Source organism: Humulus lupulus, chromosome 6 (genome assembly GCF_963169125.1).
Source record: "Humulus lupulus chromosome 6, drHumLupu1.1, whole genome shotgun sequence".
NCBI lineage: Eukaryota > Viridiplantae > Streptophyta > Magnoliopsida > Rosales > Cannabaceae > Humulus > Humulus lupulus.
In genome coordinates this window covers 219629776-219772409 of record NC_084798.1, presented here as the reverse complement: position 1 = coordinate 219772409, position 142634 = coordinate 219629776, and the positions used below count along the sequence as shown (strand labels likewise).

Sequence of the window (142634 nt, the reverse complement as noted above, 5' to 3'; positions counted from 1 at the left end):
TTGAGGTACTTGGCTCCTGCCTTTACCTCTTTCTCCATTCCTCCCACCAGCATTTCCTTTGCCTGAGTCAGCCTCATTGTATCCGTGGCCATCTCTGAACCTTGACTAGCTATGGTGAGATTGACTGTTCCCCCTATTTCCGTCTCTGGCAGAAACGCCCCGAGCATTAGAGGGTGGCCTGCGCTGGTTGCGGTGTCCCCGTGCATTATCATGCAGTGGGGGTCCTCGGACCGCAGAGCCTAGCTCTGAGTCCCTCCTGTTACCAGGAGGGTAGTGACCTCTGTTCGCTTGGTTTGGCCCATCATTCTTATGGCGTCTAGGACTACGAGGTTGACGCTCGGCCCTATTCTGCCTTTGCTGCGGGGGATTACCCCGAGCAGCTTGGGATGGTGGATTTGCCTCAGGGTCCAACGGGACATCGTCATGGGGTGTCTGAGGCTGCTCGGGCCTTTGCGGACTTGAAGGCTGAATTGGTGGGCTAGGATTGGGACCCCTCTGGGGTGGCCCATTCGCGGGTTGGTCAGGCTGCGAGGCAGGTGCGACCTGATTTCTAGCCAACAGCAAGGCTGCTTCGAGGGCGGCCATGGCTTCGGTCTGGCGGCGATCCACCTCCGCCTGTCTCTCGCTCAATTCCGCACGCTGCCGCGCCATAACTTCTGTGGCGGTCTCTTGATTGGCCCTTAGACTAGCCAATTCTTCCTGCAACGCGCCCAGGGTGCTCTTCAGCGTCACATCGTCCATTTCCTCCTCTTCAAAATCTAGTTGCGGCTCATCTTCCGCCATGCTTGCAGGGGGAGGAGGAGGTGGTGGATTCGACGGTGCAGCGGCGGTTGCCTGCCCAGTTTTCCTTCCCGCTTTCGCCATTGGTTTTCTTAACAGCAATAAATCAATCTCTCAATGAAAGCACCAGAATGTTGACCCAAGATTTGGCCAACTGACACGGAGTCAAAACGTGATTGATGTGGACGAATGTATAGAGAAGAACGCAATGACAAAAGTAAAGAAAACACAGTAATTTATAGTGGTTCGGCCCCAGGATCTGGTAATGACCTACGTCCACTTAGAATGATATTGATATAAAATCTGAAGGGTGATCAAAGAACCTGGGTTCAATGAGTTTCACTAACCTGTGAAGAACAATACAAGTTTACTTGGAAAATTACTATAGTTTTGAATGACTAAAAAGCGAGAGAAGGGTCCCTTCCTTTGAGCTATCTCTTGCTATTTATAGGCTCAAGGAGGGTTACAAGAGATTGTTACAGATATTCTTCCCTGAATAATCGGATATCCAAAAGATTGTATGAGATAAATTCGGGATTCATAAAGATCTTCCCATAAATGTTGCCTCGTACGCGGAAGTTTCGACCAGACTGGTCATGGGTAAGACAGGCTTACCCTGCTTCTACTGTGTCTCCTGGTCGATACTCTAGCAGACACTTCCAGGTATCATCCATGTGTCCAGAGATTATTTGCCACGTCACCAATGCTAATTTATTGGATAACAAATATATACTATTTTACTAAAAGTGCCTCCTGGTACCCCCAAATCTCCATCTATATCCTCAAGAGGCCGAGAGCAATAATAATGAACATGCAGAGAACTCTTTCTCATTAACATTGTCTCAAGAGTATTCTACAGATGAGAATTAATAGTTTACTTACACAAAACATAATTAGACTACTTATATATAATATAATTATAAAATGTCTGAGCTTGTACGAGAAATTTGTTAATCAATTTCATGTCTAATTTCTTAAGCAATAATTGTTGTAGTGAATAAAAATAATAAAAAGAGAGGGCATATATATTGCAATATATTTTATTTTCTTAAATCAATTGCTCATTATACTATATGCAATCTCATAAATTATATATATATATATATTAGATAAAAGCAACTTGTATATTGCATGATTACTTAGTTTTATTTATAGAATTTATTAATTATTTTTATTAAATTTATATTAATGTCATATAAAATTTGAAATAAATATTCTATTTTAATTAAATAATTTATTTATTTTTGTTTAAGTTTAAGTTTATTCTAGTTTTTGAATTTGGGAGTGACAACAAGAGATTATATATAATATGTTTAATGTAATATTAAATATTATACGTGGATTTTAAATTTAAGTTTCTTGCTAGTTTTTTTTTAAAATAATTTGTTGCTAATTCAGAGTAAATTATATTATATATTTAATATGATATTATTCTAACAAGTGAGTTTAAGTTTAATTAAATTTTATTTAAATTGTAAAACACGTGATTTTATTATTTTTAAATAATTTTCATTATAAATTATCTCAAAAATATCATATTTTAATTTGTTTGATTATTTATTATTTTAAAATAATTATCATTGTAAAATATCTGAAAAATATCATATTTTAATTTGTTTAATTATTTATTATTTTTAAATAATTATCCTTATAAAATATCTAAAAAATATCATATTTTAAAATTTTTAATTTTTTATTATTTTTAAATAATTATCCTTGTAAAATATCTCAAAAATATCATATTTTAATTTATTTAATTAATTTTTTTTATTTATTTTAAGTTTAAGTGTTTACAAACTACCGTTAAATATAAGAATATTCTGTTAAATATAAGAATATTCCGTTAAAGTTAACATTAAAAAAAAACTGTTAAAACCAAAATTTTTCGTTATCTACACAATTATTATATAGAAGAGATATGTAATACTATTGAGATATTATTGAGATATTCTCTTAATGTTTTGTATATATGGATAACCGTGAGTTTATGAATTAGATTAGAATTACAGCTTTAGTTTCTTTTTTTTTCTAGTTTCCTGTTTTCTATTCTTTTGTATATATATATGACTAAAATATATCAATAAGATCAAGCCATTCACGATTTCTTCATGGTACCAGAGCCACATGGCTAAGATACACGATCGGCAATGGCTAACGGTAACGATACCACTATGGTTGGATCTTTGGTCAATGGGCAAAGAAACTCTTCCAATGATGCAGCCACCACGTTAAATACTGCTGCCTCTCTTCCTCACCTACGTGCAACACAATGGAAAACTATCGCTACTATGTTTGGTAATACTCATTCCTCTACCGACCGTTTACATGGTGAGTTTTCCAAGATTTCTTGGATTATTGATACTGGTGTTTCTAATCATGTGACGGGGGATGAATCTTGTTTGTTTAATGTTCATGATATTGCCGCATGTCCCGTCGGACTCCCTAATGGCCAAAAATTAATTGCTACTAAAGAGGGAAGTGTGAGACTCTTGGAAGGATTATTTCTTAAAAATGTTCTTTATGTCCCTAAATTGCACTGCAACTTAATTTCGGTTACACAACTCATTGATGACATGCACTGTTTTGTACAATTTGCTTCTAATATGTGTTATACAGGATCGTCATTCGAGGAAGCTGATTGGAACGGGTGAACGGAGAGATGGACTTTACTACTTCCGGCCACCGTCTACAATGCAAGCTATCTCAGTGGATGGTTCTTCATCTTCGTTGGAACTTTGGCATCAACGTCTTGGACATCCTTAAGAGAAATTAGTAAAGTCATTACCTTTCCTACGTAATTCTAGTGATAAATTAAATAAGGCATGTGATGTGTGTCCTCGTGCCAAACAAACTCGTGTGATTCTTTTTCTCTTAGTGACCATAAGGCCTCCCGAATTTTTGAATTAGTACATTGTGACTTATGGGGTCCTTACAATACTGTTTCTTCATGTGGGGCTCGTTATTTTTTGACTATTGTGGATGATTTTTCCCGAGCTATATGGGTTTATTTGTTGATTGATAAATTGGAGGTGTTTAAAATGTTTATGTCGTTTTTTGCTATGGTTGATCGACAATTTGGTCAAAAGGTTAAGATTGTTCGGAGTGATAATGGGACAGAATTTAATTGTTTGCAAGATTATTTTCTTTCAAATGGGATTTTCTTTCAAACCTCTTGTGTGGGGACTCCACAACAAAATGGTAGAGTTGAACGTAAGCATCGTCATATTTTAACAGTGGCAAGGGCCTTACATTTTCAAAGTCATCTTCCTCTTTATTTTTGGGGTGAATGTGTCTTAGCAACTTCTCATTTGATCAATCGAACACCCTCAAGTGTTCTTCAAAATAAAACACCTTATGAAATTTTATTTCATACTTTGCCAATTTTTGATGAATTGCGAGTGTTTGGTTCCTTGTGTTATGCCCATAATCAACGTGCTAAGAATGATAAATTTGCAAGTCGCAGTCGAAAATGTATCTTTGTTGGGTATCCTTTTGGTAAGAAAGGGTGGAGACTTTTTTATCTAGAAAATAAAAGTTTTTTTTGTTTCTAGGGATGTTAAGTTCTTTGAAAATCAATTTCCTTTTGCTGAAAATGATCCTTTTACTATTAGCTCTACATATAATTATGGCAGCGTGAGTTTAGGTGATGATGACTTTGATTTTAATCTTTTTGGTGATTCTGAACCATTGTCTAATGAACCTGAACCCACAAATGAATCCTCCCCACTACATGTCACCACCCAAATTCCAACAACTACCACTTTAGAGCCTACTCTCCCTTTTCCTGTAGCACAGTCTAGCCCGACTGCTGCACAGAGTCCTGTTCAGTCCACATCTCCACTCCAACATCCATCTACAAGGGGGGTAGCAGGGACTGCTCCGAATTCTATCAATGACACTCACATGGGACGTGGACTTCGTGAAAAGGTTCCATCCACTCGACTTCGTGACTATGCTACTAATACTGTTATCACACAAAGTCCATCTGCTATCTCTCTAAGTTCACCTGCGTCGTCAGCTCCCTCTGGTATGCCCTTTCCTATAACACATTATATTAACTGTGCAAAATTTTCTGCTAGCCATCGGCAATTTCTTGCCGCTGTTACTACAGGTTGTGAACCAAAATCATTTAAAGAAGCTATGACAGATGAAGGATGGCGTCATGCTATGCACACAGAAATTTGTGCTTTAGAGGATAATGGTACTTGGACTATGGAAAAATTACCTCCTGGTAAACGTGCTCTTGGTAGTCAATGGGTCTATAAAATAAAGTACAACTCTGATGGCAGTGTTGAACGGCTTAAAGCTTGTTTGGTTGTTTTTGGTAATCATCAAATTGCTGGGATCGATTATAACGAGAGTTTTGCACCTGTTGCAAAAATGGTCACCGTTCGTGCTTTCTTAGCCATTGCAACATCTAAAAATTGGGAGCTGCATCAGATGGATGTGCATAATGCTTTTTTGCACGGGGATCTCAATGAAGAAGTCTATATGAAGCTTCCTCCTGGTTTTGGGTTTTCTCAACCTGATATGGTGTGTCATCTTCGAAAGTCCTTATATGGCTTGAAACAGGCACCGAGGTGTTGGTTTTCCAAACTTGTCACTGCTTTAAGAGAGTATGGCTTTCTACAATCCTATGCTGATTATTCTCTCTTTACTTATACTAAGGGTGATACTCAAATCAATGTTTTGGTGTATGTTGATGATTTAATTATATCTGGGAATAATTCCGCTGCTTTGAAGATCTTTAAGAACTATTTAAGCACGTGTTTTCATATGAAGGATCTCGGGGTTCTTAAATATTTCCTCGGGATTGAGGTAGCTCGAAGTCCTGATGGTATATTTCTTTGTCAACGAAAGTATTCTCTTGACATCATTTCTGAGACTGGTGTTCTGGGTGCTAAGCCCGCATCTTTTCCCATTGAGCAAAACCATCGGCTTGCTCATGCTTCAAGAGATTCTTTGTCCAATCTGGAACCTTATCATCGTTTGGTTGGTCGTTTGATTTACTTAATGGTCACTCGTCCTGATTTGGCATACTCTGTTCACGTTTTATCACAGTTCCTACAAGAACCAAGACAGGAACATTGGGAAGCTGCCTTGCGTGTTGTTCGCTATTTGAAAGGCTCTCCTGGACAAGGAATCTTACTTCGTGCTGAAAGCTCTCTTTCCTTGACTGGTTAGTGTGATTCTGATTGGGCAGCTTGTCCTCTTACTCGTCGCTCTCTCACGGGTGTAATGACCCACTAATCTAGACTAATTGGATCATTATCGAAACTATACATAAAAACTTACATTTTACGAAAATACCATAATTTATTGAGTAACTTGAAAATAAGAGTTATTTACAAAGAAACAGAATACTAAGAAGGATTTTGGGATCCCATTGTCTTTAAAACAAAATAAGATTTAAAATAAAAGACATTACATAATAATGCGGAAAATACATGTAAAACCATAAAAAACATAAAAGGAGACTACATCCTCGAATCGATAACGCTCGGCCCCTTGACTCCATTCATCATCGATACACATCCTCCCAAGCATCACGAATCTTACCGCCTCTAAGCTTATTTTCCTGCACATAAACAGAAAGGAGTGAGCCTAATGCCCAGCAAGGAAAAACCTAACACATAGTCATATACACAATTTCATAAGAAAACATAAAGACTTAACATAATACATATAACATACACTTATTATAATGGCCATTATTACTTGGGGTCCCATAGACTAAACAAGCATATGCCCATGGGGTTAATGGGGTCCTACTAGCTAAGTAGGTCATATGCCCATAACCCATTTGGGGTCTTGTTAGTCATATGGGTCATATGCCCAAGCCTACATACACATATACATATCATAACACTTTTAATAACATAAACATATAGATAACATAAGCACATAACATATTAATTCTAGCCTATTTTCCTTACCAAAGTTACCGGGATAAAATGGACTGAGTTAGGACTTTTGGAACACTCCTAAAACCACAATGAACAAGGGTGAGTCTAAAGAAAGGAGATGAAATGAAAGAGAATAGGAAGACTAAACCATTAAATGAAAATATGCTTACCACCACTTAAGTGCTTAAGAACTTGGATTCCCTAACCAAAAATAAGAATAAGGTTAGGGGACTGAGTAGAAGGTTTTGAGAAAAGAAATAACATAGAATACAGAAAGGACTAGAGTTTTGGGTTTACCTCAAAGATTGCAAGATCAATCTAACATCCACCGAAATACTATAGCACTCACTTACTTCCCAAGTGTTTGATAAGCTTATGATGTTTAAGCTTATAGTTTTTCCCCAAACCAAGTGTTTACACTCTCTCACTCACTTAACACTAGCAGCCTCTGAACTTAGAGCAAATGGTGAATAATGGCTGGGTACTAGGTCCTATTTATAGAGTTTGGGAATGAAAATATCTTGATTTTACTTGAATAAAAATAATGGCTTTTTAGGTGAAAATCATTTGAATAATCGTTCAGCAGAGGCTGAAGACTCGTTCAGAAGATGCTGGACTGTTGAAGGAGTTTGAATGGCTGAAGGGAAAAGAATTCAAATGTATTTGAATTCATGCTGGTGGAGGCGATATATCGCCCCCTATAGGCGATATATCGCCTGGACCTTTGTTCCCGAGGCGACCGTGCATCGATTCGTGTTTTCCGTATCTACGTGCTGCGACATATCGCCCCCTATAGCTGCGATATATCGGCATACGCTGAATATTTAAACACGAATTTACACATTTTTAGCTGAGTTTGAATGGAGTAAACAGCCTTGACTAAGCCCTCAACGTGCTCAAAGCTGCTGACTGACCCTATACATTCAAACTTTTACCCTTATTTAATTTAATCCTCAAAAATACTAAATCCTTAATTACCATTCAAAACATGTGCTTAAAATCCTATTGGTTGATGTCTAAACCTTATAATATAATAATATATTCCTTAATATCAGACACATTAATCAAACCTTAGGTTATACTTAATATTCTTAAACTATAGGTTAAACTTAGAAAATCTATAAGTACTACTATGAGTGTCCAAATAACTCCCGGTCTGAACCAAAAATCCAAAGTAACAATGATAACACTAAACATACTATAATACTACTAAACAATTAGCTAAGTAAAGTTCTTGGACTCTACACGGGTTGGCTTGTGTTTCTTGGTCATTCCCTGATTTCTTGGAAAACCAAGAAGCAACCTACTGTGGCACGTTCTTCGGCAGAGGCTGAATATCGCTCTATGGCTTCTCTTACTTGTGAATTGAAATGGTTGAAGGGTCTTCTCCTTAGCTTGGGGATTCAACATACTGATGCTATTGGGCTATATTGTGATAGTCAGCCGGCTTTACATATTGCTCGGAATCCAGTCTTCCATGAACGAACAAAGCACATTGAAGCAGACTGTCACTTTGTTCATGATGTTATCCAAGACGGCACTATTCTTCCTTCTTATGTTCCTACAACTGTTCAATTTGCGGACATCTTTACCAAGCCTTTGGGGACCCGTCAATTTCAGTTTTTGCTTTCCAAGTTGGGCATTTATGATCCTCATGCTCCAACTTGAGGGGGGTATTGAGATATTATTAAGATATTCTCTTAATGTTTTGTATATATGGATAACCGTGAGTTTAGGAATTGGATTAGAATTACAGCTTTAGTTTCCTTTTTTCTAGTTTCCTGTTTTCTATTTTTTTGTATATATATACGACTAAAATATATCAATAAGATCAAGTCATTTACGATTTCTTCAAATACTTTTTATTTCTTAAATCAATTGCTCATTATACTATATGCAATCTCATAAATTATATTTCACTTGAACAAGAAACAAAATAACAAAAATTTATTGAGAAGAATATAAATGTGAACATAGTTATTCAATAAGAGTTTGCATAGCAATACATTACACAATACGCATGTGATGAAAATAGTAAAATACAATATTCCCACATCAAACGAAATAGGCACAACTAATGTTATCATATATAATTTGTTGACATATTATAAAATTTTACAATATCTCGACCAATAATTATATATATAAATATGAATATTAGAGGCGATATAGAATCGTCTCTAAAACTATTATTTCTTGTAATGTCTCTTGTTAAGGATGTCCACCCGAACCTTCTGCTGGGGGTGGAGGAGCTTGTTTTGGGGCACAGTCCTGTTCACCTGGTATTCGACCACCTGGTATTCGACCATGATTTCTTCTATAAAAATGAGAAAAAGAATATATAATTAGATTCTCTATATTTATATACATGATATAAAAAAATTGTATATACATAATTAGGGATAATTGATAGCATTAATACCTAATCTTACGACAAATAATGATTTTGTTATCAATTGTTAACTCTATAGAAAAATATGAGTAGTATTATTTATACGGCTGATAAACAATATTTCAACTACAAATATTAGGAGAAATAATATAATGAACTCAAATTGTGTATTGAATTTAGAAAAATATATATACCTACAGGGGCGGTCGGGGGCGGCAAAGGAGAGATGTTGAGATGACAGAATAAGAATAACAAATAAGAAGCGTAAGACCATCCATAGTAGCTGCCTCATATCTTGATATTATTATGATATTTTGCAAATTGCTTATATTATTGCCTTGTTTATCAATATATATATATAGAGTGATTGAGACGAGAAATGATGAAAACGACGTCGTCTGTCAATGCAGGAAATTCAGAGGAAATTAATGAAGCCATGGATTAAAAAGAAGCCGTGGATCAACATTCAAGTCTGAAGACATGGATTACACATGTCTCGTGGAATCTTTCTTAAATTATCATCAAGTGTATGTGCTCACTTTTCTTTTTTTTTTTTACAAAAATCTTAAATAATAATCATATTAAATTCACATATACTACGCCTCTTCACACACACGTATATATATAGTCCAAATTGTAGTACAATAATATTAATGAGTGGTATTTTGAACTAGCTAGTGTATTTTGAATTAATGTTCCTTCATTTGTGGTGGTTGTAGTAATTGCATAATGATCTTGAAATTCTTCATGAAAAAGACAATCTTGAAAAATAGAAAATGTTTTCACATTCATATTCAAAATTCGAAGTTGGTGGTGCTCGGACCCACAATGGAATATGAGTAAAATTCTCATGTGATAAACTTAGGTTAGATGAAGACTTTGTGACAATTATGGTGGTTATTTCTATTTGTTCTTTTGAATTGTTATTTGAATATGAATGTGAAGACATTTTCTTTTCAGACACTTTAATGAGAGATGTAAATAATGTATTATATTTGACAACAAAAAAAATCAATATAAGGCATATTTGACAAAATTTTAGTATTATGCTCCAATGCACAATAGTAAAAGTTAATGCCAAAAATCAATATTTCATTATGCTTATGTGATATTTATTGAAAATATATAAAAAGTAATAATTTTTCTTTATATTTTATTGTTGATAATTAGAGATAATAATAAAATAATTAATAAGATAAAAAGTCTAGCATTTAAGGGTGATTATTAAAAATAATACTAAAATAATAAAAATGGCATAAAAGTAAATAAAAAAGTGTAACATTTATGATAATGCAAAATATGCATCATGCTATATTGTGTACCAAATTTAGCACAATTTTTAGAATGTGCCAAATTTGACACCATTAAAGCAATTTTTTTGTAAAGAGAGCTATATTTTAACATTGGAGATGCTCTAATAAGGTGCCTAACAACAACACTCTCTAGAAAAAATGTTAGTTTTAGTCATAATAAATTTTGTGACTACAAGTAAAAAAATTGTGACTAAAAAAAAATCATCTTACCTGTATCATCACTACAAAGTCTGTGGCTAAAAGTATTAGTCACAAAAATTACAATTTGTTGTCACTAAATATATTTTTAGTCATAACAATCTTTATCACTAAAAATAATAAGTTGGGACTAAAACTACATTACTAAAAATCATCATTACAAAGTCTGTGGCTAAAAGTATTAGTTACAAAAATCACAATTTGTTGTCACTAAATATATTTTTAGTCACAACAATCTTTATCACTAAAATAATAGGTTGTGACTAAAACTACATTAGCGACAACTTGTAATTAAGTATGACTTTTTAGTCACAAATAATTTTTTGTTCTGACCAAAAGTGGTATTTAGTCACACAAAATATAAGTTGTAACTAAAAAGTTGTCACTCCACTCGTATCTTTATTTGTAGTGTCATATAGAGAAATGCTAAAGAGCACCAGTAGTGTCCAACACTATATGAAGTTGGCATACCGTTATTGATACAATCAAATATCAGAACTCACACAATTTAATTTAATAATAAATATGAGATATTATTAAGTTGTTTTAATAATTTTTTTCAAAACAAAATTCTAATTTTTTTATGTATAATTTAGACATTATATTAAAAAAAATATATATACCTTTAAATATTTTTACATGTCATCCTATAGAAAAAAAAAAAAGAACACACTTATTTGATATTATGTGTTTCATTGAAATACAACTTTAATATCTTTAATATGAAAATTTTCTTTTATATATTTTTTATTTGTAAAGTCAGTAAAAAATAATATACCTTTGCCATGATTTTGTAATTTAACTTCAGTGTCTTTTAAAAAACTTTCCTATGCTTATTCATATAATGTTTTTTTTTTGACAATATTGAGTCTTGACTACAATCTACAAATTAATGTTCAATTTTTTTCAAACTAATTTTTGGTTGATAGTTGATTAGGAACGGTTTTGATAGGGAAATTTGAGTTTTAATGCAATAAGTGACACTCCGTTTGAAAAATACCCTATCCCTATAAGCCTCTCGTTTTCGTGCTACTAATGCCGTTACTACCCAAAATACCCCTGGCATAATTTTCTCAAACTCTCCATATTCTCTCCCAAAATACCCGAACCAAGCATACTTTGAAATCGATAGGTCTCGATTGAATCCGTAGAACCCAACCTTCATTGTCTTCCACGACCACGACCACGAACAAGGGCTCCCAAAGGGTGACGATTGGAGAAGGGGAAGGAGAAAACGTCGAGCAAGTCGACCAAATTTTTAGGAAACAACCTCAAAGAAAGCGAAGGCGAGGGATTTCATTTTTAATCTGCAATATGTGTATGTGCCTGTTTTTTTTGTTGATTTTTGTTCATAGGATAGATCGGGGCTGGCAATGAAGAAATCTGGGTTTTTTTTTATATTTTCATGAAACTCGATAGAAATCGATAGGAATCGATAGGACTCGATAGTACAGGATGAGGAATGGATTAGATTGTGTCTCGATAAGCCTCGATAGGAATCGATGGGACTCGATGATACAAGGCTTTGGAAATTTTAGAACCTACCTCGATATGAATCGATAAGACTCGATAAGACTCGATGAGACACGGCTTTGGGATTTTTTAGGACCCACCTCGATAGGAATCGATAGGCTTCGATAGGACTCGATGATACAAGGCTTTGGGAATTTTAGAACATACCTTGATATGAATCGATAGGACTCGATGATACACGACTTTGGGATTTTTAGGACCCACCTCGATAGGAATCGATAGGACTCAATATGACTAGACTTTGGTTTTTTTGCCTTACCTCGATAGGACTCGATAAGACTCGATGATACACGGCTTTGGGATTTTTAGGACGCACCTCGATAGGAATCGATAGGCCTCGATAGGACTCGATATGACTAGACTTTGGTTTTTTTGCCTTACCTCGATAGGCCTCGATAAGACTCGATAGTAACTCGATGATATTATCCTTTGTGATTTTGGAACCCACCTCGATTGGCATCGATAAGACTTGATAGAACTCGATTGTTTCTGCCTCGATAGTAACTGCCTTACCAGATTGTTTTACATTTTTAACATTTTTTTTTTACATTTTTTTTGTTTTTTTTTTCCAGTTGCCTGAACTTATTGTGCCGTTGGAGAAACACTTTCCTGACTGTGCCACTTATAAGAGTAGTGCCTACTTGGATACCCTTATAGAGCAGTTTAAGAGGCATGGTCTTATTGAAAGGGCACAGGCATGCCCGTTGGGACAGTTCTTTAAGGCAAAACCGTTTAGTTTTTCTGGGGTTTTGCTGCATAAGGTAGAAAGTAAGAAGCCTGAAGAGGGTCAGTTCTACCTGGGCAACACTCTATGTAGATTTGGTATTGCAGAGTTTGCCCTAGTTACCGGGCTAAATCTTGGGAAATCACCGTCCCCAGATGAATTGAAAGAGCATCTTTCAAGTGATCGGATCATCCATGAATATTTTAATGGTGATTCGAAGGTTAGTTTTGGTCAATTGGAAGATGCATTGAAGGCCTCCACAAACCCAGAAGATGCATTTAAGCTGGGTTTGTGCTATTTGATAGAGGGGGTACTGAATGCCCCAGAGAAGACAACAACGATATGGGAAGATTCCTTGAGGATGGTTGAGGATATTGATTACTTTTTCAAGTATCCTTGGGGGAAGTTGTCATTTAAGAAGGTTAGCAAAGGCCTTCAAAAGGACATGAAGAAGCAATTGAAACACTATGAGGAGGAGAAGAAAGAGGGGTCAAGCAAAAAACAGAAGGAGGCAAAGTATAGTTTCAATTGCTATGCACCTGTGCTTCTTTACTGGGCTTTTGAGGCCATGCCTTCTCTCGGGAGTAAGTTCGGTGAGAACAGTGGGAATCAAATTCCGAGGATGCTCAGCTGGGCTACGAAGACTGATATCACTATTTCGACAGCTCTGTTGGTTCCTATATTCGCCAATCGTCGAGTAAGTTCCATTTTATCTTGTTAAATGTCACAAATTAATTGATTAACGATTTATTTTATTAAAGTTTTTCTGACACATATTATTCAACCATGCAGTTAGTGGTATTTTCCATGCTGAAGCCACGTCCCGATGAGGTAGTCTACTACAATAGCCTCCCAGAAGTTGATTCCAAGTTATTCCCTGAGTTGGAGGCTGGGAATGCAGTGGATGAAGTAGTGGTACCTGAGAAGGAGGCAGAGAAGCTAGCAGAAGTTGCAAAGGAAGCCTCCATTTTTTATGAGGATGTCCCGGGGGTTGAGGAGGGCACTTCACAGGCCTGTGCAGCTTCATCTAGTCAGGTTGCCCAGCCTGATTATGAGCAATTGATGCAGAGGCTCAAGAGGATTGAGGAGGGCCAGGCAACCTGTAACGCCCTACTACCTTAGAGCCGTTACCAAGTGAGTTTTAAGACAAAACAGTGCGATGAACTCGCTAACCGAGGTTTTGAAACGAAAGTGTGACTAATTAAAAGTTAAGGCTGTAATCTTTGAAAATGCGTTGATTCAATAAAAACTTCTAGTATTAAACATTTGGGATCCCAAAATAAGGTTTGAAAACTATTTACATCTCGAAATAAGTTTACAGTTGATAAATCATAAAAATCATAGATTATTACAGCCATTTTCGTATAAACCCCCAACCAAAGCAGTCGGGCAGGCCAAACATGTACGCGTCGCTTCACGCTCTCCGTACTCATGGTTGGTTGACTCAGTCATTGCCCTTACCTGCAACACGGAGCACCCGTGAGCCGAAGCCCAGCAAGAAAACTCATGCAGAACATAACATAAGCAATTTATACAGTTGATCATAACAGATAATCCACATATAAACAAGTCAACCATTAGACTAAGCAAACACGGCCATGCCGCCCCCGAAGCCTTACCGAAGCCTGGGGTCTCGGTCTTCACCGTAGGGATACCACCAGTATCCCCTAGGTCCTACCCTGACCATAGCATCCCATGTGCTAGGTGTTACTTCCGGCCCCGCTGCCGTTCTCGGCCTTGCCGCCCTCGGCCATAGCCGTTCAATTCACTATAATCATATATAACATAAATCAAACAACATTCAAACAAATATCAATTTATTTAAATCTGCACCCTAACATGTAATGCAATATAGGGCCATGCCCGGCAATCATCTCATCATGCAACATGCAATATAGGTTCGTGCCCCGCAATCACACTATGGGCCCATGCCCTATCCTACGGGTGTTATAGTTTTCTTACCTGTATCCCGAGCTTCACAATGCACCAAAGTCACGAGCACGGTCCTCTAGCACGAGCCTCTCCAATAGCCTAGTCACAACACACATAAAATAGTTTTTAATACTAACCAACCCAAAACCACTTCCCGGGACCAATCCCGCACTCTTGGGACCTCTAAAACCTTAAAACAACACCCCGGAGACATCCCCCGAACCCCCGGAGCAAAGGCCTAAAATTGCCAAAAATGATATCTTGAAATTGGCCTTGTGCCGCGGCACAACTTTCTTGTGCCGCGGCACCCAGCAAGTCAGGGGCTCCTCGCCGCGGCACGCAAAAACTGTGCCACGGCACGCCTTCGCAGACCCAGAATTCTAGGTTTTCCTTCGCGTTTTCACTGAATTAAAACATTCCCAAATCATACCAAACCAATACCCAAACCCCAAAATCAATTTAAGACTTTAAATGGACCATCTAACAACCCATAAACACTAGAGTCAAGCTCAAACACACAATCAAATCCCCAAAATCCACATCTTTGATTTTCAATTTCAGAAAATATAAAACCCAAAACTCAAACTTAAACCATGCTTAAATTCCTCAAACCATAACAGAAACAAGCTTTAAATAACATAAAATCCTTACCTTGAATGAGGAATCCCACCCTAAGCTCCCTTGATTCATCTCCTAAGTCTCCAATTTCAGCTCCTCCACTCATCTTCTTCTTCTTCATGCCCTAGCTTTTCCTTCTCCTTTTTCTTCTCTTCAATTTATCAAAGCTTCAAATGACCAAGCCCCAAACCGTGTACCCCTTAATACCCAGCTGCCATATATCAAATTCCCAGCCAAATGACCATTTTACCCCTCCTTGCCTATCCTTTCCCAACTAAACCTCAAGGGCACTTAAGTCCTTTTACTTCTATTTCATTTCTACCATTTTCTATCTAGAACTTGTTACTCTCAGCAGTAGCTAATGGTTACCCAGGTTACTCAATCACCAATAACCATTACCCGCTAAATCTCAATCTTAACCATAAAATTCCCAAAGTACCCCTAGGCTCCTCCCGAGCCGGGTATAGAAATCCCGTTGTGACTCTTAAGTTAACTAGCTCTCTAGGACCATCTCGGCACGTGCATCACAATAATAACACCACACTCATGTGGTACAATTCACAGAATACAATTATCACATATATGCCCTCAGCGGGCTAAAATTACCAATCTACCCCTATCATGCAAACGGGGTCCACATGCATAATTGTTTCACCTAACATGCATACTAACCACGTAGTCATGCATCTCAATGTTCAATTAGTCATATAACATGCTTTAAATCATAACCATGCATTAAACTCATAAAATCACACATAAATTCCATTATGCCCTCCAGGCACACTAATCAAGGCCCTTGAGCCTTATTAGCGATTTTGGGTCGTTACACAACCTTACTACAGAATCAGACCATGATCATGGCTCAGTTGGCGCAGCTGCTTTCACTGGTCTCAGGTCGATCCACCGACGTAAAATCAGATACAGAGTCTGATATCTTGCCTGCAGACTACGAGCGCGGTGATCAACCCTCCACTCCACAAGCCCAGACATCTGTAGCTGCCAGTGATGCTGACAGTCCCAATGTACGAGTACTGCAGCCCAAGGAGGCAGCTGGCCTTGAAATTTTTAGGAAGAAACGCAGGCCCAAGCATTTTGATGACTTCACTGACCCAAAAAATAAGATCAGACTAGATAAACAGGGGCTAGTTGCTGAACCACTGAGGAAGTGTGACCCACAGCAGGAGAAGAGCTTCCATAAGTGGATCATCGGGAAGATCGACAATAAGAGAGACCGCAACGTGTATACTGGGACGCACGGTGTGGCATGGTTCTTACAGTTGCACACAGTCCAGACTTGGCTTTGGGATTCGGTATGTAAATTACATTCATGTTTTCAATTCAATCTTAAAATATATTGATGGTACTAACGAATTTTTATGTTTTTTTAGCATATTGATGCCTCTTTGCACATGCTACGCCGCCGAAGCCACTTTTACCATGCTGCATTTCGGCAGGATGCTGCGATCATGAACACCACCTTCCCCTAGGTGTGCCTAGGTCATTGGAATTATTTCAGAGAGACCGGCACTAAGTATACATGGGACGACGATGTGCTGAGAATGTTGAAGGGCGATGATAATCAATTCCTTGTATCATGGAAAAATGTGAGTGAAGTATATTTTTCCTTGCACGTTGAGAAAGCCGCACATTGGATCGCCATTGAAGTCTCCATTCCAACGTGGTGCATCAAAATTTATGATTCCAACCATAGCGTGCTTAGTCCCGCTCTGATGGAGGAAGCGATCAAGCCTTGGTGCTTATTGTTGCCTTCGTTGTTATGGTGTTCTGACATGTTTGACGACCATGAGGACCTCCAGGTATATCCTGAGCAGAATGCAAATCCTTTCTCATATTGTCATATTCCTCCAGAGGAGTGTCCTCAGGCTAAGACAAGGTATTCCCCTATTTAATCAGTGGATTTTGAAATCTGAAAATTAAAGTTATTTTTATCTTCTATTGACACAAAATCGATTATATGCAGTGGGGATTGTGGTATGTTTGCCATCAAACATATCGAGCATCTGGTTGCCAGGCTACCACTCGATACTGTTATCGATGAGAACATCCAGCATTTCAGGACCAAGTGGTGTGTGGACCTGTTCTATTAGAATTTGGCCCCGTGATGCTCTTTACATTTTTGTCTTACACATCTTGTATAGTATAGCATATAGTTAGTTTTGTATATTATTTTTTATCAAACAATATTTTTTGAAAAAGTTATTAAATAAAAAAATATTAAATTCACATAATGTTTCTGCCTCGACATCCAAACACACAAAGTATTAGAATAAGTATTCCATATGATAAATGCAGCAAAATCAATTAAATAATTACATAACACAATATTTTAAATCCTAGCCTTACATGACTTCCTATTGTGCCCACTACCACCACATCTGCTACACTTACGTGGCTTGACAATCTTTTCCCCGCGTGAAGCATAGCGATTTGTCTTTCGCCTACCCACTTTTTGTTTCCTGGGCCTTCCTACAGGGGTTTTCTCAGCGGGGACGCCGACAACCGTATCTCTAATGTGATCAGGGATTACCCATTCATCCTTGTTCCCAACATGGTAAATAGTATCTTTATAAGTGTCCTTCAATGCCTCGATTCTATATTAAAGGGAACACAATGAGTAAATGTTTATGCTTCTTTTTCTGGCTGCAGAAAAAGCATGTACACAGGGTATCCCAATGGTTTGGAACATGCCACAAGAGCATGATTTTGTGGCCAAGTTCACCTTACCATCACCATTACCATCGACCACAAGAAATTCGTGATAACCAAGGACTTGGACATCTAAAAAAATTGCTTTATCACCTATTTGCTTCAAATCCTTTTCCATCTCAGGTGATAACACAGTTGTTGCTTTTGCAGCTCTTTCACGTCTATGTGCAAATCAAGACTGAAGAGTGAATCTTATGAATTCAAGAAAAGTGGCGACTGGAAAGCTCCTTGCCTCCTTGGTCTTATTGTTAAAGCTTTCTGCGTAGTTACTCGTCATGATATTGTATCGGTTACCAGGAAAATAAGCACTGCTCCACCTTTCAAAGCCAATTTCCTCTAGATATTGAGCAATGGGCGGATCAATTACCTTAATCTTGTCAAAGAACTTGTGAAATTATGTTCTTCGAAATGCGTACGCTGCACTCCCCATGATGTCTTGCACGTGGTCAGTTTTGAATTTTGCCACAACATTCATACAGATATGATGGTAACATGCACCGTGATACAAATCTGGGAACACAAGCTCCAAAGCATGATTAATGCTTTTATGCCTGTCCGATACAAAAGCAAGGTTCTCAACGTCCCCTATGGCTTCCTTCAATTTTCTCATGAAATAAGTCCAAGAGTTATGGTTCTCACTGTCCACCAATGCAAACACAATTGGAAATAACTGGTTGTTGGCATTCAACGCAACAGCACAGAGCATGTGACCACCATACTTATTCTTCAAGAATGTGCCATCCACACAAATTACAGGACGACAGTACTGGAAACCACACCTAGAAACACTGAGGGAAAAGAAGCAATACAAGAAACGACCATCTTCTGCTACAAAATCAGTAATTGTACCTGGGTTCTTATGCTCCAACTGACACAGGTATCCAGGTAACTTGGAGTATGATTCCTCAGGTGTCCCTCTGACATACATAAGAGCCTTTTCTCTGCATCTCCACGCCTTCTCATAGCTCATTTCAACCCCAAAATGGTGCTTCATGTCCTCCCTTATGCTGTTTTCCATGTACCGAGTACCATCGGTAGCAAATTTCCTCTTGATTAGGTGCCCAACAACCCACGGTGATGCTTGACGGTGGTCCTTATCTCAAATTTCTTGTGAGCAAGTGTGTACTTCGTTGTATACAGTAATCTCAAACATTTCAGATCGCATTTTTTTCTTACCCCTCAATCTCCAACCACAATCAGGATCCTTGCAGGTAATGTACCACACATCAATCCCAGATTTCTTCACCATAAACTCTAAATTATTCTTCATCGCAAATATGGATGCTTTGGTTTTCAATTCAAGCTTGTTCTGAAAGAACTTCCCAAGGTGCAATTCTCCTAAAGCTTTGCTGGTTGAGGAATGATGTTGATGTGAGGCCTCTATATCCTCTTTAGTGAACATGGGAGCACTCCATGTTCTAGGATCTTCACCTAAGTCCAATGGAGAACTCCATCTTAAACTATCATCGGTTATACTTGGACCTGGACGACTACTGCTGGTCCCAGGTGTGTGCCGGTCTTCTATTCTGTGCTCCTCATCTACCATAACATCTGAACTCTGTGTTGGAAAATCTGCCCTAACATCTGGCCCACCAAGATCTGTTGCATCAACAACAGGATCGTTGTTGACATAAGGTTCGTAGCCATAGGGTTCGTACTCCGCCGTGTCATGCACATATGAAGGATCTCTAACCGGCATATCATCATGGACTATGACATCTGGATTTTTCTCGAGAACACATGTTCCAACGTCACCTTGAGTTCCTTTGAAACCATGACATGGAGGAGAAATGTTCTCTTCAAATCGAACTTCTTTATTAATGCTGGCAGAAGCCGATGCATTTCTTACACCTCCCAATGTGACACATAGAGGAATGAGCTTCTCTACAGATTTCGATGCTAACCCAATGAATGCACTGTTAGGAAAATATGTATTGCCTCAATGGAAATGGTAAGAAAATATTACAACTCTATGCAAAATATTACAATAGACAAGGATTGATTAAATAAAGTGTTACAACTCTATAACTGAAAAATACAAATAAAAGGAGAAGGAGATGTAAGATGATAGAAATAGAAAGTACAACTCTATAACAAAAAGATACAAGTAAACTAGAAGTGTTTGAACAAAGGAAATAAAAGGATTACAACTTTTAAACAAAAGTACAAGTAAATAGAACAAGAAGAAAAAAAGAAAGAGCAATAGAAGAAAATAAGAACAAGAACCAAAACAATAAACTCTCACTCACACAACCAAAGTGAAGAGTGTTGGGGATCACCAACTTGAACAATGTTTGAAACCTTTGTCCAAAAGCTTATTTCCCCCTAACTCAAGCACTAAGGGATCTCTCACAGATTTTGGAAATGCTTTCTAGAATAATCAAGCCTCAAGGTGTTTCTAGCCAAGTGCTCTAGTGGATAGAAATGGTTTGTCTTACAAGTGAGCATTAGGCTCCTATTTATAGAGTTTAGAGACACCCTTTGAATTTCAAATTCCACCAACCCCCATGGCTGTTACCAATGATTAATTGGATGTTTTATGGAATTAAAATAGAGATTTGGGAGTTACTTGGCTTTGGGAAACGTTCAAAATTGGATAAAAACCAAAGTTGGAAGAGGCTGTCAGGCACTAGGGCCGCGGCGCGTGTTACCAGGCGCCGCGGCCCTCAGTCAGTTCCAGCAACTATTTTTTCAGTTTTTTTTCAAAACGTTCCAATTTATTCCTACTTGATTTTGTAACTTCCATACACAATATGAGAGTTAAAATCACATCTCTAGCAGCCATTTCTCATATAGCTTTAAGAAATTCATCTCAATATTGTGTAACAACAAATCTACACAATAATGGGTGATATTTTAAGAGTTACAAATTTGTGATGAATTTGTAACACCAAATATGTTACATGTTTGGATATTTCACATATATCCAAATAATGTAACTCTCTATTATATGTTACAATATTTGACACTCTATGTCACATTTATTTAATCTAAAACATTATATTATAAAATAATATAATATAATATTACATTATATTATAAAATAATATAACATGCATGCACATGCCTATCATTTTTTATAACGGTAGGTTTGAGGGATTGTGATAGGCATGTGTACGGGACCTCAATTTTTAAGTCATGCACACATTTATCCACTTCAAGCTCATATGTCACACCCTTCTCCACGGGCAGAACTTGATTTTCAGCATCTCTGAAAATCCAATCCCTATTTTCGAGTTCCCACACACCATTGAATGCAACAAATACGGAAACAGTCGAATCTGCAAAAAAAAAAAAGGTCAAAAAGTTAAACTACAACATAAAACAGAAAATATCGATTTCTATCGATATATGTCGAGTCCTATTGAGGTCACACATATCGAGTTTTATCGAGTACAGTCGAGGACTATCGAGGCAAACAATCTAATAAAATTCTTATACACCTATCGAGTTTTATCGAGTACAATCGATAACTATCGATGCAAACACTCCAATTAAACTCTTATACACCTATCGAGTTTTATCGAGTACAATCGAGACAAACAATCCAATTAAACTCTTATACACCTATCGAGTTTTATCGAGTACAATCGAGTTATTAAATCCAATTAAACTCTTATACACCTATCGAGTTTTATCGAGTACAATCGAGTTATTAAATCCAATTAAACTCTTATACACCTATCGAGTTTTATCGAGTACCATCGAGGTACTAACATCCTAACACTATCGAGGCACATCGAGGTCCATTGAGGACCATCGAGCCAACATGCATGCAACACATCGAGACCTATCGAGTTTCATCGAAACTCATCGAGGCAGGAAAAAAATCCAGAAAAAAACGCACGAAGTATCCAAAATTCATTCCGTGAAAAATTGTAATAAAACATGAAGGCATACACATATCTGTTCGAAATAAGGCAAGTAATGTAACCAGACAAGTTTCCTCACTACATATAACTAATATATACTTACACATACGATTTTTCCCCTAGATCCGAAATCCAAAATGAAGTTTCTTGACTTGAAATGACTCACAATTTGCCCCTAGATCCGAAATGCAAATTAATGGTGGCTGGCTTTTTTTGTGTGTACGAGAGTTTGAGAGGTAGAGAGGGAAAACATAAGAGATAGAGAGTGAAGACTATGAGAAAAAGAGAGGGAAAATTATGCCAGGGGTATTTTGGGTAGTAACGGCATTAGTAGCACCAAAACTAGAGTTATATAGTGATAAAGTATTTTTCAAATGGAGTGTTACTTATTACATTAAAACTCAAATTTCGCTTTTGATATTATTATTTTCAAAGTTTGACAAAAATTAATGGTTACTCTTCCATACTTAGCTAAACAAATTAATGGTTTTCATTGTAGCATAGCCAGGGTCGGCACAATAATATTGATCGAAAGCTTTAGGCATAAATAAATATATAAATAAAATAAAATAAAATGATCTTTTAGTAAAAAAATTAATAAAAGAATTGGAAGAAAAAAAACTTTATTTTATAGTAATTTAATTAAAGTATTGATTATTGAAATAAAATATGTTTTTCTTTCAACATAATCATGTAAAAAATTGACAACTAATATGCCATTAAATACTTAACTAATCTTTGGAAGAAAAAAAAAATTAATTGATAAATGGTTTACTTCTCAACTCCATTAATGTTTATTTCTTTGAATATTTTTAATCATTTATTTATAAGACTAAAAATGAAGAAAAATATTAGGCCTTCGGTATGATTAAGGATCTGGGCAAATGTCTAATTTTGCTTAAGTAAATAGAGGTAGAGCATAACGTTGTGCTTAGTTATGGATTAACTAAATATGTATTTATGATAAAAAAAATATACATTACAGTTATGAATTAACTAAATACGTATTTACAATAAAAGATACGTAAACAGAAATACTTAATTGTCTATCAGAACCAACAAGGGGTAGTACAGGAATATTCACATGTTGTCCATCTACTATGCTTTTTCCTAATCTTAGGTAAAGCTCCTTGTTCCTGGTTATCTTGTAGCCAGATTCTCCAGATCGATCACAAGAATCCTTAGTTAGAATGAGATTCCAACTCAGTACTTTTTGAAATTTTGAGAAGATTGCTCTTTAGATAGCACAGTGCGATGAAATCTAACAATCTATTTTTATTCAACCGTCCACTTTATATTTTTTTGTTAGAGGATTTTTTTATTTAATTTAATATAACAATGGTATTTTTAAAATTTTATTATTTTATACTTGAATAAAATCTAATTGTTATAGCTTACTATACCAAAACAAAAAAAATAGAGGAAATTACATTTTATATGAGATTTTTATTAGAGTGTGCAAAAATATGGCTTTTTTTTTTAAAAAAAGTTAATCTATGGCATTTTTTAATAATTTTCACTTTTATGGGTTTATTTTCCCATATTTTTGTATAAAAGTTGGTTTATGCCATAATTTTACTCTTAATCAAATTTTATTAATTTGGAAGGGTATGTTTGAAATTTGATTATTATTTTTTTAGCTTATTTGTTTTTTTTATATTACTAATTTTATATTAAATTTTTCTTTGGTTGTTTTGCAAATTTTTTTTTGTAATATGAATTGTTTTTAAAATTATTTTTTATTTATGTTAAACACGTTTTTTTTTAGATTGTATGTTTTTTTTTTTCAAATTCTGGGTAAGGTAACCAGTTACTTTATTGATCTTTGACAGTTTTGTAAAAAAAATCTTAGAACTAGGTTAAATAACATGCATCAGGAGGGGTAACCAGTGGTTACCAGTTATCCTGAGATGAGTAACTTTCTGCCATAAGATGGGTAACCAGTTACCTAAGAGGGGTGACGAGTTACTCATATTAAATATGAAAATAAACATCAAATTTGAAAGAAAAAGTGGAAGAACACTTCATTAAAAAAGGAAGAAGAAGTAACTATGATTTTAGTAACATATGTAACCAGTTACCATAAAGAAACCATAAATATACACACATCAGAATGTGAAGGTAACCAGTTACCCCCAGAAATTTACACACAAAGAATGTGAAGGTAACCAGTTACCCATTCACGTTGTCATATTTTTATTAGTTTTCTTTCCAAATTTTGGTATTCCTATAAATGTTACAGTAAAAAGAAAATGCTGAAAAAATTGATTTGAATTTTTTTTTACATATAGTGGAAAAAACTATAAAAAAAAATTACAATAATAAAAGATAATAAATAAAAAAATAGTAGAATAATTATGTAATGTTAAAATATATGTGTGAAAAAAAAGAAATAGAATGAGAAAAGAATAAGTACAAAAATGAAAAAAAAAATGATAAATGAAAAAAAATAGATGAATAAATAAGAATGAAAAGAAGAAGAAGAAAAATAATGGAAAAATGAAAAGAAAAAATATGAATGAAAAAATTGGTAGAAAAAAATTGAAGAAGAAAAAAAAAAGCTCATATGTGTGAAAAAAGAAAAAAAAAATGGAAGGAGAAAATAATAAATACAAAAATGAAGAAAAAATTGAATGAAAAAAAAATTGAAAAAATATGAAAAAAAAAAAGTTAAAACAATACAAATGAAAGAAAAAAAAATAAATGGATAAAAATGAAAAAAAAAAGAAGAGGAAGAATGAAAAAATGGAAAGAAAAAAAGATTTTAAGAAAAAATTGGTAGAAAAAAAAAAGAAAAAGGAAAAAATGGAGAAAAAACAAGTAAGGAAAAAAAAAAGAAAAAATGATGGAAAAAAAATTACTTTCAAAATCAAAGAAAACATAACAATGATAAAAAAATGTGATATTTCTATATTTTAGTTAGCTACTAATTGTGTTTCCCATACCTTAACTTTTTCCTTAATAAATTTCTCATACAAATTAAGAAAAGTATAACTCTCATATTGTTGCACATTGATGGTATAAAAACCATATTTTTGAAAAATTCCCCAAAAAAATATGTACAACTTTATTGATTATTTAATAATAAATGAAATAATTATTAAAAAAAAAAAAAGACTGAAAAATGTAAACAGTCCTCATTTAAAATAAATTATATTCCTGTCTCACTTGGCGGTTAATTTCAGTTAAAGCTTGAGTCAACTATAAATTCTCTACTGGGCCGAAGTTAGATTTGGGCTTTCTTACGTGAGCCCAACTCATAAACTGAAGAGTAGCCATAACACAAGTGTACAGTTAAGCAACTCTCACTATTTTCAAAATTACCAAAAGAAAAAAATAAATTGAATTTGACCAAGTTCTTTATTATGAAGCAAAAATCACAATACTTTTATTTGTAAACATTACTGAATCCTTGTGATTGAGTCTGTAGAAATTCATGCTAATAGACCAAAGGTAAAAAAAGATGGAATGATAAATGGGTAAAGTGGAAAAAGAATATTGTGTAGTAACCATACGTAATAGCAACACACACACACACATAAGTGTCAGCAATCTTTGAAATTACCAATATAATCACTAATAGTTTAGACAAATAACCAACTATAGTAACCCATAGTTACCATTATAGTTGCTATTAGCTTCTAATAATCATGGTTTCTTTTATAGTTTTGGTTACATGTAGTTTCTAAAATTAGTCTCGAGCCCCATGCATAGTGATAGTGTGATATCAAGACTTTTCATAAGTATATAATCAATTTATACTAACATGAATACATTAATTGGAATTTAAATGTGTTATATGTGCATGTAATGTGTGTTTTACAAGTACCTTTTTGATGATTTAAAATAGAAGTCCTTTTATATAAGATCATCAGACTAGTCTTGGGCTAAGAGCACTCTTAATGGATGAGGTAAAATGTCATATTCTTTATAATATAAAGAAAAAATGGTTAATTAGTCATCCAATGGGTGATGTAAACTTATAATTTTTTACCTAAATGAATAGTATTTCTCAATATGTAGTGAAACACTATTCATCAAGCTACAAATATTTTATTATTTTTTTAATAAACTTTTGTATATATATATGAGTGTGAGACTATTATATTTAATTATTTTATTTCTTAAAATGAATAAAATATTTATAAAAATATAATATTTAAATGATGTAGAGAAAAAATAAAGAAGATGATGTATGGTATAATGTAAAAATTTGAGGTAAATTATAAAAAAAAAAAAAAATGTTTTGGTGATGTATTTTGTAATACACTTTCTCTATAATATTTAGCTAAAACTCACAAAAACATCTTTCATTAGCTCTTTTATACATATATTTATAATAGCTATGCGCAAATTTTAATTAATCCATATCTACATTTACATAATATTTTAATATTATTATTTTTCTTTATAAGCTTTCTCTCTCTCATTTAGTATATATTTATTATTTATTTTTTCCTTTTCAATTATTTAATTTTACTTTAATTAATAAAATATGTTTAAAAATATAATATTTAAATAATGTAGAGAAATATATAAAGAAACTGATGGTATAATATAAAATTTAGAGGTAAAATTAAATTTTTTTTTTTTTGAGGAAGTATTTTAAAAGATAGAGTAAATGATCCATTGGGAGTGCTCTAAGGCAGGCCATAGAGTCGCCTAAGTTTATTTCCTTATCTGCATATATATGCTTACATCAACCAAGACAACAAGATTAAATCTCAATCCAAACACAACATACTTTAGAGCTAAACAAGTTTGTAGCAGTACATAATTATTACACAGACATAGATATATAACAAACATTTTATTATTGGTGGCAAAGACATCAAGCTTGGTACTCTGAGATATATGCATAGCTGACTCACTTAGTAATGAGCCCATTCACCTGTTAAAGCTCGTTCACCTTATTATTACGAAAGAAGAGAATGAGTTTTAATTAATTAATAAAATGAGCAAACTAAGATATTATACATACATATTTGAGAAATTAATAACAAAAGCAACTTACTTATATAATCATCTAGTTTTGAGTCCCATTCTTCTTCACTGACATGATCTGTTAAAAAAAAAAATGCAAGCTCTTCAAAATTATATATGTTTTTTTTTAGGATTTGTACATTTTTTGACCCTGGGTTTTTCTCCTTTACCTGTTTGGACCCTGTGTTTTGACAAATTACTTTTTGGACCCTATGTTTTGTAAAATGGTTAAAATAGAACGCTAAAAATTGAATATAACAACACAGTTTTTAAGCAGAATAATTTTAATTTTTTTCTTTCTGAATTGTTAGTTTGGTAAATTATGTGTGATTTTAGTTTAGAAAACATTGACTAAAATTGGATTTAGGGTTCTATTTTAACCATTTTACAAAACATAGGGTCCAAAAAATAATTTGTCAAAACACAAAGTCCAAACAAGTAATGTAAAAAAACACAGGGTCCAAAAAAGTATAAATCTTTTTTTTTACTCACATAATGTGCACACATAATGATGACATTTTTCAACAATATAATAAATATACAATTGAAATGGAACTAGATAGTCAGTCTTACCTCTCAAATATTCCAAGAATTCAGTAACCCATTCGAATACAAGTCGCCACATTTTCCCACGAATGTTGCATCGAAGTCGAATGTCTACCCCAATACATTGCAAGCTTTGAAAATTTTGGGATATCAAGAAGATTGTGGGCAATTCACACAAGTAAAAAACTTTAAGGTTTCTCAAATGTTGGAATCCAGATGACAATTCCTTTAACTGTGGACAAGGCCCAATGTAGAACTCTTCAAGATTACACAATGCTCCTTCCTCTATTACTATCGAGCGTAACTTGCTTAGAGAATAGAGGTCGAGTGCCTTGAGTTTTGGAAAACTTCCTTCAACAAAGTGTAGTTTCTCACCATAGTAACCATCATGAAATATGCGAAGTTCCAAAAGATTGTGCAGATTTTGAAGAACATTCAATGGATCGATTTCTAGCTTTGACCAATATATTCCAATCCTACTTAGATTTTGAAGTTGTGTGATCCATTTAGGTAAATTCTTCAGAGGCCCTTGTAGGTGGAGACGCCGAAGAAATTGAGGGGGGCAAGACATGGATTCCAAATCAACTGTCTCATCTGAACTTATTGAAGCTACACTAAGGGATTCAAGGTGGTTCATGTTTTGAATACAGTCACATAGTCTTCTACCATCTTCACTTCTTAAGTTTATAATTCCTAATTTTCTCAACTCTGTCAACTTGTACAATTCCTTCAATAGGTCAACTATTCTAACAACATTGACATCTATAAAGTATAACTTTTGCAAGGCTTTCAACTGACCAATTCCCCTTTCTAGTTTTACTCCTTTTAATTGATTGAAAGAATCATCAAAACTTCCATGGTAAGCTAAAAAGTGTCTTAATTTTTTAAGCATTTTGATCTCAACTGGTATCTCAAACACCAAAGATTGTTTTAAATCCAATGTCTCTAAATTTTCTAACTTTCCAATAGACTTAGGCAAACTCCTAACTCTTGTGCCTCGAACACTTAAATATTTCAAGTGAAATAAGCTTCCAATGTCTTTAGAAATGTGATTTAGATTCGGAGCATCTTCAAAATCAAGAACTTTCAGGAGCTTGAACTTTATGGTGATTTCTCTTATGTGATGATTAAGCATTTTGTCTTTATCAAAGATAAAAATGGACCGCACTTGAGAAATTTTAGAAGCATTATTACTCTTAATACCTTCATAAAAGCCATTAACAATTGAAATGCGTCGAGCTGATGATCCTTTGAGGTTTGAATCATTCGATGACAAAACTTGACAGAAACTCAAATCCTCCATCTTGTTGAGGATAATCTCACGTAGAAGATCGTGAATTCGACATGTTCTAGCTTTTCCATCAAAATCTTTCTCAGATACTTGAATGAGATTTCTATTTATCAAATCCACCAAATATTCTTCTGCAGCCACCTCGAGTGTTTTATCCTTTTTTGATTTCACAAAGCCTTCAGCAATCCATTGGCGAATTAGTCTTCCACATCTGATGGAGTAGTCTTCAGGAAAATACCCCAAGTATAAGAAGCAAGATTTAAGGTAATACGGTAGATCATTGTAGCTCAAGGAGAGAATTTTTGTTATGCTTTCTAGATGTTCATTGCTATGCAACTCTGAACTTAGAGTTGTAAGCAATTTTCTCCACTCTTCAATAGTGTTGTTTTTAGTGGAAAGAAGACCAGCTATTACTACAATAGCAAGTGGTAATCCTTCACATCTTTCAACAATCTCATGTGACAACTTGTGTAAGTGGAGTGGACAATACCCACTAGATTCATCTTGAAAAGCCTTTTTGCAAAAGAGTTCCCATGCCTTCTTTGGAGCAAGACGTTGAAGATAATGAATATGAACAAGTGATGATACCTTACAAAACTTTGCTACTTCAACATATCTTGTTGTGATAAATACTCTTCCACTTTTCTCGTTGCCATTATCAGGTAAAGCATTTTGTATGTCACCCCAAAAGTTTATCTTCCAAACATCATCAAAAACCACAAGATAGCTTTTTCCATGTAAGTAATCTCTTAACTTTTTAGTCAATGTACTTTCATCCATTGCATCAAATCCTTGAGGAGTAGACTCCTCTCTCGACTCCAAGAACTTCTTCAGTAACTTTTGTAATAGTTCCACCTTCTCATATGACTGAGAAACTTCAATCCAAGCATGACAATCAAAACTTCTTTTCATACAAACATACACTTGATGGGCTAGAGTGGTCTTGCCGAGTCCTCCCATCCCTACCAAAGAGATCACAGTGCGCCTTGGAGATCCATCTTCCACCTTTTCAATTAATTCATCTCTAGAAGATTCAATGCCCACAATATCACTTTCCCTAAGAAAACAAGAACTTTTTCGAGGATCATACCATGAACTTGTTCGAGAAGCGAATGTAGATTCTTCATGTAGTGTGAAATTGAAGCCATAGGATGCCCTTGTTTGATTTATATCTCGAATCGTTTGTCTAATGTCTTTTATTTTGGAAGCTGTGTCATGGCGTGATTTTAGTTTTATGACCAAGCAAGTACTTCTGCGAACAAAAGCAACAAATCTTTTTATATGGGGATGACATCGTTGTTTCACCATGAGATGTGTGTATTCATCAATAACATCTTCTACTTCAAATGATGCTTTTCGAAGTTTTTCCACCCACACTTTAACCCCGTGACAATTGTTGGTGATGATTTGATTTGTCTGCTCGACTCTTGCATCTGCATTCTTGAGAAAAGCCAAAAGAAAGTCTAGATCACACTTGATTCTCTCAACTTCTTTATGAATACCTCTCAACAAGTATGCTTCTTCAGTCAGCAATGGAATCAACTTGTCTATGACCAAGCCTACAGCGATCTCCGCCATCTTCGAAGTCTCTCTTTATAATCTGCCATTGTTTATTTAAATATGTAAGAGTGAATTGTATGTAGTTGATTTCTTGTTTAAGAGAGGAAAATCAATAAATATCTAAGAGGTATTGTGGAATTCATGGTATTATCTAAGAGCAAAAGTCAATAAATATGGCATTTGGTAAAAATCTTAATTTTCACATACTAAGAGGAAAAAAAATATTATGATTGTTGCTATTATTCTTCCCAACAAATGGTATCGGAACTAAGGTTGTCTGGCATTAATTTCTCTTGTGTGTTGAGAAATGGAATTATTAGACAACATTATAAAATTAAGCTCATCAAACTATTTGATTTGGAAGCGTATAAAATTTAAACAAGCCTTTTAAGGTTAAGGAAAACCAATCTAAGATATGTGACGCCCCACGTCACTATGGCTGCTTTCTAGAATGATGACTGGCCCTACAAACCAACACGAGTCTTTTCAGCGTGCTTTGTCCTCACTCACATGCTTCCTAGGAAAACTTCCTAGGAGGTCACCCATCCCTAGATTACCCCAGGTCAAGCACACTTAACTTTGGAGTTCTCAAGTGATGGGCTACCGAAAAGAAGATGCACCTTGTTGATATAGGTAGTACCCATCAATCCATTTAAGCCCTCTTCAACCGTGTATTCCCATACCTACACAGTCTTAGAATCATCACACTTGACCTTCCCCAGGCGGTGTGGGATTGCACAGCTTACCCGGTCTTTCCTCTTACGGATCACGGAATTATGACTGTCACAATCACCCCACCTTACGGGCCCGACGTCCCTGTCGGCCACACTTCCGGCTGGGTCAAGACTCTGATACCATATGTGATGCCCCACGTCACTATGGCTGCTTTCTGGAATGATGACTGGCCCTACAAACCAACACGAGTCTTTTCAGTGTGCTTTGTCCTCACTCACATGCTTCCTAGGAAAACTTCCCAGGAGGTCACCCATCCCTAGATTACCCCAGGTCAAGCACACTTAACTTTGGAGTTCTCAAGTGATGGGCTACCGAAAAGAAGATGCACCTTGTTGATATAGGTAGTACCCATCAATCCATTTAAGCCCTCTTCAACCGTGTAGTCCCATACCTACACAGTCTTAGAATCATCACACTTGACCTTCCCCAGGCGGTGTGGGATTGCACAGCTTACCCGGTCTTTCCTCTTACGGATCATGGGATTATGACTGTCACAAGATAGAAAATAATTAGTAATGGATGTTCAACATAAGAAAGTCATTTTGTATATTAGATGATGAATTTGTAAATGTGAGAAAGTAAGGAGAGAATTTGACTCTGATTCAGTGTATGAAATTAGGAGCCAAGCTATATGTATATATAGGGAGTAAAACTCAAGAGATACAAGAAGAGAATACAATGGGTTGGCTGCCAAGTGAGTGGCACTCATATTGTTGCACCAAACCGCGGGATTTGAAGCAATGGAAAGCTTGAGTTCTTTGAACAGTTGCTTGAACTAGGCTAGCTCAGCAAGGACATTGGCCAAGGCCCTATACTCAGACTTTGTGCTGCTGCGAGACACAACCCTTTGTTTGAGAAGGACCAGGAAATAAGACAATCGCCAAGGAAGTCACAAAAACCCTCTGTACTTCGCCAATCGGCATCCGTGAAGGCTGAGAGGTGAAGCGATGGTGAAGAAGTCATAGTGATGCCATGACTGAGTGTGCCCTTCAAATATCGTAAAATTTTCTTCACAACAAGCTAATGGGAAGTGGTTGGTTGGTGCATGAATTGACAAGCCCTGTTGATAACAAAGGTTATATCGGGCCTTGTCATAGTAACATACTGTAAGGAGCCTAGCACACTTCTATAATCAGAGGGATCAATGAGTAAGGTACCGTCATGTTGAGAGAGAGGTTTGCCAATGGAGCCAGGAGTGGGAGCAACCTTTGAGTTTAACATGTCAGTATGAGTGAGAAGATCCCTGATGTACTTTTGCTGAGACAAATGAAGTTGGACGAGAGCATAAGTGACTTCAATACTTAGGAAATAATGTAGTTTTCCTAGATCTTGAAGAGCAAACCGAGAATGCAAGAGTTTGATGAAGTTTTCCACAATTGCTTGATCATTACTAGTGATGATTATATCATCTACATACACTAGTATGTAAATGGTAATGGCTAAAGTGTGCAAGATGAATAGGGAGTTGTCGGCTTTAAATGACAAAAATCCCCAACGTTGTCGAGCCGAGATGAGTTTGGAGAACCAGGCTCTAGGCGCCTATTTAAGACCATAAAGAGCTTTCGAGAGCTTGTAGACATGAGTGGGGTGTCGAGGATCAACAAAGCCAGGGGCTGTGACATGTAGATGTCTTCAGAAATGTCCCCATTCAAGAATGCATTTTGAACGTCAAGCTGTCAAATTTGCCAATGTTTGGAGAAAGCAAGAGCCAAAACAACTTTTATTGTTCCTGGCTTGACAATTGGAAGGGTGTAAAAGTAGTCAACACCCTGAGTTTGTGTGAAACCACGAGCCACTAGACTAGCCTTATGTTTGTCAAGAGAGCCATTTGGATTGATTTTGACATTGAACAACCATTTACAATCAATAATGTGAGCACCAAGAGGTGGTTTAACTAATGTCCAAGTGTTGTTCGATGAAGAACATATAACTCAGCTTCCATATCAACTTTCCAAGATGGTTGCTGAGTGGCAATCTTGTAAGATCGAGGTGCAAGGGACTGAGCTGAAATACACTTCGCTGGGAGGGCCTTGGGCTTATGAACTCCATATTTGGCATAAGTCAACATGGGATGCACGTTGACAGGGGGTTGGTGCTGCATAGAAGTAACATTAGTAGTATCATGTTGTTCATCAATAGGCAACTCATTATCAGGTAAGGCAGTTTGAATATTAGGTGCATAATTTGACATGGGGTCAGTAGAGGGAGGTTGGGAAGAAAAGGGAGAGAAAAAAGAAGTAGTTGGTGAGGGAGAAGATGGAGAAGGGGTGGAAAAATAGACCTGAGATGGCTGCAAAGAAGGAATAAGAGCAGGAGAAATAGGAAGAGAAGAGGAGTGAGAAGGAGCAGAAAAAGAAGGGGTAAAAGATGGAAAATAAGTCTCATAAAAAATGACATGACGACTTGTATAAATTCTACTAAAATTTGGATCAAGGCAGAGATACCCTTTATGTTGAGTGTTATAGCCCAAAAAAAATACAAGGAGAGGATCGGTACTATAGTTTATTTTTATTATAAGACCTCAAACAAGGAAAACAAAGACATCCAAATGACATAAATAGAGAATTGTAGTATCCGCCTTTATATTTCATGGGTATTGTGGTAATTTTGGCCTGTGAGGGCAATTTGGTCATTTATGTTGATGTATATGTGATTTTTTTTTTATTTCATGATAATGTGTGATTTATTTCATGATTATGGTATGTTTATGTATGGTAGCGACAAAACACGGTTCCTTCAAGTATTGAGGGTTTAAGTGCCAATTATATTGGAAATAATGGGTGAGAATAGAAATATGAATCTTGTGGTAGAAATTGTAATTTCCATAAGTCAAAACTATTAGCTTAAGGAGGAACTACTAAAAAGGGTTAAGTGATTTCATAAGGAAGCTTAGATGAGGGATAGATGATAATTGTGTATTATTGATTATTAAAAATTAATTAATTATGGAAAAATAAATGTTAAATCTATCGTATTATTGTCAGTCGAGGTATCGATCAAAGTAATGCTTTTCTCTGAGGTTGAGGTCTAGAAGGTTGGAAAATTAATAATCAACTTGAAGGACTTGCTAAAGGATACTTGAATGGAACAAGGAACGTGTTTTTGAGTGCTGCTGGACCTGAGGTAAAAATAATGGTCATTGTAACACAAGGTGTGCATTTGAAGGCACAAATTTATGTATATGTGATCTAATTAAGTTTATGTATGTTATGGTTATGATTATGATTTTGTTATGTATGTTATGGGTTTATGAATATTGCATGTTTATGTACGCTGTTGCATGCTTACATTGATATGAGTGTGAATACACTTGACTATAATCTACGTTTATGTTATGACATTGTTTGGTGTTTGGTAAGATGTTGGGTAGGGTAGTTATTGGAAAAAGTAAGTGTCCGAGGCCGTGGAGGTTTAGGGTGGGACGCCACTCGCTATTATAAACTATCAACACTTGCTTATGTTGTTTATTTGTTGTATACTTGCGTGACATCTTACGTGACGACAATGCATGTGTACGTTATGATAAAATACATGCTCACGTTTCTCGTACTTAGTTGCACACTTGACTAGGTTAGCACTAGTTTACGACTAGTATGACATCGGTAATACGTGTTACGATTGTATGAGGAGATGCTGTGGTACGGTATTATGAAATAGTTATGATATGTTATGGTATGCTATGATATGTTAAGTTATGCTATGAGAATGATACGATATGAATTATTATTGAACTCTATATATGTTAAGGTATAAATTATGAGTAGTATATGAATTAGGTTGTGATAGTTTGAATTAGTTTATGTTTTATATTTTATGTTTATGTTTTTTGTTTGAGCTTTGGGGTTGTGACTTACATAACTCTTCTTGCCAGGCTTTAGCTCACGGGTACTCTGTGTTGCAGGTAATGGCAAAAGCGTAGTAGATGAGGCGATGAGTTGGAGCAGGCTTGGTTCGATGTGTGCATGTCGTGATTGGTTGACTGGGGGGGTCAAGGAATTGCTACTTATATACTATTGTTATAAAGTTTTTTTTTTTTTTACCTTTGGTTTATGTTGTGTGTTAAATGTGTATTTTTACTTACGTAGTGCATGTGAAACATGATTTCTTTTAAATATCGAGATCTCGAGTTGCATGTGTTTGTAAAAGGTGTTAATTCATGTTTATTTCAATAAAAGTTTTATTTTTTTTAAAGAGATTCATGTAAACATTAATTTACTTAAAAATGGAGTATTTAGTAAATTAATGGGTTTTAAGTCGGGTCATTACAAGAATAGTCAGGAGACTTATGATAAAGAGCTTGCTATGGGGAGATGAGTCCCGAAACTTTAGTTGGTAATCTGTTAATTAGACATATAGCTGCTCTAAAGGAAAATAACTAATAATGAAGAAGGAGAGTAGCATGAGCTAAAAGAGCCAAGCTTGTTTCCACAACATGTCTGTGTTTCCTTTCTACTCGACCATTTTGTGTCGAGGTATGAGGACTAGAGAACTGATGAGAAATGTCACATGAATCAAGAAAAGGAATGAAGCTTTTAAATTCCCCCTATTATCAAATTGTATAGCTTTTATAGTTGTGGAAAATTGGTTTTCAGTGAGAAGTTTAAACTTCTTGAAAGCATTTAGAGTTTGGTCTTTTGTATGTAATGGATAGAGCCAAATGAGACGAGAAAAATCATCTAAGAAGAGAATAAAATATTTAGAACAATCAATAGCAGTGTAAGGTGTAGGACCCCAGAGGTCAGTGTGAACTAATTGTAAATGAGTTGTAGCATGTGAATTAGAAATGGAAAAAGGAAGCCTGTGGCTTTTAGATAATTGACAAGAAGAACACAATGTATTATTACATGAAAGAGGAATATTACATTTCTATAAAATAATTTACAATTTGAGAATGAACATGCCCCAACCTAGCATGATAAATGGACGCTGGTTTTTGGGGTACAGAAGTGAACAGAACATTAGAAAAGAAAGCAGAAGGAAAAATAACAAAATGTTTCTTTGAGTGGAATGATTGAGTAGAGGATGGTAGAGTGGAAACAACTTGAAGAGTGTAAAGGCCTCGATCAAGGGAACCCTGATGAAGAGTTTTCTTCGAGTGTAGGTCCTTAACATAGAATGAATTAGCATGAAATTCAACAAAACACATGATTGTCAAGACATAATTTAGAAACTGAAAGTAAATCAGTAGAAAGATGAGGAACATGATAAACATTGTTCAAAGTAAAGGAAGATTTAGAAGTGTGAATAGAAGCATTGCCAAAAGAAGAAATAGGGAGTTTATGTCCATTACAAAATTATCACCATATTTGTGCCTGAGTAGGTGTGGATGAGTAAATGTTATTGGCATTAGGGGTGAGATGATGAGATGCACCTGAGTCAAGAAGCCAAGATTCATCCCCCACTGTACTAGAACTTGCTACAAGAGCTTGCATTGAAGGGGAAGTGGCTGGTGATTGAGTTGGAGCAGGCAAATTTGGGTCGAATCTTCGATAGCACTGAAAGGCATTATGCCCAGCCTTTTGACAAAGTTAACACAACACTTTGGGGCCATTGGAAGAACCAAAACTTGCAGCATTACCTCGATCAGTGGAAGAAGGAGTGTAGCCACGACCACTCGAAGATTTGTTCCAGGATTGATTTCTTGATTGTTGTTGTTGACGGTAGGCGACATTTGCGGTGAGGATAAAAGATTCATCTACCAAATTTTGTTGCTAAAGATGAGCCTCATGAGGTAGAAGAAAACTCATGACTTGTTAAAATGGCACAAACTTTGATTTGGATGTAATAGAGATGACGAATGAATTGTAATCCACATTGAGACCAGCTAAGAGATAAAGTACCTGATCCCTCTCTGAAAGTTTTTCAAAAATAGCTGCGAGTTGATCTGATAGGCTCTTGACTTTCGGAGCATAGCCCATAACCAATAAAAAGAACCCTTCTTGAGGGTTTGGAGTTGAAGACGAAACTGCATTATCAGAGCATTCGACAAAGCAGAGTAAAGATTACAAAGAGCAGCCCAGGCCACCGCACTGGTGTTGTGGCCGACGATATGCGCCATGATTTCTGGTGTGAGAGAGGAGTAAATCCATGACACAAAATGAGGCGATCTTTCTTCCTCCAGTCGATGGAGTTAGGATTGGGAGTAGTCGAGCCAGAGATCGTTGGAGATGGCGCAGTGTTGGTACAGTCAAGAAAGTCATCAATGCTATTTGCGAAGACGAAATTCTCCATTTGGGCATGCCAAAGGAGATAATTGGTGTGGTCAAGTTTGATGGCGAGACTGTGATTTAGGGCATAGGATAATGCGAAGAAGTGTTGTTGTTGGGTGGAGAGGCCATTGAAGGCAGTATAAGAAGTAGGAGTGCCAGATGAATTTTGAGAATCATCGGCGGAAGCCATTGAAGCAGAGAAGGAAAGGAAAAAAAAACAATTATCTCTGATTCAGTGTATGAAATCAAGAGCCAAGCATTGTATATATAGGGAGCAAAGCTCAAGTGCTCAAGAGATACAAGAAGAGAATACAATGGAAAACCAAGAAAAGACTAGTACACAAAATAACAGAACCTAACAAACTTAAGCTAAGACAGTTAGGATAACAGATAGAACATATTAAAATGTACTAGCAGGATCAATGAATATAGCTACGTTAGTATATTTCTAATGCAACCAAAGCAAATGTTGTTTGGAATATGTTAGAAAATGGTTTTGTAAAAAGAACGATTCACAATAGACTTTCTCTAAAACCTATTAACTTGAAGTATAAAAATTATATATTGTAGACTTGTAGTAGTATGGTCGAGCATACAAGTTTATTTCAAACTCATGCGAACTAGCTAGTTTCTATGAAAATGAGGATAGATGATGGAATGCAATTAAGCAGTGTTACTGCTCAACTCTTTAGTTAAAAGATAGGTATAGCACTGCCCGTAACAATTTCCAATTCAATGCTAGAAGTATTTTGACTTTCAAAATGGTTAAAGATAGCTTGCTTTATAAAGAGAGACCAAAAGAAAAGAACAAGGTGAATCTTGACATCTACAAGCAAACTTGATGATGAGGGGTTATAAGCATATTGATATACTCAAAGTTATTAGGCACATTCAAGATATTCATTTTCACTTGGTATCTATAGGTGAACTTGATGATGAGGGGTTTATAAGTGGTTTTTAATTCAGTTGTAAAAGATACAAACATTCTTATTTGGAACAAGACACTCGGTCGTTTTAGTGATAAACTACTTCAAGCTCTCGCTAGAATATAAGTTTTATTGAGTTTGAAAAGTACACCTTTTTAAAAATGTATGTTCATTGTTTAGTTGGAAAAACATGTACAGTTTTTCTTTTCATGCGCATCCACCATCGTGAAGATCAAATATCGTTGATTAATTCACACTGATGTAGGTAATATGCAAACTAGAACCCTTTAATTTTATTTGTTACTTTAATTGATGATCATTAATTCAATAAAAATTTGAAATTTTCATAAATTAAGAATTAGTGCTTGATGTGTATTCAAAGGAACATGTTAGAATTAAAAGAAAAACTAGAAAGGCTCTAGTGTATTAGATAAGATTATGGCAGTAAGTGTACGGGTTAGTTAAGAGGTATTGTCGACGTCATGGTTTTACTTACAATTCTTAAAAGAGTACGATATGTGCACCCAAAATATACACATAAACATTACACACTGTGATGTGACAGTTTAGCCCAACCAATCACATTTATTAAAATTATGACCACTATGTCTAATGTTTGGGTACACATATTATTCTTCTTTTTAAAATTCTCTTGCATAATGTATGGCAGAAAGAATGGACAAAACCATTGAAGAAAAGATTAAGTGTATACTTTCTTATGCCAATTGTTATTGGGTTGATGTTTTGTTTATTTTAAGTTGTTGTTTGACATCATATGTTTTGTAAATAAAAAACTTTGAAAACAATAATAAAATAAATTGACACATAAAATTAACTAAATATTTAACATTTTATTATTCCTAACTACACAACATATTCAATTTTTTTTAAAAAAACATATTTTTAAAAAAAGCATTAGCTCATATACATGTTATCCCAACATAAAAAAATATGCATGAACATTAATTTATATGTCACCACAAATTATTTTACTTTTAGTAACAAATAAAAAATTTATGACGGAAAAACGTCATATTATATCATTACTAAAAAGTTTGTATCTAAAAGTATTAACAACAAAAGTTATAATTTGTTGTGGTTAAATGTATTTTTAGTCACAACAAATTTTATCATTATGCATAATAAGTTGAGACTAAAACTAGTGTATTAGTGATAACTTGCATCTAAACATTACTTTTTAGTCACAAATACTTTTTTGATATTATTTAGTCACAAAAAATCTATATTATGACTAAATAAAATGTTATAACTAAAAGGTGATTTATTTCTAAAGGAATTTTTTTGTAGTGTGTGTACAACATAAAACAGATCACAAAAATATATAAAATATATAACACTACTTAGTTACCTTTTTGGCTAGCTGTCTTTGTGAATGCCTGTTGTAGCCTCTGACTACTATGAAAACCTCTCCAAGTATTTCTCTGCTTAATTCAAATTATTCATGACCAAAATGTTAAGTTGATTGAGCTACTATAAATATATGAAATATGTTACACTTATAATAAATGTAAGGACATATAGTAGTTTTAAATAACATGTTGGATGTGAATAATTAATTATCTTTGCAAATCAGATATATATTGTCTATAAAGCATTACGAATAGTTTAATATATATGGTATTAGCAATGTCGATAATCCACAAACCGACTAATTATATATCATCATACAATAAGTTATGGCATCTTATCATCACAACCAATAAATAAGTAAATAATAAATGGAAAGCATGATCCATCCTTTACTTCAATAAATAGTATAATTATTAAGCTTTTTATAGATTGCCATTTAAGACTTTTGTTTTTGGTATTTTTCATATAAGATTTGAATAAAGTGGAGAAATTTGCAGCTAAAATCAGTTAGTAATTGAAAAAGTCCCACTTAAGTCATTAAGTAAATTTTTTTTTATTTTGAGATAAAAAAACATTAAAAGTAACTTAAAAAGTTGTACAAGCCACTAAGTAATTTTTTTGGCAGCAAAAATGATCAAATAGTTTAAGGTTCTTTAGTTTGTATTTGTTTGTTGAAGTGATGAATTCTTGATTCACCCAAAAAAAAAAAAATATATTATTAAATAGTGTAACATTTTGCACTTAAATCCCAAGCTAGTTTTTTAGTTGCAAAAACTACATTTTACACCAACTGTTTTTTCTTAATTTTAATAAATAAATAAAAATCTAAAATATACATTTCTAATTTTAATAAATTATTTAAAATTTTCTTTAAGAATATAAAATTATTTAAATTTGTTAATATGAAAAAAATTATAAAATCATTACCAAAAGAAAAAAAACTTATTTACAGATAAAGTCGTCTGGAACTTTAAATTGTAAAGCTATGAGAATCGTTATATATATAAAACTAAATATATATACAAAATTTACAAAAACTTTTAAATGTGAAAATAATTTTAATTAAATAAATTAGGACATATTTTGGTTATAATTAAAAACTATTTTACAAAAATTGGATTTGCAAAAACTACATTTTACACCAACTGTTTTTTCTTAATTTTAATAAATAAATAAAAATCTAAAATATACATTTCTAATTTTAATAAATTATTTAAAATTTGCTTTAAGAATATAAAATTATTTAAATTTGTTAATATGAAAAAAATTATAAAATCATTACCAAAAGAAAAAAAACTTATTTACAGATAAAGTCGTCTGGAACTTTAAATTGTAAAGCTATGAGAATCGTTATATATATAAAACTAAATATATATACAAAATTTACAAAAACTTTTAAATGTGAAAATAATTTTAATTAAATAAATTAGGACATATTTTGGTTATAATTAAAAACTATTTTACAAAAATTGGATTTGCAAAAACTACGTTTTACACCAACTGTTTTTTCTTCATTTTAATAAATAAATAAAAATCTAAAATATACATTTCTAATTTTAATAAATTATTTAAAATTTGCTTTAAGAATATAAAATTATTTAAATTTGTTAATATGAAAAAAATTATAAAATCATTACCAAAAGAAAAAAAACTTATTTACAGATAAAGTCGTCTGGAACTTTAAATTGTAAAGCTATGAGAATCGTTATATATATAAAACTAAATATATATACAAAATTTACAAAAACTTTTAAATGTGAAAATAATTTTAATTAAATAAATTAGGACATATTTTGGTTATAATTAAAAACTATTTTACAAAAATTGTTAGAAATGTACAATTTTAAAGTGATTTCTCACTCAGAAAATATTAATATCATATTAATTAAACATTAAAGTAGTTTGTCCGACAAAAATCAACATGCGATTAAAATAGTATCTTCTCTTAAGTTGGGTTTGGATTATGAATAATGATACATGTATTTTTAATTTATACACTCAAATTATATATTATGATGTAAGGATAATCTTAACTATGTATATTTTTAAGTAGGGTCTGCATAATAATATTTATATATATGGTTGAGATTGCTTATCATATAATTTAAGTGTGTAAATTGAAGTTACATCTACCATTACTATTTATATATTATATAAGCAGTACGTACTTCTTTTTTTCTTTCATTATTTAGTTATTGCAGTCAGTCGTGGATAATGCATGCATGATCTTAATAAATGATAACCTATGTGGGTTGAGGACCCATTTATTAAATTATTATTTTATCTCATTAAAAAATAATAATTATCTTAAGTGAGATGATAAGGATAGAATAGCATCTTTAAGTTATCATCTAACTCATAAGAGTATTGATCAGAATTAAAGAAAATATTGATAAGGAAAGGAAGGAAAAGAGGCGTGAATAATGCTCTGTATATTCATCTGTACATTAATTTCCTTTCTTGATTGATATAATATCTAGGCTGGGTATTTATAAAACAGTAGAGATAAAAAGAAAAATAACAAAAAAATATTCCCAATTAATATGATTGGTACACGTATAAAGAAATTTCTGAATGAGTGGGATGTGTCTAATTCTAGAACCATCTTGGTTACAGCTGTATAGAAAGAATATTCCGAGGTATCAATTTTATTTTTCAACATGCTCCCTCAAGCTTGACTGTGGTACTGGTACAACATCAAGCTTGTCTTTTAAATACCGAAATTGATTGTGTGACACTGGTTTTAGTGAATATATCAGCTATTTGTTCATGTGTTGGAATGTATCTGACCTCAACAAGACCCCGTTTGATCAAATCACGGATGTAGTGCACATCAAATTCTATGTGCTTGGTTCGTCTATGAAAGACAGGGTTGGAGGAGAGTTGTTGGCTCCTGCATTATCACACCAAATCATAGTAGGAACTTTGTGATTAAGGCCAAGTTCTTTGAAGAGTGAATGCAGGCAAGCCACTATGGTGGCAGTGTGAGATAAGGCCCTACATTCAACTTCGGTTGATGATTTTGCAACAGCTTTCTGTTTTATGGAGCACCAGGTAATTAGATTGCCTCCTAAATACACACAATAACCGATAGTCGACTTTCTATCATCAATGGAACCAGCCCAATCCGCATCACTGAAACACTCGATTGTCCAATATGATTTGAGGGTTTGAAAACAAGTCCATGGCCTATAGTTCCGCGAAGATATCTGAGAAGTCTTTTACAAACAGTCCAGTGATGTTGAGTAGGACTATGCATAAATTGGCTTAATTTATTCACAGTAAATGAAAAAATCGGGTCTGCTCAAGGTAAGGTATTGAAGACCTCCCATGACACTTCGAAAGAAAGTAGGTTGATCAAAGAGTTTGCTATCTCCGATGCTCAGCTTTATGCCTTGAGATATAGGCGTGGGGCTTGAATTACACTTGAGGCTGTTGGTCTTTCGAAGTAAATCAGTCGTGTATTTTCCTTGGGAAAGATGGATACCGTATGCTCCCCGAGTGATTTCGAAACCAAGGAAGTAAGTCATAGACCCCAGCAATTTTAGAGAGAAATATTTCTTAAGTTGAGTGATGATATTCTTGACTTTATGATGGTTGCTGCCAGTTAAAAGAATGTCGTCAACATAAACTAAGAGATAGAGTTCAACACCTGCATTTTTGTAGTAAAAGAGAGATGAATCTGAGATAGAGTTCTTGAAATTCAGAGATAAAAGGACTTCTTTTAATCGATAGAACCACGCAGGGGAGCTTGACGAAGCCCATACAAAGCTTTATTAAGCTTACAAACACGATGAGGAAAAGCAATATTGACATAGCCAAGAGGTTGAGGCATGTAGACAGTTTCAGTGACGGTGCCATTGAGAAAGACATTGTCAATATCCACCTGTTGAATATCCCAATTTCTGGCAGCACCAAGTGCCAGAATAACTTGAATTGTAGAACTCTTCACAACAGGGCTAAATGTCTTAAAGAAATCCACACCTGGTTTTTGTTGAAAGCCTTTAGCAACAAGGCGAGCTTTGTAACGTTGAACAATTCCATCTTGATTCTTTTTGACACGAAATACCCATCGATTGTCAACAATACTCATAGCAGGAGTCTGAGGAACGAGGTTCCAAGTGTTGTTTTTCATGAGAGTCGAGTACTCAACATCCATGGCAGACTTCCAATGAGGAAGTGTAAGAGCGTGATCAACACTTTCAGGTTCATATTCTATCATTAAAGCAATCGATGATGGACAAAAGGAATGAAAAACTCGAGGTTTTTGGATGACAGCCATGGCTCGTGTAATCATGGGGTGAGATGGTTTGGGAAGGGCGGTGGAGATGGTAAAGGAGATGACAAGGCTGAATGGTTTGGTGTATGTGGCACTTGCTGCAAGGAAGACAAAGGTAGGTGAACATGTAAAGGGATAGTGTAATAAGAAGAGGAATTACCTGGGCTGGTTTGGTTGGGTGACGGAGCAACAGAGACAGGTGAAAGGGAAGCAGGTTCTTCTGCAACCATAATTCTAGTTGCATGTTCAGAAGTCACAGTAGGCAAGTAAGGTAACCATTGGGGATATTGGGAAGGTCTTATAGCAGAGTCTGTACAAGTTGTAGTGTAGGTGAAACCTGTAGCAAATGGAAAGTCAGATTCGTCAAATGACACAGTACTTACAATATAGACACGTCCTAAAGAATGAAGACACATATAGCCTTTGTGACTTGGATTATGTTGACGCCGTTTTTCGTCAACAGATAAAAGAAGAGAGCACGTAAATACTTAAAGACAATGGCCAAAAGAAATAAACGAATCAAAACACACGGTTTTTTACGTGGTTCAGCAGTTAAATCTGCCTAGTCCACGAGTCTCTGTTATTAATCTCAAGATTATCTCTGAATAATTCTTTAGCATGAATTCTCCAGAGTTTTCTTTCAAGGATCATAATTTCGGTCCTTTACAATGGTGCATGGCTTCTCTATTTATAGAGAAGGATGCAGAGTATTATCCCACACATTTTGGGTAGTTACTCTTTTGTGAATAAAAATAAATGGCTTTAAATGCCTTTAATCAGATAAAAAAGGAAACGTCCCTGAAGACCAGGGAATGCATAATTGACTAAATAATTTCCCACGATTATTGGGGATTTACATCAATAAATGAGGATTACATCTCATGTTTACAATACTTGTAGATATTCAAGGTGGTTATAGCGTATCTTCAAGGCTTCACCATCTCAGGTTTCATATCATTGTGCGAGCCATTGACATCTCCCGAGCTGACATTGCTTTCGAGATAGTACATCGAGCTTAAGACCCATGCTCCAAAGTTCCTGAAGATGAAGGTGTTCTCAGAGATACCTTTCGAGATCAGGATCATTTCGAGGTCGGCGCATTCGAGATCATATATCATACTTTGCATGCTCGATTTACAATCCTAGATCATACTCTAATCTTCACGAGACCATTTATTGCGAACTCAGCTTTCGAGGTCATATTTACTATGGCTCGAAATCTGGGTATAACATCTTGCCCCCTCAAAAGTATTTGTTCGAATCCTAAGAGAAGGAAACTTTTGAATTACTTTCCCTGGGAACTGTACCGTCATACGCTCTTGAAAATGGACACGTGCCAGATGGGTATTGCCCACTTTAGGTACTTGAGTACCTTGGGAACACGCCCACGATCGTTCGTCTGACAACTTTTCGACGCCATCTTGCCATTGATCCCCATCCGTTCGATCTGTTGAGGATCCTAATCAACGCTCCTGATTAATTTAATTTTTCCCACCTATATATACAAGACCCCCTCTTCGTCTTCTTCTTCACGTTTGTTCATCGTAAACCAGAAAGGAAAAAACAAGAAGACCAGAAACTTTCCTAAGAAGCTTCCGTCCCGTGCATGTTTTCTCGACCCAAGAAACAAAGGAATCCTGGTCTGTTCGAGTCAGTGAGTTCTTTCTTGCAACTTCTTCTCCGAACGACGATTTTGCTGCAATCACCATCACTGTGTAAGTATGCCATTTTTGTTTTCAGCTTTTTACCCATACTATTTTGGTTGTGTATGTTAGTTTACGTTCTTAGAATGATACGATAGGAAGTTTTGAACCGATGGGCTTTTATGCCTTCTAGATTTTCATTCTGGATGTTCGTCTCTGGTTTGTACCCAGTTTTTTCGTTTGAACGATGTTTCAATTTTCTGGGTTTTGAAAATTTTAGGCCATGTTTCTTGTACACTAAGTTTTCGAGTAAAAACCCTTGTTCTTGACAATTACCCGAAACCCAAGAATGCCCTTTTCTGGCTAACCGCCACCTCTCTTTCCCTTGAATTTCGGGATTTTCAAAAAATCATCCACGCTTTTTTTCTTCCCTGTGGAACACGCGCTCTGACTCTTTAGTGAGGGTCTTAATACTTAGTTTCTCGTCCTTAGATCTCCGAGCTCATCCCATCGAGCTCGTGATTCTTGCATGCATGGCCCTCACCATTTTTTCTTTCTCGTTAGATGTCACAGAATCCGGAAAGACGGTGGGGGTCATTACGAGCAATTCCTTACGAGCCCAAATCTCTGAGCCCAGAATCGATCTTTGCCCGGAACCAACGTCGGATTAAAGAATACGAGATTGCACGCGAGCAAGAAGACATTCGAGCCCACTATCGTCGCCAGATAGACGAGGTCATTGAAAAGAAGAGAAGGGTTCTTCGGGAAGCCATCTATCCGGAGCCCAACCCAGGACCTAGGCCAGTTCCCCTCGACCCTGCATTAAAAGTCACGGTTGCATACAACCCAGGGGAACTCCAATTTTCCTTAATGGCGGAGCCTTCGTCTTCGCAGCCTAGGAGGGAGATGTTTGAAGCCGAGTTCTACCAGAGCTCGGTTACCACCACCGACCAAATAACCGATATCCTGGCCCTCCATGGCCTTAATTCGTTGGACACACTGAAGTGTCGAGCTCCGACTAGGCATGAACGGAGCTGTTTTGCCCCTGGGGGCCGCGATTCCAGTGTAAAATACGCGGCCTGGAGCCAGGAACATATGAGGGCCGGAGCTTTGTTGCCCCTGAAGTCCTTTTTCAGAGACTTCATTGACTTCGTTGGGTTGGCTCCATTCCAGCTCAACACCAATTCATATAGGGTGCTGACTGCCCTGAGGTCCTTGTTCCACGAGCTGGGGTGGACAGGGCCTTCACCCCAAGAGATTTTATATCTCTTTTGCTTGAAGAGTAATCCCTCCCGAGCTCGGGGAGGAGATGGTTTTTACTATCTTTCGAGCTACCCCAAAGAGACGAAGATCTTTGAAGATCTTCCGAACCACCCTCCTGACTTCAAAAAGGCTTTTTTCTGGACAGACGGTCTGTTCCCGTCTCGACATCGTTCGTTTAGGCGGATTTGTAAGCATTCTCGTTACTTTCTATGTTTGAGCTCGGAATTTTAGCCCTTAAATCCATATTTAGTTGAAGTGTATCTCACCTTTCAGCTAACTTTCAGCGTCCCACCCCTGACGAGACAATGAAGGGGCACAGAGAGACCTTGCTCCGACTCCCTTACGGCAGGAGATCTCTCTCATTTCTGTTACATGAGGACAAGCTACGAGCTTGTGGGTTGTTGGGACAGGGCCAGTCAACCTCTGACTGGTCCAGTAAAAAATATGAACGCTGGGAGGAAGTGCCACTGCCCACAGGCACCCTTCCTCCGAGGAGAGAAAGGAGGGCATCTCTCCCAACTCGCTCGAGAAGTCCCCGGTCGGGGAATGAGGCCAATGACGAAGCCTCGAGTTCGGACTCAGATGGAGGTAAAACCCTTCCTACTTCGCGAATGTGGTCCCCCACTTTATTAAAACACAGACCCAATAGATTAGTCTCGTGCCCACAGGATAGATACCACTTCTACATATGGAGTTGGGTAGATGACTGTGTCCATAGGTTTGATAGTGGGCTCGGGAAATACGACACTAAGTACACCACGGACGAAGTGTGGAATGGGATAGCTGTGCAGTATGGGACCAATGTTTATAGGGACCTCTCGAGGTTATCACCAACTTATAGGGAAGGCATTCCCCCCGCCTCTTCTGAAGACGGGGGAATTTCCTGGTCCCCAAGCTCAAGCTCGGGGGAGAGTCTCAGTTAGGTTTTTTCTTCATATGGTTTTCATCTTTTTTCAAAGTTACTATTATTGTTTAACTCACTGTCATTGTGCAGGTGCCATGAATCCCGACCTTGACGCCGTGCTCTTTAGCGATGGGGGAGCTGGCGCCCAGAAGAGCAAACGCCCGAGGATACGAAAGAGGTCCGACCGACAGTCCAAGGTCCCTAAACATCACGAGACGACTCCCACGGCCCAGATCACTGCGAACACCTCCAAGGAACCTACTGCCCAAATCGACGGGTCAGGCCCTACTGCGTCCATCTCGTAGCCTCTCGCCGAAACCCGGTTAACAGTTATTCGGCCCCCTAAGAAACCTTCTACCTCAACGGTTCAGCTGCCAACGGCTCGAACCCACACTGAGGAGTATGTGCTCGATGGTGCCGCCGGGACAGAAGGGGCTGTACTCAGCTCGGACGTCCTTTCTCGGGTAGGTCAGAGCTTTTCTGGCTTTGGCGCCGACCACTGGGATCTCATGCGCAAGGCCTCGGACTGCAACACTCTTTATGAGAAGAGTATCGAACTCTCCGCTGCGGTAGCCTTCTCAACTTTATTTTAAGTATTTATGCCTCAATTCGCAATTCTGATTTGTTTGTGTTTCAGGCCCTTGTTGTTTCAGCACAGCTCAACTATAAACTGGCCAACGAGGTGCAAACGAGCTTGTCTTTGGCTCAGAAGTCGAAGGATCTCGAGCTTAAGTTGATTGACGAGCTCAAAGACTCGAAGTCTGAAATTGAAAAACTGAAGACCCGTCTCGAGGAGCTGGAAAAGTCAAATGCTGAGCTCGAGAAGGCCAATGCCAAGCTCGAAGAGGAGAAATCTGCTACCCTCGACCTCATGGAGAGCGAGAAGGTCCGCCTCCTGAACGAGTCTAAGGAGCAGAGGGAGAAAGCGGTCGATCAGGCCATGTACAAGCTTTGGGCTGACAATGACGACCTCGACACCGGCTTCCTGGGTCCTCTCGAAGCCACATATGTTGAGCGATGGAATGCCCGTCTCGAGGCAAGTTTAGCTGCTCGAGAGGCAGCCCAGCAGGATAGCCATGCTATTCGTCCTGGAGGGTCTAGTGATATTGACGCTGAGAAGGCCAAGGATAGCCATGCTATTCGTCCTGGAGGGTCTGGTGATATTGATGCTGAGAAGGCCAAGGATACTCTTCTTCCTTAAATCCGATCTTGGAGAAATCAGTTATCGGGGCTGCGTCCCCTCATTCTTGTAACTATTTAAATTTGTGCCCACGGGGCTGACACAATTTCTTTAACTATTCCTTTTATATGTTTTACATTTCTTGGCTCGAAATATTTTGCATTTTCTTTTATGTTTATTTAATTCATACAAGCATAGTTTAGATTTAAGCTCGAAATTCGATGCATTCATGCATAGTTTATTCGAATTATCTGCTTCCAACCTCGTTATTTATCAAGGTCGGACATTACTTTAACCATGAACTGAAAAGTACTTATATGGCATGTAATATGAATGATTTGGTTATATCTTTTTTAGTCACTTTTCCTCATCCTCAGTATCTTGGCTCCGAGGTTATGAGTTCGAAACCATTTTTCTAAGATGTTCCAGCCTCGATTTCGACATATTTCGCAATAGGTCTAGGCTCCCATTCATCATCGATCGATAACTTGGCTGGTTTGTTCCAAATCTGTTTAACTCCAAATATTTAGGTTTTTTGATGGCTCGGTTATGTCCGAACTATCTAAGCTCGCGTATTTGGTCATGTCCAAATACTTATGTTTTTGATAATTCGGTTATGTCCGAACTATCTAAGATCACGTACTTGGTTATATCCAAATACTTTATATATTTTTTATAATTCGGTTATGTCCGAACTATCTAAGATCGCGTACTTGGTTATATCCAAATACTTTATATATTTTTTATTTTTTAAGCTGGTGGTATGTATACCAATGATGCCCCCTTAATATCCTATGAGTGTGACCATAGGTTATTAAATCAAGAGAGATTGCAAAAATAAAAATAATTTACATGCGAAACAAAGTAGACCTTTTATTTGATGAAATTCAAAAACAAACTAATATGGATAAAAAATCATGGTTACAGGCAACACTTTCCCTATACTATTGATAATAAGGTCTAAGGTGTTCACCATTCCATGCTCGTGGTATCAGGCTCCCATCTAATCTCGCCAGTTTGTATACGCCAGGTCGGATGACTGATTCTATCTGGTACGGTCCTTCCCAGTTTGGCCCGAGCACTCCAGCCGATTGATCTCGGGTTACTAAGAATACGCGTCTTAATATCAGATCTCCCACTCCGAACTTTCGATCTCGAACCCTTTTATTGAAATATCTTGTGGTTCGTTGCTGGTAAGCAGCATTTCTTAGCTGAGCCTCTTCCCTTTTTTCTTCGATCAAGTCTAGGGTTTCTTCGAGCTGAGCGTGGTTTGAATCCTAATTGTAAATTTGAGTTCGAATTGTTGGGATTTCGACTTCGATGGGCAACATTGCCTCGCAGCCGTACGCCAGAGAGAACGGGGTATGCCCCGTCGATGTCCGAGCTGTAGTTCTATATCCCCAAAGGACTTGGGGTAATTCCTCGGGCCATCGTCCCTTTGCCTCCTCCAACTTTTTCTTTAGAGAACTCTTGAGAGTTTTGTTAACGGCTTCGACCTGACCATTCGCCTGAGGGTGAGCCATTGACGAAAAGCTCTTTATTATGTCGTTCTTGTTACAAAAGTTGGTGAATAAGTCACAATCAAACTGGGTTCCGTTATCAGATACAATCTTTCTTGGTACTCCATATCGGCATACGATGTTCTTTACCACGAAATCTAGGATTTTTTTCGAAGTTATGGTCGCCAATGGTTCAGCCTCCGTCCATTTTGTGAAGTAATCAACCGTGACCACAGCATATTTTACTCCTCCTTTTCCAGCTGGGAGTGAGCCTATGAGGTCGATGCCCCATACCGCGAAAGGCCATGGGGATGCCAACATGGTCAGTTCGAAAGGTGGAGCTCGGGGTATCGTGGCGAATCTTTGGCATTTGTCACACTTTTTCACGTACTCAAAAGAGTCCGTTTTAATGGTTGGCCAGAAATATCCTTGGCGTATAATCTTCTTGGACAGGCTATGCCCCCCGGTATGGTCTCCGCAGAACCCTTCATGAATTTCTTCAATAATCTTCTTTGTCTCAGGAGGAGTTACACATCTGAGCAACGGCATGGAATACCCTCGTCTGTATAGCTTTCCGTCCATAATGGTGTAACGAGGAAGTTGATACATTAGTTTCCGAGCCTGATTTCGATCTTTTGGAAGAATTCCATTTTCGAGATAATCAACTATCGGGCTCATCCAGGTTGGTTCTGTCTCGATCATACACACATCTTCCTTGTCTGGCTCAGTAATGCTGGGTGCTGACAGGTGTTCTACGGGTACAACATTCAGCTCCTCATTTTCGGCGGAAGTGGCGAGCCGAGCTAAGGCATCTGCATTTGAGTTTTGTTCTCGGGGAACCTGTTCGATCGCATAAAACTCGAAAAACTCCAATGCGGATTTTGCCTTCTCCAGATAAGCTGCCATTTTTGTGCCACGAGCCTGGTACTCTCCCAAGATTTGATTTACCACGAGCTGGGAGTCGCTGTAACAATGTATAGCTTTGGCCTTGAGCTCTTTTGCTATTCGCAGTCCCGCAAGTAAAGCCTCGTACTCAGCTTCATTATTAGATGCTTTAAAGCCGAACCTTAAAGCAAAGTGAAATTTGCTCCCTGCAGGAGTGATCAGAATAACTCCTGCCCCCGCTCCATTTTCATTTGACGACCCGTCGACGTAAAGTTTCCACAGCTCGTGGGCCGTGGTTGTTACCTCGTCGTCGGCTGTACCGGTGCACTCCACTATAAAATCCGCCAACGCTTGTGCCTTAATGGTCGTTCTCGGATGGTAGGTGATCTCGAACTGTCCGAGCTCAACAGCCCATTTAAGGAGTCGACCAGACGCCTCTGGTTTAGACAAGACTTGCCTTAGTGGTTGATCTGTTAGTACATGGATAGGATGTGCTTGAAAGTAAGGGCGGAGCTTGCGAGATGAGTGGATTAGGCTGAGGGCGAGCTTCTCCATCAGTAGATATCTTGACTCTGCCCCCAGTAATCTTTTACTGATATAGTAGACGGGTTTCTGTATTCTCTCTTCTTCTCGAACTAGCACCGCGCTTATCGCGTGTTCGGTTGTTGAGAGGTATAGGAACAGTACTTCTCCCGTCTCAGGCTTCGATAGGATGGGTGGTTCGGCTAAGTGCCTTTTGAGCTCCTAAAAGGCCAGTTCGCACTCATCTGTCCATTCGAACTTCTTACTTCCTTTCAATAAGTTGAAGAATGGGAGACCGCGGTCCGTTGACTTCGAAATGAACCTGCTCAGAGCTGCCATCCTGCCAGTCAAGCTTTGAACATCTTTATGCTTCCGAGGTGAAGGCATATCGATCAGGGCCTTTATTTTATCGGGATTAGCCTCGATTCCACGAGAGTTGACAATGAAACCCAGAAATTTTCCTGAAGACACCCCAAAAGTGCACTTATGAGGATTCAACTTCATGTTGTACTTTCTGAGCACGCCAAAGCACTCTTCGAGGTCATCAACATGGTTTTTGTTAAGTTGAGACTTTACAAGCATGTCATCAACATAAACTTCCATGTTGTTCCCTATTTGCTCTGAGAACATCATGTTTACGAGCCGCTGGTACGTGGCTTCGGCATTCTTGAGTCCGAATGGCATGACATTGTAGCAGTAGAGCCCTTTATCTGTGATGAAGCTCGTATGCTCTTGGTTGGGGTCGTGCATGGGAATCTGGTTATATCCAGAATAGGCATCCGTGAACGACATCAGACCATGTCCCGCTGTGGCGTCTACGAGCTGGTCAATTCTCGGCAGTGGAAAACAGTCTTTTGGGCAGGCCTTGTTGAGATCTGAGTAGTCAATGCAGGTTCTCCACGTCCCATTGGGCTTCGAGACCAACACTGGATTGGCTACCTAGTCAGGGTAAAAAGCGTCCCTGATGAAATTGTTTGCTTTCAGCCTGTCAACTTCCTCCTTTAGTGCTTTCTTTCTATCCTCGTCCAGCTGTCTTTGCTTTTGTTGCTTTGGGGGAAAGCTTTTGTCTATATTCAATGCGTGGCTCGCAACATTTGGGCTTATCCCCACCATGTCTGAGTGTGACCATGCGAAGACATCCTGGTTTTTCTTGAGGAAGCAAATTAATTGCTATTTTGCCTCGTCTTGGAGGTGTTTTCCGACCTTTACCTTCTTCGAGGGTTCAGCATCGTCGAGCTGAACTTCTTCGAGCTCTTCCAATGGTTCGAGGTCAACTTTCTCCTAGATCCTTGGATCGATTTCCTCGTCAATTTCTAAAACCGTCCCATCCTTATTTTGTATGATAACGAGTGCTTGAGCGCTCGTTTGTTTCTTTCCCCTCAGGGAGATGCTGTAACACTCCCTTCCTTCCAATTGATCTCCTTTCAACGTTCCGACCCCGCTCGGAGTTGGGAACTTAAGGGCTAGATGCCTCACAGATGAAACTGCCCCCAGCCCGACCAGGGCGGGTCTCCCGAGCAGTACATTGTAGGCAGATGGTAATTCTACTACCACGAACTCCATCATCTTGGTCACCGAGACTGGATAGTCTCCCAAGGTCACAGGGAGTTCGATGGACCCCATACAGGCGGTTCCTTCTCCAGAAAAGCCGTACAAAGTGGTTGCACAAGCCTTCAGGTCGCGAAGGGAGAGTCCCATTTTATCTAGTGTTGCTTTATAAAGAATGTTAACTGAGCTCCCATTGTCTATGAGAACTCGGCGCACTCTTTTGTTGGCAAGCTGCAGGGTGATGACCAATGGATCATGATGAGGGAACTGGACATGAGAAGCATCTTCCTCGGTGAAGGTTATAGGTTGGGTTTCAACTCTTTGGCTTTTTGGTGCCCTTGGTTTGGGTTCATAAGGAGACCCGTCCCCTGTCTTCAGCTCGTTCACGTATCGCTTTTGAGCACTTCTACCCCCTCCTGCGAGATGAGAACCTCCCGAGATGGTTATTACGTCCTCTCCATCTATCGGCGGAGGCCTGTCTTCTTCCCGAGATCGGGAGTTATTATTCTGTGCTGCCGGAAGTGCGGCTACTCTCTGGCTTGCAGTAGTCTGTCCAGTACTCTGGTTTTTGACATACTGCCGGAAATAACCTCTCGAGATCAACCCTTCGATCTCGTCCTTCAGCTGTCGGCACTCATCAGTTGTGTGTCCGGTGTCTCTATGAAACCGGCAATACTTACTGGAATCCCTCTTGGACTTTTGATTCCTCATTGGGTCCGGACGCCTGAAGGGGACCTGGTTTTCATTAGCCAGGTATATATTTTCCCGAGACTCGTTGAGCTCGGTGTGTACTTTGTATACGGAGTAATACCTTTCTCCTTTCTTTTTCTTTCCTCCTTCAGCCTCGAGGTTATTTCCCTCGCTCTTTTTCCTCTTAGAGGGATTCTCTGAGGTAGGCTGTGAAGCTGCTGGGTCAGTCGAGGTTGAGGCGGAGTTAACGTTTATCGTTGTAGTTTCGGTTTGCGAGGTTGCTTTTAGCGTTGACCTCGCCTCCTCTACATTGACAAATCTCTGCGCCCGCTTGTTAAACTCGGTTATTGACCTCACCGGTTTCCCTTGCATGTCATCCCACAGGGCACTTCCAGGTAACACACCAGCTCGGATGGCCATCAAGTGCCCACTGTCATCCACATCTCTAGCTTGGGCGACCTCTAGATTAAATCTTGTCAGGTAGCTTTTCAGTGTTTCGCCCGGTTGTTGTCGGACGTTAGTCAAAGTGGAGGCTTCGGGTCTGACTCCCATCATAGCCCGAAACTGCTTCTTGAAGTCTCTAGACAATTGATCCCACGAGGTTATAGAGTGTCTCTTGTACTTCTCAAACCAACTCTTGGCAGGTCCGGCTAATGATGTCGGAAACAACATGCATCTGAGCTCGTAACCTACATTACTGGCTCTCATAATAGTGTTGAATGTACTCAGGTGGCTACATGGGTTGGTTTTTCCTTCAAACGCTGGGACATGAGGAATTCGGAACCCTTGAGGAAATTGAGTGTTAGAAATATTAGGAGCAAATGGCTCGAGCTCCTCATCAGAGTCCTCGTATCGACCACTTCCTCGTTCATTCTTCAAAAACCTAAAGGCTTTTTCGAGCTGATCAATCTTTTCTTGAACTGGGTCCTTATGTGGTGTCTGGAATTGATAGTCATTAATCGTGATCCCAGGCTCGCGTCTCCGTGAGGGATCTCTACGCCCATTCAGATGATTCCTTAGATCCGGATTTGTCTGATCTCCCTTTCCCCTGCTTTGATTCAGATGATTTCGCAGGTCAGGATGACTCTTGCGATTTCCAGTATTTTTACGACCTCGGTCGTGTTTACTGACAGACCTAGTCTCTCCGGACTCATCACTGGTGAAACTCATTGATCGGTCATTTTGTGGTGGATCCTTTCTACGTCGCCTCGTCTCCGCAGTGCGAGACCGAGACGTCTGACTTCTCTCAGATGGTGCGCCTCTCCGCTCCCGGAATGTCTCCCTGTTTCCTTGCCTTTCCCCTGTACGCCCTTGATCCTGATTTCGATCAGGTTGAGCGTTTCTACGGGGAGGTGAAGGATATCTTACGGGAGACGGAGGGAACCGTATAGGCGACGGTGGTGGCGCCCTTGCCTCGGCCTAGAGGGTCTAGAATTTGCCCGAGATGGGTCAGTCGCATTCGGTGCACTACCAGGAACCTGAGTCCGAGCCTCGACAGGAGCTCGATTATTCTCAGTTCCTGCAGGCACTTCCACAGGTGGGTTAGGCGGGACCCGAGCTCGGGTGCTCCTCTGGGGTCTAGAAGGAGCAGATGGCTCTGCTGGTGCCGGAGGTTGAGTCGGCCTCCTCGTGGCAGCATCTTTCCGTGGACGTCCACGGGGCCTTCGGGGAGGAACATGCACATCCCTCGGAGGAGGGACTTGGTTTTCGCGCGGAGGCGGGGGCTGAGCCACCTGCGCCTCTGCGGCCATCCTAGTCAACTCCTCATTCCGTTTGTTGGCTTCTGCCAGCAACTGTTTCAGTTGCCGATTCTCCAATTCTACAATAGGGACATAACGCTCAGGATTGTAGTACATGTCCTCATCCCTTGGTTGTGGAGGTGGTCCCCGGGAATCAGAGGACCCACTTCTTTCATCAGCATCCGGGTTCTCCATTGGTTGTTTTCCAGGGCGCCTTGGGTAATTTTCTTCAGGAGTGTTCTGATTGTTTGCATCCATGAATCTCTCAGGGATGGATGCTTAAGGCTCTCAATGAAAGCACCAAACTGTTGACGCCGTTTTTCGTCAACAGATAAAAGAAGAGAGCACGTAAATACTTAAAGACAATGGCCAAAAGAAATAAACGAATCAAAACACACGGTTTTTTACGTGGTTCAGCAGTTAAATCTGCCTAGTCCACGAGTCTCTGTTATTAATCTCAAGATTATCTCTGAACAATTCTTTAGCATGAATTCTCCAGAGTTTTCTTTCAAGGATCATAATTTCGGTCCTTTACAATGGTGCATGGCTTCTCTATTTATAGAGAAGGATGCAGAGTATTATCCCACACATTTTGGGTAGTTACTCTTTTGTGAATAAAAATAAATGGCTTTAAATGCCTTTAATCAGATAAAAAAGGAAACGTCCCTGAAGACCAGGGAATGCATAACTGACTAAATAATTTCCCACGATTCTTGGGGATTTACATCAATAAATGAGGATTACATCTCATGTTTACAATACTTGTAGATATTCAAGGTGGTTATAGCGTATCTTCAAGGCTTCACCATCTCAGGTTTCATATCATTGTGCGAGCCATTGACATCTCCCGAGCTGACATTGCTTTCGAGATAGTACATCGAGCTTAAGACCCATGCTCCAAAGTTCCTGAAGATGAAGGTGTTCTCGGAGATACCTTTCGAGATCGGGATCATTTCGAGGTCGGCGCATTCGAGATCATATATCATACTTTGCATGCTCGATTTACAATCCTAGATCATACTCTAATCTTCACGAGACCATTTATTGCGAACTCAGCTTTCGAGGTCATATTTACTATGGCTCGAAATCTGGGTATAACAGACTATAACCTATAAAAACACACTTAGCTGAACGAAATTGAAACTTGTTGGACTCATAAAGACGAAGATAGGGATAACAAGCACAACCAAAAGCCTTTAAAAATTTATAATTCGGTGTGAGTTTAAATAACTTTTGGATTGGACTTTTGTAGTTCAAAACAGGAGTGACAAGATGATTGATAAAAAAGGTGGTTGTTTGAAAAGCCTCCCACCAGAACTGTTGAGCCATACTAGAGTGAGCTAAGAGAGTTAAACCAGTTTCAACGATGTGCCTATGATTTCGGTCGGCTTTGCCATTTTGTTGGTGGGTATGTGGACAAGGATGACGAAACTTAATGCCTAAGGCTTGAAGAAAGGGCTCAAAAGACCTATATTCACCTCCCTAATCGGTTTGGACAGTTTTGATTTGGGTGTTGAATTGATGCTCAACTTGGGTTTGTAAATTCTTGAAAACTGGGAGAACTTCATTCTTAGTTTGTAATGAAAAAATTCATCTATACATGCTAAAATTATCAATGAAATGGATATAATACCTATATCCATGTCTAGACATGGTAGGGGCAGGTCCCTAAATATCAGAATGTACTAAGTCAATGACATGTTTGCAATAATAATGAGATATTTTTCTCATTAACATTGTCTATAAAAAGGATTCTGCAGAGATGTCATCAACACAGACTATTTATGTTTGTGATAATTCTAAAATTTGTGAGCTAAAACACGATCCATGGATGCAATTCTAGGGATCTCAGAGTTGGAGATTCAAGAGGAGAACAAAAAGGAGGATCAGATTTTGGGGAAAGACTACACCTCAACAATCGGAGGAGATTATTCGAAGACAGAGTGAAATTCGAAAGGATTTCTCAGAGTGGTTGAGCATTGCTAACCAGACGGCCCAAGATGTTGATATGGGAAAGAAGATGACTCCGCCCATCTTACAATCTAAGCACCTCGTAAGAAACCTAGAACGTTCATTCGAATCACCATCGAAATCAGAGGAGTCTTCAAAATAGGGCAAGACGAAGGTGAAAATTGTTCCAGCTGATATTGAGGATGAAGTGAATTACTGGAAACCTTCGATTGTGGGGTATGTTGCTGGAGCAAATCCACCCCTGAGTGTGCTCGAAGGTTTTGTGAGGAGAATGTGGAAAGATGATGTGGTTAAGGTGGGTATGCTCTCCCATGGAGTGTTCATTATCCGTTTTCAGAACCTGGAACAGAGGGACAAGCTTTTCTGAGCTATTATCAGAACTTATTAGGGACCTCAATGAGCAACAGAAGTAAGGTCTTTCAGTCAGTAGTGGCTGCTGGACCTTTACTTTCAGAGGAGCACATTCAAGTTCTTCAGCAACCTTTCATTATCCGAGAAGTTAAAGATGCCATATTTTCCATTCCAGGTATGAAGGCTCCTGGCCCAGATGGGTTTGGGAGTTCTTTTTATCATGATAATTAGGATTTAGTGGGAGAAAGGGTTGGAACTGCTGTGATTAATTTCCTAAACACAGGGAAGATACTTAAAGAGATCAATATAACAACCATTACCCTCATCCCTAAAGTCAAGTGTCCGGATAGTGTCAAAGACTTTAGGCCAATTTCTTGTCGTAATGTGATATATAAGGCTGCTACTAAAGTCATTTGCTCGAGATTAAGGCAAATCCTCCCTGAGATAATAGCAGAGAACCAAGGTGGGTTCGTTCATGGGCGATATATAGCTCATAATATTATGGTATGTCAAGACATTATTAGGCATTACGGAAGGAAGAATTGTAAACCGAGTTGCATGATCAAAATTGATTTGAGGAAAGCATACGACACCATCGAATGGGGATTCATTGAAGAAATGCTCGTTGCTTTTCACTTTCCTCGGAAGTTCATTGATCTCATTATGGTGTGTATCAAAACCCTGAGATTTTCTTTATTGCTTAATGGTGAAATGCATAGATTCTTTGAGTCCAAGAGGGCTTTGAGACAAGGCGATCCGATGTCTCCTCTCTTATTTGTTCTAGGCATGGAATATATGTCTAGAATAATGAGAGAAGTGGGTTCTCGGCAAGGTTTTAAATACCATGACAGATGTGCTACATTAAAGTTGAATCATATGTGCTTTGCGGATGACTTACTATTATTTTGTCATGGTGACTTCATTTCCATTTTGTTAATGTTGAAGGGCCTGAAACTTTTCTCTTCGACTTCATTTCCATTTTGTTAATGTTAATGTTGAAGGGCCTGAAAAAACAGCTGTTTATTGCAGTGGTATGCAGGAGGCTGAGGTTACCCGAGTGCTCGAAATGTCAGCATATACAAGAGCTCATCTTCCTTTCAGGTATCTTGGCATCCCAGTTTGTTCAAAAAAAATATCAGTTGCTGAATGTAATGGAATTCTTGAGAAAATGGTTGCTCGGATCAAAGTTTGGAGCTCGAGGAATTTGTCATAAATGGGAAGAGTTACATTAATCAATTCTGTTTTGATTACCATTCACTCTTATTGGACCCAAATAATGATTCTTCCAAAAAAGTTGTTAAAGGATGTAGAAGCTATTTGTCGGGCTTTTCTTTGGAGGGTTTGGCAGACATTAATGGTCCGGGTTTAGTGGCTTGGCAACATGTTTGTTTGCCAAAGAAAGCAGGGGGTTTGGGCTTTAGGAAGGTCCTCAATTGGAATATGGCTGCAATGGGGAAATACGTTTGGGCAATTGCCACCAAAAAAGATAACTTGTTCGTGAAATGGATTAATAGTGTTTACTTGATGGACTTGAATTGGTGGGAGTACCAGCCACCAACTGATTGTAGCTGGTATTGGAAGAGATTAGTTGCTGTCAAAGAAGCTTTCAAAGCCAAGGCAGATCTGTCATATTTTGCAGCATTGAGGTATAGCATTAAAATTGGCCATGATTTATTATTTGATCAACCACTTGCAGTAGGTTGGAGCAAAGTGGTTTGGGATAGACTGAGCATTTCGAAGCATAGAATTGTGCTTTGGCTGGTAATGTTGCAGAGACTTCGAACTAGAGATCAGATTCAAACGTTTAAGCCTCTAGTGGATCAAACATGTCTGTTATGTGGAGCTGATAATGAGAGCATAGGCCATCTATTTTTTCACTGTCATTATAGTAATGCTTGTTTGCAGAAAATTAAGCACTGGATGAGTTGGAAATCAGCTTCATTGGATCTGCTGCAATTAATTCGATGGATCAATAAAGCAAAGAAGATGGGTGCTATTCGGAAGAACATCATGTATGCTACTCTTGCAGCTCTAGTCTACCACATTTGGAGAGTCCGTAATGATGTGTATTGGAATAAAAAATTATGGGATATTACTAATACTGTACAGAAAGTGGAAAGGGAAATACAAGTTAGGATTACTCTTGTAATGCCAAAAAAGGCTCAAACCATAGATAGAGATTGGTTCACTAAATTCTGTAAAAAATAGATGTAGTAGTGGTTGAGATGTGTTTGGTGTTGTAATTGGTTGGTTGTAAACTTTGGAAGTTGAGCAATACAATGATTCTTATTCATCAAAAAAAAAAAAAAATTGTGAGCTTGTACGATAAATTTGTTAAATAATGATTATCAATAATTTAAATATAATGTTGTTTTCTTTTCCATTTTTATCCTTGTATTAATTAATCTAGTGTCAGCTTGTAATTTTGTTAGGTTTAGTATTAATTAGCTTGGCCTGTATATACAACTTTGAAGAATATACAAAGAAAGGAGGACGTTTTCCCATGTGGATCAATATATAGCATGGAAATCACACACATATTAGTTAATGATAATTTAATTACAAAAATTAAGTTTTGAAACTCTTGAATCTATATTGGACCAAACAAAATCATGATCGACGGTAGATCATATTCTTCTTTATCATCAAAAGCATTAAAATGATAAATAACTTCTTAATAAGTTCATGAGATAATAAACTTATCAGGTTTGTAAATATTTTCATGAAAATAGAAAGAAAAAAAAAAGGAAAAAAGAACAGAATATTTCATATAGCTATAATAACTGTGGGTGGTGCGTTAGTGATAAAATGATAATGATCAGGAATATGGATAAGTCGATAAGAAGCAAAAGTCTTAGCATGTGCTGCCTCAAATTGACTTGTGTTTCTCATAGAGACAAGTCTTTATTATACATACATGATTTGACTTGTATAATCAAGGATAATGACATAATAAAGCTGCAGTTAAAACTTATAACGCTTTCTATATATATTGAATATAATTACAAACAACAGTCACAAGCAAGTTCATAAGAAAACAAAGATAAAATATGAAATAATAATACTTAGTCATCATGTTCATTCGGATATAGTTTCTAATTCTAAGGTGTTCAAAAATCTCTTCGGCAAATTGGTATTTAATTTGGACGGATCTGAAGATGAAAACGGATTGGGTGGCATGATTAATTCTTCAATCCCATCCAACATTTGAACCACAGATTTCATAGTCGGACGATCTATTGGGTGCCATTGAATGCATCGAAGTCCCACAATTGCAAGCTTTTTAGCAATCTTACCATCTCCATCATCGTCAATATAAATTCGAAGATCTTCTCCTCCTTCTAAAAGATTAAAAATCCATTCTGGATAGTAGATTTCATCGATGTTGTTATTTGATCTCCTACCTCCTACAATTTCAAGTAACAACATTCCAAAGCTATAAACATCTGATTTATCAGACACTTTTCCAAAGTTCCTAGAGAATACCTCAGGTGCAATATACCCTATGGTTCCTCTAGCCGTGGTCATCGACACCATGCTTTGATCCTTTGAACATAACTTGGCAAGACCAAAATCAGCAATCTTTGGTTTAAAATTGTGGTCTAACAAGATGTTATGGGGCTTGATATCAAAATGAAGGATTCGTTTATCGCAGCCTTGGTGGAGATACTCGATTCCCTTGGCTGTTCCTAAGGCAATTTCAAACAATTTCTCCCAACTAAGTGAACATTTTTCATGGCCAACTGGTCGTTGTGTTGATATGTACTTCTCTAGCGAATCATTTGGTAAGAACTCGTAAATCAGGGCTCTTCTAAATCCATCAGCACAGTAACCAACCAAACGAACCACGTTGACATGGTGAATCTGACCTATTGTGCTCACTTCATTGATGAACTCTTTCCCATTTCCCTTAGAGATATTGTTCAAAATCTTTACAGCGACCAGAATGTCACTGGAAAGCTTCCCTTTATATACTACTCCATATGCTCCTTCTCCCAATTTGTCCTTGAACTCATTTGTGATATTTTTCACATCTGCATAGCTATATCTCGATGGCTTAAATGCTATGTAATCCTCCAAAAACTTTTCGAGTCTTAATCCATTTTCTCTCTTCTGTTTTTCTATATGGTAGACATAAAAGGTTGCAAGAAACCCCAGTACCATAACAAATGAACCTATGGCAATACCTATAGATTTTGTCAAAAAAATTTAAGATATTTCAAATAAGAGAATTCATATCAAATCAATGCTAGACTTATTTATAATATAAATACTCACCTGCTGTCACCAATGAAAGTTTTAACCGTTGACCATCTGTACAATCAACAAAACTCAATTAACAAATGTATATCAATATGGGATAAAAGGAATAAGTAGTTAGTAGTGTTCATTAATAATACCTTTCCTTGTTAAACATTCAGTTTCATTGGAGTGAGGACTTTTCAATCTGCATTTATTTCCTTTCGCTTCACAGTGGGAACAATCTGGTTTGGACCATTCCAAGGAAACATATTCATATTTGAATATTTCTGGTGGGACTGGTAAATTGCTAAACATTCTGCTGCACGAAACTATATCACCCCAGTAGTTGAAGTTATTAAAGTTATAATCGATGGCATAAACAAAATATTTGGAGTCAGTTAAACAAGGGACTGGAGAATCCAAAACCCCGTTATCTGTGTGATTGGTAGAGCATTTCAATAGCATAGAACGCATGTTATCAGTATTATAGAACTGGAGTGGAGAAGTTGAAAGATTGAGGAATTTCAAATTCTGTTTGGAGATACAAGTGGGATTATATGCACGCATATCCTGCAATTCATAGTTTATTTTTGTGACAAATAATTTCAACCGAAGATCTGGGAGCTCAAGCATGGTTTTGTTGGAATGAGTACAAGAGAGTTCGAAACCAGGGTAGCCACAATGGCTTGGTTGCCTGCCTTTGAGTCTGAAAGGGAATCTGATTGTTGGCCCATCTTCTCGACATCTCGCTTCTTTGCACTCGTCATCTTGGCTGGCTCCTCTCTCTGCCAGAAGTACTGCTATGATAAGCAAGGAATAATACATATATGAAGCCATTATTATCAACTTTGCTGAAGACAAACTCATCTCTCACTCTGATATTCATGTGCTCAAAGAACTGTTCTCACTCTGATATATTCACATGGTCAAAGAACTATGGTAGCTAGCTTTGATTAGTTTTGTGTGGAGGACAATGTAAGTCGCCAAAACTGACTGGAGCGGAGAATTGATAATCTTAGCGCGTTTCATGCTAGTCAACAGTTCTGCCTTGCACGTTATATCTCACTCAAATAATAATTTTCTTTACCCGTATTTTATCTGTATTTAACAGAACAAAATAATAATAATAATCAAAACTTAGTTGACTCTCACTCTCTCATGAATTTCACCAACTTAATTGAGGGAGAAGAATATATAATAAATTGTAAGGAAACGATTACCACGCTTTTTTTTTTTTTTTTTGGGTAACGGTGCATCATTTTTTATTTTATTTTTGGTATCAGATGTATATATTTATTTTTTTATATGATAGTGTACATTGTAGTTATTTATAATATTTTATAAATTTTTAATAAATTTGAAGTCGAAAACAGAGTTTAAATTGTCAAATTTTACTGGCGTAAACAATAAAATAAGCACGCGTGCAACAGACAGTTTAGACTCTGTTTTAGTACCATAATTTATTCAGAATTTCTTGAAAATTTGTATGATGTTCTAAATAACTATAATGTACACCACCATATAAAAAAGTTTGGGATTATAACTAATAAAAAAAATGCACCAATATTAAAAAAAAAATATACGTTGAAATCGATACCTAAAATATAAATATTTATGCTTTTGAAATATTTTGTATGTCTCTAACTGAAACTACTTTTGTCTTTTTGTCATCAAGGTTTATATGAATTGAAATAATTAGGCATATATATTTTTAAAAACCATTAAAAAAAGTCAAATTAATGCTGATGGAGACTACTGGAAAAACTATTAGAAAAGTCATAAATTAGTTGTATGAGGACGTCAATGAAAGCCACCACTATTGACCTAAGAATAGTTTTTTTTTTTAATCTGAAGAAGAGTATTGATTGAATTGAATGGTCAGTATTGCTTGAATCAATTGATATGATATAGCTTCAGAATTTTATGTGAAGCAGTGACTTGTGAAGAGAAAAAAAAAACTTTCCCATTTATCATATAATGTTTTGCAGACGATTATTGATGGAGTCTCTTCTTCTTCTTCTTCTCTTGGTGGTCATAACATCGCTCCATGAAAGTAGCTACGCAGAGAATACGAGACCTGTTGTGTGTTCTTCTTCGTCATGTGGTAGTATCTCTAATATAACATCTCCTTTTCGACTCACCACTGATCCATTGAGCTGTGGAGACTTAAGGTACAATCTTTCTTGTGAGAACAACATTACAGTCTTAAACTTGCCTATTCAACATGGATACACAAATAACTTTATTAATTATCAAAGATACTACTACGTACTGGCAATCAACTATAACAACTATACGATTCGAGTTGTTGATCCCAATTTTCACAAACATCATCAAAACTACTCATCCTTCTTCACCAACAATACTTTGTCCTCTGGAGATTCCAGTTTATATGATAGTAGTTATGAAGCACAATTTGCTTTGGACACTGGAACATATAATTTTTTTGAAGAAAAGTACCGAAAAGTTGTGAAAACTCTAGTGTTGGTTAACTGTGAAAGAGCAGTAATGAATTCTTCTTACGTTGATGCAACTCCTTGCATATTAAAGAGTAATAATAGCAGTTTTATTTGGTCTTATTATCTTTTGGATATTGATGAAATGAATCCTTCTGAGTTGGTGGAGTCTTGTTGGATAAAACAAGTGAGTCTCGTAGATGAAACAAGCTTTCAAGGATCCAAACCTTCCTGTTATGACATCAACAAGCAGCTAGCTCTAGGGTTTCAGCTTTCATGGATCCAAAGCTTTGACAAAACAGAAGGGAGTGGACAAGTTTGTCGCCTCAACGAAAAGTCCAACAAAGTTAGCTGTAGTTATTATTCTAAATGCATGTTTAGAGAAACATTCAGACCAAATGAAAGAAATGATAAGTGTGGTAAGGATATTACCAGCAATAATCGAAAATATTATGTTTTGAACATATATATTAACAATACTGATTTGTTGCAATTTTTTTTTTATGATGCAGACTCGTCCGAAATATTTTTGAGCAAGGTTATGGCTTACACAAAATGTAAGGGCAAATTATACATATAAATATATATATATATATTTATAGTGTATGTGTTTTCCTAATCCCTTTATGGTTTTCTTTTTGTTTCTAAGCAGATTACTTATACGATATAGGAAGTTACAAATATATCGGTAAGGTTACATTTCATTCAGATATAGTTTTCATATTTACAGCATTTATGCTAATTTATTACTTATTGTTTCATATTTTATTTATTTTCCCAGCCGGATTCTTGGCACCAAGAACACTACCTGGAATTATATTTGTGATTTTCCTAATGGTGTATAAGTGGAGAAGAAGACATTTGTCAATGTACAATGGCATCGAAGATTTCCTCCAAAGTCATAACAACCTCATGCCTATACGATATTCTTATCGAGACATTAGGAAGATGACCAAAGATTTCAAAGAGAAACTAGGTGAAGGAGGGTTTGGCACTGTGTATAAAGGACAACTTTCTAGTGGTCCCTTTGTTGCGGTCAAAATGTTGGGAAAATCCAAGATTAACAATGATCAAGATTTCATTAATGAAGTTGCTACAATAGGAAGAATTCACCATGTCAACATTGTAAGATTAATTGGGTTTTGTGTTGATGGTACATGGCGGGCTCTTATATACGAATTCATGTCTAATGGATCTCTAGACAAGTACATTTTTTCACAAGAAATTATGAATAATGTAGTCTCCTCAAGTTTTAGCCAAGTATTGTTTGAGATCTCACTTGGAATAGCTCGTGGTATTGAGTATCTTCATCGAGGTTGTGGTATGCGTATTCTTCATTTTGATATTAAGCCTCACAACATTCTATTGGACGAGAATTTTATTCCAAAAGTTTCTGATTTCGGGCTAGCAAGATCATACTCGTTGGATAATAGCCTAGTATCTTTAACTGTTGCAAGAGGAACCATGGGATACATAGCTCCGGAATTGTTCTATAAAAATATTGGAAAAGTATCGAACAAATCTGATGTGTACAGTTTTGGAATGTTGTTAATGGAAATGGCGAATCGAAGAAAAAATGTGAATAGACATACAGAAAACTCAAGCGACATTTATCTCCCCTTACTGATACACAAGCAACTGAACGAAGGGAAGAAGGTGAAAATAGATGATGAACATGTGACTGAAGAAGAATCAGAGACAATAAAAAAGATGGCCATAGTTGCATTGTGGTGTATACAACTAAGGCCTTGTGATCGCCCTACAATGAGCCAAGTCATAGAAATGCTTGAAAGTAACATCGAATGCCTACAAGTACCCCCAAATCTTCATCTATATCCTCAAGAGCAAATGAGCAAAAATAGTGAGACATCTTTCTCATTAAAACTGTCTAGAGAGGATTCTACAGATGTCAGCAATTATTAGATTAAGATAATTATCAAATTTGTAAGCTTGAACATAAACTTTGTTAAATGATAACTATCAATTTAAATATAATGTTGTTTTCTTCCTTCCCAGTTTCTGTTAAGTTTAGTATGAACTTGGTCTGCATATATGAATTCTCAGTATGTCAGTCTTCGTAAACATATGGAAAATCAAAGCACAAACACAATCACTCACTCACTAACTCACTCTGTTTTCATAAAGATTATTGCTTATTTTGATGAGTGGTTTCGGGCACGCAAACACTAGGGGTTGCTTTATGCCATTAAAATAGAGATCGTAGCACTACATTACGATAAATAATCAAACATTTTACACATTAAATTACCATGAAATAACCACTGATTTGATTACACAGATTCATCGTGTCTTTCATCATGCATAAGAGATTTCACTTTAATTTTAATTTAGTTTTTTTTTTTTTGAAAAAATGTATTTTAATGAGTTTAGTTTGTGGAGAATTTCATGTCACCTCATGCATATTTTTCTCCATACACTATTTCCTCCAAGTTTTGCTTTCTTTCACTCTCTGTTTTGAAGGTGCGGGTGGGAGAGCCGACGACCGCGGTGGGTGCCTGAGATGAAATGTCTATCTCATAACGCATAATATAATCCCACATTATATGGAAACAAAATAAGTATGGTATACTTGAATATAAATTTTAAAGTATTAAAATAGACATCAATATAAAATTATATTAAAATGCAAAATTGTAGACTTAGAATATAAATAATATAAAATTATATTAAGATGCATGATTATTTTTGTTGTATCTCTAGTTAACTACATAGTATAATCATCAAGGTGATGACATGCACAAGATTTTTCATTTTAATACTAAATCTCACGACATTCTTGCTAATTAAAATTTGACTTCAATATAGCTCATAATTTGGGACTACCAAAATCATGTTCCTCAGATAATATATAATTAGCATCTTTAAATGCTGCAAGAGGAGCCACTCCAGCAATGTTCTATAAAATTATTGGAAGAGAGTTAATAAATTAATGAACATTATTATAGACTTAGAAATAGCTAAAATATGATTGTGATCGACCTACAATGAGTCAATTCATTGAATTATTGCTTGAACATTATTTTTTGAAAGCCTACAAATACCTCCAAATCTTCATTATTTGCTATTTGGGATACATAACTCAGTCGATTGTTGAAGCTATACTTCTGCTCCATTGCGGAGTATGAATTTATCATGAATAAGGGCAGCATGTTTGGGAACTTAATCTGTATATATTAAAGATTAATTAAATTTATGTAAATTAAAACTATGATAAATAAAGCAATGTTTTCCCGGGCTTTTTATCACGTGTATTAGAGGCGGACTACCCGCCGCTAATAGTGGTGAGTCCCCCGCTAATACATATATTTATTTATTATTAAATACTCGAACATTATTAGCGGCGAACCACCTTGTCCGCTGCTAATAGTCTACACAGTACAGGCGGACTGGGCCCGCCGCTAATACGCTTGCCGCTAGTGCCTGTAATTGTTGTAGTGTAAGTTTATGTTGTTCTAGTTTTTGAATTTAGGAGTGACAACAAGAGATATATATATTATATATTTAATGTAATTTTACATATTATATGTGGATTTTAGAAAAAGTTTATTGCTTGTTTTTAAAAAAAAAAGTAATTTGTTGCTAATTCACAGTAAATTATATTATATGTTTAATATGATATTATTGTAATAAGTGGGTTTAAGTTTAATTAAATTTGATTTAAGTTGTAAAATGTATGATTTTATTATTTTTAAATAATTATCATTGTAAAATATCTCAAATTTTTTTTATTTTAATTTGTTTAGTTATTTATTATTTTTAAATAATTATTATTGTAAAATATCTTATTTTAATTTATTTATTATTTTTAGATAATTATTATTGTAAAATATCTCAAAATTATCCTATTTTAGTTTTTTTAATTATTTATTTTATTTTATTTAAGTTTAATAATTTACAAACTATCGTTAAATATAAAAATATTATGTTAAATATAAAAATATTCTATTAAAGTTAATATTAAAACATAAAAAACTGTTAAAATAAAAAATTCCGTAATTAACACACTTATTATATGGAAGAGATATATAGAAAGGCAATGGATGAGATTTGAAATTTACAATTTTTTTTTAAATATATAACTAAGTCTATTTTATGCATTTTATACATAATTTTATGCATTTAGATAACTTTCTTATAGCATTAAGTAAATGAATTTTGATTGACTAATGGTATTTGTAGAGTATTCCATAAACGGCCACTAGCATATATAAAAGACTAGGATGACGTGAGATCCATATAAGTTAACTTGATATCTCTTGCCGAATCAAAGAAAAACAAGAGGAAGAGACTTTTGATGTACATATCCCTATTAGAATGAAAAATATATGTTAATAAGTCAAGTCATCTGCCTTATCGGAAAATGTTACACGATAGAAGTTGCCAATTTTTTTTTTTCAGTTGTTTTGATGTATGTGAGACTAGTCATATTTCAATTGTCAATTTAACATGTATTCTACCATATATACATGTCAGGGACAGGTATAGATATTTAGAGGAATCTTGAATATTTCAACTAAAAGATCATTGGTTCTTCTTCCATTAATTATTGATTTCAAAATTGAATTTCTTGAACGAAATGTTAAAAAAATAGTGGGACTCTCAGTGTTCTCGACCTTTGAACAGTTTTCGGCTGGTGTGATTTTTTTTATGACCGTGTATATTATAGCTATTTAGAGCATCGACGCGATTTTTAGAAAATTATAAATAGTTGTACAATACCGAAAATTTGGTTCAAACATGTTGCATGCATGACTAATTTTTTTTATGCACGTGGAAAACAACATGTTTGAACCTAGTTTTCGGTACTGTATTAGAAATTTTCTGAAAATTTGCATGATCCTCTAAACAACTACAATATACACAGTCATAAAAAAAATCGCGCTGAAAACTATTCACGAGTCGAGAACATTGAAGAGTCCACTCCGATACAGCCACAACCTCGGAATTAGTTTGGGGACCTCATGCTTGGATGATCTTCACAACAGCCTTATATTCCTTCACCGCCACAGACAGAGCCGCCACTGCCGCCACTGCCACAGCAAAATGTTGAAGATAAAGATAATTACAATATTGACCTTAATGATTTTATTTAGTTCTTAGTTTATGTATTTTGATTAAATTGACAGTCTATTTATTTTTAATGACAATAGTGATATTAGTTAGTTTGATAAATATTAAAATTATATAATTAGTTTTAATGGTAGTTATGCTTAAATTAATTAATTGGTTATTTTGTTAAAATTTATTATGATTATTTTTAAAAATATTTAAATTTAATAAATATTAATTTTATTTCAAATTTTTTTTTAAATATATAATAAAAACATTATTAGCGGGTGGACCCCACGGCTAATAATGTCGCCTTTGACATAGGTATTAGCAGCGGGCTTCGCCGCTACTGTCCGCCGGTAATAATATGTTATTAGCTGCGGGATATTATTACCGGTGGGTGTGTCAGTCCACCTCTAATAATACTTATTAGCTAATTGCCGACGGACACCAACCTTATTAGCAGCAGACCTTTCCGCCGCTAATTTCCTTTAATCTTATAGTGAAGTGTCAACAAATTGATGCATTTCTATATTATAACACATTCTAAAAGAAATCATCGTTCTCAAAAGTGGGTTATTTTTGGTACATGCTAATATTTGTACTAAATTTGACTTAAGATATAGCATAAGCCAAATTAGCATACAATAAATTTTGTTTTATGGACGTTTGGGGACCAGCCCCTCTAATTTCTTTTGATAATTTTCAATATTATGTTGTCCCAGTAGATTATTTTTCTATATATTTTTGGCTTTACCCTCCTAAACACAAATATAATTCAAAATGCTTGTTGAAAACTTCTGTACCACAACTACAAAAATAGTGTAACAGATGATAGTCGTGAGGCCATCCGTTTTGGACATTTTCTTAGGATATATAGCGATATGTAATGTTTAGAGTTTTGCGGTGACCACTCCCATATGCATCATAATGTAAATGGATAAGAAGATTTGATCATATTGAAAAGTCTTATTGAGTTTCTTAATTTCATATAGCATATATTGTGACAATGCTAATTAATTAAGTATTGTACCATCGAATACGTGGCTAGACCATTCATGTCTACAGATGCCACCACGAAGATTAGATTGGGGTGTGTGTGGTCAGTAAGTTTTTGAGCATGACGTATATATATATATATATATATATATATTGAAAAGTCTTAATACATTTATTCTGTTGTGAAATTCAATTTTGAATAATTACCAAGTATTTAATTAGAACAACTTAATATATTTGCGGAATGGATAGTATATTATTTGTACAGAAAATGATTCTATGGTTCTGTGATCACAGCTCGATAAGTTGTCACAATAGAGTAATAAACCAGAAACAAAAAAAATAAATAATCAACATTGGAAATTTTGATGTGGTTCAGAAATTCATTCGGATAACCTACTTTTACGGAGCCACGTCGAACTAATTAATTACTAAATAATCAACAAGTACAAAAGTATTCACTTAAACAAAAAAAAAAATGGCAAGGTATTTACAGCTGAGAAAAATGTCCAAGGCCAGATCTTCTTAAATCTTGCAATTAATACAAGAATATTTATAAATTTCTTTGATTGAAAAAATATGCCAAACAGATTGATTCTATTCCAACAAGATAGAAAACTGTTGAGTTATAGCATGATCATCAGTCTTGACTATATGTGTGGAGACATGTTTTAGTATAGTTTTTTTTTTCCATCGCTCTATGTTGTAGATTAATTATTCCGTAACAAGGGCAATACAAAATATAAAAGACTCTAGGATGACGTAGGCATATCCCAATTAAAGGACAATTTTTCTACTGTAGTTAGGGATATGGACTTGTTACCCTCGAACTAAAGAACAAGGTTGAGAGATCTTTTATCTACACATCCCTATTAGAGCAACTCCAATAGTAGTTATCCCATTAGTTATTTAACATCTCCAAATCATCCAAAAATATAATTTTTTATTTTCTCTCTCATCCACATTATTTTTGGCAACTTTTTTCATAAAAATGCTTTAATGCTAAGCCACCCCAAAAGTTACATATATATATACAATCAAAAAAAAAAAAAAAAGGAAACTACCGTTGCCTAACAGAGGCAACAATGCTTAAATATTAAAGCTCTCCAATACTTTAAAAATAACAAGATACCTTGCTCTTGTCAGAAAATAGTCATTGGGCTACACAATGAGCTACTCCATTGTGGCTGTTCTTAGAATGAAAAATACATTTTCAGTCAAGTCGTTAGCCTTATTAGAAAATGTAGTCAGAAGAATATTGTTTTTTGAGTTGTGCTATGACGTAGAGACTAACCTATATATATTGTAGGGCTTCACGGCCAAAGTCATATGTTAGTAGTCAAGTTTAACATTTATCACTACATCATCAGGAACCGCTATAGAAATTAAGAGCAATGCTGACTGCTTCAACTAGAAGTTCATTGGTTCTTCTTCCATTATTGATTTCAAGCTTAAATTTCTTCGATTAGGTTAAAAAGTGTGTCCTATCATACACTATCATTTGCATTTGCAATTATTGACCTAGCACTTTCTCAGTTAGTGCACAAATTTTAATGGAATTTCCCAAATGCTTATCTAAAATAGACTTTTCAAAATGTTATTCATTACACATATGGTTTTGGTCTTTAGATATATAAGACACATGTAATTTAAGGTGCCTAATATCCTATTAGGTGTGGTATTTTTTATGTGGTTGAATTTTAAATTAAGGTCACACTTATATTATAATTTATTAAATGATGTTGATAACCTAAAACAAATATAAAATGATATACTTTATGTGGTGTTGGGTACTTTAAATTGATTTATAACAACACTATCTGTAGCTTAAAAGACATTTCAATATTATTTTTTTGGAATACCAAGAAAATGGTTGTTACTTGATCATGTCCAGATTTGTTCGAAATTCAGTAATTTAGTATGTTAAGTAAAAAAAAACATCAGTATATTATTAAGAAATAATTACTTACCTATAAATTTCTATACTCCAAGAATCCTTAAAATGTATGTTATTTTGGGTATTGTGTTTATCTCTACAAGGTAACCGAAGTTATAGAAGTTTTTCAAGAGTTGATCGTGTCGTCGCTGCCGTGGGTGGTGGTGTTGGTGGTGCCGTGAGGTGAGAAAGAGTGAACCAAGAAAGAGAAAAAGAGAGGGAAAATAGAAGAAAATTTAAATGCCAAAAAGTGGCATTATTTTGAAATATTTAAATATCTAACATTTTTTTTAATTAATACCCTCCATTAAGCAAAAACACAAAATTTTCCCATTATAAGTTTCTTAATTTCATGGTATATATTGTGATCGGTAATCCTAATTAAGTCCTGCACCATAAAAAACGTAGCTAGACCATTCAAGCCATCAAATGCCACCATAAAGATTAGATAGAGGTGTGTGTGGTCAGTAAGTTTTGGAGGTTTATTAAATTTATATAAATATCATATTTTAATTAAATAATTTATTTATTTTTGTTTGTTCTAGTTTTTTTGAATTTGGGAGTCACAACAAGAGATTATATATTATATGTTTAATGTAATATTAAATATTATACGTGTATTTTAAATTTAAGTTTCTTGTTAGTTTTGTTTTAAAAAATAATTTGTTGCAAATTCACAGTATATTATATTAAATGTTTAATATGATATTAGTTTAATAAGTGAGTTTAAGTTTAATTAAATTTTATTTAAGTTATAAAACGTATGATTTTATTATTTTAAAATAATTATTATTGTAAAATATCTCAAAAAAATATCATATTTTAATTTGTTTAATTATTTATTATTTTAAAACAATTATCATTGTAAAATATCTCAAAAATATCATATTTTACTTTGTTTGATTATTTATTATTTTAAATAATTATCATTGTAAATATCTTAAAAATATCTTTTTTTAATTATTTATTTTATTTTATTTAAGTTTAAGTATTTACAACTACTGTTAAATATAAAAATATTCTATTAAAGTTAATATTAAAAAATAAAAAAACTGTTAAAACTATCCCTTAAAAAACATGTTAATTTGATTTTTTAAATTACTTTTAATAGAATATGACCACATGAAAGATGCAATAATTTATGTTACTCACTTTGGTGTCTATAAATTAAGAAAAAACTGTAGCTCTGTACTCTATCCACAATTGAATCTATTGAAAGGGAAAGCTATGGCACCACACTCTAGTGTTGTTTCTTCTTCATCTCTTCTCTCAATGTTTCTTATTTTCACTTTGCTTCAATCATCACTACTCAAAGCCACTGAAAAAAAGGCAAGCATATACATATACATATATATATGTATTATTAGTCTTTTTCTCTTCATTTATTAAATGAAGTTTATGTTAAAATGTATTCATGCAGACATATATTGTGTACATGGGAACACATTCCCATGGTCTGAACCCTTCCTCAGATGCTCTTGAAATGGCCACAAAATCTCATCACAGCCTTCTTGGATCTTACTTGGGAAGGTACTTGTGTTAAATATATGTATATATGTATATGTGTATATGACATTATTTATTCTAGAATTTTTATTTCTTGTTGTGCAGTGAGGAAAAGGCAAAGGATGCCATCATTTACTCGTATAATAGACATATTAATGGCTTTGCAGCAATTCTTGATGAAGTAGAAGCTGCAGAAATTCGAAGTAATAAGCATTTTATTTTTGTTGTTATGTTAACTAATTATTTCAGAATTGATTTATTAACTATATGCAATGTTGATTATTACAGAGCATCCAAATGTGATATCGGTTTTCCTAAGCAAACAAGTGAAACCAACCACAACTCGTTCATGGAAGTTTCTTGGATTGGAAAGATATAACGAAGTCGTTCCTTCTCAATCTATTTGGAAAAGGGCACGTTTTGGTGAAGATGTAATTATTGGAAACTTTGACAGTGGTACTTTTATTTATCTCTCAATTAAAATCATATATGTATATTTCTTATTGGATTATTAATTTTAAATGTTGGTGAGAGTTGATTATTGGTAGGTGTTTGGCCTGAATCAAAGAGCTTCAGTGAGTATGAAGGGATTGGACCTATCCCATCAAAATGGCGTGGAAGTTGTCAACGAACCATTGGAGATAAAATTCATTGCAATAGGTTGATCCTCTTATTTCTACTTTTTATTGTTTTTCTTTTTCATATACCTATTTCTATTATTTCTATGAATTGTATTTCATATACATATACATATACATGTATATGATTTGTTTTGTGGCATTAAGTGTAGAAAAACATTAACATAAAACCAATAATTATTAGTTATATAGTTCAGCATACTTAAGGGATGCATTTGGGTTAAAGTAGTCTAAATCTTTAAATTTTTTAATCAAAATAACATATGATTTCAAAACTACGTTATGCATAAATGAATGTGTTATATAGATATATATATTTATGGGAATTCTCCAAAGGGGCTTCATTTTAAGCCCTACCGGTAGGGCTCTCAGTATTCTCGACCCGTGAACAATTTTCGGTGTGATTTTTTTTTATGACCGTGTATATTGTAGCTATTTAGAGCATCTTGCAAATCTTCAGAAAATTCTGAATAGTTTACAGTACCGAAAACTAAGTTCAAACATGTTGTTGCACACGTGGCTAATTTTTTTTATGCACGTGGAAAACAACATTTTTTAACCTAGTTTTCGGTACTGTAAACTATTCAAAATTTTCTAAAAGTATGCAGGATGCTCTAAATAGCTACAATATACACGATCATAAAAAAAATCGCACCGAAAACTGTTTACGGGTCGAGAAACACTGAGGGCCCCACCAATAGAGTTTAAAGTGAAGCCCCTATAAAAAAAATTGTTATATATATATATTTTCATTTAGAATGAGTAAAAGATTAATTTTGTAGTTGTTTTTTATGCATATTACATTGAGAATAGGCATGTATTGTAGTAATTAGAGGGTGAATTGTAAGAAAAATCTCTACATCATTAATTAACTTTTAAATTTTTGTATTTGTATATCTTTATCTTTCCAAATACTTTAGACTTAGCTATTAGTCCTTTCATATCTTTTTTTGCAACATTTTTCTGTCAAATTAATGTAATTTTCATTTAATTAAAGTCTCCAACATATTCCACCATTTCCACTTAGATCCTTAACTGACATTTGAATCCTATATTTTCCCAAATAATTTGCATATTTTTGTTTTAAAGCCAAAAATAAATTGGGGGATAGAATATTAAAGCCAAAAATAATAAATTATAAATTGAGAACCTAGCTATATACAATATGTACAACTAACTATGCATATATATATATATATATTATTAGACAATATATAGAAATTTAAATAGGAACAAGCACATTTTTATTTATTTATTTAGTCAGGCATGCATGAAATTTTTGATAGCTTAATACATACATACATATATAAATATATATATTCTATAGATTATTTTACTTGTAATATATATACTATACGCAAAAAAAACAAAACAAAACAAAACAAAAAAGTTACTAAACGACATTACTGTTTTTAAAGTTGAATAATCTTTTTTCTCCAATTTCCACTGTAGGAAGCTAATAGGAGCAAAGTACTTTAGCAAAGGCATTCTGACACAACTAAAGATGTCCAACGCCTCTATACCTAAGGAAAACTTTTTCACTAGTCGAGACACAGATGGACATGGGACTCATACTCTTTCCACAGCTGGGGGTAGCTTTGTCCCCAGAGCAAATATTTTGGGATTTGGAAATGGTACCGCTAAGGGTGGCTCTCCAAAAGCTCGTGTGGCTGCTTACAAAGTTCTATGGCCTAGGGGTGACGGTGCTGACACATTGGCAGCATTTGAAGCTGCAATAACTGATGGCGTGGACGTTCTTTCTCTCTCTCTTGGTTTCCCTGCTGGAAGTGATTTTCTTGATGATCCCATTTCAATTGGAAGTTTTCATGCCATTATGAACAACATTGTCGTGGTTGCCGGGGCTGGAAACGATGGACCTGATCCTAAGACTGTAAAAAATGTTTCACCGTGGATGTTAACTGTGGCAGCAAGTACAATTGATCGTGAGTTCAATAGTTACGTAACTCTTGGGAACAAAAAAAAACTTAAGGTAAAACATATATATTTAAGACTTTCAAAGTTTGATTTATGTATTGCAAGAAAAATATTGTAATTATATAAAACAATGACAGGGAGCAAGCCTTTCATCAAGTAGCTTGCCTTCTCAAAAGTTTTATCCATTGATCAATGGTGCAGATGCTAGAGTTGCTGAAGTAAATCCTCTAAAAGCGTACGTAGGTTAAAATAATATACTAAATGCTAGTTTAACTTGTTAGATAAAATTAACTACAGAGAATTGCTGTATGTTTTGTCCAGTACATTTTGCCGTCCTAATAGTCTTGATCCAAATAAGGTGAAGGGAAAGATCTTGATTTGTGTAGCTGGGGATGAGATTAGTCCCTCTAACAAGAGTCACCAAGCTCATCTTGCTGGCGCTGTTGGAATGATTCTAATTAATCATATTCTTATTAACGACACAGAAGCTGAGACCTATGTTCTTCCTACATCTCATCTCAATGCCACAGAGGGAACTTTTGTATATGAATACCTCAACACTACTAAGTACCAACTACAATTCTTGAGTTGTTTCATTATGCATCTTTTCTTCAGCAAAAAAAAAAATAAAAAAAAATGCTTATTAACTTTGACCTATGATATTTTTGTCAATTCAGGAACCCTATAGCTTACATATCTCCGGCAAAGACTGAAGTGGGAGTAAAACCATCACCAATTATGGCTTCATTCTCATCAAGAGGACCAAATCCCATAGAGCCAGCTTTGCTCAAGGTATACCTTACAAATTCTCTGATTTCGTTTTTGTTAAATGCTAAATGAATGTCTCCTTATTAAATACAATTACAGCCAGATATCACAGCACCAGGAGTGAATATTCTTGCTGCATTCACTGAAGCTGTTGGACCAACTAAACTAACATTTGATAAACGTCGAGTCCCATTCAATATAATTTCTGGAACTTCGATGGCATGCCCTCATGTTTCTGGGATTGCTGGTCTTCTGAAAACCCTTCATCCAGATTGGAGTCCAGCTGCGATTTATTCAGCTATCATGACTACAGGTACATATATTTATAAATATATATTCCATGTACTTGGGCTAAGATTCCTTATTTATCATGAAAATGAACTATATGCAGCAAGAGTACGAGATAGCAACAAGGGGCCATTGTTGGATTGGAACAAGAAAAAAGCGTCACCTTTTGAATATGGTTCAGGCCATGTGCAACCAAATCGAGCTATGGACCCTGGACTTGTCTATGACCGAACTATTGAAGATTATGTGGACTTTTTATGTGCTCATGGCATTGATGAAACATTGCTTGAAAAATTTACTAAGAAGCCATATAATAAATGTCCCACCTCATTTAATCTAGCTAACTTCAACTATCCTTCCATTGTGGTTAATAATCTTAGCTCACAATCAGTGATAATTACTAGAAAAGTTAAGAATGTTGGCTCCTCAGGTACTTACAAGGCATATGTGAGGGCCCCAAATGGAGTTTCTATCTATGTCAAGCCCACAAGCTTGAAATTTAGCAAAATTGGTGAGGAAAAGAAATTTGAGATTATTTTGAAGCCAAAGGTTGTTGGGAAGCCTAAAAACTATGTGTTTGGACAGTTGAAATGGTCAGATGGGAAGCACTACGTTAGGAGTCCTATAGTAGTCAAGTACTAGAAGATAACAGAAGTGTATGTACAATATTTTGATAATATTCAAGTACTTTATCTATAAAGTACATGCAGTTTTATATATTTATGGATGCTAGAAATGTACCACCAATAAAAAATTTAATAGTATTATTGGAGTGATCATGATTTATGTAAATTTCTGTTTTTTTTAAACTCCAAAAATATTCATCCGTTCTTTATTTACACATTGTATTTTGCTTGTATCTAGTATAATAAATGTACAATTGAAATATAACTAGATAGTCAGTCTTATTACCTCTCAAATATTCCAAGAATTCAGTAACCCATTCGAATACAAGTCGCCACATTTTCCCACGAATGTTGCATCGAAGTCGAATGTCTACCCCAACAATACTTTGTCCTCTGGAGATTCCAGTTTATATGACAGTTATGGAGCACGATTTGCTTTGGACACAGGAACATATAGTATTTTTCATGAAAAGTACCGAAAAGTTGCGAAAAATCTAGTGTTGGTTAACTGTGAAAGAGTAGTGAAGAATTCTTCTTACATTGATGCAACTCCTTGCATATTAAAGAGTAATAATAGCAGTTTTATTTGGTCTTATTATCTATTGGATATTGCTGAAATGAGTCCTTCTGAGTTGGAGGAGTCTGTTGGGTACAACAAGTGAGTCTCGTAGATGAAACAAGCTTTCAAGGATCCAAACCTTCCTGTTATGACATCAACAAGCAGCTAGCTCTAGGGTTTCAGCTTTCATGGATCCAAAGCTTTGACAAATCAGAAGGGAGTGGACAAGTTTGTCGCCTCAACGAAAAGTCCAACAAAGTTAGCTGTAGTTATTATTCTAAATGCATGTTTAGAGAAACATCCAGAAATGAAAGAAATCAAAAGTGTGGTAAGGATATTACCAGAAATAATTGAGAATAATGTTTTGAACATATATATTAACAATACTGATTTGTTGCAATTTTTTTTATGATGCAGACTTGTCCAAAATATTTTTGAGCAATGTTTTGTTTTGCACAAAATGTAAGGGAAAATTATTGTTTAATCTAACATTTATAGTCCGAAATATATTTTTAGTGTATGTGTTTTCCTAATCCTTTTATGGTTTTCTTTTTGTTTCTAAGCAGATTACTTATGCGATATAGGAAGTTACATATATATTTTCTCAGTCGGATTCTTGGCACCAAGAACAATATCTGGAATCATATTTGTGATTTTCCTAATGGTGTATAAATGGAGAAGAAGACATTGTCAATGTATAATGGGATGGAAGATTTCCTCCAAAGTCATAACAACCTCATACCCATACGATATTCTTATCGAGACATTAGGAAGATGACCAAAGATTTCAAAGAGAAACTAGGTGAAGGAGGGTTTGGCACTGTGTATAAAAGACAACTTTCTAGTGGTCCCTTTGTTGCAGTCAAAATGTTGGGAAAATCCAAGATTAACAATGATCAAGATTTCATCAATGAAGTTGCTACAATAAGAAGAATTTACCATGTCAACATTGTAAGATTAATTGGGTTTTGTGTTGATGGTACATGGCGGGCTCTTATATACGAATTCATGTCTAATAAACTATGAATGAAGTAGTCTCCTTAAGTTTTACCCAAGTTTTATTTGAGATCTCACTTGGAATAGCTTGTGGTATTGAGTATCTTCATCGAGGATGTGGTATGCGTATTCTTCATTTTGATATTAAGCCTCACAACATTCTATTGGACGAGAATTGTATTCCAAAAGTTTCTGATTTCGGGCTAGCAAGAACATGTTCGTTGGATAATAGCTTAGTATCTTTAACTGTTGCAAAAGGAACCATGGGATACATAGCTCCGGAATTGTTCTATAAAAATATTGGAAGAGTATTGAACAAATAAGATGTGTACAATTTCGGAATGATGTTAATGGAAATAGCGAATCGAAGAAAAAATGTGAATAGACATACAGAAAACTCGAGCAACATTTATGTTCCCTTATTGATACACAAGCAACTGAAGGAAGGAAAGAAGGTAAAAATAGAAGAGGAACATGTCAGTGAAGAAGAATCAGAGACATTAAAAAAGATGGCCATAGTTGCATTGTGGTGCATACAACTAAGGCCTTGTGATCTCCCTACAATGAGCCAAGTCATAGAAATGCTTGAAAGTAACATCGAATGCCTACAAGTACCCCCAAATCTTCATCTCTATCCTGAAGAGCAAATGAGCAACAATAGTGAGACATCTTTCTCATTAAAATTGTCTAGAGAGGATTCTACAGATGTCAGCAATTATTAGATTAAGATTATTATCAAATTTATGATAGCTTGTACATAAATTTTGTTAAATAATAACTATCAATTTAAATATTATGTTGTTTTCTTCCTTCCCAGTTTCTTCTGTTAACTTTAGTATGAGCTTGGTCTGTATATATGTTTTGAGGAAATATAGAACAAATTTACTTTCTATTCCTTTATTCTCTGTTACTTTCATATGGAAAATCAAAGCACAAACACAATCACTCACTCACTAACTCACTCTGTTTTATTTAAATACTCTGTTTTCATCAAGATTATTGATTATTTTGATAAGTGGTTTCGGGCACGCAAAACACTAGGGGTTGCTTTTAGCCATTAAACTAGAGATTGTAGCACCACATTACGATAAATAACGGAACATTTTACACATGAAATTACATGCAACATAAACAATTTAAACATAGCCTGATATATCGAAAATCACACACTCATAAGCATGTCATATCATATCTCAATACTGGTGTCCATTCTTCTTAGCTCAAATTCCAACAACCACAGCCATGTTCCTTCAAGTAGCTTTACTGAGCCTTAAGCCAAAACAAGTAAAATAAGTATTCTTAGAATCCCAAATCCAAACCAAATATCATGCATTCACTACTACAAAATGTATCTTTTGTGTCAGTCAAACTCAACTGACACTGTTGACCAAAATAAGCCATTTAGGTTAGTTTAAAACTGATACTATTGATGTTAATTAGCGTCAGAGAACACTGACGCTAATGTGTTTATTAATATAAAGAAGAAAAAATAGGTCTGGGCCAAAGCACATTAACCAAACCTATGCACTCAGTCTTTCACTCTCCCTTTCTCTCACAACCGTATAGCACTCTCCTTCCTCACAAATTTCATCCCTCACATCTCATTTCTCTCCGTCTCACATCTTTCAGCAGTGTCGACAAGTGAGGGGCGACTAGCAAGGGGCGAGAACACTGACGACGGGTTTGTGGAGCCGACGACAGCAGTGGGTAAGTTTACGTTCTCTTTGTCTCTCTCAGTCGCTTTCTTTCACTCTCTGTATTGTAGGTTGGGGGTGTAGAGTCGACGAGAGCAGTGGGTACGTGAGATGAAGTCTATCTGATTACGCAAAATATAATCCCACATTATTTGGAAACAAAATAATTCTTATTTCTTCCTTTTATAAATTCAACACTCACCTATTCTTCTAAACACGATTAATAAAATACTTACATGATTTATTATATTGAAATAATTAATATAATAAAATAATTGATGATAAGGTTCAGGATAATGGATAAGTCCATAACGAACAAAATACTAACATTCAATTTTGCCTCTCTCCCCATCTCTGTCTCTCTCATCCATTTCACTCTCAAGCTCGCTCTCATCGGCATGGGTATGTACTTCGAATCTTCACTTTTGCGATCTCCACTCATATTTTTTTCCCAATTATAATCCTAATTCTCACTCTACTTATCATCTTTCATTCAATTTCTCTTTCTGTTTTGTTTATCACTGAATCATTGATTTCGTTTCCTTAGTTTTATCATTGCAAATATGATAATAATAATATGTGATATGGTGTGTTTCAGAATAAAAATGAGTCGGCTATTGATATTGTGGTTTGAGTATTTATTTTTTTATTTGAGCAGTAATCTTATTTGATTTGAATCAATAATTTTTGTGCTCTGTCTTGTTACATTGCCTTGTTTAAGCTCTGTTTTCTTATAATCATAATTCAGTTTCATCAGCTTTTTTGTGTGATATGGTGTGCTTAACCTATGCATAATAGCTGTTTGATGGAATGCTTCAGTGAGATATATGAGTAAATTGAGTTGTTATTATAGCTTTTTTTTTAATCAGATTTTTTTATGGGGTGTGTATAGATTATCAAGATGATGTATGATCCATTCTGCCCATTCTAATCATTTACCTCTGCCTCTATGCATTACCGTTATTTTATTTTTCAGAGCCATATTATGATTCCCTACAAAAGTTTGCGTCCTCTTGTTTTTTTAGGAGCTATGGTAGTTGATCGGCCAACTAGTTATTGAAATTACAAACATTATCCTTGTTTTTGTTTTGCTAATCTTTGCTCCAAATCATGTATATGTGACAAAGACACAAACATTAAAAACAGATTGCTAATTGTGTCATATTGGACTCTTTATTATGAACAGAGGAGATTAGAAAGACAATCATTTATGTGTATAGGAGATGAGATGTGAGGTGATGTTATATATCTATCTGGATACCACTCTGCACCCTTTTATTTGTGCATGTAGTGGAAGTGTTCTTAGTAGAGTTGAGATACGACTCTGCACCCTTTTATTTGTTTAGTTTTTCTTCAATTTTTCAGAACTTTCAAAAAATAAAATGAAGCGAATTGGATAACAAATAAGAACTTGCCCATATCTTTACTGACAAGCCACATGAAGAGGAAGATAAGCTTTTTAAATTTGGAAGCATGGGATTGCTCCCTACTTTCTATCCCATAAGCTCAATCACTGCAATTTGCAAGTGAGAAAAGAAAACCAAAGAACCAGATTAGGAGCTATCCTTTGAAAGAATCATGGCTTCCATTTCCATATCTGCTTCCTTACAAAGAGCATGCAACTCAAACCATGTCACTAAGAAACAACAGCCTCATCAACCCAGAGCTGCAAAGTCTTCGGGAGCAAAGCACACTACAGTTAACATTTCATATATTATACTTGTATTTAGAGAGAGAGAGAGAGAGAGGACATGCCTGAGAAGTTCCATTTTCGTTGGTTTCAAGTCGATACTCATGCATGATCCAGTCATACTTCTGACCATTAGGGGCTCGGCCTTTATAAAAAACCAAAGTCTTTCTCATCCCAATCAGGCTATGCCTAGCATATATGGCCTTGTCTCTTCCTGTTGCTTTCCAGAAACCTGCCTTCGATGTTCTATTTGTGCGTGTTCCCGTTGGGTATTTCTTATTTTGTGGCTAAAAATGTACCACTCATTTCGCTCTTCACTTCCTATTTTACACAATTCTGCATATATACAATATCAATTTATATATATATATATATATTCTAGTTAATAAGTAGTACGTACCTATATATATATAAAGCTTTTTCATGTTTCTATTACTTTTATTTTTTATTTTTTATATATATTATAATTTTAATTTTTTTATTATATATACATTATGCTAAAGCTGTAGTTCAAATTTAAAGCGATTCTATATATATATTAAATAAAATTACACAACTATAATGACGTACAAATAAAAAAAATAATAAATTAAATATTCTTCCTGTTTATTCAGCTATAGTTTCTAATTCTAAGTTTGCCATAATTCTATTCGGCATAAGTTTGCCTCCAAAAACTTTTCAATTCTCAGTCCATTTTCTCTCTTTTGTCTTTCTTTTTGATAGACATATAGAGTTGCAAGGAACCCCACAGCGATAACAAATGAACCTGTTGTAAAACCTGTACATACAAATAGATTAATTGTTTATGGATTAGCCAATTTTTTTAACATATTTTAAATAAAAATCTATATTAATATATTATTCATAAAATAGTGTTCTCGACATTCTCCATAAAAAAATTTAGTCATACACCAAAATCAACAACAGTGATGCAAAATTTAATGGTAGAATTTATAACACAAACGCTCACCTGCAGTCACCAATGAAAATTTTAACGAATGACCACCTGTAAAAGTAATAAAATAATATTTATATACATTAAATACACAAGTTTGTTTTGCATATCAATAATATTATGAGAGAAAAAAGGAATAACTATAGTATATACTAGTATTATTATTCATTAATAATACCTTTGCTTGCTGAGTATGATTTTGACCATTCTAATAAAACATCACCATCACCATCAGCAGTGAGGAAAGTGTAGTTAAACATCCTTCTGCACGAAACTAAACTCGACCAGTAGTTCTCTCTGCCACTGCCCGGCTGGTAATAAACAGAATATGTGGAGTCGTTGTTTATCAAACAAGGGATTGGACGACCCAGATAAAACATGTTGTAATTTGTGTGATTGGTAAAGCATTTCCATATATAGCGTACCATGGTCGTCTTCATGCTCAGAGAACTTGAAAGGAAAAATTGAACGATTGAGGAATTTCAAATTCTGTTTGTGGATGCAATGGGTATTTTTTACATCCATGTAATGTTTATCATAGTATATATCTATTACAAGTAATTTCAACCGAAGATTAGGGAGCTCAAGCGTGGTTTGGTTGGAATGAGTACATGAGAGATCGAAGCCAGTGAGGCCACAATGGGGTGGTTGCCTGCCTTTGAGTCGGAAAGGGGATCTGATTGGTGGCCCCTTCTCCCCACACCTTGCTTCTTTGCACTCGTCACCATGGCTTTCTCCTCTCTCTGCCATAAGTAGCACTGTTAAGATAAACAAGGAATAATAGATATATGACATATTCATGTCTAAACTATATGATAGAACTACACTTTCTTAGCCTATTCATGTCTAAACTATATTTTCCTATGTTTTCCACGGTTTATAATATAAATCAAAATAATTAGGTATTCAGTAATATCACCTTTAGTTACAAAGATAAACTCATCTCACACTCTCATATACATGAGGTCAAAGTCGTGCAAGTCAACGCTGTCTTGCTTTAATTAGATTTGTATGGACGACATGATCAATGTAGAGAATTGACTGAGAAATTAATAGTTTTAGCTTATTCCATACGCTGTAGAGAATTGACTGAGAAATTAATAATTTTAGCTTATTCCATACGCTGTAGAGAATTGACTGAGAAATTAATAGTTTTAGCTTATTCCATACGTTGTAGAGATACGTTGTAGAGAATTGACTGAGAAATTAATAGTTTTAGCTTATTCCATACGCTGTAGAGAATTGACTGAGAAATTAATAGTTTTATCTTATTCCATACGCTGTAGAGAATTGACTGAGAAATTAATAGTTTTAGCTTATTCCATACGCTGTAGAGAATTGACTGAGAAATTAATAGTTTCAGCTTATTCCATACGCTGTAGAGAATTGACTGAGAAATTAATAATTTTAGCTTATTCCATACGCTGTAGCCACTCTCTTTTCTTAGGTTTCCCAACCAATTTATTAGACAAGTCATCCATCCTAGTCAACACTGACAAGTAGTTATCTTTGTAATAATTGAAATAATAATTAGTATTTTTTTTCCTAAAACTTTTGACGATGATGCCTCCTAAAAGATAATTGTTATTATTCATAGTAAGATTTTGCGGTTTCTCATGACTTATTATAAATCAAAATATGTGGGATCTGATTATTACAAAATAATATGGGATCCGATAATCAATTACATTAATAGTGGTGTGACACTATCATGTAGTGTTGAGCGTTATTGGTGTCCTTTAGCAATTTTTCTGAATGTCGAAATTTCCTCTCCGAACTATATCATTTACGAAAACACAGTCCTCCTATTAACTTTCGTTTTGTTTTGCCATTTAAATGATGACCTGAATTTAAAAAAATTAACATTTTTGCCCTTGACTTTTGGCACAATCAAATTGTGCCAATTTTTATTAAAAAAATTAATTTTAAAATTTGAAAAATCTAATTTCCTTTAGTTTTTAAAACATCATTTGAAATTTAAAAATTAAAGAAAAATATTAAAATTTCAATAAAAAAAAATTAAAATTCCATTAAAAAAAAGATTCGTGTGCTCAACCCAATTCACTCAATTGCAAGAGGAATTAAATTTAAAAAATTGAAGTTCGTTTAAACAAACTTAGATTTATCAAGTCATTAATTCATTTAAATTAATTATTTTGTCAATATAATCCATTAGTTTTTCAATATAATCCAATTCACTAAAAAATTAAAGATGCAAATTTCTCATCTAAAGTCAACAATATATACATTAATTCATCAATTCACAATCCATTAATGCAGCTGTCGAACTTGAAGCAGATCTAAAACTCACGAGACCCACAACTTTGGTTTTCTATTGTGGCATGGCTTGGAGTGGCAGCTACCGTTGCTAGTAGTGGTGAAGATGAGAGAAAAGGTAAGAGCGTGAGAGAGAGTATCGGGAGATGAGAGAGAAAAGAGTTTGTGTATTTGATTTTATATTTAAATTAGGTTTTAAGTTTAAAAAGTTTTATTTAATTTTAATATTTAGATTTTCTTTTGAAAATTACTACATTTGAAATTTATAATATTTTTTATATATATTTTTTAATTTTTAAAATTTGAATTATTCAAAATTGAATTTTTAAGGGTTATTAATTAAATTAAAATTGTGTTATTGTATTAGTTTTTACTCACATCCTTAAAAAATCAATTTTGAATAATTCATATTTTAGATAGATAGATAGATATATAGTAATATTGTATTTTCACAAACTTAATAAAATATCAAATAAAAGAAAAATACAATTATTAATATTAATGTTTGATGATAATAATTATAATATTTATAAAATTATTCACTTTTGAAGAAAAAATATAATTATAATATAATAAGAAAAATAGATATATACGTAATTTTTAATTAACTTTTTAAGTAATATAATAAGAAAAATAGATATATAATGAACCAAAAAACTATTATGTAATTTTTAATTAATTTTTTTAATATTTTTCAATGATTAAGTAGATAAAATATTTAAGCTAAATAAATGTTTAGCTTAATAAAAATAGATAAATATCGTATTGTGACAAGCTTAATAAAATATCAAATGAGAGAAAAATACAATTATTAATATTAATGAATGATGATAATAATTATACTATTTGTAAAACTATTTACTTTTGAAGAAAAAATATAATTATAATATAATAAGAAAAATACATATATAAATAACCGAAAAACTATTACGTAATTTTTAATTAAATTTTTTAGTAATATAATAAGAAAAATGGATGTATAGAGAACCAAAAAACTATTACGTAATTTTTAATTAACTTTTTTAATATTTTTCAATGATTAAGTATGTAAGATATTTAAGCTAAATAAATTTTGAGCTTAATAAAAATAGATAAATATCGTATTGTCACAAGCTTAATAAAATATCAAATGAGACAAAAATACAATTATTAATATTAATGAATGATGATAATAATTATAATATTTGTAAAACTATTTGCTTTTGAAGAAAAAATATAATTATAATATAATAAGAAAAATAGATATATAGAGAACCGAAAAACTATTATGTAATTTTTAATTAACTTTTTTAGTAATATAATAAAAAAAATAGATATATAGATATATAGAGAACCAAAAAATTATTACGTAATTTTTAATTAACTTTTTTAGTATTTTTTAATGATTAAGTAGTTAAGATATTTAAGCTAAATAAAATTTTAATCAAATTAATATGTGTATATATTGATATTTTTAATTGTTAACATATTTTAGAAAATAGAAAATAAATAAAAAAATTAGATTAAAGCATAAAATAGAAAAAGTAATTTGAAGAGATTTTAGAGTGCCACGTAATCTCCTTGAAGCTTTCATTTATATATATATATATAGATAGATAGATTTGCACGATGTTTTTAATAACTATAATGTATAAAATAGAGATTACATTTATTCAGGTATTGAAAATTGAAAATAAATGTATTATTATTATGAAAAAAAAAGTAGATGCACCTCCCAAAAAGATATATATTGGGCTATTTGTTTGAGAAGTAAAAATTGTTTAATTTGACTTTTAAAAAAAAAAAAAAGGTTTAATTTAATATGTGGGGCATAAATTGAGGGCAATTGATTGTACGTAAGGACGTGATCCATTGTGTCTACGCGTAGTAATTATCATTCTTTTTTTTTTAATTTTAACAAATTCATTATCATTCTTGATATTATAAATATGATCAATATTTTCAGTATAAATTAAACCCGAATACAAGAACCTGCCTTTTTCATTTGCAGCATATGCTATAGATTAAAATATGGTTTTCTTTAAGCATTTTGTCGTTCCGATTTTCTTGCTGCAGAGTATTTTGATTATTTTCCCACACTTGATTCAGCCTCAGGATCTATCAGGTATAATCATACATATATAGTAAAGAGTATTATTATCAATTAATTAATATATTGCCTCTAGTTTAAATATAAACATATTTTATACGTTTTCAGGATTTATCAACATAGACTGTGGAAGTTCAGAGATGTCGAATTACATAAATAAAACAATGGGCATCAGTTTAAGCTACCTTTCAGATGAAAACTACACAGACAGCGGTGAAAAGAAAGTGATATCTCAAGAATACAAGGACCAAATGGCTAACGAACCGCAGCTTTGGAATGTTCGAAGCTTCCCAAATGGTGCCAGAAACTGTTACACTGTGAAGCCAACACGAGCCCAAGGCACCAAGTATTTGATCCGAGCAACGTTTTTGTATGGAAACTACGACAACATAGACCGACCCCCAACTTTTGATTTGTACATTGGGGTTGATTATTGGGATACGTTATCAATTGAAAATGCATGGACCCCAATTCGCCGTGAAATCATATATGTACTTTCATCAGATCGCTTACATGTTTGTCTAGTAAACACAAAAAACGGAGCTCCATTCATATCAACTTTAGAGCTAAGACCTCTAGCAGACGAAATTTATCAAACAAAAAATGGCACGTTCCTAAAACTTCGTGGTCGGTCTGATTATTCATCGTCAACCGATGACGAAAAGTTGAGGTTATTCTTCATTCTCATTCTCATGCTCTTACGTACCACTATTATTAATTATTAATTGGCTGATTCAATAATTAATTAGGTGTATATGTACGATAACATATGTTATATTTATAGGTACAAGGATGATATATATGATCGTTTGTGGAGGTCCCGTGGGAGAAAGGAGTGGTCCCCATTCTTAACTACTTCTCTTAGTGATGTAAACTCTATCGAAAAAGGCGATTACGAAGTACCGTTCACCGTCATGAACACTGCGTACACCCTTGACAGAAATAGTACTGATGACATTAGTATTGAATGGGAAAGCATGAGCAGCACCGAAAGGTATTTCCTGTACCTGCATTTTGCGGAACTCGAACAACTCAACGAGAACGAAAAAAGAGAATTCGATATCTACGTTAATGATGATGAAGATTCCTGGTACGATAACATGTCTCCCGAATACTTGAGCGGAAAAGCCATCCAGAGCACCGAAGGCGTAGAAGTTGAAGGTGGAGTAAAACTGAGTATTTCGCTCAGCAAAACCAAAAACTCAACGCTGCCGCCCCTTATAAATGCCATGGAGATTTACATGCAAAAAGAGCTCTCACAAAAAGAAACCAACCAAATGGATGGTATGATTCTACATGTATTATGTATATAATATACTTTTTTCTTCGTAGTTAATACTATAATATATTTCTTACTATATATGCATGTTATATATACATCAATTATTCTAGAAAAAGCTATGTGGAATGTCAAGGAAGTATATGGATTAAAGAGAAACTGGCAAGGAGATCCTTGTAACCCTGGCAATTTCACGTGGGATGGTGTTGGGTGTGATTCCAATAATTCGTCTAACATTGTGTCTTTGTAAGTCTATTTTAATACCAACAAAATAGTCATATCAGTGGTTTTGTTTCGTTCCAACTATGCTGACACACTTTGTTTGAACGTGCAGGAATCTGTCGTCATGTGAACTAAAGGGGGAAATCGCTTCTTCCATTGCCAATCTGACCATGTTAAACAATCTGTAATTAATTATCTCAATCACCAACCTTGAAATTCATACCAAAAATACACACTATATCCTTATAAATTAATTGTTTTATATATAATTACTTATTAGGGCATTTCATTGCAGGGATTTATCAAACAACAGCCTGAACGGGGCCGTGCCTGAATTTTTGGCTCAACTTTCATCCTTAAAATTTTTGTAAGTTTCTGATCGATCTGGAAATCACTTACAAAATTTATATATAAATGATCTAAAGTTACTTATTTATCGTCCCTTTCTCACAGAAACCTTAAAGGAAACAACCTCACTGGCCCAATCCCAGACGCACTCCTTCAAAGATTGAAGAATAATCAATTATATTTAAGGTGCCTTTCTCTTTTAATTATATAAATGGTCTCCTTTAGTATGTGTCTTTTAAACTTGCTTAAAGAACAAAAACTTCCTTTTACCTCAAAAATAAATAAAAAGAAATGTTGCCAAAACAGATTTAATTGAATAGTCGTCATTGATAAATTAATTCACTATCTTCTCAACAGCTTTGATGCAAACATGAACAGTAGTACTCCATCTCCGTGCTCATCGTGCGAAAAAAATAAAAAAAAAATTGTTGTCCCACTGGTTGCTTCACTCGGCGTATCACTAGTTATCGTATTTATTATTGTGTCAGTAATTTGGATCTTCAAAAGAAGATCAAGACGGCCAGCGGCCCCTAAAGATTTGAGGGGTTAGAAAATTCTAATTACTGTAACATTATCGATCCAAGACTGGAAGGGTGTTTTTGTGTTAATACTGTTTGGAAAACTATTGAAATAGCAATGACTTGTCTCTCGAAAACTTCCTCCAATAGGCCAACTATGCATCACGTAGTAACTGAATTAAAGGAGTGTTTGGCAGCAGGGTTAACCTGGAAGAACAGCAATAGTACGGTTGAATCAAAAGATTTGTCGGTGGAAATGATGAACTATAGTACGCCCTCAGAACAACATATTCCTCTAGCTAGGTAGTTCTTAAATACATGGATGTCATTATTCTTCTAAAAAGTAAAAGCTTAATTAAGATGGCTGGTGTGTGTGTTTTTTAGGTATGCGTATGAAAATTTTCCTATTTTTTAAATACACTTTTGTGCTTAATTGTAACGATCCAACTATTCTAGACATTAGACAATTAATAACTACTATACTAATCTTAAGAAAACGTACATATGAAAACACCATAACTTTATTATGTAAAGAAAAGGTTTAAATTTATAAATATTTCACTTAGGATATGAGATCCTATTGTTTTGAAAATAAAGCAAAACATAACTTAAATGAATTGGTTACAAAATTAAGTGCGGAAAAAAATAATACATATAAATCATAACTAAAAGACTTAAAAACTTCATCCTCGAATCGAACGAGCAATCCACCGATTCCATCCTGCCTCAATACACATCCCCAAGCTACCAAGAATCTTGCCGCCGCCATATCTATTTTCCTGCACATATAAACATAAAGGAATGAGCCTAATGCCCAGCAAGGAAAATCTACTACAAGCATGAAACATAATCATACACATAATTATAAGCTATAAACATATAACATATATTTATAAAGACGTACATCATATAAGACTATACTATTAATGACCATTAAAACATGTGATAAACCATCTACGTCTCCTTTCTAATATCTGAGATAGGTTAGATCACATGGTAGGTTTATGATAACCAATCTACGTCCCATGTCTAATATCTGAGGAAGGGTAAATCATAACCATGAAACATAAGAAAACATAACATAACATACTATAGCATAACTTATCATAACATATCAACATAACATATAAGCATATAAAATTATCCTATTTTCCTTACCAATATACCGGGATGATGAGAACAAAGTCGGGATTTTGGAACACTCCTAAAAACCATAATAGAGAGGTGAGTATACTAAAGAAAAGGGATGAAAAGAATGAACTACACCATCGAAAACATACTTACCAATAAGAATATTACGTTCAAGATCTTAGATGCCTAACCAAGAATAGAGAATACAAGTTAGGATTTGAGTAGAAAAACTATAAGAACAATACAGAAAGGAACTAGAATAACGAATACATTGAATGCTTCTATGACCGAACTACACCTTGAACCGAAATATACTATGAACCTTACTTCTCGAGTGTTTATTAAGCTTATAACCCCAACCCAAGTGTTTATCATCCCAGTAGTAATGCTTCACATCATGATAAAACTTTTTCAATCTCTGCCCTACAAATTCTAGTGGCACTACGTTGGCTGCCAAATAATTCACATAATCGGCAAACCATGGCACCAACTCATCTTCCACTGCAAATAATTGTTCATCTGGGAAACTCTCATTAATCTCCCCTGCAGCAAGTTCTGACTTACCCCCAACTCAAGTCTTGATAAGTGATCCGCTACCAAATTCTCAGTACCCTTCTTATCCCGAACCTCCATATCAAACTCTTGTAAAAGAAGTACCCAACGAATAAGTCTGGGTTTAACATCTTTCTTAGCAATAAGATGCCTGATTGCTGAGTGATCAGTGTACACAATAACTTTGTTCCCCATTAAATAAGGCCTGAATTTATCGAATGCATATACAATGGCAAGAAGCTATTTCTCAGTGGTGGCATAATTCAACTGAGCACCATTTAGTGTTCTGCTGGCATAATAAATAGTCTGAAATACTTTGTCAACACGCTACCCCAGAACCGCACCCACTGAAAAATCACTTGCATCGCACATTAACTCAAATGGCAGGTCCCAATCCGGTGAAATTACTATAGGTGCTGACACCAATTTCTGCTTTAGTATCCTGAAAGCTTCGAGACACTTCTCATCGAACTCAAATGGCACCCCATTCATCAACAATGCCGAGAGTGGCTTAGAAATCTTGGAGAAGTCCTTTATAAATCTTCTGTAGAGCCCCGCATGACCAAGGAAACTTCTCACCCCTTTCACTGAAACTGGAGGTGGCAAGTTCTCAATAGTAGCAATCTTAGCCCTATCAACCTCAATACCATTCTTAGACACCTTGTGCCCAAGTACTATGCCTTCATTTACCATGAAATGGCATTTTTCCCAATTCAAGACTAAATTCGCCTCTTCACATCTTCTCAGCACAGCCTCCAGATTCAATAAACAATTGTCAAAAGAAGACCCCATAACAGAGAAATCATCCATAAAGATCTCAATGCTTCGTTCCACCATATCAGAGAAAATAACCATCATACACCTTTGAAAAGTAGTTGGGGCATTGCACAGACCAAACGACATACGACGGAATGCAAATGTACCATATGGACAGGTGAAAGTCGTCTTTTCTTGATCCTCAGGAGCAATGGCTATTTGATGGTACCCTGAATAACCATCCAGAAAGCAGTAATATTGGTGTCCAGCCAATCTATCTAACATCTGATCAATGAAAGGCAGTGGAAAGTGATCTTTTCTGGTTGCTTTGTTCAGTTTACGATAATCTATACAAATCTTCCAACCAGTTACGGTACGCGTTGGGATAAGTTCATTATTGTCATTCTTCACCACTGTAATCCCTCCTTTCTTAGGGACTACCTGAACTGGACTTACCCAACTACTATCTGAAATGGGATAGATCACCCCAGCATCTAACCACTTCAAGATCTCCTTCCTTACCACCTCTTTCATTGCTGGATTCAATCAACGTTGTGCTTCAATGGGGGGCTTACTGTCATCTTCCATCAAGATCTTGTGCATAACTGTGGATGGACTTATTCCCTGAATATCTGCCAACGTCCATCCAATTGCCAACTTATGGGTTCTCAACACCCGTAACAGTTTTTCCATCTCCTCATATGGTACCTGGCTAATACAACCAGGTCGCCTTAAAGACTTAGAAGTTGATTCAAATCGATTGGTCGATGTTTTTCTTAAAAAACACGACATATTGATTAAGGATTAACACAAACTAAGTCCTATCCTGGATATAACCAGGTCCTAAAACTTAGAAATTGATTCAAATTGATTAATCAGTGTTTTTCTTAAAAAGCACAAGACATTAGTCAAAGAATTAACGCTAACTAAGTTTTCAAAATAACGTCCTGGACATAACCAGGTCCTAAAACTTAGAAGTTGATTCAAATTGATTAATCAGTGTTTTTCTTAAAAAGAACAAGACATTAGTCAAAGAATTAACGCGTACTAAGTTTTCAAAATAATGTCCTGGACATAACCAGGTCCTAAAACTTAGAAGTTGATTCAAATTGATTAATTAGTGTTTTTCTTAAAAAGCACAAGATATTAGTCAAAGAATTAACGAAAACTATGTTTTTAAAGCGAGGTCTAGGATTCAACCAGGATTTGTCTTCAAAATTGGATCAAGATTGGTTAATATGTTTTTCCCAGAAAAATATAAGAGTATCAATCATGGCACCATGAAAGAGAAAAGAAAACTAAGGTGCATAGAATCAAAAATTGACCAAAACCAAATGTCTCGAGGTGAAAAAACCTCATACAAAGTTACAAAAAAAGTATATATATATATATATGTAAAAAGAAAAAATGTAAGGCCCTAGGCTCCACCGGGCTGCACCATGGAGGTCGCCGTCTCGCCCTCCTGCTCAGCCACTGTGGAGGTCTCCCTAGTCTCAGAAGGCGCCTCTTGCTGGAGGCGAGCTTTGAACCCTTCCCGGAAGTCCTCCCAGTCCGCTCCTAAAAAGGAGAAGTCGCCGTTCGAGTTGAAGACCCAACAATGGTAGAGCATGTCCTCCATGGCGGAGCTGGAAGCTGCCTTCTCCGCTGCCAAGGCGACCTTGGCCTCCTCGACTCCAATCTTCGCAGAGTCCGACTCGGCCACCGCGACAGCAAGGGCGGCCTTGGTAGCCTCGACCTCTTGAAGCTTAGGACGGGCTGCGTCCAACTCAGCCCGCGCGGCCGCCAAGGCATCCTTGGTATCTTTTTCCTGCTGTTGGGCCACTTGCAGGGCGGCCAAGGTCGTTTGATGGGTGGCCAAAACCACCTGGTGCTCGCCCCTCATGTCCTCGAGCCGAGCCTTAGACCTGGATATGCTCCGGTGAAGAGCCAGAGCGCCCTACAAAACAAAGAGGCAACTGCCTTAGAAAAGAAAGAGAGACAAGACAAAGCATGGTAACTAAAGTATAAAAGAACAAAGCCAGCTTACCGTTAGAGCCATTCCCAGTGAAGACTCCATCACGCTCTCCGGGCTCCTTATCTCGATTTCCCGCAGGTCCCTTTCGGTGGCCCCATAGCAGTGGTCGACGGTGTAAGTCTCTGTCTTGTACACCGTCCCCCGAAAGGCGTCAGGAATTTTCTCCAGGGCCTGGGGGTCCACCGGAATGCGCACCTCGGTGGCGGCAGCTGCCAAAGTCTCGGGCTCCATCTCCATATCCCGAACAGGGTGAGGGCTCGTGGAGGGGGCAGGGGCATCTTCTCCATTGCTGCAGGAGGTAGAGGTTCCTTAGCCAGGGCAGCTGGGGTCTGGTATTTTCCCTTTGCAGGGGACTTGGTTGGTGTCCCAGCAGCCTTCTTTGCCACCCGGAGCTTCTTCACCATGGGCCCAGAGGTCCCAGCGGAGAAGTTCCCTCCGGTGAACCTAGCTCGTAAATCCTTGTTCCCAGGTTGAGACATCTCTTCTGGAAAAACAAAGGCAACATTAGTATACAAGTTAGCATTTATGCAAGAACAACAAGGATAAAGAGAAAACAGAATTCAAAAACATATATCACAAGGGATCCTACCCCCCGAGCTAGAAGAGGAATCTATGGTCACGACCATCGGCCCCGAAGCTTCTGCGGGGGAATCTAAGACAATGACTTCGCGGGCTGGCACGGGTTCTGAGTCCAAGACTGGCTCAGGACTAGACTCTTCTACGTACTGCCTAAGACCCAGAGCTACGATACCCTCCCGAAGCGAGGGCCATGACCGAAGGTTGGTCCCATACTCCTCAAATAAGGCTGACCTAAAGGCTAGGGTGTTGTCTACGACTACGGTACCCCTAGGGCGGCTACTTTCGTAATCCAGCACAAGCCGGTTGACACAATGGAGCAGGGTGATGTCAAGGTCTGGGTCACTTTGATGGCGTTGGACGGGCTGGTTGGGATTGAACCTAGCTAGCCGGGGGTCTGCGGTGGCCCTATCTAAGCCCCTAAATAGATATGGGTAACCTTAGCCGGAGGGGCCGGCTGCTGCCCCGGACTGGGCCCTCTCCATGTTAGCTTCTTGGGCGGCCTCCCGCGCCCTCTTTCGCCTCACGAGGGGCACCTCTTCCTCGTCTCCTCCCTCGGGCTCCTCCTCAAGAATGGGCCTCATCTCGCGAGCTGGGGGAGGCCCCCGCGGTCTCTTCAGGTTCAAAGTTTGGCCCGGGGAGATCAGTTTGCATGCCAGCATCGTCTCATCTGTCACGAGTTGGCGATAGTCCTTTTCACTGGGGGGGAGACCCGCCAGCGTCTCATACTGACTCGCGAAAATGGTTGCAGAATTATTCTAAGTAAAGAATGGATAAAGGGGGGGGGGGGGGGGGGCTAATCAATACTTGACTTACGAGCTAAGATTAAAAGGTACTTACGAGGACGGTTGAAGTAGTGCAGTTCGCAGTTTCGAAACCCCTTGGACATAATGAACTGGTCTTTGAAGTCGTTGGGGGTGGCTGGGCAGCTCAATGACCGCAGCTGTGTTTGGGAAACGGGTCAGGTAGTAGAACCCGTCGCCTCGCCCCCGCTGCTCCGGGCTGGCCTTGAGGAAGAAAAAATATAAGATATCTGCCGGAGTGGGGACCTCCCACTCCTGTTTCAAGAACAGATATCTCAACCCCACCAACAAACGGTAGGAGTTGGGGGGGGGGGGGGGGGAGCTGGAAAGGGGCCAACTTCACGTAATTGAGGAAGTCGGCGAAATATTGGTCCAGCGGGAGGAAGGCCCCATCCTTGAAGTGCTCGTCACTCCAAGCCGCATACTCCTCGTTGAGCGACGCGCAGCTCCGCTCGCCTTCTGCGGGAGGTTGGGCGATCAGGGCGCCCTTCCCCAGCTCGATGTTGTGGGAAAGGAATATTTTATTCACTTTCCCCTGGTCGGTGATCTTCGAGACGATCCTCTCGGCCTCGAAAAAAGCATCGAGCGCCACCTCGAGCTCCCGCTCCACGGCCGGCCCAAAAACGGGGATTGAGGAGTCTGTCATCACCTCCTTTACTTTGGACTGTTGGGAGGATGAGCTGCCTGCGGTCTTCTTGGGAGCGTTCTTCTTGGGTCCCATCTGGTCGCCTAGCGAACAAAAGAAGAAATTTCAGAAAGGGCGACCTAAGCATAAGAAAGAATCTGAAGGAGTGTTTCCTTTGCACGGGCTGAGGTAACCTCAACCCATGGAGAGTGAGACCACGCAGTTCTATGAACACGAGCCTGTACTCCCAATAGATCCCCGATTACTCGGAATTCGTGTGTCAGGAGGGTCAGGATAAAAGTTTGCCTTGGAAGGGAAGTTTCAGTAGGCAAGAGGTGAAAAACCGCCTGTGAAGCGTGTCCCCTAAGCTACTCGTTTTTTCACCCAAAATGCTGGATATTTTGAACAAGCATACCCAAAAATCTACCCAGAAGGTTTCCCCAGAAAATGCACCCTATGAGCCATGCTCCTAAATGGTTTTCTTCTACAAGCGACACCCTAAGCTAAAAGCCTACACATTCCATACCCATAAAAAACCAACAAAACCTTGCATGCAGCTACAGGAACTATTTACCTAAGCTTCAGTGAAAAGAAAATTTAAAGTGTGCACAGTTAGAAAACTTACGAAGTATTTTGCTGTGGGAGGGATGAAGGGGTCGTCTGGGTTGGGGCCTCAACGAAGTGGCTGGTTCCAAAACCTCAAAGGAACCCTTGCGCTTGATCTTCTGGAATGCTGGGAGCGGTAACCGGAAGAGAAAGAGGGTTTTTTGAGGATGAGAAAAGAGAAGAAGAAGGGAAATTCAGAAAATTTTCAAATAAATAGGTGGCCCATGCGTAAGGTGGCCACCCCTTTTATATACGTGAAAGGTCATGAGAGGAGGGTCGTTGGATCGCCCTGATGTGGGATCCGAGGCTCTCCATTCGAAAGGCGAAACGGCGGCTGAGTATAGACTAGGCCATTTAATGCGGTTCTAGGATGACGTACCGTCACCAACCACGATGTTCCACGTATTCGGCGCCTGCGTAAAAGGTGGAATATGGAGAGTCCATGGAGAAGCCTAAAAGCCCCTACTATGGCCCTAAACGACGGCGTGTACCACGAGCAAGGGCTTGGGGGGCAAATGTACGTCCTGATTGTCCACGGGCTATTAGCGAGTTGAGATATGGCCTAATTATATCAGCCACGTGGATACCACATGACCGGAGTTGCTGTCGCCAGGTCCTACCTCTTTAGCTCGAGGTAACCAAAGGTTCGCCAAGATTATTTAAGGGCCGAGACGGGAAGATAAAGACCGCAGGTCAGAAAGGCGTCCAACTTGGGGTACGGGCTGGAGGTGGAAGCCGTGACCCCTTATAATGTCAACCACACAATGTAAACGTGCATATATCAGACATCATGTGTCTGATATATCCCTGAATTCTCGGACACGCAGCATGAACATGCGTATTCAGGCACCCGCGACTGGGTTGGGCCGTGCGGCCCATTACCCCCCTTACCTGTTGATTAGACCACACTTCATTTGTCAGGTTTTAGGAATTAATCATGAATGTCATAGAAGTGACATGATGGGTAAGGGGGTCACGGGATGACCCCCCTTACCAACTCCCAGGTGCCCTCTCCTATAAATATGGAGACCCTGGGAGTTGCAAATGGTTGGATTATATTATGTAAGGAAATACCCTGTAAATAATACCAGACATATAGCAATAATATTGGCTGGTGGATTAGAATGATTTTAACATTTGAACCACCTAAAAACGTAGTTGTGTCATCAGTCCATTTTAAGATCATTTATCTATTTCGGTTCATTATTAAGCACTAATCTCTTTCTCTTATTTTCTTAATTACCTGTTGGCAAAGAACCGCGTCGACAAGTATGATTACCGCTATCTTGGATTATGCAAAATCAAAATTATAAAACTACATTAGAAAATAGTACAACTTAATTATGCAAAAAACTATGACATATTTTATAAATTATACATTTATATGGGAAATAAAAAGTCATATATTTAAAAAAAAAAAGTCATAGAAACATTAATAAAATGAAACTCCAATATAAATAGTTTGTAGCAAAAAAAGTTGTATACAGTGTAAATTCCTCTATTAATTGATACGAGTTTAATGCGTAGAAGTCCAATTGTCAAATATGCCAATTAATTATGGGCTAATTTGATATTTGACACTAAGAATATTTGAAAGTATTGTGGTCTTAAAAAAAAATAGTGCATATACAGCAGTTTGATCGTTCTCTCACCCATGCACATGTGAGAGCACAGTCTCAGAAGACTCAAACACACTAGAGTGTGATTATTAATACCCTTTCTAATAAATTAAATTTCTTCAAATATATTGTCTTGATAAATTGACAATAAATATCCTTTATTAAGAATTAAGAAATGATAAAAATCGATTTTAGCTCATCTCCAAAACATCTAATATATCGATTATATATTAATCAATTCATCACTTTCAGAATATATGTTATTTACAATTTTAATTTTATAAGCATGAAAATTGAATATTGTGATTTTACTAAATGACTTTATATGTAATGAGATATTTTACTTTAAATTTTAAGTTATTTATGGCACCAACTGTACGGTCTTAAACTTGCCTTTTCAACAGTTTTATGACACCAAAATCGATCAACTATGATAACCAATTTTCACAAACCTGAAAACTACTCCAACAATACTTTTCTCTGTCCCTTAGAAATGCATACTATTTAAATGTTTATGAAGCAACATTTTTCCAAAAAAAAAAAAGAAAAAAAAAACATAGATAAAACCAAAGATTGATTCAATGTGAGATTTTTGGTATTTTTGGAGAAAAAACTTATAATGTTACAAAGAGTAAATATCAAACATAGACTTTCTAAATTATTAATTATTATATATTGAAAAAATACTAATTTGATCTTTGTATTTTCCCCGATTACGAAATCAACCTCTATATTTTATCAAATGACAATGGAGACCAATATTTTGCAAAATGAATCAAAATAATACATTGAATCTCATTTTGATCAAAATCATGATAGATGATTCTCCTTTATCATCAAAAACATTAAAATGATAAATAATTTCTCAATAATTTGATGAGATAATTTATTTAACATTCTCAAAATTATAAAACTTGTATCAATTAAATATATAATCCCAAATAATCAATATGAGTGCTTCAACAATACATAACTATACTATATACATAGGCATAATATTAATTAATCCAATTAATCACAATGACAAAATATCACATTGGATCAATTATTTCTAGTTTTGTTGTATTCCTTTTTTGTGGAAGTAGAAACTATTAATTAAAATAGAAGAGTCAGATCCTAAATTCATTGATATATGTATATACTTGGTCATTTAAGCAGAAGACCAAGACTTTAGCCGTAAGCCTTACGATGATAGACTTGGCCAAACCTCTTATATTTATTAAAATACATTGAAGGAAATTAAAGGTGGTTGGCATATATATGTGACAACTAGTCAAATTGGTAATAATTGAGCTTGCGCGACCTCAATGTAATAAATTTCTGTACCTGTCCTGATGTAGTGATATATAATGTTCTAATATTGACTATTAATGCACCATTAATTGTCATCGTAATTATTAAAAAATTACTATGGTATAATGTTCTAATAATGAAACATTTGTTGAATAATATTAGCAATTTAAATATAATCTTGTTTTTCTTTTCATTTTAACACCTGCTTATTTATCTATTCCTAGCTTATTTTTCTACTTAGGTTGATTATTATTAGCAAACGATAGAGTTGCCCATATGTCTTATATTTATTAAAAAACATTAAAAGACAAGTAGTCTAGCAAACTAAAACTAAAGTCACTTGGATTGTGTTCAAACGTGCTCCTCACTTTTTGATAACTCATAATCAAATAATTTCCCTTGACTCAGTTTCACCATAACTCTCTCGCTCATATTAAACCAATCAAATTGGTGCAATAATTGAGCAATTGACTTGACTAAACTCACATTGTTAATTCATGATCATATTGTCTTGACTAAATTTCACCACATAAGTCTCTCTCTCATATTCAATATATATAAGTGCTAGGTCAGTGTAAAAAATTTAAGTCTGAAAAACAATGGAAGAAAATCACCAATGAACTTCTACACCTGTCCTGATGTAGTAATATATAAATAATGTCCAAATTATCATAACGAGAGTCGAGACTTAGGGCCAGATATATATATATATATATATAGAACAATAAGTGATGCTATGAATACATCCATAATATCCTTTCATATATATATATATATCATATAACATCAGCTGCCAAAGATGCTTCAGTTGATATTTAGGTCTTCAGTGTGAAAGCATATATATATATATATATATATATTATAATGATCTAAGTATATAAAACATGTCAAGAAGTTTTACATATTATATATCAGTTTTTAGTCAAAGTTGTGTAAACTCAACATTAATTATTACTTGACTAATGACTCACAACTTGTTGAGAACGATGGACACTATATACTAATTAGTCAAGTAAATGGACACAAAATAAATTTTAAAAAAGTCCTCTGCCATGTAATTTTATCACTTATTTAATTACAAAGATATACTTTGACTCTAAACATTTCACGAAAGATATCTTTAAAATTAATTAAAAATATATATTTATTAGTTATATTAATATAAATTTAAATATTATAAAATTTCACTATTAAAATAGTATTTACTATATATTTCATAATTAATAATTATATTAATATAAATTTAAATGTTATAAAATATTATAATAATATATAATAATATAAATTTTTTATTTTTTATATATATTATAAGTTTTATTTTTTTATTATATATACATTATGCTAAAGCTGTAGTTCAAATTTAAAGCGATTCTATATATATATATATTAAATAAAATTACACAACTATAATGACATACAAATAAAAAAAATAATAAATTAAATATTCTTCCTGTTTATTCAGCTATAGTTTCTAATTCTAAGTTTGCCATAATTCTATTCGGTATCTTGGTGTATAATTTGGATGAATTTGTGGATGAAAATGGATTTGGTGGGATGCTTAATTCTTCATTTCCTTCCAACATCTGAATCACATCTTTCATAGTCGGACGATCTGTTGGGTGCCATTGAATGCACCGAAGTCCTACAATTGCAAGTTTTTTTGGAATCTTATCATCTCCTTCCTCACTATTGATATAGACTCGAAGATCTTCTCCTTCTTCTAAAAGATTAAAAATCCATTCTGGATAATAAATTTCATTCATGTTGTTATTTCTCCTGCCTCCAACAATTTCGAGTAACAACATTCCAAAACTATAAACATCTGACTTGTAGGACACATTTCCAAAGGTCCTAGAGAATACTTCAGGTGCAATATACCCTATGGTTCCTCTAGCTGTAGTCATCGACACTATGCTTTGATCCTTTGAACATAACTTGGCAAGACCAAAATCAGCAATCTTTGGTTTAAAATTGTGGTCTAACAAGATGTTTTGGGGCTTGATATCAAAATGAATGATCCGTTTATCGCAGTCTTGATGGAGATACTCGATTCCTTTAGCTGTACTTAAAGCAATGTCGAACAGTTTCTCCCAACTAAGTGAACAGTTTTCAGTGCCGGTTGACCTTCGTATTGATATGTACTTCTCTAGAGAATCGTTAGGTAAGAATTCGTAAACTAGAGCTCTTCTAAACCCATCAGCACAATAACCAACCAAACGAACCACATTGACATGGTGAATTTGACCTATTGTGGCTACTTCATTGATGAACTCTTCCCCATTTCCCTTTTCGATGTTGTTCAAAATCTTCACAGCGACGAGGACGTCATTGGAAAGCTTCCCTTTAAATACTATTCCATATGCTCCTTCTCCCAACTTGTCTTCAAAATCATTTGTGATATTCTTCACATCGGCATAGGTATATCTTGATGGCTTTAATGCTATGTAATCCTCCAGAAACTTTTCGATTCTTAATCCATTTTCTCTCTTCTGTTTTTCTATATGATAGACATAAAATGTTGCAAGGAACCCAAGTACGATTACAAATGATCCTGTAGTAAAACCTGTACATACAAATAGATTAGTAATAAAGGATTAACCAATATGATATTAATAAAGTAGTTGTAAAAACTAGTGATGGAGTTTATAGTACAAATAATGCTCACCTGCGGTCACCAATGAAAATTTTAACCCATGACCACCTGTAAAATTAATAATTCATTTTTTAAATATAAATAAATACACAAGATTGTTTTGCATCAATAATAAGAGAAAAACTAGGAATAATAAGGAGCTAGTAGTATTCATTGCTATACGTACCTTTCTTTGTTTCGTTGCAACATTCAGTTTCATTGTCCGAGTGAGGTTGGAATATTTCTAGTGTGGACCAGCCCAAGGTCACCGGAAGTTTAGATTGGAATATTGCTGATGGTACTGGTAAATTGTGAAACAACTTGCTGCACGAAACCATAACCCCCCACATGGTGTTGGATGATGTGATAGAGTCATAATCAATTGCACGAGCAATATATTTTGAGTCAGATAAACAAGGGATTGAAGGACCCTTTGTATGATTGATAGAGCATTTCAATATCATACTACTACGATAGAACTGGAAAGGAGAAGTTGAGAGATTGAGGAATTTCAAATTCTTTTTGGGGATGCAATACGGATTATATGCCTTCATACGCTGCAGTACATAGTAAATTTCTCTAAGATGTAATTTCAACCGAAGATTTGGGAGCTCAAGCATGGTTTGGTTGGAATGAGTACACGAGAGTTCGAAGCCAGGGTAGCCACAATGGGGTGGCTGCCTGCCTTTGAGTCTGAAAGGGAATCTGATTGGTGGACCCTTCTCTCCACATCTAGCAACTTTGCACTCTTCATAAGCATCTTGGCTGGCTCCTCTCTCAACCAGAAGTACTGTTATCAGAAAATATGAAATGATCTCGAGCTTTACGAAAGACACACCCATCTTTTACTCTCTGATATTCATGTGCTCGTAGAACTACTCTGGCACTTGCTCGGGTTTCTCAGCCAATATTTTATTTACATAGTCAAAGAACTAACTGCTGTGATATTCTCATGGTCAAAGTCGTGCAAGTGAACGCTAGCTAGCTTTGATTATTATATATTTTTGTGTGGACTGAACAAGAGAATTGAATGATAATTCATAATTGAATGAGATGGAAACTTCTTGGCAATATCGTAAGTCGCCCAAACTATTCAATGACAAAACGAAAACATATATTAAAACTGGTTTTTTGAGGTAAAATATTAACGCTTTCGCAATATTTTGTCTTTCGTTTTCCAACGTTTAGATAAATCAAAATAATTAGGTCTATATACTGTTCCATACTTTGATGTCAGAAAAGTCATGCTGAGCTAACTAGCTTTAGAAAGTCATAAATATTTAGTTGTAAGCCACCAATATTGACCTGAGAAGAGTATTGATGACTGAATGGACAGTATATTAACTTTTCAATATAATAAAGCTTCAGAACTTTTTGTCAAGCAGTGAGTTTTGAATGAAAAAAAAAAACAAAAAAACTTTCCCATTGATGATCATAATGTTGTGCAGACGATTATTGAAGCAGGAGGCTCTTTTACTTATATTTCAGGTCCTGACGTTGCTCCATGCGAGTATCTACGCAGCGAATATCAGACCTGTTTGTTCTTCCTCATGCGGGAGCTTCTCTAATATAAAATCTCCTTTCCGATTCACCACTGATCCCTCCAGCTGTGGAGATTTCAGGTACAATCTTTCTTGCGAGAACAACATTACAGTCTTAAACTTGCCTATTGGTTATATCCCCCCCACGCTATATCAAAGATACTACGTACTGGCGATCAACTATGACAACTATACGATTCGAGTTGTTGATCCCAATTTTCACAAACTTCATCAAAACTACTCATCCTTCTTCACCAACAATACTTTGTCCCTTGGAGACTTCAATTTATATGATACTTCTTATGCAGCAACAATTCTTTTAGACTTCAATTCTCGTGAGATGACGCGAGATATTGCCAAAACTTTAGTGTTGATTAGCTGTGAAAGAGTAGTGATGAATTCTTCTTATTATATCGATGCAGCTCCTTGCATATCAAGTCATTATAACAATGATAATAGCAGTTTCATTTATCCTTATTTTATATTGAATGCTAATGATATGAATCCTTCTGAGTTGGATGAGTCCTGCTTCACACATCAAGTGACTCTCATTGATGGTGAAAGCTTTCATGGATCCCAAGCCACCTGTTATGACATCAAGAAACAGTTATCTCGTGGGTTTCAGCTTTCATGGATTCGGAGTTTTGACAAAACAGGGACTGCAGGGTTTTGTGCCCTTAATGAAAAGTCCAACAAAGTCCGTTGTGAATATGGTCAACGATTTTGTGAGGGTATACATTTCCAGCAATAATTGAAAATGGTCTGAATATATATTTATATATATATATATATATATCTTACAATATTGATTGTTGCGATTTGTTATGATGCAGTGACGTTCGAAATACTTTTTCGCCAGGCTATGTTTTACACAAAATGTAAGGGCTTTATTCTTAATATTTACCTATATATATAAATACTGGAAAAAATTCTCTTATTGGAGCTTCATTTTAAGCTCTACAAGTTGGGTTTTCAACCCGTGAAAAGTTTTTGGTGCGACTTTTTTTTTATGATTGTGTATATTGTAGCTATTTAGAGTATTCTGCAAATTTTTAGAAAATTCCGAATAGTTTACAGTACCGAAAACTAGGTTCAAACATGTTGTTGCACGCATGACTAATTTTTTTTATGCGCGTGGAAAACATGTTTGAACCTAGTTTTCGATATTGTAAACTATTCAGAATTTTCTGAAAATTTGCAGGATGCTCTAAATAGCTACAATATATACGGTCATAAAAAAAAGTCACGCCGAAAACTGTTCACGGGTCAAGAAATACTAAGAGCCCTACCGGTAGGACTTAAAGTGAAGCCCTATAGAAGAATTGTCCTATAAATATATACTAGATAGAATCACACTTAATTTGCTTAGTTTTATTTATTTAATTTATTAATTATTTTTATTAAATTTATATTAATGTCATATAAATTTTGAAATAAATATTATATTTTTATTTATGTTTATGTTTGTTCTAATTTTTATATTTGGGAGTGACAACCAGAGATTATATATTATATGTTTAATGTAATATTAAATATTATATGTGGATTTTAAATTTAAATTTATTGCTAGTTTGTTAAAAAAGCAATTTGTTGCTAATTCGCAGTATATTATATTATATTATATGTTTAATATGATATTATTAAATTAAGTTTAAATTTAATTAAATTTTATTTAAGTTATAAAAAATATGATTTTATTATTTTTAAATAATTATTATTGTAAAATATCTCAAAAATATTATAATTTAATTTTTTTAATTATTTATTATTTTAAAATAATTATCATGGTAAAATATCTCAAAAATATCATATTTTAATTTGTTTAATTATTTATTATTTTTAAATTATTATCATTGTAAAATATTTAAAAAATATCCTATTTTAATTTTTTTAATAATTTATTTTATTTTATTTAAGTTTAAGTGTTTAGAAACTACAGTTAAATATAAGAATATTCTGTTAAATATAAGAATATTCTGTTAAAGTTAACCTAAAAAAAATAAAAAACTCTTAAAACCAAGAATTTTCGTTATCTACACACTTATTATATAGAAGAGATATATATAAGGGTTTTATTCTTCACTTTTACTTATATATATATATATATTTATACAAAGTATTGACTACAAGTCATGCATCATTTTTCTATTTTTAGCATTTGGATAGATATAATTCTAAATGTTTTTATATGACGGTGTACATTATAGCTATCTAGAATATCCGAAAAAATTTCAAGATATTTCGAATAAATTATGGTACCGAAAACATGGTCTAAACTGTCTGTGCACGCGTGCCTATTTTTTTATGTACGCATATAAAATTCGATAGTTTGAACCATGTTTTCGGCTTCGTAAACTATTCAGAATTTCTTGAAAATTTACAAGATATTCTAAATACCTACAATGTAATGATCATATAAAAAATTTGTGATTATATCTATTCAGGTGTCGAAAATAGAAAAAAGATGCACCTGTTGCAACAAAAATGGGTTGTAATCGCTACTTATATATATATACTAGATACAAGCAACGTGCAATATGCACGTTTGTTTAGTTTTATATATAGAATTTATTAATTATTTTTATTAAATTTATACTAATGTCATATAAATTTTAAATAAATATCATATTTTAATTAAATAATTTATTTATTTTTGTTTAAGTTTATGTTTGTTCTAGTTTTTTAATTTGAGAGTGACAACAATAGATTATATATTATATGCTTAACATAATATTAAATATTATACGTGAATTTTAAATTTAAGTTTCTTGTTAGTTTTTTTTTTTAAAAATAATTTATTGCTAATTGACAGTAAATTATATTATATGTTTAATATGATATTATTCTTATAAGTGAGTTTAAGTTTAAATAAATTTTATTTAAGTTATAAAATGTATGATTTTATTATTTTCAAATAATTATCATGCTAAAATATTTCAAAAATATCTTTTTTTTAATTTTTTATTATTTTTAAATAATTATCATTGTAAAATATCTTAAAAATATCTTATTTTAATTTGTTTAATTATTTATTATTTTTAAATAATTATCATTGTAAAATATCTCAAAAATATCATATTTTAATTTTTTTAATTATTTATTTTATTTTATTTAAGTTTAAGTGTTTACAAACTACAGTTAAATATAAAAATATTCTGTTAAATATGAGAATATTCCGTTAAAGTTAGTATTTAAAAAAATAAAAAACTATTAAAACTAAGAATTTTCGTTATCTAGACACTTATTATATAGAAGAGATATATATATGTTTTGTGGTACTTTTTTCCTAATCCTTTTTAGTTTCTTTGTTTCTATATGCAGACTACTTATATGAGAACGGACGTTACAAATACACTGGTAATAAGGTTACCTTTTCATTCAAAAAGTTTTTATATTCACAACTTTCACAAATATAAGATGCTAATTTATTGTTTTTATTTTACTTATTTGTCTCATATTTCAATAATTTTACTAGTGGGATTCTTGGGACCAAGAGCAATACCTGGATTTTTATTTTTTATTTGCCTATTGGTGTATAAATGGAGAAGACGACATTTATCAATGTACGATGGCATCGAAGATTTCCTCCAAAGTCATAACAACCTCATGCCTATAAGATATTCTTATCGAGACATTAGGAAGATGACCAAAGGATTTAAAGAGAAACTAGGTGAAGGAGGGTTTGGCACTGTGTATAAAGGACAACTTTCTAGTGGTCCCTTTGTTGCAGTCAAAATGTTGGAAAAATCCAAGACTAATGGGCAAGATTTCATCAATGAGGTTGCTACCATAGGTAGGATTCATCATGTGAATGTGGTGCGATTAATTGGGTTTTGTGTTGAAGGTGCAAGACAGGCTCTTATATATGATTTCATGTCAAATGGATCCCTAGAAAAATACATTTTTTCACGAGAAAAAATGTCTGTCTCTTTAAGTTATACCAAAGTGTTTGAGATCTCACTTGGAATAGCTCGCGGTATTGAGTATCTTCATCAGGGTTGTGACATGCAGATTCTTCATTTCGACATTAAGCCTCACAATATTCTACTTGATGAAAATTTTATTCCAAAAATTTCTGATTTTGGGCTAGCAAGATCATGTTCGTTGGATAATAGCTTAGTATCTTTAACAGTTGCAAGAGGAACCATAGGATATATAGCTCCGGAATTATTCTATAAAAATATTGGAAGAGTTTCGAACAAAGCTGATGTGTACAGTTTTGGTATGATGTTAATGGAAATGGCAAACCAACGAAAAAATGTGAATGCACTTACTAAAAACTCAAGCCATGTGTATATTCCTTTATTGATACACAAGCAATTCAATAAAGGAAATGACATAGAAGTGGATGAACATGTGACAGAAGAAGAATCAAAGACAATAAAAAAGATGGCCATAGTTGCGCTGTGGTGTATACAACTAAAGCCTTGTGATCGTCCTACAATGAGCCAAGCCATAGAAATGCTTGAAAGTAACTTAGAGTGCCTACAGGTGCCCCCAAATCTCCATCTATATCCTCAAGAGGCCGAGAGCAATAATAACGAAGATGCAGAGAACTCTTTCTCATTAACATTGTCTCAAGAGTATTCTACAGATGACAATTAATAGTTTACTTACACAAAACATAATAAGACTATTTATTATAAAACGTCTGAGCTTGTACGAGAAATTTGTTAATCAATTTCATGTCTAATTTGTTAAGCAATAATTGTTGTAGTGAATAAAAATAATAAAAAGAGAGGGCATATATTGTAATATATTTTATTTTCTTAAATCAATTGCTCATTATACTATATGCAATCTCATAAATTATATTTCACTTGAACAAGAAACAAAATGACAAAAATTTATTTAGAAGAATATAAAATGTGAAAATAGTTATTCAAGGTTGCATAGCAATACATTACACACGCATATGATGAAAATAGTAAAACATAATAATCCCACATCAAACAAAATTGGTACAACAAATGTTAACAATAATTTGATGATATATTATAAAATTTCACATCTCGTTTAATAACTATATATATAAATATAAATATTAGAGACGACATAGAGTCGCTCCGATAAAATAAAATCACTATTTCTTATTACTTTCTGGGGATGGAAGGTCTTGTTCTCGGGCATAGGCATAGCAGTCCTAAACTCCTTTTGAATAATCCATTTGGTCATAGTCCTTATGTTTATTATTTCTATAAACATAAGAAAGAGAATATATAATTAGATGTCCTATATTTATATACTTAAAATAAAAAAATTATATATACATAAATAAGGATAATCGATAGCATTAATACCTAATTACCACAAATAAATAATGATTTTGTTACTACTTTCTCAGTTTCTTTTATTAATTGTTAACTCTATAAAAAAATACGAGACCGCAAATAAACAATATTCCAACTACAAATATTAGGAGAAATAATATAATGAACTCAAATTGTGTATTGAATTTAGAAAAATATATATACCTACAGGAGCGGGGGCGGGCGGCAAAGGAGGGATGTTGAGATGACAGAATAAGAATAACAAATAAGAAGCGTAAGACCATCCATAGTTGCTGCCTCATCTTGATATTATTATGATTTTTTGCTAATTGCTTATACTATTGCCTTGTTTATCAATATATATATATATTTATATATATAAATGTATTTATAGAGAGAGAGGATTGAGATGAGAATGATGAAAACGACGTCGTCTGTCAATGCAGGAAATTCAGAGGAAATTAATGAAGCCATGGAGAGCCCATCGAATGAAGCTGTACACATGTCTGGTCGAATCTTACTTAGATTATCATCAAGTGTAGTGCTTACTTTTTTATTTTTTACATATATCTTAAATAATAATAATTTTAAACTGACATACTACGACTATTCACATATATAAATGAGTGGAGAACTAAAGGTTATCTTACTATATATATATATTATATAGTGAGTTTCTAAGTATGTGACAATTATGTATTTTCAGTTACAAGTGTTATTTAGTACTTTAAGGTGTCCAATACTACATAAGGTAATATTTCATAATTAGTTAGCGATACTTTATAATACTTGTTAAATTCAAATAAGTAAGACCAAATATTAAATTACAACAATAACATTCAAGGTGAGATTTTTGGTATTTCTGAACAAATTTTTTTTAACCTTATAAAGAGTAAATATCAAACATAGACTTTCTAAATTATCAATTATTATATATTGAGAAAATACTAATTTGATCCTTGTATTTTCTCCGATTATGAAATCAAACCCTACATTTTGTTAAATGACAATGCACATCAGTATTTTACAAAATAGATCAAAATAATACATTGAATCTCATTTCGATCAAAATCATGATAGATGATTCTCCTTTATCATCAAAAGCATTAAAATGATAAATAATTTCTCAATAATTTGATGAGATAATTTATTTAACATTCCAAAAATTAAAACTTGTATCAATTAAATATATAATCCCAAATAATCAATATGAGTGCTTCAACAATACACAACTATACTATATACATAGGCATAATATTAATTAATCCAATTAATCACAATGACAAAATATCACATTGGATCAATTATTTCTAGTTTTGTTGTATTCCTTTTTTGTGGAAGTAGAAACTATTAATTAAAATAGAAGAGTCACATCCTAAATTCATTGATATATGTATATACTTGGTCATTTAAGCAGAAGACCAAGACTTTAGCCGTAAGCCTTACGATGATAGACTTGGCCAAACCTCTTATATTTATTAAAATCCATTGAAGGAAATTAAAGGTAGTTGGCATATATACGTTTAAGTTTAAGTTTGAAAACAATGGTATTAATTGCTTTCCAAATTTCTGTACCTGTCCTGATGTAGTGATATATAACGTTCTAATATTGACTATTAATGCACCATTAATTGTCATCGTAATTATTCAAAAATTACTATGGTATAATGTTCTAATAATGAGACATTTGTTGAATAATATTAGCAATTTAAATATAATCTTGTTTTTCTTTTCATTTTAACACTTGCTTATTTATCTATTGTCATCTTGTTTTTCTGTTTAGGTTTATTATTATTAGCAAACTTACTACTATAGACTTGCCCATATGTCTTCACTTTTTGATAACTCATAATCAAATAATTTCTCTTGACTCAGTTTCACCATAACTCTCTCGCTCATATTAAACCAATCAAATTGGTGCAATAATTGAGCAATTGACTTGACTAAACTCATATTGTTAATTCATGATAATATTGTCTTGACTAAATTTCACCACATAAGTCTCTCTCTCATATTCAATATAAATAAGTGCTAGGTCAGTGTAAAAAACTTAAGTCTGAAAAACAATGGAAGAAAATCACCAATGAACTTCTACACCTGTCCTGATGTAGTAATATATAAATAATGTCCAAATTATCATAACGAGAGTCGAGACTTAGGGCCAGATATAGAGAACAATAAGTGATGCGATGAATTCATCCATAATATCTCCTCTCTCTCTCTCACACACACAGATATATAAATATATATATATATCATATATCATCAACTGTCGAAGATGCTTCAGTTGATATTTAGGTCTTCAGTGTGAAAGCATATATATATATATATTATATAATGATCTAAGTATATCAAACATGTAATTTTCACAACTTGTTAAGAACGGTGGAAACTATATATTAATTATTACTTATTATTACTTGACTAATGACTCGCAACTTGTTGAGAACGGTGGACACTATATATTATTAATTAGTCAAGTATAATAATGGACACAAAATAAAATTTTAAAAAGTCCTCTGCCATGTAATTTTCGCTTATTTAATTACAAAGATATACTTTGAATCTAAATATTTCACGAAAGATATCTTTAAAATTAATTAAAAATATATATTTATTAATTATATTAATATAAATTCAAATATTATAAAATACCACTATTAAAATTGTATTTAATATAAGACTACATATTTAATAATTATATTAATATAAATTTAAATTCAAATTAAAATAAAATATTATAAAATATTATTATAATAATATATAATACATGATAGATATTTAAAAATTATATTAATATAAATTCAAATATTATAAAATATTATTATGATAATAATATAATACTAATTTTTTACTGATTATATTAATATTGTTATCCCTCAAAATTCAAGAGGTGGCGTGACGAATAAGAAAATGACACGTTACATCACAACTCATGCAAAAAATGACAAAATATTGAAAAAGACCGACGAACAAAGATGGATAGGTCGAAGACCTATGGGGAAGTCGACCTTGCCCTAACCCCCTAGGGGTGGTCGACCTGGCCCCAACCCCTAGGAGTGGTCGGCCCACCCTATTCCTAATAGGGTGGTCGACCTAAACTCCCAAAAACACTCCGTTGGATAAAGTTTACGCTCGTTCAAGCTGAAATCAACAAGATAGGATCAACAGGCCTAGCACCCAGAAGATCAACAAGCCTAGCACCCAAGCTTTAAAGGGTCATCGGGCCTACCACCTAAGTCTCATAGACCAACCAAGACTTAGCATTTTCTCGAAGGTCTCAATCGTGCATCATCTACCACGATCCAGAGAAGACAACGGAAAGACCCATGATCTCATAATCATGGGATGCCTAGTACCCAAAAGATCAACATGCCTAGCACTCACGCTCTAAAGAGTCATCGGGCTTAGAACCTAAGTCTCATCTCGAAGGTCTCAATTGTTCATCATCGACCATGATCCAGAGAAGACAACGGGAAGACCCACGATCTCATAATCATGGGAAAGTGGACACGTATCTCCAGTCCCAGTGATCGTGTACCAAACCACGATCCCCAGTCTTATTGATCATGTAACAACCCCTGGGTACTATAAATAAATGACCCGAGGCTTCATTTCAAGGGGGTGGACTTTTAGACTCTTCTTTTGGGGCCAACTTCGTTCAATTAAGAAGTGCTAGTTTTTCTCTGAATTATCGTTGTAATTGTCGATCTCAGTAATTCAATACTAAATACTAAGTGGAGTAGGTTATTATTGTTCATCAGAACATGGCTGAACCACTATAAATTTTTGTGTGTTTTGTTTAGATATTAGTACTCTGTTATATATTTACATTTATGTCGTTCAAAATGTGTCGTATATCGTACATACGACCATTGGCCAATTTTATAAATCAACAAATATGTATTCAAATATTATTATTATTATAATAATATTTCATACAAGACTAAATATTTAGGCTATGCTTGGCAGGAAGGAAGGAGATATAGATGGAGAGAGAGTTTAAAAAAGATGAAGATGATGACTTCTTTCCGTTCCTCTCGGTTGTTTGGTATTAAGAGGAAAGTGGGAAAGATAGATAGAAAATTTAATATTAAATATTATAAAATATATATGTTTAAATTAGTGAGAGGGTATTCATGTAATTTTATTCATTTTTAGTCTTATATTACAATTTTCTCATTTTTGGAGGGACTCATTTTTTGGGATTTGGAGGGAGAGCTCTTTCCGTTATTTTTCATCAACCTCCATATTTCAAAGTTCAAACACGCCAAGTAGACTAATAACATTCTCGGAGTCCAATGAGAAATAATAAGTGTTTTGTAAATTAATATTTTTTAAAGATATTATTTACAAAATTAAAAAAAAAATCATATAATTTTTTTTAAAATGATGATAATTCTTACGTACGACATTGTTGTTCGGTAATTATTTGACATTTATACAATATAATATTACGAAAAAAATATTACAATATATATATATATAAAGTTAAAAAAATATTAATATAAATTTGTATATATGACAATAGAAGAATTATACGAATTTTATACATAACATAAAGTAAAATAAAACTACTAAGAAAATTAATTCTTTAAAAAGATAATCCAAATTAATTAATTTATAATGCTTTCTAAATATATGTTGATAGAATATATAGGTAATAGACAACAGTCACATGCAAATTAATTCACACGAGGAAAATAAAATACTCATGCTCATTCGGCTATAGTTTCTAATTCTAAGGTTGTCATAAATCTCTTGGGCATCTTGGTATTTGTCTTGGATGAATCTGAAGTTGAAAATGGATTAGGTGGCATACTTAGTTCTTCATTTCCTTCCAACATTTGAACCACAACTTTCATAGTTGGGCGATCTATTGGGTGCCACTGAATGCACTGAAGTCCAATAATTGCGAGTTTTTTTGCAATCATGCCATCTCCTACTTCATCAATATAGATTCGAAGATCTCGTCCTTCATTTAAAAGATTAAAAATCCATTCTGGATAGTAAATTTCGTTCATGTTATCATTTTTTCTGCCTCCTACAATTTCGAGCAACAACATTCCAAAACTATAAACGTCTGCTTTATAGGACACATTTCCAAAGTTCCTAGAGAATACTTCAGGTGCAATATACCCTATAGTTCCCCTAGCCGTGGTCATTGACACTATGCTTTGATCCTTTGAACATAACTTGGCAAGACCAAAATCAGCAATCTTTGGTTTAAAATTGTGGTCTAACAAGATGTTATGGGGCTTAATATCAAAATGAAGAATGCGTTTATCGCAGCCTTGGTGGAGATACTCAATTCCCTTAGCCGTTCCTAAGGCAATGTCGAACAATTTCTCCAAACTAAGTGAATAATTTTCATTGCCTGTTGGCCGTTGTTTTAAAATATACTTTTCCAGCGAATCATTTGGTAAGAATTCGTATACTAACGCTCTTCTAAATCCATCAGCACAATAACCAACCAATCGGACCACATTGACATGGTGAATTTGACCTATTGTGGCCACTTCGTTGATGAACTCTTCCCCATTTCCCTTTGAGACACTGTTCAAAATCTTCACAGCAACGTGGATGTCATTGGAAAGCTTCCCTTTAAATACTGTTCCATATGCTCCTTCTCCCAACTTGTCTTTGAAGTTATTTGTGATATTTTTCACATCAGCATAGGTATATCTTGATGGCTTTAATGCTATGTAGTCCTCCAAAAACTTTTCGATTTTTTGTCCATTTTCTCTCTTCTTTTTTTCTAAATGATAGACATAAAAAGTTGCGAGGAATCCCAATACCATAATAAATGAACCCATGGTAAAACCTGCACACATAGTTATTGATATATATATATTAGTTATAAAGATTAGCCAAAATATTTAAAGATAATTTACCAAAGAATCAGTATCACTATGTTAATAATTAATACTCACAGACCAAAGTTACAGAAGGGAATGTTGTAAAAAATTATTCTAGAATTTATAATACAAATACTCACCTGCGGTCACTGATGGAAATTTGAACCGATGACCACCTGTAAAATTAATAAAAAATCATGTAGTATACATATATGTTAAAATGTGTAAAGTGGTCTAGAAGTAGTATAAAGTGCATGGTAAGAAGCATGAAATTCTATCTTAAAATCAATGATGAGTTCACTAACACATACTTTTATAAATTATTTAATATATCCACACACTTTACATGTGAGATATTTTCTCTAACATCCCCTGTCAAGATGATGACTATTTTTGCTCACCAATCACAAATGGTTCTTTTTGACTCTTTTTTTGGACCAATTTTGGATTTGGATCGGACATTTACTTGTTAGAGTTTTTTTTTGCTCTTGATACCATGTTAGAATGTGTAAAGTGGTCTAAAAGTAGAATAGAATACATGGTAAGAAGCATGATATTCCATCTCAAAACCAAGTGGACTAACATACTCTTATAAAATATTGAATATATCCCCCAATGTATATACATATATATATATATATATATCAATAGAGAAGCTTGTTTTGCGTTAGTTTTACGAGAGAAAGGTATTCATTAATAGTACCTTTCCTTGTTTCGTCGAAACATTCAGTTTCATTGTTCCAGTAAGGCAGCCTCGTCGTCAGTTTGCATTTCTTTCCTTCAGCTTCACAATATTCGCAATCTGGTTCCGACCAGCTCAAGTCTACCGTTTCTCTAGGTTGGAATATTGCTGATGGGACTGGTAAATTAAACATCCTGCTGCACAAAACTATACTGTCCCAGTACTCGAAATTGGTATAGTACTCAATACTAACGGCGTAAACAAAATATCCGGAGTCAGATAGAAAAGGGATTGGAGGACCCAACATCCAGTTATCTGTATCATTGAAAGAACATTTCAATAGCATACTGCTCTCATAATAAAATTGGAAAGGAGAAACTAAACGATTGAGGAATTTCAAATTCTCTTTGTTGATGCTATAGGGATTAATATTATATGTACACAATGACTGCGATTGATAGTTTATTTCTGTTACAAGTAATTTCAACCGAAGATTCGGCAGCTCAAGCATGGTTTGGCTGGAATTAGTACAAGAGAGATCGAAGCCAGGAAAGCCACAATGGGGCGGCTGCCTGCCTTCGAGTCGGAATGGGAATCTGATTGGTGGCTCGTTTTCCCCACATCTAGCTTCTGTGCACCCGTCATTATCTTGGCTGGCACTTCTCTCTTTCGGGAGTACTGTACTTAAGATAAGCAAGGAGTAAAAGATATATGAAGCCATTATCATCTCACACTGATAATCATGTGCTCAAAGCACTTCGACTCTTTTCCAGGTTTCTCAGAGTCAATTTATTTACATATAGTGTACAGATATTTATTAGAAAAGTCATGCTAGTCAACGCTAGCTAGCTTTGATTAAATTTCTGTTGACGGCAATGTAAGTCGCCAAAACTGGACCAATTAGTCACACACACGTCTCTGATATTCATGTGCTATTTATTATTAGTTTATATAATTGAAATGTATATTCGAAAAGTCATGCTAGTCGTCGAACCTAGAAAGATGGAAAATTCTTGGCAAATAATGTTTGGAAATTAGCTTTTTGTCGACGTCAACAATAATGTAAGTCGCTAAAACTGTTGAATGACTAAAGTATATATCTTAATAATTGTAGCGTGTTCCATACTTTCACGTACAACGATATTTATTAGCAAAGTCATATCACTATTCAATGTTAACTAGCTTTGGAAATGACTTTTTTGGTCAGTATTACTTACAACGACATAGATATATATGATATATATATATATGTTATGTAATGGATGGATCAGTAATATATTCCCTTGAAGATTGTGATTTCTTTCCTCAACCTATCAAAAAATTAGTAAAATGACAGCTCACAGTAATCTGCTGTTTTCAGTTGTATCTACGTTTTTTTTAGTTGTATCTGCTTGGACACCAGTAATTCGTAACAGAATAACTAATTGTTGTTAGTTACAGTTAATTTCTGTTTGTCTCTTTAGTTTTTGTATCTCGACCATATATATAGTTTTAGGCTTGATCAACCTAAGTGAATTCAATTTCTGAGAGTTTTTGGCTGAGAGCAAAAACTGTGTTGTAATACTCAAGTGAGGGAATGTTTCAAGAGAAGTTGAATGAGTGTTGTTGTAATTTTGAGAGCTTGGAGGGTGTAATCTAGTTTCAGATATAATAGATTTGACTTAGGCATTGCTGCCTAGCCTTGGATGTAGGATCAACCGAACTGGTTGTATCTGAACCAAGTATTCTTGGTGTTCTTTCTTTTGTGTTTTACTTTTTTTTATTATTTTGGGTTTGTCTATTACTTGTTTTTTTTATTGTTATTCTCGTGCACTGAATTAGTTTATATAATTGAAATGTATATTCGAAAAGTCATGCCAGTCGTCGAACCTAGAAAGATGGAAAATTCTTGGCAAATAATGTTTGGAAATTAGCTTTTTGTCGACGTCAACAATAATGTAAGTCGCTAAAACTGTTGAATGACTAAAGTATATATCTTAATACACTACAGGAAAACAAGCTATTACCGGCGGTCTCCGCCGGCAAAAATCCGCCGGTAAAAATTGGTCGGGAAAAGCCGTTATTACCGGCGGAATTAGCCTCCCGCCGGAAATAATTTGGTCAGAATTCACGTCTGACACATTATTACCAGCGGTTTCCGCCGGTAATAATCCGCTGGTAATTGTAAAATATATTTTTAAAAAAATAATTAATTTTTATAAATTATAATATAATTAATATTAAATAACTAAATTTATAATTAAAAAAATTTAGAAATAAAATCAATATTATTTAAATTAATATCCAAATTAAAAATACAACTTTAAAATACTAAAATTGTTTTTTCAAAATAAAAAAACATACACTTAAATTTAATAATAAATAATAAAACCTAAACTAATTATTATTGTCTTCATCAAAAGTTTCATTTAGAAAATCTTCAATATTCGTGCTTCGACTCAAACTTTCATGAGACTGTGGTGCTGGTGGCGAAGGATAATATGGCCGAGGCTGTGGGCGAATCAAAGGAGACTGCTGCTGTTGTTGATTCGGAGAAGTGTAGTACTGCTGATTATAAACAGGCTGCTGTGTCGATCCTCCATAATGAGGATATACCGGCTACTGCTGCATGAACGGCCCAAATTGACCATACATAGGTTTTTGTTGCTGTTGCTGCTGCTGCGGTAATCCTCCAAACTGACTTCCCATAGGTTGTGTCTGAGGAAACTGGGAAGAAAGTCCAAACATATAATTAAAAAGTGGCGACTGAGAGGAACCACCAGATATGTTTGGAGAATTTTGTTGTGGTTGTTGTGGCATCGACGACGTCCCCGGGCTTTGATTAGATGTACTACCTTGTTGTTGAGAAGGTAAGAATTGCTGCAATAAACTTTCATAGCGTGGGTCATGGAGGGAAGAATCAGTCTGCAAATTTCCTGACTCGACCTTATCACGCATCTTAACCCACATCTCAGCCAAAACTCCCATCATCTCTGGAGTCACATTAGTAGGAACTTGTGACTGAGTTTGGCTTGAACTTTGACTTGTGGAGCTAGATGCTGATTTCTTCCCTTTGCCTCTAGGCCTGTATCCCACTCCTATTTGATAATCAGACCTCGAGCCAAGTACTTTATCCATAACCTGATACTGTATTGATTTAGCAGTAGAACCTTCACTAGAAGCAGATTCCGAACCTGACCGACTACTTTGAATATTTTGCCTCTCCATCTCTTGGGTCATTTCTTCCTGCCAAAAGAAAATGTTAAAAAACCAATATTACAATAATTTAAGATCAATAAAGAAAGAAAAAACTTTAACTTACATGTAGTTCTTTGCAAGTTTCGCTAACCCAAGTCTTCGTAGATTTTTTTATATGAGTATCTCTCCAAGCATCAATAGCATGATCATCAGGTTCATCCTACAAAATAATAGTGTTAGTTTAATTAATAATATAATAATATCAAATAAAGTTAAGTATTTTACTTACATATTCGTTACGGATCGCTGCCATTGATTTAGAGCCTTGCGTCGACAAATACTTCATTTCCTTTCTATTTTTCTTGTTCTGCGTGGATCGCGCTACAAACTTTGGGCTCAGAAACAAATCGACGATTTCTTTCCAGCTCTCCTTCGAGCACAAGTCAGGAATAGCATTGAGAGCACTATCCAAATCATTCGGATTTCCAGAATAATATTTTTGGAAATGAGAATGCCTAATATTCTTTCTCTCTGAATATCTTTTGCGCATCTCCGTATACAGAGTTCCCATAACTCTTTCAGGTTCTGGATGCCCATCGATATTATAGTAATACTAAAAAAAAAATTGTTAGTTTAAGTTTTTATAGACTAAAATGTATAATAATAAAAAATTATATATTTTTTTTTACCTTCATCTTTTGAACGACCTGGTCTTTATATTGCTGAGGAACATCTTTAAAATCTAAATAATGTCCCGGCAATAGTAATGTAACTTCAGTACTCAATTGACGAACAAAAGCTTGGTGCTCAGTACCAACCACTTTGTCTGTCGCCGGATCAAGTTGCAATTCAAGTGGTTTGCCAGCATCCCGCCTTCGTTTTTCAATATTAACATTACTGGCAGGGCCACGTCCCCTCCTTCTTGCAGGACGATCTATTAATTTGTTTAATACATAAAAATAAAAATATTAGTAAATCTTAAACATTTAAACATATTGCGATTATAATATATCTCATAACTAAAATTTAGATATTAACCTGACTCGCAAGTTGAGGGTATCCTGCTAGGATCTGTGGGGTCTTGACCACCACCATCTCCACCGTGATGGGATACTATATCAGCTGACATGTCTCTTGTATTCATAAATATTTAAGATTTAATAATAAGAATAGAAATCAAATTTAAGATTTAATAATAAGAATAGAAATCAAATTTAAGATTTAATATCATCAAATTTAATTAAGTAATGAAATAACATTAAACAAAATCAAAATCAGCATAAATTGGAAAATACAAATCAAATTCAAATTTTTGTGTTTGTTACAAAGGTAATCATTACATAAAACTAATAATCACTATCGCTTCCATCATTAACTAAATAAGCATTAACATCATCTTCACAAAAATCAATTAATAAATCATCTTCTTCATCTAATTCGTCATCTGCTTCTTCATCGCCTAACTCGTGATCCTCTTGACTAACATTTAAATTTTGTACTGTACTAATGTCAATCGAATTTTGAGTAGGTAGCATAACCAACTCGCCAAGATTCACAGTCAACACAAAATTTGATGAGCTAATATCATGTACCACATCAATGTCTGAATTAGCTTCACAGTTCTCGACGTCCCAAATTTGTCGATGGTTTACACCCTCAACAACTTTCCACTGATTTCCTCTAAGTAAATCATCGAGATAAAATACTTGCTTCGCTTGATTTGCAAGTATATATGGGTCATCCTTGTACCATTCCCCGCTAGTGTTTATACTAGTAATATTATTCTCTATAATTATTTTCTTCCTTCTTCGATCTGTATTAAACCACTTACACTTGAACAATGTCACAGAATATGTGCCAGTAAATGTTAACTTTAATACTTCTTCAAGTATTCCATAATAGTTAAAATCTTCTGTTCTAGCAACAAATACTCCACTATTTTGAGTGCTCCTCTTTAAATCTCGTTTGGTTGACATAAATCGAACACCATTCACTATACAACCTTCGTAATAAGCTCCTAAATGATCTGATCCAGATGCTAAAGCTAGCAACTCGTCACCATTATCTAACGGTCCAAGCTTTTGTAAGTCGTATATCTAAAAGAATGAATAAAATTATTATAGAATTGAAAAAAATACTTAAAAGGATGAAAGAATATAGGGTAGGTTTTTTTTTTCACCTTCTTGTGAAACCATCGCTGAAAATATTTCTTATGTAAAATGTTATGATCTCCATCCTGATATTTGTGTTTGATTTCTTCTAAGTGTTCACTATAAATAAGAACAAAAATTTTGAATCAGTTGAAAGCATTTTCAATGAAATAAAAGCAACTTTTGGGAAGAAACTTACTCCAAATATTTCTGAATTTCAGGTGAATTGTTGTATATGTACCACTCTGCTTGTTCACGAGTCGCACGATCAAGAGGCTTTAGAGTTTCTTTTGTTATAGGTCGATATTGTGATTGAAATACAAAAAGATTTCTTGGTGTCACCTCATCTTCATTGCGATCAAGACGATTAAATCTTGTTTCAACACTTTTGAAATACATCGAACAAAATGTCAAAGCCTCATCTGCAACATAACCCTCGGCTATCGACCCTTCAGGACGAGCTTTATTTCCAACGTAATTCTTTAATTTTTTCATGTATCTTTCAAAAGGATACATCCAACGCATAAATACCGGTCCACCCAGAATTGCTTCTTCATATATTTTAAAACTAACAATATTTTCATATATTTTAAAACTAAATAAACAAAATAAAAATGTATGAAATACAAAATTACTTACCTGTAGTCAAACAATAGCAAGATTCAGTACTCTCCCAATGAAGCCCTGAAATATAAACATATATATATTAGTTGTAAGTTAATGGAATATTTAAATTCAATATATATAATTAAAAAAATTGTTCATAACCAAATATTAACCCAAACTTTTTATTGTATATGTATTTGATTAAAAATACAATCAGCCAAAAAAAATATGTAAAGATATACATGATATTAGAAAAACAAAAAATTGTAATTATAACTCAACTCAAAAATATAACTCAAACAACATCAGAAAAATAAAATAGATTACAATAAAAAATATATAACTACATACCCAGACCGCTTGTGATGAAATAATGCTGAATATAATCCCAAAAACCTTTGAAAATGGTGGATATTGCCTCGGACGAACGGAGTTTTTTGAGAATTCTGGGCACTCGGACGAACGGAGGCGAAGGAGACGGATGGCCACAATATATAGAATATTATTGCCGGTGGAGGTCCGCCGGCAATAGTAGTTCCGCCGGTAATAGTATTTAACGGTAATATTTTTATTATTATTACCGGCGGAGCCCGCCGGCAATAATCCGCCAGCAATAAGCGAAAATTAAATTGGGCGGCAGGTTTACCGCGTGAATAAAATTTGGTTATTGTCGGCGGATTGTCCGCCGGTAATAATAGATTTTCGGCCGGTAATAATCAAATCATTTAAAAAATAAAAACAAAATTAAAAAACATGATTAATACCGACGGATTCAGTTTTCCGCCGGTAAAGATAGTATTATTACCGGCGGACTGACTCCGCCGGTAATAGTGCCGCCGGTATACCAGGTTTTTGTTGGAGCGATAATTGTAGCGTGTTCCATACTTTCACGTACAACGATATTTATTAGCAAAGTCATATCACTATTCAATGTTAACTAAGCTTTGGAAATGACTTTTTTGGTCAGTATTACTCACAACGACATAGATATATATGATATATATATATATGTTATGTAATGGATGGATCAGTAATATATACCCTTAAAGATTGTGATTTCTTTCCTTAACCTATCAAAAAATTAGTAAAATGACAGCTCACAGTAATCTGCTGTTTTCAGTTGTATCTACGTTTTCTTTAGTTGCATCTGCTTGGACACCAGTAGTTCGTAACAGAATAACTAATTGTTGTTAGTTACAGTTAATTTCTGTTTGTCTCTTTAGTTTTTGTATCTGGACCATATATATAGTTTTAGGCTTGATCAACCTAAGTGAATTCAATTTCTGAGAGTTTTTTGATGAGAGCAAAAACTGTGTTGTAATACTCAAGTGAGGGAGTGTTTCAAGAGAAGTTGAATGAGTATTGTTGTAATCTTGAGAGCTTGGAGGGTGTAATCTAGTTTAAGATATAATAGATTTGACTTAGGCATTGCTGCCTAGCCTTCGATGTAGGATCAACCGAGCTGGTTGTATCTGAACCAAGTATTCTTGGTGTTCTTTCTTTTGTGTTTTACTTTTTTTTATTATTTTGGGTTTGTCTATTACTTGTTTTTTTTATTGTTATTCTCGTGCACTGAATTAGTTTATATAATTGAAATGTATATTCGAAAAGTCATGCCAGTCGTCGAACCTAGAAAGATGGAAAGTTCTTGGCAAATAATGTTTGGAAATTAGCTTTTTGTCGACGTCAACAATAATGTAAGTCGCCAAAACTGTTGAATGACTAAAGTATATATCTTAATAATTGTAGCGTGTTCCATACTTTCATGTACAACGATATTTATTAGCAAAGTCATATCACTATTCAATGTTAACTAGCTTTAGAAATGACTTTTTTGGTCAGTATTACTTACAACGACATAGATTATATATATATATATGTTATGTAATGGATGGATCAGTAATATATACCATTAGATTTTTATGTGAAAAAATAATAAAAAAAACTTTCCTACAGACAATAATGTTGTGCAGACTATTATTGATGGAGCCGATTCTTCTTCTCTTGCTGGTCATAACGTTGCTTCATGCAATTAGTGCAGAGAATATGAGATCTGTATCATGTTCTTCTTCATGCGGCAGTATCTCTAACATAAAATATCCTTTCCGGCTCACCACTGATCCTTCGAATTGTGGAGATTTCAGGTACACTCTTTCTTGCGAGAATAATATTACAGTCTTAAACTTGCCTCTTCATCAACGCCACAAAATATATGACGGTCGTTCCCATGTCAATTATCAAAGATACTATGTACGGGAGATCAACTATAACAACTATACGATTCGAGTTGTTGATCCCATTTTTGAAAAACATCAAAACGTCTCCTCGTTGATCACCATCAGTAATTTGTCCAATGAAAACTTTTATGAATATGATAGCTACAGACCAAAACTTGCAAAAATGGTAGTGTTGCTTAGCTGTGAAAGAGTAGTGATAAACCCTTCTTACATTGATGCTCATCCTTGCGTTCCAAACAATAATAATTGGTCTTATTATTTGCTGGAACAAGTGAGTCTTTCTGAGTTGGAGGAGTCCTGCTGGATAAAACAAGTAACATTCATAGATGAAAGTTATCATTATGCATCATCTTTATCATGTCATGGAATCAACAAGAAGCTAGCTCATGGGTTTCAGCTTTCTTGGATCCAAATCTTTGACAAATCAAAAGATCATCGACAGATTTGTTCCCTCAATGAAAAATCCAACAAAGTTAGGTGTCGTTACCGTTATGGATGCGTCACTAAAGATAGTTTCCAACCAAAGAATCAACGATTTTGTGAGGGTATACATTTCCAGAAATAATGAATAATGTTTTTATATATATATATATATATATATATATATCTCTTACAATATTAATTGTTGCTATATTTTTTATGATGCAGTCTCGTTCGAAATAATTTTTCGCCAGGTTATGTTTTACACAAAATGTAAGGGATAATTATTATTTTATTCATAACTTTAACTCATTCATTTCACCCTCATCCTCATAGTGTGTATATGTATGTGTACGTGTTTGTATAGATATATTTATATATGTATATATATATGTGTGTGTGTGTATTTTTATAGTACGTAAGTATTTGCTAATCTTTATGGTTTCTTTTGTTTGTATGCAGACTACATATTACATGAGGGACGTTACAAATACACTGGTAAGGTTACCTTTCATTCAAATAGTTTTATGTTTAATTACAGCTTTTATAATACTTAATTGGGATAGAAAATGCTAATTTATTATTATTATTATTATTTGTTTCCTTATTATTTTGTTTACCAGTGGGATTCTTGGCACCAAGAACATTACCTGGGTTTTTATTTGTGATATCTCTAATGGTGTATAAATGGAGAAGACGACATTTATCAATGTACGATGGCATCGAAGATTTTCTCCAAAGTCATAACAACCTCATGCCTATACGATATTCTTATCGAGACATTATGAAGATGACGAAAGGTTTTAAGGAGAAACTGGGTGAAGGAGGATTTGGAACTGTATATAAAGGACAACTTTGTAGTGGTCCTTTTGTTGCAGTCAAAATGTTGGGACAATCCAAGAGTAATGGCCAAGATTTCATCAATGAGGTTGCTACTATAGGAAGGATTCACCGTGTCAATGTGGTGCGATTAATTGGATTTTGTGTTCAAGGTACAAGGCGGGCTCTTATATACGATTTCATGTCTAATGGATCTCTAGACAAGTACATCTTTTCACGAGAAACAACTAATGTCTCCTTAAGTTTTACCCAAATATTTGATATCTCACTTGGAATAGCTCGTGGTATTGAGTATCTTCATCAAGGATGTGACATACATATACTTCATTTTGATATCAAGCCTCACAACATTCTATTAGATGAAAATTTCATTCCAAAAGTTTCTGACTTCGGGCTAGCAAGATCATGTACGTTGGATAATAGCTTAGTATCTTTAACTGCTGCAAGAGGAACCATGGGTTATATAGCTCCAGAATTGTTCTATAAAAACATTGGAAGAGTATCTAGCAAATCTGATGTGTACAGTTTTGGAATGCTGTTAATGGAAATGGCAAATCAACGAAAAAATGTGAAAACATTGACTGAAAACTCAAGCCACATTTATTTGCCTTTATGGATACACAAGCAACTCATTAAAGGAAATGACATAAAAATTGACGAGCTTGTCACAAAAGAAGAATCAGAATCAATAAAAAAGATGGTCATTGTTGCGTTGTGGTGTATACAACTGAAGCCTTCTGATCGTTCTACGATGAGCCAAGCCATAGAAATGCTTGAAGGTAAGTTTGAATGCCTACAAATACCCACAAATCTTCATTTATATCCTCAACAACAAGAGTGCAATAATAATAATGATGGTGCTAATGAGACACCTCCCTCATTAACATTGCCTAGATAGAAGATTACTGATGTCAATTAATAGTTGATAATGTCAAGAGTACAATAGGCATATGTACTAATAAAACTATTTATGTATATGATAATTATGAAATTTGTGAGTTTGTATTAATTATAAGTTAATTAACGATTGTGATAAATACATTTTTATTTTATTATTCTAAAAATAGATACTTTAGATATTGAGTACATTCTATTACAATTTATTAGAAAGATTAATAATTAGCACCAATCATAAACTGGGATGACATGGACGACACATGTCATGTTTCCATTTGTCACTTTGAAGTGATTAATTATGAGTTGAAATGCGACGTCAAGTCAACAAGTGAGTTCTATAAATTATATCACAAACTCTACCCTTTCGATCAAATTCAACATTTTTGTACTAATCCAATTCAATACAATTAAAATTGGATTTTAAAAATTATCACCCAATCCAATAAATTATAAAAATTTAATCCAATCTAATCCAATACCACTAGTAATTGGATTGGTTCATTTTTTTAATTAGATTTCGAGTTGTAACCTGATTTTATTTTCAAAACTGAGTTGGTACTTGAGTTTTAATATTAACTTAAAAATATACATAAAAAAATAACTTAAAAATTAAACAACACCATTAATTTAGGTTCAAACTACATAAATATATCAACTTTACAAGTATAATATTGTTAGAATTTTATGCTCTAATTAAAACCCAATTTCTTTGTAATCTCATTTACTATCAATAAAAGAATAGAAATTATTTTTTGTCCTAAAAATTTCAAATTCCCTCTAATTTTTTTTAACTAAAATTACGAGAATGTGCGAGTCCTAAAAACTTATGTGTGTCCTAAAAATTTGAATTTTAAAAAATTTCAAATTCCCTCCGATTTTTTTAACTAAAATTACAATAATATTTTTAGGACTTGCACTTTTAGTACTCGCATTGCGAGTTCTAAAAACTTATGTGTGTCTTAAAATTTGAATTTTAAAAAATTTCAAATTCTTTTCAATTTTTTTAACTTAAATTACGAGAATGTCAGTGCGAGTCCTAAAAATTTATGTGTATCCTAAAAGTTTGAATTTAAAAAAATTTCAAATTCTCTCCTATTCTTTTTAACTAAAACTTTACTATTTATTACTTCACAAAGAAAAATATAACACAATAGCCCATACTCTCTCTCTCTTTCTCTCCTTGCTCTCTTCCCCCATTTCTCTCTCTATCTCTCTCTCCCACGAACTCCACAACCAAGCCACGGACGGCGGCGCTCCGGCCACCCCCCTCCTACACGCAACGACGCAATGGACGCAGAAGGTCGGCGACCTTCGACCCTCGCGAGCCTAGCTCCTCACGCGACGTCCTCCGCCGCCTAAAGTCGTGGTGGTGCTATTTTTCCCAAACTCTTTTGAGTGTTTTCCGACCGCCTCGAGCCACCCCGACCCAAACAAACACCACCAATGCATTCCTTGTGCTTTGGGCATCAAAACCCACAAAATGATTGATCATTTTCCCGAACCACCACCATGGGGTGGTGGTGCCGCCGTTAATGTCGGAGCTCTGGCAGGAGCTTTGGCTATCAATTCATTTTTAAAAAATTAAAAATAAGACCTTGCGAGTCCTAAAATCATTCTTTTAGGACTTGCAACGCGAGTCCTAAAAACTTACTTAAAGGCACTCAATGAGATTTTTTAGAAAACCTGAGTTTTTAAGGCTCTCAAATAGAGGACTCGTGTCCCGTGTGTCTTAAAAAGCCTTTTTGTAGTAGTGGTAATTTGTCATTAATTCAAATTTTATGTATAGTTATTATAGGAGAGAGTCTTGGGGTGCAAGATCTTTTAGTTTCCTCTTTTTGATGATGTAATTTGTATATATGTGGGCATTATACGTTTTGAATGATATAAAGAATTGAGATCAATCTTGGCATGGTATCAAGAGCCATATTGGAGGAGACGTTTTTTTTTTTACCAAGAGTTTGGCGCGACAATTTTTTCCAACATGGCCGACGATGCAGCTGCCATAACCAAAAGCTCTAGTGGTGCCCCGTTGGTTCGTGCAAACAAAACCACTGTTGGCTCTTCGGGACAGGCGAGTACTTCTCAGGCATTGCCAAAGGCAGCAAGATTATTTGGCATTACGCCTACCCAATGGCAGACCATTCTTGATCTTCTTAATTTTCCAAAGCCCAAAGATTGTTTGACGGGTAAGTGTTTATGGATACTCGTACCGGGGCCACTCATCATGTCACAAGTAACATTAAAATTGGTAATTGATCTGAAGACAATTCATCATTGTCCTGTGCAATTTCCAGATGGTTGGTCTGCAGCCGCCACACATGAAGGAAGTGTGGTGTTATCGAGAAATTTGAGACTTAATAATAATGTGTTATTTGTTCCCAATTTGGATTGTAATTTGATCTCTGTGACCTAGCTCTTAGATGAGCATAAATGTCATGTTCAAATCACTGATACTTTGGGTGTTATACAGGACCGAGTGACGAGGAAGTTGATTGGAGTGGGTGAGTGCAACGATGGGCTTTTCTTTTTATGTGATGTTCCACACGCTAAGGTCCTAGCTGTTAACGGTGATGAGTCCATGGAGTTATGGGACAAGCGTCTGGGGCATCCTTTAGAGAAAGTTCTTTGGAAGTTTTAGTTTTTGAGTCAATTTAGTGGTTTGAATAAAAATGGTTGTGATGTATGTTTCCCTGCAAAGCAACATCAAGACAATTTTCTTGGCAAAATGGTAGACAAGACTGGAAGAAAAAACGTAACTTTGCTGATGTGTTCTGAAATTTAATGCAGGCAAATATTCTAACATATACTATATACATAGGCATAATATTAATTAATCCAATTATTTCTAGTTTTGTTGTATTCCTTTTTTGTGGAAGTAGAAACTATTAATTAAAATAGAAGAGTCAGATCCTAAATTCATTGATATATGTATTGTTATACCCAGATTTCGAGCCATAGTAAATATGACCTCGAAAGCTGAGTTCGCAATAAATGGTCTCGTGAGGATTAGAGTGATCTAGGATTGTAAGTCAAGCCTACAAAGTATGATGTATGATCTCGAATGAGGTGACCTCGAAATAATCTCGATCTCGAAAGGCAGCTCCGAGAACGCCTTCATCCTTAGGAACTTCGGAGCATGGGTCTTGAGCTCGATGTCCCATCTCGACAGAGACGTTAGCTCGGTGGGATGTCAGTGGCTCGCATAGTAACATGAGATTAGAAATGCTGGAGCCTTGAAGAAACGCTATAACCACCTTGAATATCTACAAGTATTATAACTATGAGATGTAGTCCTTATTAATTGATGTAAATCCCCAAGAATTGTGGGATATTATTCAATACAGTTATACGCCCCCTGATCTTTGGGGGACGTTTCCTTTTATATCTGATTATTGGCATTTAAAGCCATTTATTTTTATACACAAAAGAGTAACTACCCAAAATATGTGGGATAGTATTCTGCATCCTTCTCTATAAATAGAGAGGTCATGCACCATTGTAAAGGATCGAAATTCTGATCCTTGAGAGAAAACTCTGGAGAATTCATGCTAAAGAATTGTTCAGAGATAATCTTGAGATTAATAACAGAGACTCGTGGACTAGGCAGATTTAACTGCTGAACCACGTAAAAAACTGTGTGTTTGATTCGTTTGTTTCTTTTGGCCATTGTCTTTAATTGTTTACGTGCTCTCTTCTTTTATCTGTTGACGAAAAACGGCGTCAACAGTTTGGTGCTTTCATTGAGAGCCTCAAGCATCCATCCCAGAGAGATTCATGGCTGCAAACAATCAGAACACTCCTGAAGAAAATTACCCCCAAGGCGTCCTGGAAAACAACCAATGGAGAACCCGGACGCTGAAGAAAGGAGTGGGTCCTCTGATTCCCGGGGACCACCTCCACAACCGAGGGATGAGGACATGTACTATAACCCTGAGCGTTATGTCCCTATTGTAGAATTGGAGAATCGGCAGCTGAAACAGCTGTTGGCAGATGCCAACAAACGTAACGAGGAGTTGACTAGGATAGCCGCGGAGGCGCAGGTGGCTCAGCCCCCGCTTCCGCGCGAAGACCAAGTCCCTCCTCCAAGGGACGTGCACGTTCCTCCCCGGAGGCCCCGTGGACGTCCACGAAAAAATGCTGCCACAAGGAGGCCAGCACAACCTCCAGCACCAACAGAGCCATCCGCTCCTTCTAGGCCTCAGAGGAGTACCCGAGCTCGAGTCCCGCCTAATCCACCTGTGGAAGTGCCTGCAGGAACTGAGAACAACCGAGCTCCTGCCGAGGCTCGGAATCAGGTTCCTGGTAGTGCACCGAACGCAACTGGCCCATCTCGGGCAAATTCTGGACCCTCCAGGCCGAGGCAAGGACGACAACCACCATCACCTATACGGTTTCCTCCGTCTCCCATAAGATATCCTTCACCTCCCCGCAGGAACGCTCAACCTGGTCGAGATCAGGATCAAGGGCGTACAGGGGAAAGACAAGGAAACAGGGAGACGTTCCAGGGGCGGAAAGTCGCGCCATCCGAGAGAAGTCAGACGTCCCGATCTCGCACTGCAGAGACAAGGCGACGTAGAAAGGATCCACCACGAAATGACCGATCGATGAGTTTCACCAGTGATGAGTCCGGAGAAACTAGGTCTGTCAGTAAACACGACCGGGGTCGTAAAAATACTGGAAATCACAAGAGCCATCCCGACCTGCGCAATCATCTGAATCAGAGCAGGGGAAAGGGATATCAGACAAATCCGGATCTTAGGAATCATCTGAATGGGCGTAGAGATCCCTCACGGAGACGCGAGCCTGGGATCGCGATTAATGACTATCAATTCCAAACACCACCTATGGACCCAGTCCAAGAAAGGATTGATCAGCTCGAAAAAGCCTTTAGGCTTTTGAAGAATGAACGAGGGAGTGGTTGATACGAGGACTCTGATGAGGAGCTCGAGCCGTTTGCTCCCAATATTTCTAACACTCAGTTTCCCCAAGGGTTCCGGATTCCTCACGTCCCAGCGTTTGAAGGAAAAACCGACCCGTGTAGCCACCTGAGTACATTCAACACAATTATGAGAGCCAGTAACGTAGGTTACGAGCTCAGATGCATGTTGTTTCCGACATCATTGGCCGGACCTGCCAAGAGTTGGTTCGAGAAGTACAAGAGACACTCGATAACTTCGTGGGATCAATTGTCTAGAGACTTCAAGAAACAGTTCCGAGCTATGATGGGAGTCAGACCAGAGGCGTCCACTTTGACTAACGTCCGGCAACAGCCGGGTGAAACACTGAAAAGCTACCTGACAAGATTTAATTTAGAGGTCGCCCGGGCACGAGATGTGGACGACAGTGGACACTTGATGGCCATCCGAGCTGGTGTGTTGCCTAGAAGCGCCCTTTGGGATGACATGCAAGGGAAACCGGTGAGGTCAATAACCGAGTTTAACAAACGGGCGCAGAGATTTGTCAATGTAGAGGAGGCGAGGTCAACACTAAAAGCGACCTCGCAAACCGAAACTACAACGATAAACATTAACTTCGCCTCAACCTCGGCTGACCCAGCAACTTCACAGCCTACCACAGAGAATCCCTCTAAGAGGAAAAAGAGCGAGGGAAATAACCCCGAGGCTGAAGGGGGAAAGAAAAAGAAAGGAGAAAGGTATTACTCCGTATATAAAGTACACACCGAGCTCAATGAGTCTCGGGAAAATATATACCTGGCTAATGAAAACCAGGTCCCCTTCAGGCGTCCGGACCCAATGAGGAATCAAAAGTCCAAGAGGGATTCCAGCAAGTACTACCGATTTCACAGAGACACCGGACATACAACTGATGAGTGCCGGCAGCTGAAGGACGAGATCGAAGGGTTGATCTCGAGGGGTTATTTCCGGCAGTATGTCAAAAACCAGAGTACTGGACAGACTACTGCCAGCCAGAGAGTTGCCGCGCTTCCAACAGCACAGAATAATAACTCCCGATCCCGGGAAGAAGACAGGCCTCCGCCGATAGATGGAGAGGACGTAATAACCATCTCGGGCGGTCCTCATCTCGCAGGAGGAGGTAGAAATGCTCAAAAGCGATATGCGAATGAACTGAAGACAGGGGACGGGTCTCCTTATGAACCCGAACCAAGGGCACCAAAAAGCCAAAGGGTTGAAACTCAGCCTATAACCTTCACCGAGGAAGATGCCTCCCATGTCCAGTTCCCTCATCATGACCCACTTGTCATCACCCTGCAGCTTGCCAACAAAAGAGTGCGCTGAGTTCTCATAGACAATGGGAGCTCAGTTAACATTCTTTATAAAGCGACACTAGAGAAAATGGGACTCTCCCTTCGCGACCTGAAGGCTTGTACAACCACTTTGTACGGCTTTTCTGGAGAAGGAATCGCCTGTATGGGGTCCATTGAACTCCCTGTGACCTTGGGAGACTATCCAGTCTCGGTGACCAAGATGATGGAGTTCGTGGTAGTAGAGTTACCATCTGCCTACAATGTACTGCTCGGGAGACCCGCCCTGGTCGGGCTGGGGGCAGTTTCATCTGTAAGGCATCTAGCCCTTAAGTTCCCAACTCCAAGCGGGGTCGGAACATTGAAAGGAGATCAATTGGCAGGAAGGGAGTGCTACAGCATTTCCTTAAGGGGAAAGAAACAAACGAGCGCTCAAGCACTCGTTGTCATACAGAATAAAGATGGGAAAGTTTTAGAAATTGATGAGGAGATTGATCCGAGGATTGAGGAAAAGGTTGACCTCCAACCTTTGGAGGAACTCGAAGAGGTTCAGCTCGATGAATCTGATCCCTCAAAAAAGGTGAAGGTCGGGAAACACCTCCAAGACGAATCAAAATAGCAATTAATTTGCTTTCTGAAGAAAAACCAGGATGTCTTCGCGTGGTCACACTCTGACATGGTGGGAATAAGCCCTAATGTAGCAAGCCACGCATTGAATATAGACAAAAGCTTTCCCCCGAAGCAGCAAAAGCGAAGGCAGCTGGATGAAGACAGAAAGAAAGCACTAAAGGAGGAGGTGGACAGGCTGAAAGCAAATAATTTTATAAGCGACGCTTTTTACCCTGATTGGGTGGCCAATCCAGTGTTGGTCCCGAAGCCCAATGGGACGTGGGGGACGTGCATTGACTACTCGGACCTCAACAAGGCCTGCCCGAAAGACTGTTTTCCCCTGCCGAGAATTGATCAGCTCGTAGACGCCACGGCGGGGCATGGTCTGATGTCGTTCATGGATGCCTATTCTGGATATAACCAGATTCCCATGCATGCCCCTGACCAAGAGCATACGAGCTTCATTACAGATAAAGGGCTCTACTGCTACAATGTCATGCCATTCGGACTCAAGAATGCCGGAGCCACGTACCAGCGGCTCGTAAACATGATGTTCTCAGAGCAAATAGGGAACAACATGGAAGTTTATGTTGACGACATGCTTGTAAAGTCTCAACTTAACAAAAACCATGTTGATGACCTCGAAGAGTGCTTTGGCGTGCTCAGAAAGTACAACATGAAGTTGAATCCTCAGAAGTGCACTTTTGGGGTGTCTTCAGGAAAATTTCTGGGTTTCATTGTCAATTCTCGTGGGATCGAGGCTAATCCCGACAAAATAAAGGCCCTCATCGATATGCCTTCACCTCGGAAGCATAAAGATGTTCAAAGCCTGACTGGCAGGATGGCAGCTCTGAGCAGGTTCATCTCGAAGTCAACAGACCGCGGTCTCCCATTCTTCAACTTATTGAAAGGAAGTAAGAAGTTCGAATGGACAGATGAGTGCGAGCTAGCCTTTCAGGAGCTCAAAAAGCACCTAGCCGAATCGCCCATCCTATCAAAGCCTGAGACGGGAGAAGTACTGTTCCTGTACCTCTCAACTACCGAACACGCGATAAGCGCGGTGCTCGTCCGAGAGGAAGAGAGAATACAGAAACCCGTCTACTATATCAGTAAAAGATTGCTAATTGTGTCATATTGGACTCTTTATTATGAACAGAGGAGATTAGAAAGACAATCATTTATGTGTATAGGAGATGAGATGTGAGGTGATGTTATATATCTATCTGGATACCACTCTGCACCCTTTTATTTGTGCATGTAGTGGAAGTGTTCTTAGTAGAGTTGAGATACCACTCTGCACCCTTTTATTTGCTTAGTTTTTCTTCGATTTTTCAGAACTTTCAAAAAATAAAATGAAGAGAATTGGATAACAAATAAGAACTTGCCCATATCTTTACTGACAAGCCACAGGAAGAGGATGATAAGCTTTTTAAATTTGGAAGCATGGGATTGCTCCCTACTTTCTATCCCATAAGCTCAATCACTGCAATTTGCAAGTGAGAAAAGAAAACCAAGGAACCAGATTAGGAGCTATCCTTTGAAAGAATCATGGCTTCCATTTCCATATCTGCTTCCTTACAAAGAGCATGCAACTCAAACCATGTCACTAAGAAACAACAGCCTCATCAACCCAGAGCTGCAAAGTCTTCGGGAGCAAAGCACACTACAGTTAACATTTCATATATTATACTTGTATTTAGAGAGAGAGAGAGAGAGAGAGAGAGAGAGAGGACATGCCTGAGAAGTTCCATTTTCGTTGGTTTCAAGTCGATACTCATGCATGATCCAGTCAGACTTCTGACCATTAGGGGCTCGGCCTTTATAAAAAACCAAAGTCTTTCTCATCCCAATCAGGCTATGCCTAGCATATATGGCCTTGTCTCTTCCTGTTGCTTTCCAGAAACATGCCTTCGTTGCTCTATTTGTGCGTGTTCCCGTTGGGTATTTCTTATTTTGTGGCTAAAAAAGTACCATTCATTTCGCTCTTCACTTCCTATTTTACACAATTCTGCATATATACAATATCAATTTATATATATATATTCTAGTTAATAAGTAGTACGTACCTATATATATAAAAAGCTTTTTCATGTTTCTATTACTTTCATTTTTTATTTTTTATATATATTATAATTTTAATTTTTTTATTATATATACATTATGCTAAAGCTGTAGTTCAAATTTAAAGCGATTCTATATATATATATATATATATTAAATAAAATTACACAACTATAATGACGTACAAATAAAAAAAATAATAAATTAAATATTCTTCCTGTTTATTCAGCTATAGTTTCTAATTCTAAGTTTGCCATAATTCTATTCGGCATCTTGGTGTATAATTTGGATGAATTTGTGGATGAAAATGGATTTGGTGGGATGCTTAATTCTTCATTTCCTTCCAACATCTGAATCACATCTTTCATAGTCGGACGATCTGTTGGGTGCCATTGAATGCACCGAAGTCCTACAATTGCAAGTTTTTTTGGAATCTTATCATCTCCTTCCTCACTATTGATATAGACTCGAAGATCTTCTCCTTCTTCTAAAAGATTAAAAATCCATTCTGGATAATAAATTTCATTCATGTTGTTATTTCTCCTGCCTCCAACAATTTCGAGTAACAACATTCCAAAACTATAAACATCTGACTTGTAGGACACATTTCCAAAGTTCCTAGAGAATACTTCAGGTGCAATATACCCTATGGTTCCTCTAGCTGTAGTCATCGACACTATGCTTTGATCCTTTGAACATAACTTGGCAAGACCAAAATCAGCAATCTTTGGTTTAAAATTGTGGTCTAACAAGATGTTTTGGGGCTTGATATCAAAATGAATGATTCGTTTATCACAATCTTGGTGGAGATACTCGATTCCTTTAGCTGTACCTAAAGCAATGTCGAACAGTTTCTCCCAACTAAGTGAACAGATTTCAGTGCCGGTTGACCTTCGTATTGATATGTACTTCTCTAGAGAATCGTTAGGTAAGAATTCGTAAACTAGAGCTCTTCTAAACCCATCAGCACAATAACCAACCAAACGAACCACATTGACATGGTGAATTTGACCTATTGTGGCTACTTCATTGATGAACTCTTCCCCATTTCCCTTTTCGACGTTGTTCAAAATCTTCACAGCGACGAGGATGTCATTGGAAAGCGCCCCTTTAAATACTATTCCATATGCTCCTTCTCCCAACTTGTCTTTGAAATCATTTGTGATATTCTTCACATCGGCATATGTATATCTTGATGGCTTTAATGCTATGTAATCCTCCAGAAACTTTTCTATTCTCAATCCATTTTCTCTCTTCTGTTTTTCTATATGATAGACATAAAATGTTGCAAGGAACCCAAGTACGATTTCAAATGATCCTGTAGTAAAACCTGTACATACAAATAGATTAGTAATAAAGGATTAACCAATGTGATATTAATAAAGTAGTTGTAAAAACTAGTGATGGAGTTTATAGGACAAATAATGCTCATAGCGTGCCATGGTCGTCTTCATCATGCTCATAAAACTTGAAAGGAAAAATTGAACGATTGAGGAATTTCAAATTCTGTTTGTGGATGCAATGGGTATTTTTTACATGCATGTAATGTTTATCATAGTATATTTTGGTTACAAGTAATTTCAACCGAAGATTAGGGAGCTCAAGCGTGGTTTGGTTGGAATGAGTACATGAGAGATCGAAGCCAGTGAGGCCACAATGGGGTGGTTGCCTGCCTTTGAGTCGGAAAGGGGATCTGATTGGTGGCCCCTTCTCCCCACACCTTGCTTCTTTGCACTCGTCACCATGGCTTGCTCCTCTCTCTGCCACAAGTAGCACTGTTAAGATAAACAAGGAATAATAGATATATGACATATTCATGCTGATAGAACTGCACTTTCTCAGCCTATTCATGTCTAAACTATATTGTCCTATGTTTTCCACGGTTTATAATATAAATCAAAATAATTAGGTATTCAGTAATATCACCTTTAGTTACAAAGATAAACTCATCTCACACTCTCATATACATGAGGTCAAAGTCGTGCAAGTCAACGCTGTCTTGCTTTAATTAGATTTGTATGGACGACATGACCAATGTAGAGAATTGACTGAGAAATTAATAGTTTTAGCTTATTCCATATGCTGTAGAGAATTGACTGAGAAATTAATAGTTTTAGCTTATTCCATACGCTGTAGAGAATTGACTGAGAAATTAATAGTTTTAGCTTATTCCATACGCTGTAGAGAATTGACTGAGAAATTAATAGTTTTAGCTTATTCCATACGCTGTAGAAAATTGACTGAGAAATTAATAGTTTTAGCTTATTCCATACGCTGTAGAGAATTGACTGAGAAATTAATAGTTTTAGCTTATTCCATACGCTGTAGAGAATTGACTGAGAAATTAAATTGACTGAGAAATTAATAGTTTTAGCTTATTCCATACGCTGTAGAGAATTGACTGAGAAATTAATAGTTTTAGCTTATTCCATACGCTGTAGAGAATTGGCTGAGAAATTAATAGTTTTAGCTTATTCCATACGCTGTAGCCACTCTCTTTTCTTAGGTGTCCCAACCAATTTATTAGACAAGTCATCCATCCTAGTCAACACTGACAAGTAGTTATCTTTGTAATAATTGAAATAATAATTAGTATTTTTTTTCCTAAAACTTTTGACGATGATGCCTCCTAAAAGATAATTGTTATTATTCATAGTAAGATTTTGCGGTTTCTCATGACTTATTATAAATCAAAATATGTGGGATCTGATTACTACAAAATAATATGGGATCCGATAATCAATTACATTAATAGTGGTATGACACTATCATGTAGTGTTGAGCGTCATTGGTGTCCTTTAGCAATTTTTCTGAATGTCGAAATTTCCTCTCCGAACTACATCATTTACGAAAACACAGTCCTCCTATTAACTTTCGTTTTGTTTTGCCATTTAAATGATGACCTGAATTTAAAAAAATTAACATTTTTGCCCTTGACTTTTGGCACAATCAAATTGTGCCCATTTTTATTAAAAAAATTAATTTTAAAATTTGAAAAATCTAATTTCCTTTAGTTTATAAAAAATAATTTGAATTTTAAAAATTAAAGAAAAATATTAAAATTACAATAAAAAAATTAAAATTCCTTTAAAAAAAAAAAGATTCGTGTGCTCAACCCAATTCACCCAATTGCAAGAGGAATTAAATTTAAACAATTTAAGTTCATTTAAACAAACTTAGATTCAAGCTTGTTCATTTTCATAAATTCAGATTTATAAACTTAGATTTATCAATTCATTAATTCATTTAAATTAAATATTTTGTCTGATATTCTTCAAGTGCTGGTAGAACTACACTTTCTCAGCCCATTCATGTCTAAACTATATTGTCCTATGTTTTCAGTAGTATCGATCACCTTTAGTTACAAAGATAAACCCATCTCACACTCTGATATACATGAGGTCAAAGTCCTGCAAGTCAACGTTGTCTTGCTTTAATTAGTTTTGTACGGACGACACGACAGAGAATTGTCTGAGAAATTAATAATTTTAGCCTATTCCATACGCTGTAGCCACTCTCTTTCTTAGGTGTCCCAACCAATTTATAAGACAAGTCATCCATCCTAGTCAACACTAACAAGTAGTTATCTTCGTAATAATTGAAATAATAATTAGTATTTTTGATGTTGATGCCTCCTTAAAGATAATTGTTATTATTCATAGTAAGATTTTCAACACACATTTGAATAGCGGTTTATCATTTTACTTATTAAATCAAAATATGTGGGATCCAATTGTTACAAAAAAAAAATGTGGGATCCGATAATCAATTACACTAATAGTGGTATGACACCATCATATGGTGTTGGGTGCTATTAGTACCACTTAGCAATTTTTCTCTTAAAATATACAGGATGTCGAAATTTCCTCCCGAACTACATCATTTGCAGAAACACACTCTTTCTATTAGCTTTCGTTTTGTTTTTCCATTTATACGATGACCCGACTTTAACATAATTAACATCTTTGCCCCCAGACTTTTGGCACAACCAAATTGTGCCCATTTTTATTAAAAAAATTAATTTTAAAATTTGAAAAATCTAATTTCCTTTAGTTTTTAAAACATCATTTGAAATTTAAAAATTAAAGAAAAATATTAAAATTTCAATAAAAAAAAATTAAAATTCCATTAAAAAAAAAGATTCGTGTGCTCAACCCAATTCACTCAATTGCAAGAGGAATTAAATTTAAAAAATTGAAGTTCGTTTAAACAAACTTAGATTTATCAAGTCATTAATTCATTTAAATTAATTATTTTGTCAATATAATCCATTAGTTTTTCAATATAATCCAATTCACTAAAAAATTAAAGATGCAAATTTCTCATCTAAAGTCAACAATATATACATTAATTCATCAATTCACAATCCATTAATGCAGCTGTTGCAGCCTGAACTTGAAGCAGATCTAAAACTCACGAGACCCACAACTTTGGTTTTCTATTGTGGCATGGCTTGGAGTGGCAGCTACCGTTGCTAGTAGTGGTGAAGATGAGAGAAAAGGTAAGAGCGTGAGAGAGAGTTTCGGGAGATGAGAGAGAAAAGAGTTTGTGTATTTGATTTTATATTTAAATTAGGTTTTAAGTTTAAAAAGTTTTATTTAATTTTAATATTTAGATTTTCTTTCAAAATGACTACATTTTAAATTTATAATATTTTGATATTTTTTTTAATTTTTAAAATTTGAATTGTTCAAAATTGAATTTTTAAGGGTTATTAATTAAATTAAAATTGTGTTATTGTATTAGTTTTTACTCACATTCTTAAAAAAATCAATTTTGAATAATTCATATTTTTAATTAATTTTATAATTTTTTTTATTTTCTTCATCCTTCATGCTTTTTTTTAATGGTTGAATTAATTTCTTAAGAATATTTTAAAGGGGCACGATTGGGCAACAGTCAAAATTCGGAGGTGAAAATACAAATTTTTTACGCATCATCATCATTTAAATAATAAAATAAAATGTAAATAAACGTAATATTTATTTTTGTGCATGTAATAATTTAGGAATTTTTTTTATAGCCCATATATTTTAGTTGCATAATTTGGCATTTATTTTAATGAGTGAAGTCACGTTAGCTGTCAGCCTATAACAAGATAAAAATTATGTTTAGAACATGCTGGAAAAAGCAAATGTCCTGTTTGTGGGGAGGATCGATGGGTGGACAAGAACACCAAGGGAAAGAAAGTGCCTCATAAAGTGATGCGTTATTTTCCTTTAACCCCTAGGTTAATGCGTAAATATGCATCGAGGCACATTGCTCAACATATGAGATGGCATCACGAGCAACGTATAAAAGAAGATGGTGTATTGCGTCATCCTGCTGATGGGAAAGCTTGGAAGGACTTTGACCGAAATAATCCAACATTTGCAATGGAACCCAGGAATGTGCGGCTTGGATTGGCTGCAGATGGATTCAATCCCTTTGGTAATATGAGTCTGTCTTATAGTATGTGGCCGGTAGTGTTGACGACATATAACTTGCCACCATGGTTGTGCATGAGAGAAACTAATTTCATGTTGAGTTTATTAATTCTGGGACCTCATTCGCCAGGAAAAGATTTTGATGTTTTCTTAAGACCATTGATTGATGAGTTAAAAGAATTATGGGTGACTGGTGTACAGACTCGAGATGCAGTCGATGACAGTTTCTTCACTCTTCGGGCAGCTTTGATGTGGACTATAAACGATTACCCAGCAAGGAGTAGCCTTTCTGGATGGACTGCCCAAGGTTATCATGCTTGCTCTACTATTCGTTTACAAAAGAAGGTTGCTTTTTATGGTCATAGACATTTTTTACCAATCAAACATGCCATTAGAAGGGACAAGAAGACATATGGTGTCGTTGAAAAAAGATTACCACCAAAGCCATTAACCATGCAAGAAATGTTCACACAAATGAGTTTTATACCTGATTCTCTTCCTGGTAAGCATGTCAGTTATGACGGCCAAAAAAGAAAGCGTACAAAAGAGCAAGTTGGTCGGCGAAAAAAAAAAATATTTTTTGAGCTCCCATATTGGGCCAACATAATGTTGCGACACAATCTAGATGTTATGCATGTTGAGAAAAATGTGTGCGACAGTTTAGTAGGCACAATAGTTGGGCTGGAGAATAAGACCAAAGACACAGTTAGTGCCAGAGTAGACTTGGAGAAGATGAAGATGAGACCAGAGTTACAGCTGAGGAAGTTGAATGGTCGGATACAAAAGCCTGCGGCCAAATTCACTTTCACTGTTGAAGATCGCCAAAAGTTTTGTCGATTTCTTAAATCA

The 142634-nt window shown here is 35.3% G+C and overlaps 16 protein-coding genes and 2 long non-coding RNA genes across 19 annotated transcripts; 9 read left to right on the top strand and 9 right to left on the bottom strand.

Moving 5' to 3' along the window:
* Positions 1–8632: 8632 nt before the first annotated feature.
* LOC133784537 (uncharacterized) lies at positions 8633–9513 on the bottom strand. Its single transcript, XR_009871397.1, has 2 exons — positions 9273–9513; positions 8633–9003 (listed from the first exon to the last, which is right to left on the bottom strand). It is a non-coding gene; the product is annotated as an uncharacterized LOC133784537 (long non-coding RNA).
* A 17949-nt stretch (positions 9514–27462) lies between these two features.
* Positions 27463–30393, bottom strand: LOC133786117 (disease resistance protein RPM1-like). Its single transcript, XM_062225333.1, has one exon. The coding sequence runs from the start codon at positions 30391–30393 to the stop codon at positions 27463–27465; it is 2931 nt and encodes a 976-aa protein (XP_062081317.1).
* A 27742-nt stretch (positions 30394–58135) lies between these two features.
* LOC133786116 (uncharacterized) lies at positions 58136–60298 on the top strand. Its single transcript, XM_062225332.1, has 4 exons — positions 58136–58265; positions 58374–58922; positions 59092–59191; positions 59278–60298. Exons 1-4 carry the CDS (start codon positions 58136–58138, stop codon positions 60296–60298), a joined length of 1800 nt encoding a protein of 599 aa, XP_062081316.1.
* A 751-nt stretch (positions 60299–61049) lies between these two features.
* On the bottom strand, positions 61050–63259 carry LOC133783409 (rust resistance kinase Lr10-like). The gene is made up of 3 exons (XM_062223035.1): positions 62491–63259; positions 62369–62404; positions 61050–62277 (listed from the first exon to the last, which is right to left on the bottom strand). The coding sequence occupies exons 1-3, from the start codon at positions 63197–63199 to the stop codon at positions 61169–61171; spliced, it is 1854 nt and encodes a 617-aa protein (XP_062079019.1). The 5' UTR covers positions 63200–63259; the 3' UTR covers positions 61050–61168.
* Positions 63260–64232: 973 nt separating this feature from the next.
* LOC133783407 (rust resistance kinase Lr10-like) lies at positions 64233–66797 on the top strand. The gene is made up of 4 exons (XM_062223033.1): positions 64233–65207; positions 65301–65345; positions 65441–65476; positions 65570–66797. The coding sequence occupies exons 1-4, from the start codon at positions 64310–64312 to the stop codon at positions 66709–66711; spliced, it is 2121 nt and encodes a 706-aa protein (XP_062079017.1). The 5' UTR covers positions 64233–64309; the 3' UTR covers positions 66712–66797.
* A 7174-nt stretch (positions 66798–73971) lies between these two features.
* On the top strand, positions 73972–78737 carry LOC133783406 (subtilisin-like protease SBT5.4). Of its 2 annotated transcripts, XM_062223030.1 has the most exons (11): positions 73972–74122; positions 74214–74323; positions 74405–74502; positions 74588–74755; positions 74848–74959; positions 76390–76927; positions 77010–77107; positions 77194–77439; positions 77550–77664; positions 77740–77953; positions 78032–78737. In XM_062223030.1, the coding sequence occupies exons 1-11, from the start codon at positions 74021–74023 to the stop codon at positions 78568–78570; spliced, it is 2340 nt and encodes a 779-aa protein (XP_062079014.1). In that variant the 5' UTR covers positions 73972–74020; the 3' UTR covers positions 78571–78737. The 2 variants fall into 2 exon arrangements, with proteins under 2 accessions (XP_062079014.1, XP_062079015.1); XM_062223031.1 differs by lacking the exon at positions 74405–74502 and having other exon boundaries at positions 73991–74122.
* Positions 78738–79785: 1048 nt separating this feature from the next.
* On the top strand, positions 79786–80432 carry LOC133786115 (rust resistance kinase Lr10-like). The gene is made up of 2 exons (XM_062225331.1): positions 79786–80092; positions 80197–80432. Exons 1-2 carry the CDS (start codon positions 79786–79788, stop codon positions 80430–80432), a joined length of 543 nt encoding a protein of 180 aa, XP_062081315.1.
* A 1024-nt stretch (positions 80433–81456) lies between these two features.
* Positions 81457–83020, top strand: LOC133783416 (uncharacterized). The gene is made up of 2 exons (XR_009870883.1): positions 81457–82205; positions 82696–83020. It is a non-coding gene; the product is annotated as an uncharacterized LOC133783416 (long non-coding RNA).
* A 180-nt stretch (positions 83021–83200) lies between these two features.
* On the bottom strand, positions 83201–85380 carry LOC133783414 (uncharacterized). The gene is made up of 3 exons (XM_062223041.1): positions 84627–85380; positions 84464–84499; positions 83201–84271 (listed from the first exon to the last, which is right to left on the bottom strand). Exons 1-3 carry the CDS (start codon positions 84886–84888, stop codon positions 84123–84125), a joined length of 447 nt encoding a protein of 148 aa, XP_062079025.1. The 5' UTR covers positions 84889–85380; the 3' UTR covers positions 83201–84122.
* A 3315-nt stretch (positions 85381–88695) lies between these two features.
* On the top strand, positions 88696–91547 carry LOC133783411 (putative leucine-rich repeat receptor-like protein kinase At2g19210). Its single transcript, XM_062223037.1, has 8 exons — positions 88696–88829; positions 88923–89484; positions 89599–90098; positions 90207–90339; positions 90428–90499; positions 90611–90682; positions 90769–90849; positions 91021–91547. The coding sequence occupies exons 1-8, from the start codon at positions 88736–88738 to the stop codon at positions 91211–91213; spliced, it is 1707 nt and encodes a 568-aa protein (XP_062079021.1). The 5' UTR covers positions 88696–88735; the 3' UTR covers positions 91214–91547.
* Positions 91548–102494: 10947 nt separating this feature from the next.
* On the bottom strand, positions 102495–104739 carry LOC133783410 (rust resistance kinase Lr10-like). Its single transcript, XM_062223036.1, has 3 exons — positions 103976–104739; positions 103822–103857; positions 102495–103719 (listed from the first exon to the last, which is right to left on the bottom strand). Exons 1-3 carry the CDS (start codon positions 104628–104630, stop codon positions 102611–102613), a joined length of 1800 nt encoding a protein of 599 aa, XP_062079020.1. The 5' UTR covers positions 104631–104739; the 3' UTR covers positions 102495–102610.
* Positions 104740–110076, top strand: LOC133783408 (LEAF RUST 10 DISEASE-RESISTANCE LOCUS RECEPTOR-LIKE PROTEIN KINASE-like 2.1). Its single transcript, XM_062223034.1, has 4 exons — positions 104740–106060; positions 106163–106207; positions 108651–108686; positions 108805–110076. Exons 1-4 carry the CDS (start codon positions 105184–105186, stop codon positions 109932–109934), a joined length of 2088 nt encoding a protein of 695 aa, XP_062079018.1. The 5' UTR covers positions 104740–105183; the 3' UTR covers positions 109935–110076.
* Positions 110077–115248: 5172 nt separating this feature from the next.
* Positions 115249–116447, bottom strand: LOC133783412 (rust resistance kinase Lr10-like). Its single transcript, XM_062223038.1, has one exon. The coding sequence runs from the start codon at positions 116431–116433 to the stop codon at positions 115318–115320; it is 1116 nt and encodes a 371-aa protein (XP_062079022.1). The 5' UTR covers positions 116434–116447; the 3' UTR covers positions 115249–115317.
* Positions 116448–116489: 42 nt separating this feature from the next.
* Positions 116490–117860, bottom strand: LOC133786114 (putative RING-H2 finger protein ATL21A). Its single transcript, XM_062225330.1, has 3 exons — positions 117161–117860; positions 116598–116633; positions 116490–116509 (listed from the first exon to the last, which is right to left on the bottom strand). Exons 1-3 carry the CDS (start codon positions 117858–117860, stop codon positions 116490–116492), a joined length of 756 nt encoding a protein of 251 aa, XP_062081314.1.
* A 2669-nt stretch (positions 117861–120529) lies between these two features.
* On the bottom strand, positions 120530–121254 carry LOC133783415 (uncharacterized). The gene is made up of 2 exons (XM_062223042.1): positions 121006–121254; positions 120530–120929 (listed from the first exon to the last, which is right to left on the bottom strand). Exons 1-2 carry the CDS (start codon positions 121009–121011, stop codon positions 120579–120581), a joined length of 357 nt encoding a protein of 118 aa, XP_062079026.1. The 5' UTR covers positions 121012–121254; the 3' UTR covers positions 120530–120578.
* Positions 121255–125055: 3801 nt separating this feature from the next.
* LOC133786113 (uncharacterized) lies at positions 125056–126013 on the top strand. Its single transcript, XM_062225329.1, has 2 exons — positions 125056–125854; positions 125958–126013. Exons 1-2 carry the CDS (start codon positions 125056–125058, stop codon positions 126011–126013), a joined length of 855 nt encoding a protein of 284 aa, XP_062081313.1.
* A 346-nt stretch (positions 126014–126359) lies between these two features.
* LOC133783413 (rust resistance kinase Lr10-like) lies at positions 126360–127568 on the top strand. The gene has a single exon (XM_062223039.1). It carries the CDS (start codon positions 126406–126408, stop codon positions 127465–127467), a length of 1062 nt encoding a protein of 353 aa, XP_062079023.1. The 5' UTR covers positions 126360–126405; the 3' UTR covers positions 127468–127568.
* Positions 127569–136493: 8925 nt separating this feature from the next.
* On the bottom strand, positions 136494–138899 carry LOC133786112 (rust resistance kinase Lr10-like). The gene is made up of 3 exons (XM_062225328.1): positions 138842–138899; positions 137988–138134; positions 136494–137689 (listed from the first exon to the last, which is right to left on the bottom strand). Exons 1-3 carry the CDS (start codon positions 138897–138899, stop codon positions 136581–136583), a joined length of 1314 nt encoding a protein of 437 aa, XP_062081312.1. The 3' UTR covers positions 136494–136580.
* Between the last annotated feature and the right edge of the window lie 3735 nt (positions 138900–142634).

What these genes read in the sequence shown, in the direction of transcription:
- LOC133783412 (XM_062223038.1), bottom strand. Translation starts at nt 116,433, where the DNA reads ATGTGTGCAGGTTTTACCATGGGTTCATTTATTATGGTATTGGGATTC.
- LOC133786112 (XM_062225328.1), bottom strand. Translation starts at nt 138,899, where the DNA reads ATGGATGACTTGTCTAATAAATTGGTTGGGACACCTAAGAAAAGAGAG. An exon ending in GAAAAGAGAGTGGCTACAGC is followed by an intron (nt 138,135 to 138,841) that starts GTATGGAATAAG and finishes TTATCTTAACAG; the next exon opens with TGCTACTTGTGGCAGAGAGA. An exon ending in CACTGGCTTCGATCTCTCAT is followed by an intron (nt 137,690 to 137,987) that starts GTACTCATTCCA and finishes TTGTATGTACAG; the next exon opens with GTTTTACTACAGGATCATTT.
- LOC133786117 (XM_062225333.1), bottom strand. Translation starts at nt 30,393, where the DNA reads ATGGCGGAGATCGCTGTAGGCTTGGTCATAGACAAGTTGATTCCATTG.
- LOC133783409 (XM_062223035.1), bottom strand. Translation starts at nt 63,199, where the DNA reads ATGAGTTTGTCTTCAGCAAAGTTGATAATAATGGCTTCATATATGTAT. An exon ending in TGAATGTTTAACAAGGAAAG is followed by an intron (nt 62,405 to 62,490) that starts GTATTATTAATG and finishes TTGATTGTACAG; the next exon opens with ATGGTCAACGGTTAAAACTT. An exon ending in ACTTTCATTGGTGACAGCAG is followed by an intron (nt 62,278 to 62,368) that starts GTGAGTATTTAT and finishes CAAAATCTATAG; the next exon opens with GTATTGCCATAGGTTCATTT.
- LOC133786113 (XM_062225329.1), top strand. Translation starts at nt 125,056, where the DNA reads ATGGAGCCGATTCTTCTTCTCTTGCTGGTCATAACGTTGCTTCATGCA. An exon ending in GAATCAACGATTTTGTGAGG is followed by an intron (nt 125,855 to 125,957) that starts GTATACATTTCC and finishes TTTATGATGCAG; the next exon opens with TCTCGTTCGAAATAATTTTT.
- LOC133786114 (XM_062225330.1), bottom strand. Translation starts at nt 117,860, where the DNA reads ATGGCTTCATATATCTTTTACTCCTTGCTTATCTTAAGTACAGTACTC. An exon ending in TTTCGACGAAACAAGGAAAG is followed by an intron (nt 116,634 to 117,160) that starts GTACTATTAATG and finishes TTAATTTTACAG; the next exon opens with GTGGTCATCGGTTCAAATTT. An exon ending in ATTTCCATCAGTGACCGCAG is followed by an intron (nt 116,510 to 116,597) that starts GTGAGTATTTGT and finishes TTATTAACATAG; the next exon opens with TGATACTGATTCTTTGGTAA.
- LOC133783411 (XM_062223037.1), top strand. Translation starts at nt 88,736, where the DNA reads ATGGTTTTCTTTAAGCATTTTGTCGTTCCGATTTTCTTGCTGCAGAGT. An exon ending in TCAGCCTCAGGATCTATCAG is followed by an intron (nt 88,830 to 88,922) that starts GTATAATCATAC and finishes ATACGTTTTCAG; the next exon opens with GATTTATCAACATAGACTGT. An exon ending in AATAATCAATTATATTTAAG is followed by an intron (nt 90,850 to 91,020) that starts GTGCCTTTCTCT and finishes TCTTCTCAACAG; the next exon opens with CTTTGATGCAAACATGAACA.
- LOC133783407 (XM_062223033.1), top strand. Translation starts at nt 64,310, where the DNA reads ATGTTTTGCAGACGATTATTGATGGAGTCTCTTCTTCTTCTTCTTCTC. An exon ending in TGAAAGAAATGATAAGTGTG is followed by an intron (nt 65,208 to 65,300) that starts GTAAGGATATTA and finishes TTTATGATGCAG; the next exon opens with ACTCGTCCGAAATATTTTTG. An exon ending in GGTTATGGCTTACACAAAAT is followed by an intron (nt 65,346 to 65,440) that starts GTAAGGGCAAAT and finishes GTTTCTAAGCAG; the next exon opens with ATTACTTATACGATATAGGA.
- LOC133783413 (XM_062223039.1), top strand. Translation starts at nt 126,406, where the DNA reads ATGGTGTATAAATGGAGAAGACGACATTTATCAATGTACGATGGCATC.
- LOC133783410 (XM_062223036.1), bottom strand. Translation starts at nt 104,630, where the DNA reads ATGGGTGTGTCTTTCGTAAAGCTCGAGATCATTTCATATTTTCTGATA. An exon ending in TTGCAACGAAACAAAGAAAG is followed by an intron (nt 103,858 to 103,975) that starts GTACGTATAGCA and finishes TTAATTTTACAG; the next exon opens with GTGGTCATGGGTTAAAATTT. An exon ending in ATTTTCATTGGTGACCGCAG is followed by an intron (nt 103,720 to 103,821) that starts GTGAGCATTATT and finishes TTGTATGTACAG; the next exon opens with GTTTTACTACAGGATCATTT.
- LOC133786116 (XM_062225332.1), top strand. Translation starts at nt 58,136, where the DNA reads ATGAGCAACAGAAGTAAGGTCTTTCAGTCAGTAGTGGCTGCTGGACCT. An exon ending in TGCCATATTTTCCATTCCAG is followed by an intron (nt 58,266 to 58,373) that starts GTATGAAGGCTC and finishes TCCTAAACACAG; the next exon opens with GGAAGATACTTAAAGAGATC. An exon ending in AGAAGTGGGTTCTCGGCAAG is followed by an intron (nt 58,923 to 59,091) that starts GTTTTAAATACC and finishes TTAATGTTGAAG; the next exon opens with GGCCTGAAAAAACAGCTGTT.
- LOC133783408 (XM_062223034.1), top strand. Translation starts at nt 105,184, where the DNA reads ATGAAAAAAAAAAACAAAAAAACTTTCCCATTGATGATCATAATGTTG. An exon ending in TGGTCAACGATTTTGTGAGG is followed by an intron (nt 106,061 to 106,162) that starts GTATACATTTCC and finishes GTTATGATGCAG; the next exon opens with TGACGTTCGAAATACTTTTT. An exon ending in CGGACGTTACAAATACACTG is followed by an intron (nt 108,687 to 108,804) that starts GTAATAAGGTTA and finishes TAATTTTACTAG; the next exon opens with TGGGATTCTTGGGACCAAGA.
- LOC133783414 (XM_062223041.1), bottom strand. Translation starts at nt 84,888, where the DNA reads ATGAAGACGACCATGGTACGCTATATATGGAAATGCTTTACCAATCAC. An exon ending in ATCATACTCAGCAAGCAAAG is followed by an intron (nt 84,500 to 84,626) that starts GTATTATTAATG and finishes TTACTTTTACAG; the next exon opens with GTGGTCATTCGTTAAAATTT. An exon ending in ATTTTCATTGGTGACTGCAG is followed by an intron (nt 84,272 to 84,463) that starts GTGAGCGTTTGT and finishes TTGTATGTACAG; the next exon opens with GTTTTACAACAGGTTCATTT.
- LOC133786115 (XM_062225331.1), top strand. Translation starts at nt 79,786, where the DNA reads ATGGAGAAGAAGACATTGTCAATGTATAATGGGATGGAAGATTTCCTC. An exon ending in AATTGGGTTTTGTGTTGATG is followed by an intron (nt 80,093 to 80,196) that starts GTACATGGCGGG and finishes CACTTGGAATAG; the next exon opens with CTTGTGGTATTGAGTATCTT.
- LOC133783406 (XM_062223030.1), top strand. Translation starts at nt 74,021, where the DNA reads ATGGCACCACACTCTAGTGTTGTTTCTTCTTCATCTCTTCTCTCAATG. An exon ending in GAATACCTCAACACTACTAA is followed by an intron (nt 77,440 to 77,549) that starts GTACCAACTACA and finishes TTGTCAATTCAG; the next exon opens with GAACCCTATAGCTTACATAT. An exon ending in TAGAGCCAGCTTTGCTCAAG is followed by an intron (nt 77,665 to 77,739) that starts GTATACCTTACA and finishes ATACAATTACAG; the next exon opens with CCAGATATCACAGCACCAGG.